The sequence below is a fragment of the Phalacrocorax carbo genome, chromosome 24 (genome assembly GCF_963921805.1).
Source record: "Phalacrocorax carbo chromosome 24, bPhaCar2.1, whole genome shotgun sequence".
In the NCBI taxonomy this organism is placed as follows: Eukaryota; Metazoa; Chordata; class Aves; order Suliformes; family Phalacrocoracidae; genus Phalacrocorax; species Phalacrocorax carbo.
The window spans coordinates 7,657,367-7,779,262 of record NC_087536.1 but is presented as its reverse complement, the minus strand read 5'-3'; the positions used below and the strand labels follow the sequence as shown (position 1 = coordinate 7,779,262).

Genomic DNA, 121,896 nt, shown 5'->3' with positions numbered 1-121,896 from the left:
AAGCTGGTGTCGTTCTGCACTGCTGCTCTGCAGGCTCTTAAATTATTCAGGTAATAGTGGCATCTGTATGTGCTTGGCGAGCCTACCAGTTATTGAGATACTGGATGAGGTGAGCAACGTTTGAAAACTTGTAGCATTAAGAAATCTGTTTTGGGAGCAAGTTCTTTCAAACTGTACCCTATCCTCTGTGCCTGGTCCCTTGAACAAGGTGTCTGCCCAAGCAGGGCACTTGCTGCGGACAGGGAGTGAGCCCAGTCTAGAGCAAGCACCTTCAGGAGGATAAGAAGCAAAGGACAGTGCCCTTTGTGAAAGTCCTGGGCTTGATAGCCTGTGGGGCTCAGTTTATTCACGGGAGGAAGATGCCTGTAGTGTGCTGAAGCTGAGGTACAGCAAGCTAGATCTGAGCTCAAAGGAAAGCAGCTTTACAGAGTGCTAAAATTAGAAGTTTAGTCTGAATTATGCTAATTTGTTTTAATTGTCTAAGTATGTCAAGGTTCTTCAGAAATGTACCCTCTCTGTGCTGGTCTGGAAAGGTGCAGCATCAATGGGGGCGTGATGGAAGGATGGGTCAAGGATTGCAGAGGTTTCTGGGTTCCCTGCCCTACTTATACCTCTCTAGCAGTCCTCACCTCCAGCTCTCAAAATGCCATGAGGGCAGACTCTGACAACGCTAGCCCTGGACTGGGTAGACCAGCCTTGTTGAAATCTTGAACGAGTAGAGGGTAGCCTCCTGGGTGCAGGGAAGTTCCTGACACCTTCTCTCTAGAAGGGGACTGCTCGGTATGGCAAAACCATCTGAGAAGTCCCATTTCCTTTCACAGCTGAACTCTGTCATGTTTTGAGCCACAATGCTGCAAACAGCAGCAAAATTCAAGCTCCCTTCCTATTTGCAAACCAAATTTTGCTGACTGGGCGAAACATTAAGCCAGAGCCATACATTTCAGTGTAGGGTCTGCAAATGTAGGGGACTATGTTAACCCTATGGCTTCAAAAAGTTGCAGCCTCAGTGAAAAATCTACAGTGGAAGCAAAGCAGCAGGTATCCACTGAAGTGTCTTGGGAGGCAGAGGGAGAGAATGCAGCAGCAGGAGACCATTTAGAAAACAGACGAGGTTTCTATATTTATACAGAGATGAGGAAAGAAGAAGAGAGTGTGTGCGCGTGTGTTTGTGTGTGTGTGCCAGGTCACTGAGAAGACTTCTGTTTAAGCAAAAATGTACTGCAGCAAGACAACAAGCAGAAATGAAGGCTATGGTCCTTCACTACACTGTGGTGACAGGACTTTTCAGGGCTTGTAGGGTGCATTCACGTGCAGATGTTGGACCTTTTAAATGGGAAATGCAGAGAACAGAGTGCCGAAACCCTTTGCAGGGTGTAAACTATGTGAGATTTTTAACTAATCTAATGGTTTCTGCAAAGGAATAATAAATATTTTTACCTTTTTACAGTGTCATTTGTCCAGGAAACTAAGGCTTCCAGTTACTCTGCAGGAAATGCATGGTGTATTCAGAGTCCATTTAGTTCTGTCATGATGCCATGCCTGGAATGGGGAGCATTGTGCCTTTCCCAGGACTTGCTGATTACAGCACAAAGCAAAGAGTAAGATAAATGCTCTGGGAATGCGCTGTTTTGGTGGGTGAGACAGACAGGTGTGGGGTGAGCTAAGGACAGTTTCAGCTTTAACAGTGTACTTCCTGACTTGCACAGACCATCTCTGAACACCGGGAAGATACTGCCCCTTTATGTGGATGCCCCACGAGCGCTGTGCCAGTATCTGGCTGCGGGCCATGGGCAGCAAAGGCACTGGCCTATCAGTGCGACTGATCCATCTAGATCGTCCAGTTCTAATGCCATGACATCTGGTGCTTTCATGGACCTTGGGGCAGTACAGATGCCTGGCTTCCCGATGCACTGCATGGGATGTACTCTGAGGGTCTGCCATCTATTTTAAGTCTAGAGTCCGTGCTGTCACCTCACAGGGACTAAGCTGTCTGCTCAGCGCTCTGCTGACTGAACCAGCCTGTGGGCACACGGGGGCTCAGAGCCTTGCCTCGGGCGAGTGTTGTGGGAAATGCTGTACTAGGCTTTCCAAGCATTTGACCCTTCCATCTCCAAACATGCTGTTATTAAACTCAATGGCCTCTCAGATACTTCAGCAGCTTGCCCTCCTTCCTCTCTCCCCAGCTGCAGGCACTGCCTCTCACGCCTGAGAGGTGCGTCCTGGCATGTGCCCTGCATACATTGCTCTGCTTGGAGAAAACTCTTCTGCTGCACAGCAGATGCTGGTTCCTTCCATAGCCCAGCTTTAATTTGTCATTTGCAGGTTAACTGGTGTGAATGGCACTCAGTCCTTGGAATCTCTTGTGCAAATAGGGAGGGTCCTGGGCAATTTCATTGCTCCATTGTTCTCTATAATATTCTAAAAACAAAGTTAAGCTGGTGTTATCAGCATGTGGAAAGATTAAGAAACTAACAGCCTTTTTAACACCTCGTATTAGTTGGCTGGGAGAAGCAAAAGCTTAACACGCAGCATATAAAAACTGTGAAAATATATTGAAGCACAGGCAATTTCTTACAAGTCAGTTGTCCCTCTTTTTGCAGGTGTCACGCAAGCTGTAGGGGTGGAGCAGGGAAATGGCTGCTTTGGGCTGTACCTTGCTTCTGCTGGATAGCATCTGTCAGAGCTTTAGGCAGAGATGAAATGCCAACCAAGCTCTTTTTTCCATTCATGTGAATAGGGAGGGGAGAGAGTAAAGGGGATCTTCCTTTGGTCTGCCTGGGAATCGGCTGTACTCTGTTAATGACTGAAGTGCGAGCTTTTACTGTGTGCTGTAATCATATGCACACCTCTTCCTTTTCTAGGGTCTTACTCTGCTATTTGAATCAATAATGTTTTACTGTAAATTATTTCCATGGATTTGGTTATTGGAGTAAATAGCGTGTTCTTAAATAAGGTGCTAAACTTCAGTAATCCAGTGTCCTCGACTTGCGAATCTCTGCATGGAGTTTCTCGTGCTTTGAGGTGTTGTTTTCTTTCTTACTCTTTCTCTCCTCTCCCTCTCCCTCTCCATTTGCCTTGTGGAGGATGGAAGTACTCAAGCTGGCAGTGGGCACGGAGTGTGGGGTGGTGGTGTGCTAGGGAGCTCTCAGAAAGGGACAACTTACCTCATTGGCTGTTGATGTTGGGCTTGCTTTTACTGCAGCGGGTTATGGTTCTGCTTCCCATCTTTAATGCTGCAACAGAAGTTATATCTGCGGACCACTGTCTTTGACACGGGGGTATTTCAGCTCTAGGAGGTGCCTGCATGGGGCCTGTATTTGGCCTGCAGGCTATAATTTCCTAAGCTTTTTGATTCTTCAGCACTTTTCCTGGCAGAATCATCTCAGCCCACAGTGACAGTAGATTTGGTCCAAGCAAGAATTGCTCAGCGGAGCGTGGCAGGGCATGGCAGCTCTCTTTACACGCAGCTTGGACGTGCCGCTGCACTGATGCACAGCGATGTGCTCCTGTTAAAGAGCAACATGACGGTCAGCAGGCTGACCCCCTTTCTGGGAGTGCTGGGAAGAACGCTTCCTGTCAAGGCCCCTGTCAAATGGCTGCGGAGCTGAGATTGCAGAAAGAGGAGCTGCAGTATCACAGGACAAAAGTATAAAGTTTCTGCTTGCCCAACAGTACTGTATCAGCAAAACTCCTTCTCAAAACTTGTGAACTCACCCCCGCCTGCGGTGAGCTATGCCTCTCAGTCCTGCCGGAGGAGTTCTCCAAGGCCAGCAGCAGCTCAATAAGGCATTTACAAGACCACCTTCTCTCCATCCAAAATGTGAGGCAGCAGCATTCACTGCCTCCCGACAACGCTTCAGCCGGGATCAGCGGCACTTCCCGCTGGGGCCTCTCAACACACGACGTGATACCACCATCACATGAGGAACGTTTATTCTGCCTCTCTCGTACTGCGACAGACACCGTGGGTAAATTGGCACTACTGGGGCAGAAAAGCTGGCATCTTTAATTCACTTTGCTTCAAAGTTATGCTTTAGCGCTAAGAGAACTGTGAGGACACTTAGAGCAAGCTGGTCCAGAGGCTCTGCTCACAGCCGCAGCAGCAAAGCAACCTCCTCGTGAAGCTTGGCGATGAGGTCCATTCACTGGGAAGGGGCATTGCACGTTGGGAATTTTAGTCTGAACAGACTTTGCCTCTGCAAAGGTGGTGTGGTTTGTCCATTTTGCTGGAAATAAATGCAGTGTTTCATACAGAGGAGCAGAACGGAGGGTGCCTAGGTAGTAGCATATGAACCCACAGTTTGTTCTTGACAGAAGGAATCTATTATAACATATTAGGAGGAAAAAAAAGAGCTCAGCAGAGGAGGAAGCTTCAGAGTTTCCTTTATTGTTCTTGTGAGATTTCTGGAAAAAAACCAAACAAAGCAAGTAACGCTCTTTTTGTCCTCTTTCTGGAGCTGCAGCCACTGCAGTTAGCTCCCCACACTCAAGCTGTCTGCTGTTTACTGCCGATCTTTGCCAGCAGGTTACTGGGATAATATTAAGTTTATTTAATGACAAAAAGTGCCTGGAAAATATACATATATAATTTTTATGTTTAAATTAAAAGAAGTACATGACAAGCCAGTGATATGATTAGGAGCTGCCAGGAAACAATAGAGATTCAAGGAGTCTCTTTGGGTGCCCAACCGTAAAACAAGGACCTAATTTTGGCTATGTTTTCAAAGACCAGCCTGAACAAATACACATACAAACATGTTGTTTGGAGGATGTTGTCCCGCTGAAGAGGCAGTAAGGGTTGCAAAGAGGTAGGAAAACAGACTACAATGCTGGAGACCTTCAGCAGGCCCACGTTCCCAAACACGGTCAGCAGGTGATGCAGCAAAGGAGGTGAAATGAAACCAGTGCGCTCGCATGTCTCTGCCACAGTGGGCATCCTGGCCAAAACATGGTTCTCAACCCCTACCTGCTGGCAGTTGAAAGTGGGTCCTCTTTTCATTTGAAAAGAACTTGAGGAAGCCAGAAGAGAAAATTAATAGGTTTTTCTGTACTTCTAATTCCATTCACAGGCATGCACAGCCAGAGTATTCACTGTAAAGCAGGGATTTAGACTCCCGCTATACTCCAAGAAGTTAAAAGGAGGAAATCTAAAGTTGTTAGGTTGAACAGCACAACGGTATCCAGCATCCTCTACAGCTGCTGTCAAAGATTCTGCGATGCTTTTCCCAAAATACGTGTGTGTGTGCGCGCGCGCGTGTGTGTGGGCGTGTGTGTGTATTGGCTCCTCTGTTCAGCCAAAACCCTTCTCAGGTAATTGCGTTCTGCTTCCTTCAAGTCCCTTGTTTCTCCGGTTCCTTGAATTCTCTGTAGCATTTCTGCGGTCTGCTGAAGGCTGCCTCCTCTTACTCTGGGTATGTGAACACCAGTTTAGAGAGAGGGCAAATGAATGTAGGGGAACCTTTGCAATTGTGGAGTAGGCTGGGTCTTGAAATGAAAGTGGTGGAAATGGCAGAGTGCGAGACACAGATGTTCTCTCTGTAGAGGACTACTTCAGGTTTCTGTGTTCCATATTGTAAAGAAAATTCTGGCAGAAGTCTAGCATAAAACCCCCTCAAATGTTTCAAATCCTCCTCTGTGCCCTCACATTTCAGAGCTTGGATTGCACCGAACCACCCTAACCTGGTAGCTCCGTAAGGGCACGTGGTATGCAGGGGTCAGTGGCTAGCATTTCCTGGCGCTGACAGCACTGGTTTTTTGCAAAGCCTGGGGAATCCTAGTGCTAAATCCTACCAGAGTATTCATCTTTGAAGGTAAGCGATTGTGCGTTCCTTCTGAGCTTGGAGGTGTCCTTGCAAAGCAGGGGATCTCTGTGAGCTGCTGCGAGGGGATCAAACAGCCTGCTCTTCCTGCGGTTGGCACAGCCTGTTTGTCACTTGGAATTACTTCCTCCCCCTCCGCCAGTGGTGCAGTGGGAGATGGGGACAGCGTTGTGCCACGTTTCTTGGCTCTGCTGGCTTTTCTGAGGCCTCTAACGGCCCTTCCTGATTCTCCATTAACTGCTCTGTGGCTAGCACTCTTGCGGTGCTCAGCTCCCAGCACTTGCTGCTGGCGCTGATAACCTGGAGTAACAGCATCTTATTTTTGAGTCGTTGGGTGCGGGGGACAAGGGGGATTTTTTATTAATAACCCAAATTACCCCGTGAAACAGCAGCTTGTCTGATGTTAAATATTAAACGCCACTAAGTGGGTGAGCCGGAGCACGGAAATAACAGCATGGTGGTAATGTCTTGCTGTGGCAGGAGATGGCAGCGGTGCCTGCCAGTGTGCATTAATCCTTGCTCCTTGGAGAGTCTTCCATCTTCAGGGCAGTCAGGTGCTCCTCCACGCAGCTCCCCAGCTCCTGAATGGCATTTCGCATGCTTTAAACAGATCAGCACATCAAAGGCTGGCGGATCCTCTCTCTGGCGTTGCCATGGCAGCAGCAGCTGAGCAGATTTGGATGTTTCTGGGACGGGATTGTGTTGCTGGGTGCGTTGGGGCAGAGCAGGGCTGCTCTCCGCACACCAGCGTCCAGTGTCATCACGGACATGAGCATGCCTGGTGATGCCAGTGGCATGTGGATCTCTTGCTGTGTAAAGGGACCGTCTGCCCCAGTTTAGGGGGGCTGTGATGCAGACCTCTGCATCTGAGCTGCTCACCTCAGCTCCCTCTAGTCCGGGAGAGGAGGAGAGAGTCTTCCCATGCTGCACCGCACGTGGAAGTAGGTCAGCTGAATTATACCCTCAGAAATGTTCGTTTCTCTCCATTGGCTCTCAAGGGAGCCGAGACAGCAAGCCCTGCTTCAAGTGTTGACCCTGTAGGTGCCTAACACTGTGACAGTAAGCCTGCCCTCGGGATGTCTGCCTCAGGCGCCTCTTCTCTCCTCTGCAGCTCTGCACATGCTGGATGCAGTGGATTTCCAGAAGCGAACATAAAGCTGAGCTTTAAACGCTGTGAAAATATGACATTGGTGTAGCTGGGCAGCACACTACAGCAGCATGGTCAAGGGGTCTGCTTCTGGCCCTCACTGTTACTCTGTCAAGCTGTGTTTCCTTGGCAAAATGTCCCATCCTCCTTATTGTGTGCTGTGAAATTGCCCCTGGGAACTCACTGCTGTTTGCGAGCATTCCTCTTTTGGGTGATCCTGGCATCTCCAGCCAATGTCTGCTGAGGGGGCAGGCACATGTGTGACTTGCTCTGACATGCACACAGCACACGTCCTTTGAGGGCGAGGTGGTGGGTGCTCACGAACAGCTGGGTGGTTTGACGAAGGAAAGCAGGCAATTTCGAGCACCCGGCCTGCTCCTTGTTCTTCCACAGCATCGACATCCCACTGCCAGCCTTGTGGCCTCAGCACTGTTGGCACTGCAGACTAAAGGAGATGATGATGAGGTGGTAGTAATATGCTGTACGATGGTTTGTGGTGAGTATTGCAAACTGTCAAATTTCGGTGCAATCACCTGAATTACTTACAGTGTCTTCTGCAGCAAAAGGTGCTTTTTGTTTTCATTGCCTCCATGCACACAGTATTAACTTCTCCGCTTCCCCAAGGTTAGGCTCGAGTCCCCAGTGAGGCTGGGGACCCAGGGCTTCTACAGGCAGGGGCATGCCAAAAGGTGTATTTATCTTCTATGTAATATCTCTGAAATTATGCTCTTGCAGCGGAAGGTATCTCTGCCCATGGCAGGGGGGTTCGGACTAGCTGTTCCTTAAGGTTCCTTCCAACCCAAACCATCTATGATTCTATGATAAATGCAAAAAGGTGTGCTTCTGTTACCCATCTCTGAGAGTCAGGTAAAGTGCCTGTCTCCAGAGGGCTACCATAGCACTAGCTGTGGCCTATAAAACATGCTTGACTTAGGGCATAATTGGACTTTTTCAACAGTAATTTCCTGCAGAAGGTCTGGCTGAGGATCTGGGATATGCCTGGTCTCTGGAGCTCTCAGGAGCTCCTTCCTTATTGCAGCATGTCACAGCATTTTCCCAGGCTGTACGTACGTTGCCGCAGTTCTGACCTGTGCCTGCAGGTGCAAGACAGGGAGCTGAGGTGCACATCAGAGAAGAAGAAAGGCAGGCAAAACGATGTTGTTGACAGCAGTGGAGCAAAGACCATGAAAGTCATTATAATAAATTCAATTTTCTCTTTGTGCATTTACCCTGAAGTAACTCTGAGCTGATTTTGCTGCCAGGCTGCAGGAGACCTGTGGGAGAACAAAACCTGATTTGTTCTGTAGCATGGATTCATAGGAGCGCTTTGGGATTCGCCGCTGCTGCCTGGGTGGTGACTTGCCAGTGCCTATTCCCTAAACTCTGCCTGGTCCTGCTCTGCAATGCAGAACTGGATGCTGGACTGAGAGCAGGAACTGTCATCCACTGTTGACACGCGCAAGTTTTCCAGAGTTTAGATCACGGTAAGCTGATCCAGGAACCACCGTTCTGTGGTCCCATTTTTGCTCCCTTCCACTTCCACATGTGCTTTAGTTCCCTGGCTCTAAAATCATAGAATCACAGAATGGTTTGGGTTGGAAGGAACTCTTAAAGATCACCTAGTGCAACCCCCCCTGCCATGGGTAGGGACATCTTTCACTAGACCAGGTTGCTCAAAGCCCTGTCCAGCCTGACCTTGAATGCTTCCAGTCATGGGGCATCCACAACTCCTCTGGGCCAAATGGGGGTAGCTGAATGAGTATGTTCAGCCTGTGCTACTGTACCGGCTCAGGAGCAGATTAAAATGTGAGAGAGTGTGCGATGTCCTTCCTCGCCACACTCCACTAAGGCTTCCTTCATTTACAGGTAGTGCTGGGGTGTCTCTCAGCAAGGGGTTACAAGCTGGCACCAAGCCAGTGGGTTTCAGCACGGTCGGAAAGGGTGGGCAGAGCACAGGGGCCAGCTCCTGCCAGCCCTGAGAGCAGCCTGGTCCCCACTGCTGTGCTGACAGCAGCTCCCAACTGGGAGAGCAGTGAAGGGGAAGGAACAGATGTCTTCAGGCTACCTCCTGTGCTGCTGCTGTGTCCTTGTTCTACCCCGCATCCTCCTGGGCAGGCAAGCCCAATGCGCTTGCTGGAGCGGTTGGAAGGGCCTCCGCATGGCAGTACTGACACTCCGGGACGGTGGCTTAGCCTCTGCAGACGCGGAGCTAGGCTCACTGAATGTCTCAGCCGGAGGAAATTTCAAGCAAGCGTGACTCCGAGAGCCAAGCCTGCTGTCCTGACCTCTGCTCAGCAAGGGGACTTCAGGGCATGGTCTGGTCTGTCTGATGCACGATCTCTCTGCAATAAACTGCAAACCGTCTGAACCCTGCCTGGGTAGCAAGGGGGGATGTGGACAAAGGCATTGTGCCAAGAAATCTGAAAGCTTGTTCATATGTCTGTATGTATGTATGTATGTACACTTTTACAGGCACATTAGGCTGCAGGGCAAGTGCGAACACCCAGCAGGTTGCCTTGCGAAAGGCCACTGAGGGGCTACCTTTGCAGAGGGCTGTTTATCTCCTTGGTTAAGAAGAGTTATGTTTGTTCATGGTGCGTAAGTACGCATGTCATGGGGATTTCGCCATCTTTGTTTCATCATTGTTGTGCCTTTCTCTGGACTGGAACCCTGGCCTCTTTTGGAGGTCAGCTATGCCGCCACTGTACCATGAGGCCCGCGCCGTGTCAGGCTCACAGCACCCATCTCTTGAGACTGTTCAGAGTGCCCTTTCCTGGCAATGGTGATCCCTCGTCTTTTCCTCTGAAGTGAAGCATGGACGTTTCTTCTCTGTTTCATGTTGCTGCCTGGGCTGACTCTGCAAATGGCCCCACTGTCCTGCTGGTGAGTTCAAAAGCGTTTGCCTGATATTGCAGGAAAAAAGGTTGCTCTTCTACAAGCCCAGAGCTTGTTTTCCAGCATTTGGATGACATTTGAAGACGAGACAGTATATCGTTTGCTAAGCATGTTATAGAAAGAGTCTCCCCTATTTTCTTTGACCTTTGTGCAGAGTCCTAAGTGCCCCACACTCTGGAGCTGCTTTTTGACAGTACACGTTGCCAGATGAACAGTGGGGACTGGGTTAGGGAAACAGTGGTAAGAGAAACTGTTTATGTGGGAACTCCGTGACTTCTAAACAAGAGTTGCCTAAGTGAGGCTCATAGGGTAGGTTTGTGAAAGAGATTTCGGAAGAGCCCTCTGTGGCGTGGCAGGGTTGGTACCCCCTGGTGTGGGTACCTAAGTGCTGCAGCACAGAGGTCCAGCCTTCCCGGTATAGCGGCTTAGGTTATCCTAAGAAGTAGATAAATGAGCCATTGTGAAGCTGTTGCAAATAGATCAGGGCTGGTTCATGGATGCTACGTTGCGGCGCGCACAGCTGATGTGCCCAGTGGTGGGACAGTTTTGTCTGTACCTGCGCTGTAGTGATGGTGACTGCTAGCAGCTTTGTGCTGCTGGGAGATTGCAAGTTGCAGGTGCGTGGTGGGTACCTTTAAGAGCAGAGCTGGAGCAAGTATGATTTGTTCAGATGTCATTCTCAAGAGGAGGACTCAGCTAGTCTCTGAAGAGGAGCAGTTGCGCTGGTGTTTTGCAGGTGGCAAGGAAAGTTCACCTCCAGCAATAAACACCCTCACATCTGTATGGTAGCCGACAGAGCTTTGAGGAGCAGGATCCAGAGAGGCTTTGTTCCCAAATTTTTACTGCTGAGTCTGGGGAAAAGTGCTGATACTGCAGACACTCAGTTAAAAAGGTCCACTGGGAGAAATAAAGTAGTTGATCTTCAATTTTAGAACAATACTGAGACTCCCATTAGCTCTGCTAGGTCAGTGGAGCTCTATCCCCATTCCTATTCTGCAGAGCTGCTCGCTTTCCAAAGGAGTGTATGAGTGAGTATTTCTGGGACTCTGGGACTCTGCTTCTGTCATCCAGAGGCATCTTATGTAATTGAATTAGACCTTAGGAAAAGCTACTGTGCGATGAAATCATCCTAAACGCTGATCAGTGAGAGCAGGGCTGTGGGCATACAACAGAAATGTGCACCTCTTCTGAATCATTTGTTAATTACCCTTAAATGGAACTCATGGGTTTCAAGATTTCAAGTGGATTTTCTGCAGATCTGCCAAACTATTCTTCAGACCACTGCAGCAACCGGAGAAAGGCGCAGGCTGTTGTACTGTGAGCAGGGTGCAGTGGTGTGAGCTATAGTTCTTGTTGGAATGTCCCTATCAGCCTGTCCAGGCACGCCAATGGTGCTCAAGAAGTAAATGAATCAATGGTATCCGGAAGAGCAAATCATGATGAAAAGTTGCACGTAGTCATCAGAACATGGATGGATATGCATCCAAGAAAGCATTTGGCTCCTTTGCTTGCTCAGCAAGGTGATGACCAAAGGCTCAGGCTTCCAAGCTCTTAGATGTGTGTACAGGATTGGGCTCTGGGAAGGAGTAGGAATGTGCAGTTGCACTCCAGACCTCAGGGCATTAACTTTTCAGTTCAGAAGGTTTGGATTAAGCCTTCAGGAAGAGCAAGGACAGAAGGATTGAGAGGCTGGAAACGTGTTGCAGAGCTGCTCTCTGCGAACAATTGCATCTTTTGGGCCTGTTAATGTTGCAGCATTTGTTGTGCTGGTCAGCGTGCCTTGCTGCCATGTCACGCACAGCCACTCAGGAGTTGGATTACTGCTCTGAGTGGATTTATCGGTGGGGAGAAGCAGCTGCTTAGAGTCAGCTACTCCACCCTTGCAGAAACTGGCTTTCCCTGAGCCAAGCGCTGTGGGTAGAGAGGCTGTATGTGTGCGCTGCCCGCCGAGACGGGGCTGGCACCTACTCCTGCTGATGGCAAGGTGTGTGGTGAGCAGGCGTGTGGGGCTGAGCACGAAAATGTCTCTGGCTGCTTCCTTCATTTGCAACTTCCTGTGGTGGTTTAAACCGTGGCCTTGAGCTCAGATAGTTACATGTGAAGTGCTTCAGTTATAGTCTGGGAAACAGTAAAAACCCAGTGTTTTTCCACCTTCACCCCGCTCAAAAGGCTCATTAAGTTGGAATTCATTCTGTTCAAGTATTAATTGCCTTGGGGTAAAAACAACCACACACATGGTACGTGCTTCTACTAAATAGTAAAGCATCAAATAGCACTGGAAGGAAATAATGGGAAATGGGGACTCTGCCCCAGACTTCTATCTTGTAATGGCCAAGACAAAATCTGCAGCCTTTATTTTCTGTATCTGTAGCTGTGGAGGGCCTGACCTTGGCACTCCGTCTCTTCCAGAAGGAGAAGCAGTATTCAGCTCTGATTACTGCTCAGGGCCCAGTTTCTGCTCCTTGGAACTTCCCTGGCACCACCCGAGCCCAGCCAACGGTGGTCTCTCTTGGAAGTCTCTTCTCAAGTGGGTTTTGTTAAGGGGGCCCTTATGCACAGGGGCAGCTCTAGACACATTGCAAGCTGGCTACGGGGGCAGCGGATTGCTCATCCAGGGCAGCTCTGTGCCGCTATGGGCGTACCAACCTTATCCGTTTAGGCATCACCTCTAGAAGAGAGAAAGGAGTGACTTTGTGAGTGTGGAGTGTGCTTTTGGTGGAACCTGAAGCTCTGAGCTCCTGGGAGAAGAGTTAGTGCTTTGTTTGGGTTTTGGGTTTGGGTTTGTTGGGTTGTTTTTTTTGGGGGGGGGGGGGGGGGGGGGCAGTTCTTCGGGTTTTGGTGGGTTTTTTGCATGGGAGGCAGAAGAGCAGGGACAAGTCCTGCTCTGTGAGCTGCTGCAGTATAAATATTTCATCATAATCTCAGTTACTCTCTCTGAACAATCCCCAGGAGCAAATATTAGTGACAAATGCACTTTGCTAGCACTTTATAGTTTTCACACATATTCTTTGCAATGCCTGTGACGGACTTTGTTGTGGATGGCATAACCCAGTTGTTGTTGCTTATCCAGCTCCCAGGAGCGGGGTGTCTAAAGACCCAGATCAATTAGCGATATGCAGAGAATGGAGACTTCCCGTGATTTGTTTTCCTTTGGTGGTACCTTGACTCTGTGACCACAAAGTCATGGTAACATGCAGCACAGCACTGCCACTGTCACAGATGTTGCCTACAAATGGCTGCGCTTACGATTCCACCAAGCTCTTGCTGATCCTCCTAAATGGTTAATCCTGCCCAGCTGCACGCCAGGTCTGTCCAGAGGAAAAAGCTGAACAAGTTGCAGCTGACTGTGGTGTGAACATCGATTGGAACTAGTTTCATTTTTGGTGCAAACCTTCCTGCCTTGTTACTGATATCTCAGCCCTTCATCAAACTCCAGAGACCATCTGTGCCAAATCACAGGTGTACAGCTAGTTTTGTTTCTTGGTGTGAATATTAAAATAGAGACTTAGTCCTCTCCTCTGTGAGCTCTGTGCAGAACTCTGGGAACCTGGCAGAATCCCCTGGAGAAAGAGGTGACAGGATCGCATCCCTCACGCAGCGCTGCTGTGGTTCAGCCCCAGTCAGCAGCTAAGCACCAGGCAGCTGCTCGCTCACTCCCCAGCCCTGTGGGACGGGGAGAGAATCAGAAGGGACAAAGTAAGAAAACTCATGGGTTGAGATAAGAACAGGTTAATAATTAAAATAAAACAGTAATAACAACAACAACAACAATAAAATGCAAATAATGAAAGAGAGAGGTGAAACCTCAGGAGGAGGGAAAAATCCCAAGCCACAAGCAATGCAACCGCTCACCACCCGCTGACTGACGCCGCTGGTCCCTGAGCTGCGACCGCTGCTTCCCCCGGCCAGCTCCCCCCAGTTAATACACTGGGCGTGACGTTACATGATATGGAATATCCCTTTGGCCAGTTTGAATCTGCTCTCTTGGCTGTGCCCCCTCCCCTCCCGGCTTCTTGTGCCCCTGGCAGAGCATGAGAGGCTGCAAAAGTCCTTGACTAGTACAAGCACTACCCAGCAACAACTAAAACATCAGTATGTTATCAATATTATTCTCATACTAAGTCCAAAACACAGCACTGTACCAGCTACAGTGAAGAAAATTAACTCTATTCCAGCTAAAACCATGACAGGTTCCTGGAGGCTGAAGGTTATTCTTGCTGGTCCAAGCCCAGAAGAATATATTTTGACAAATCTGAAGAGGTTTACAGAAATGGTTCCTAAGTTCTTGTCAAGCTGCCTGAGCTAACACGACTGAGCAAGAACATCTTGGTGCAGACCATGGCATCTAGGTATGTGGCAGACCTCAGAGACCAGCTGACTGCTGGGAATAAAGGTACACTGAAAGTGTGGGGTGAGATCCGCGTTCTTGCTCTCCTGCCTGATGCTCAGCAGCAGAGCAGATTTCTTTCCAAGAGGAGCACAGTGCAACCTGCCAGGTAGGGACTATGCATTCATCTGCTCTCGCAGGAGGTCAGTCTGCGCTGCCTCCAGGCATGCACTACAGCCAAGTGCTGGCTCTCTCTCCACCTTGAGATCCCCAAACAGGCATAACATTTAGGCATCTCGGTGGCTCTGTAATCTTGCGGTTACAGCAGGACCAGTGGATCCAATAGGATCAATAGCTGGGATGGATTAACTGCAGCCTGATAAGAGTCTTCTTACATCTTTCAGATTGGTACCTTCCTGAGTGAAAGAAGAAATCTGCACCATAAGCAGTAATTAAGAAGTGATTTGCCCTTGGACCATATTGTGGGCGTAATGCCAAACTCTGAGTTCCTAGACTGGGATTTTTCAGATTCAGGTTGAGTTACGTGATGTTTTTTCACTCTCAGAACTGCCTGGTCTCTAACAGGGGGAAGAACAGTGGATGTTAATCCTGTAGGCGAGATGTCTTCTGGTCCACTGGATAGGCGAGCTTGATGCAGGGGGTGCTGAACAGTTTCTGTCTGTGGAAAAATCTTCTTTGCAGCCAGGAGAGCACAGAACTAAGTCACATCATATACAGTGGACCATGAATATCCTTTTTCTCTGGGAGCTCTGCAACTCTTCTGTGTCTTCACTCTGTGAAGCTGACTTCCTGAGTTTTTGTGCCTGAATGAGTATAAATAAGATAAATCAGTGTGATGAAATTTTCAGTTGCATTGCCTGGCTCATCCAAACGATGAGCAAAAAGAACACTTTACTTCTCATTTCATAAGGTGCCAGAGAGGCACATGCTAGGAAGCTGTCTGTCTGCTCAGTATGTGTGCGGGGAGGGGCAAAGGGCTGCGTGAACATCCCAGTTTCGGGCTCAGACTTCTTCCTGTCCAGGAACTAAATGGTGGTTACGCTGGCACAAGGCAGCTGTCTCTTGGGCTAAGAGAGCAGGCCGCTTCATCACCAAAATCATGCCTTTGGAGGCAACAGTTCAAGAGGCAATAGTTCAAGAAAGACAACCTGAAGAATGTCTATTCAATTTATATTTCTGTATTTCCTTTGGTAATCTCACAGCTCAAATAGTTCTGAACCATTAACTCAAATAGTTCTGAACCATTAAACAGTTTCTTAGATCAGGCGTATGACGGAGAATGTCTCTTATGTCTGTTAGCTGCTAAGCTTTGCAAGCCCAGTCCATGGGATTTCTTGCAAGTTTTCATTTGTCCCATGATTCTGGGTGGTGGTTTGTAGACTGATTTGGGAAGAAGTATTTGTACATTACCTGTGTCTGTGTGTCGTTCCCCCCCCCCCCCCCCCCCCCCCCCAGTAAAGGAGATAGGCAACTAGGGAGAGAACAAGGGCTGGAAAATCTGTGGATAGCAAATTTTTGTCCCCCTCCCACCACTTAACATTGCACAACTCCTCCTCTGACAGCGAGCTGCAGAGCAGGTGTCAGTGTGGGCCCTTCACATGCTTCCTCTGTTGCTCATGGCTGATGACTCCAGCACTTTGGCAGCTGAGGGATTAGCCGTCCGAGAGGTGAGGCACCAGCAGCTCCTATGGACTTCCTGTGGAGTTACGGATCGCCGTGCCAGAAAGCACAAATGCCACAGGAAAGCAAGCCTCAGCCTTGCTGTGCTCAGAGGACAGCCTGCTCTGAGCAGCAGTGTCCAGTTCACACTGCACAGCATTGTTATCTGCTTATCTATGCCAACATCTGCTGTTCTCTTAACAGGAGGAAGCAGCCCGGCAGAGGCACTGTTTTTCATCCCAACTTTCTCCTTGCGTGAATCTGAATACCTTCCATTATCCATGGCTGGGCAGCAGTAGCAGGGTTGCTGGGGATTTAAATTATTCAGTTGCTGACTCAGCTTTAAAACTGCATTCATGCTTCCGAAGATAACAGCTTGTCGACCAGAACCAGGGAGCCTAGCTGCTCCTTGGAGCTCCGGCGGCTGACAGGAGCACAGGGAGTGTTTTCATTTGTAGGCAGAAAGGGGACATGCCGGGGTACGGGGGACCCCTAGCATACCCTTGTCCTTGGTCCAGGAGGGAACAGTGAGCACTCAGAGAGGAGCAGCTCTCCTTCAGTGACTTCAGCCCTGGACCCATCCTGGCATCATTTTTCAAACTACTGAATGCCCGAAGGGCTGCAGTCTATTCCCTGAGCAAAAGCACACGCTGTTTCCTCAAAATATTGAAGCCCGCTGTTAAAGTTGTTTACTCTTCGCCAAGGTAATGTGTTTAAGGTTCTCCGCTGCACGCACTACCCTCCCCATCCCCTTAAATGAAAGGAAAAGAACAGCTGAGGACAGACTAGCAGCAGCCAGCGAAGTGTCTGGTGCTGGGAGATCGCTTCTCTAGTTACATGGAAGATAACAACACAGAGGAAGGAGCCTTGCGTTCCTTCACAGCTACATCATAGTGCAGTTCAAGAGTTTCTCCAAAGGTCAGAGGCAGAACTTTGTATCTTGAAAAAACAAAACTATTTGTAGCTGAAGGAGTAGTTTTCTTAGAGACCTCCTCTTCCTTCTAAATTTCTGACTGAGAGCTTCTCTCTGCTCCACCAACTGTCTGCAGTTGCTGCTGGGATCCAGTGGTTTATCTCAGGTGTAAACCCAGAATGCAGTGGCCCTGGGGCACCAGGGCTGCTGAGTCTCATCTCAGGAGCCATCTCAGGACCTCAGAGGGAGAAATTATTTTTACTGTGGGAATGATATAGCGTAGCATCCAGGGAACAGCACTTACGGCAATACTGCAACCCCGGCTCGCAAAAGCCCCTCAAAGCCCACGGGGGGTGCACAGTGGCCTAAGTGGGAGTTGACAATTGTTATTTGCTGCAACTCTTGGCCACTTTTTCTCAACATGAGTTTGCCCTTTCTTAGAGAGTATTCCTCTTTTGCCCATTGTAAATCCTTTCCCTTTGCAGAGCCCCAATTTAACGCTGGGTTAGCTTTTGTGGGTGCAACATGACACTGACCTGTACGATCTGAGAGGCCTTTAAGGGGATGTTCATACGCTCAGATGTCACAAAGGAGAGGACACAGTATAAAATCTTAGGGAATGAGCAACTTGGCCAATCTCCGTTCAGGGTCTGGAAACAGGTGAGTGTTAGGGAACTACCTGAGACCTTAGTCTTTTGAGGTGTTTTTCTTGGAAATGGAAATGACTAGCTCTTGGGATTAAGAGCTAGTCATTTAATAGAACTGTATTTCTTATTTTTCAAGCTCTCCCAGGCTCTGATTTCTCAGACAGGATTGTGCCCATACTGTTGGTTTCTCCAGAACGGCAAGCTGTGTCAAAGACGTTTCTGTTAAGTACAACGGGCAAGATAACGGTGACAAACTGCTAGTAAAGCAGGTTGCTCTAGGGTATTGGTTTTCAACACTGATACATGCAACTTACCTGTCTGCACTTAGATAGGCGGAACTATCGCAGGTGAGTGGTAACGAGCGAATGAGACCTAGTGGGGGATCAGTGGAAAGTGTTCAGAAAAATATGATTAACAAGGGACAGCAATTAATGTAACAAAGAGACCATTCCCTCAGAGATGGAATCCGTGCCAGCTCCACAAACAGCCAAGGGAAGACATGGTTATTAGCGTATTACATACTTCAAGGCAAAGCGCTCTGTTCTCCCCCTTCTTCAGGGAAGGCAGGAAGCAGGCACGTACCTGCCACCTCACAGGACCCTGTTCTCTCACGCTCCTGCAATCGACTTCACTTCTAGAGCTACAGAAATGTGACTGATAGTAGGGTTAACCCTGTAAGCTCCACACAGTTGATTCAAGACAGATATCTAGGGCCCTGAGATATGCCTACCTGCCTCAGCTGCTGCTCCATGGGTCTGCTACAGCCCAGTATCCCAGCCCATGTCACGGACAGCCTGGGGCACCTCAGTGACCCGAGCTCTTGCTGCCGCCAAGCACCTCCTCTGAGGTGCGGAGAAGCCGCTGGAGGGCCAAAGCCGAAGTACCCTGCGGTTGCCGCCACAGTAACCACAGCTCTTTCCTGCCCTGCACACAGTCACAGGGTTTCCCTCCCTCAGCCTTGCTGCGGCTGCGGGCGTATGATGTGCAGGAGGGAATCCTGGGCCGGAGCCAAAAGGTAAGCGCCACGTCCCCTCCTGCGCTGCGAAGGGCGTACCTCTCCACCCTCATGGGGAGGACATGGCATCACTGGGTAGCTAGAAATCTGGAGGACTGCTAAGTCCTCCATCTGAGCCTGCTCATCCCTTGCAGCCAAAGGGTTTGCCACCCCAGGGATTATCCCATCCCTGAGTATGCCTGAAGTGGGTTTGTGAAAATCACCGCTGCTGGAGCTCACTAGTGCCAGAGGCTGCACAAATCAAAGCGGAATCCTAGTCCTTGCCTGAGAGAGCAACAGAGTGCGCGGGTACCCATTCAGCAAAGAGGTGGAGCAATCTCATGGGCACTTTTACACTGTTTTTCCCTGAGGTGTGGTAGGAGGTAATCGCAAATGGATTGGAGGGCACAGGTCTTGTTTCTAGGTCTTTTTCAAGTGTGTCTGTAGGACATACCTGGGGGTCCTGGTGGGGGGAAGCTCAACATGAGCGAACAGTGGCTGCTGTGGCCGAGAAGGCCAACAGGACGCTGGGTTGCATCAAAAAGGGCATCGCCAGCAGAGAGAAAGAAGTCATTATCCCGCTCTGCTCAGCGCTGGTCAGGCCACACCTGGAGCGCTGTGTCCAGTTCTGGTCCCTGCTGTACAAAAAGGATGTGGCCAGGCAGAGAAGGGCCACCAGGATGATCAGAGGACTGGGAAGCTGCCATACGAGGATAGGCTGGGAGAGCTGGGTTTGTTCAGCCTTGAGAGAAGGAGGCTCAGAGGGGATCTCATCCCCATGTACCAGTACTTAAGGGGCAGCTACAAAGAAGATGGAGACTCCCTTTTTACAAGGAGTCCCATGGAGAGGACAAGGGGGAATGGACCCAAGTTGCCCTTGGGGAGATTCTGACTGGACACAAAGGGGATATTTTTCACAGTGAGGACAGTCACCGTTGGAATAATCTCCCCAGGGAAGGGGTTGGCTCAGCCACATTGGATGCTTTCAAGAGTCGTCTGGGCAGGGTGCTGGGCCGTCTTGTCTAGGCTGGGCTCTTCCTAGAAAGGTTGGACTAGATGATCCCTGAGGTCCCTTCCAGCCTGGGATTCTGTGACCTGGAGAAAGTTTGCGTTATGCTGAGGCAGCAACTTTGAATAGGCTCCTACGCTCTGGCTGGCAAGGTCTTGTCTTCAGGGTGCAGAGGACTCATATTTGCATTCATGACATGCAGTTATGCGGGGGGGGGGAGGGAAAAGCAGGATCTGAGACATCGATGATGTTGCTTTGTAGGTTCAGAGCAGGAACACTTTTTAGAGCAAATGCCAGCCAGCAGTTGCAGTGCCCATCCTTTTGACAATTAACATTTGAGCTCTAGCTGAACTGGAGGTGGAATCTATAATAGCTTAAATACCAGAGGGAACCCAAACTTCCAGGGAAGTGCTGAATTGCACTGGACAAGGGGAAGCTGTTTTCCTTAGACTGAGGTAAGGACTCTGCTTTGCTCTAATGTTTCAACGTGGCCTTTGCTCAGTATAAAAATCTCAATTTCTACATAATGCAAAGCATTTTTCCATCCTAACAGGTTCTCTTTATCTACTTTTCTTGCCTCTCAGCTGATATAAGCTTTCCCAGTGGTGGGCTGGGCTGTTTTATAGGAATTCCCTAGGATTCCCTAGGATTATAGGATTCCCAGGATACAGCTGGCAGGGCTGTTGTATTTTCTCTCCGAAGCTGCAAGTGTCACAAGCTGTATTTATCTGTAGGCTGCCCAGGCCTTTCCAGGTGTGATCACCTCGTGGCCTTGCATTCACTGTTTTGGCCCCAGTGGCTGGGAGGAAGTATTTTGGCCTTCTTCAACCTGTAATTGGCAAAAAGGGCGAGGTGAATAGTAGCTGGAAATAGAAGCCAAGCCGTGCAGCTCCCCTGCAGTCCCCCAGTGCCTTGTCAAGATGGCCCCGTTTGGCATCTGGACCCACACTGGGGTTAGCAAAACACCAGCAAGAGGGTGCCTCCTGCCATCCAGGAGTGCCAGGTGAGCATTGCTCTGTGGTGTGTCGCCCTGAGCCTGACGACGAGGAGAGGGTGGGATGGGAGCGGTCTCCAGGAGGTCTGTTCCTTTGAACAATTGGTGTGACTCCCTTGCGTGTCTTTCAGAGAGGGCATGCACCAACCACTGTGGACCCCTTGCCTTCTTGCTGCAAGCAAGGATCTCCTGAAGGGATGCTGGAGCAGGAGTCTGCTGTGCAGGTAGAAGGGGGGAAGGGGCGCGTTCATTGTATTGCAGTAGGCTCCAGGCCCCACAAAGCGCCTGGTGCTGCGGTCACTAGACTTCATTTGCCACTTCGGTTCCATCTCAGTGTCCTTCATTTGGGACTGTGCCCAGCCAAGGTCTGCAGAGACCGGTGAAGTCTGGGGTCTTCTGCTAATTGCCTCTGGCCCAGCCTGCTTTGTGCAGCGCAAACCAAGAGGCAGTGTGGTTGTGGCCACAGAGCTGTTCCATTTTGCTTTATATTTCCGAAGCTTCATCTTCCCTTGTGCTGTTTGAAGAGCAGGTTCATGCACATGGGCTCCTCCCTGTTTACAGCTCACAGATATGTTTATGAAGTGTGCCTCAGGCATGACGCTCACTAAACACTTCACGTTCAGCCTGGCAGCTCTCCCCAAGCCCCTGACGTGGGACAACCTGTAATCTCCAGACTCCAGGCAGGAGTCTCCCCGTTGTGCCAGCATGCAGACAGGCAAGTGTGAGTGGTGATAGGGTGCAGTCCTACTGCTGATAAACCTCTTCCAGACTCGCTGCTCACACTTGGTTTGCCTGCAGCATCCAGTGTAAGTGGGCTGATCAGAGCTGCAGACCCTGGCTGCCCAGGGTGAGCTGACTTTCTCCTGCAGCGATGACATGCATGCATTACTTCAGGGTGAGTACCTGAGGGCATGGTCAGAGGCTCTCTGGGCAGCACTAGGGGGAGAGGGATCAGGTCAGTTCTCAGGGTGTTGGTTTGCACGTGGGAGTTTAGCTATATCCTGGCCAGTAACATGGACTTAAGCCTGGTCCAGAGAAAACAGCCCTTGTCCCCAAAAGATTGCAGGTAAATGGACCATAGAATGGCAGGAAGGGTTTGCTGCCCTCTTATGTTGCTGGGAACTTGCCTAAGGTCATGCTGGGAGCCAGTGGCACAGCCTGGCATTGAACCCAGAATGGCTAGGTCCCCCCGGTGCTGTACTCGCCTCGTCCCTCTCACCACTGCTTTGTTGGCAGAAGGGAGGTGCCCCCAGGTGTTGGGGTTTTTTTGTGCTATTGTAATGGTAAATGTAGATTTCTGTGTTATCATCTTTCTTATTTTACCCACCCGGATCTCTGGGACAGGTGCACAGGATGACGTTTCCTTCTAGGCACGGTGCTGCACTGGCTCTGCTGCAGAGCAGGTGGCTGTGCCGCTATGGCTTTGCTCGCATGTCCTCGCCAGGGATCAGCTGGCAGAGATATATTGCCAGGCCTGTGCTTCAGGTGCTTTCCTGTCAATGCTTTCTTCCCTGCATGGCTTCCGGAGGCTGCACCCCGAGCGCTGGCCAGACCAGCCTGGCTGAATGCTGCTAGCAGTAAATCTTCTGCCGCCACGGCACAGGGGCTGTACTGCGATTCCTCACAGTGCGCAGATCCTAGCAGAAAGCCCCCTTCTCAGCGCTGTGCTTGTGCAGGCAGGCAAAGCAGGTGTGGACTAGCCCTGCGGAAGCAGAGATAGAGAATGAGCCAGAACAGACCGCAAAAATTAGGAGCAGTTTACAAGCATCACTAGAAAAGAGGAGGAAGTTTCTCCACAAGGCACCAGGGCAGACCCTGATGGCATGGTCTGGACTCCAGCGCATCTCCTGAGTGCAAGGGCAGTGCCCAGAGCCCAGGGCAGGCTGGAGGCTGGTCTGCAAGAGGTGCCTTAATCCCTAGCTTGCATCAGGCAGGCTCAGCGCACGTCTCTGCTTTCCCCCTTGCACTGGTAACGGCTAGAGCCCTCTCAGCTGCCCAGTGTTCATTGCACACACCTGCCTGAGCCATGTCGTGGTCCAAGGAAGGAAGTGCATTAGGAAAGTAGGAGATAAAAAGCAGTTACTGTACTGCTGCATCTCTCTCAGCAGCTGCAAGACCCGTTATGTTGTTAGAAGAGGTGTAGTGCCTGAGCGAAAAGCTCTCGTGTATTGTCTTCAGTCACAGTCTATATATTTTCTGGTGAGGTAAAAATAGCTTTTCTTTTTCAGGATATGCAGAGAGCAGAGGCTCCTGCTAACATCAAAGGAGAGTGACAGCTTTCCCCTGGGTGTGCGTGGCCTCAGCTGGCAGGAGCAGTAGCTGTGTTAATTCTTGCCTTGCTTTGGCTCTGTGTGAAAGGAACCATGTCCTGGTCTCCAGCTCCCTGTTCAGCCCGCTGGACCAGCCCCTGTTCCTCTCTCCGCTCATTGCGCCTGGACCCAGCACTGTACTTCATGGCTTGCAAATGATAGAACAAGCTCTTGATGCTACTATTTAGAAAATCATAGAATCATAGAACTAAGGTTGGAAAGGATCTCTAGGATCATCAAGTCCAACCATCAACCCAACAATACCATGCTTCCTAACCCATGCCCTGAAGTGCCACACCTCTGGCAGCCTCTTCCAATCCATCAGCAGCCGGTGGGAACTGGTGGGCAAGCTTTCATAGAGCTGTAGGCTGTAGCACCAGGGGATCCTTATCAGAAGGATCGGTCTGCTGTGTAGGGGCAGCTCCCAATTCCTTGCTCAATGCAGATTAAGCTGTTTCTGGTATCCACCCTCCTCACAGTCCTGAACCTGTTCCAGCTTCAGTAGCTAGCAAAGGCGACCTGTGAGGGGGGAAGGAGGGAGCCAAATGGCAACGCAGATGCTGTCTGTATCTGAATAGGCTCAGCAGGGATGAAGTTAACCTTGGCCCTGAACTGCACCACCAGTGACAGTCCAGAACTACCTCTCCTGTTAAAAGTACATACAAACGGGCTTTCTGAAAGCTAGTTACTCGTGATTTTGTGCCGATGGAGGATTGGGCATGATGGAGCGGCCAGTCTGGTGCCTGCGCCGGAAAGCTTGCCCGCTCTTCAGTACTTTCAAAACACCAATTGACATGTTGCTTCCCTTCCCACAAACATGCCAGGGGCCCTGCTTCTTTTGCTTTGGGATTTCTCCTCTGCCAGTTGTGCCGAGGTCTCTTCCAGTTCTAACAGCCCCTTGCTGCAGGAACGTCAGCAGATATTTCATTTCCTGCATGCTCCAACTCACCTGCGTCAAGATGGTTGGACTCCCCCTTGCCTGTTCTGGTCTGGAGCTCCCTGCTGGGCATGTAAGCCATTGGGCTCTGCGGTACATGGCGTGGGGAGGCCTGGGGCCATTGTGAAATCTCCACTCGGCAGAAAAGAGCATGGTCAAAGGGTTTACTCAGGCTGGTGTGAGAAATGAGAACAAACTTGCTTGGCAGATGCCTTCCAGAGATGACCTCTTGTGCCTTGACCCTCATTAGTCCTATTAAGATCTGCAGACCCGTCCTAAATCATGTGGGCGGGGATGAAGATGATGAGAGAAGAGAATTTGGGGATATGGATTTATCCTTTTATGTGATGAATTTTCCTGATGCTTTTGCTTTTCTCTTTCATCTGGGTTTGCAGTATGTGACCTGCAGCCTGTTCTCTGTGCTCCACTGGCTGCCTGCCTGAGGCTCTGCTACTATGGCCTCTCCGGAGATGCTGTGCTCTGCTGAATGCTGTCTTCTACTCAGAAGGCAGAAACTTGCCAGTAGGTTTTGTTTCCACTGCAGGGACCACTGAGAGTGTCAAGTTTCTGTGAATACAGATAGGAGAGAAAGTTCCTGTAAGGCAGAGAGTGTGATTTCTGTTTCTGGGCATTCTGAGTTGAATCTCCAATTCAATTTTCCTCATCTTCCCTCATCATCTTAGAGAGACCCTAGGTGCCATATTTGACTGTTCTTAATCTTAGGAGCTGTTTTAGTGTGTTTCCAGGACTGACATAGTCTTCTCATCTGATTAGAAAGGATCTAGGTTATCACCTGCAGAGCTGGGCATTTGATGTGTGCAAGGCAGGAAGCTCCAAATGAGCTCTGGCTCCAGAGAAATCCCTAGGTTGGGCAACTGGCTAAAAGTAAACCACTACACCAACGTAAGGTTTTGCTGTCTCTGCTGGAACCAATGCCTCAAAGGTGAGGATCATGCCCACTACTGGACACAAGCACAAGGACTGTTGCAAGGTTTACTGCACTACCTCCCCAGCTGGGAGCACTGACCTTAGGTTCCAGCACCCTGGCACTAGCAACTGGAAGTGACTGGATTGCCTCCTAGATGTGAGTTGGACCTTTCCACACCTTCTGGGTAGGGTACCCATAGCAATACATGGCTCTGGTGCCAGGATTCAGGTTTGCATCTCACTGCCAGCCCTGGGGCTCTTTCTCTGTTGGGGTGATTACCTGTTCCCCAGCCTGCCAGGTGTGTCATTGCCGGAGCTTCCCTGTCCCCTGCTCTGCGAGCCTGTGTCAGCCTGGCTCAGTGTCCCCCTGCTCCCTGGCAGACTGGCCACAGGCAGGGGGAAGTGTGTCTGCTTGGCCGGGCTGAAAGCCATGGCTGCCTCCCTCAGGTAGGGCCAATGGTCAAACTGTGCCTTCCCCTTAGCAGCAGCACATCACTCTTGAAGGGACTGTGGCCCTTCTGTGGCTGTTTTTCTGCTGTTCACGCAGTTTGCACATCCCACTTTGCAAGATGCCTCAACTGACATTGCTGCTAATGCACCCCAGAGAAAGGGTGGCACATGTTGCTCCTGACAAGGGGTTTCAGGAGGCTGTTAGAACAGTGGAGCTGCAAACAGATGCCTGCAGCGTGCAGAGCAGGAGCTGCTGAGCTCCTTTCTGGAGGAGCACATGGCTTCCAAAGCACACAAAAGAGACAAAAGAGTTTGAAGACACAGAGTTATCATTAGTGGCAAAACTCATGAGACAGTGAGAAACCTGTGTAGTGGTGTAATTGCTTTCAAGATCTTTGCTACAGAGCGGCCATGGGGAGCTTTTCATGCAGCAAAGCCTGCTGCTCCTCACTGGCAATGTTTTCCAGTAGCTAGGCTTGGAAGAAACAAAACTGAACAAGTGCCAGGGCTGGCAGTAGGGTGCCTGCCCCAAGGGCAGTGTGCATGGGCCTGGTCCACATCCTTCTGCCTCTGGCGTGCAGGGGCTAAGGCAAAACTGCCCCACAGCCAGCTCCTCTCTGCTCCCAGGCTGGCATCAGCCACGTGGCTCAGCAGCAGAGCAGACCCAAACTTCCCGGCCGCTGGGCCTGACCGCTGTTTGGCAGGAAGAGTTTTGCTCCCCAAGGCATGGGAAGTGATTTGTTACTTGAAAGTCTGCATTGCAATTCCTCTTCTCTGGTGTAAGAGCAGTGCTGTTCTTCAGTGAGACCAGAGGCTGAAGATATGCGGCAGAGACCAGGGAAAGGGAAAAGCAGGTGCTGAATGATGCGGCTGAGAGTCGAGGCCCTGGGAATTCCCTGTAGCACCGCATGTTCTCGGCTGCGGGGCAGCTCCGCCTGCGCGATACCTCTGGGTAGAGGGACAAGAAAACACAGTCCATTTCAAAACAACTCACAGTGAGCACAAGCTCCCCCACTCTCCCCCCTCTGTAACTAGTCCTTGCAGGGCTTCCACTGGAGTAGGAAATCAGCTGGTTTCGAGTGTCAAATCACTTTGTTTCCACAGGCAACGAGAATGTCTGGTGGGTGCTAGCAGCCTTGGACAGGGTGTGCTCCCCCTCCCGCGCCTGTACCGGGGCCTGGTGGTTGTGTGGGGCAGCAGAGCTGCTCCCCCGGGACTGCTGGAGTCAGAGACTTGTTGGAAAGTCCCTTTCTTCTGGCATCTTTGGCCCTGTCCATAGCAGGACATGTTCCCAGGCAGTCCCACAGACCTGCGTGCGTATCCTTGCAGTGAAGGGGTCCCGCCACCTCTGGAGCCCCTCAGCAAGAAGCCAGCTCAGCCCTTCCTCATGCCGGGTGCCGTACAAACAACAAAGGGGTCGCAGTCCCTGCTCAGACTGCATTGCTGCTCCGGCAAAAGACCTGCAGATAGAAGAGACAAGTGGGCAGACAGGGTAAAGAGGGCAACGTAGCAGGGTGCACGTGTGCCTTTTACCAGTCTGGAACAGCGTGGCGACTTGCTTCTTGCCTGTCTTTGTGTCCCAGAAAACACTGTGAGATCAGCACTAGTCCCTGAACTCATTTGCACTTGGGAATCATCTGCTTGCAGCGTTTAGCAGCTCGTGCAGAGCGGGCTCCAGACAGATGTGGCCGCCTTTCACAGAAGGAGGCAATGTCGAGACCCTCCCTTCCTTTATCAGCGATGTGCAGAGGGAGCTGGTGGGAGCTCCTCCCTGGGTGGGAGAGCGAGGCACTGCCAGAATTGATTAGAGCAGGACGCTAATCAGGATTTTTCAAGCCAGAAGACAGATCTGGATTACTGAACCTCTGACTGCGCCCCTTGAAATCCAGCCTGAGCCTCTGGTTTGGCAGAACTTTCCCTGTGCTTCTTGCCTTAGCCATGGCTACAGCGCAATGGGCTTGGTCAGGTCCAGGCTTCTCATGCTGGGGTGAAGGGGCTAGGACATTCACCCGGCGGCAGTAATGTTTTGTGGGGCGAGGCTGAGAGCAGGAAAACACCTGTGAATAAGACCAGAGGAAGCCACTAATCAGGGCCAGGAGAGGGAAAGGGAAAAATGTATGTTGTCAGCAGGTGAGGGGAGCTTTTTCCTGAAAGAAAGGAAAGGGAAGGAGAAGCAGAAGCACAGTCCGATGTGCTGTGCTACATTTTTTTACTTTAGAAGGTCTTGGACCACTTTGCAAGGTCCAGATCTGAGGCTTCTCTCTTGGGGAATTGCTGTCAGCAGCCTCCTGACTCTTCACAGCTTGAATGTCCACAAGCCTATGGAGCACGACACCTGTGTGTAGGATTTAGCAGCCGTGGAAGAGTGCAAGAGGTACACAGTGGCAAGCGAGGCGGTTGATTTTCTACCCTGGAATAGCTCCTTCCTGGAAATTGGCTAGGAAGGCAAAGGAGAATGGAAAGAAACACTACAAACTCCAAAGAAAGGAAAACCGGTAGAGGCAGTCTCTGCATCTGGAAGCAGTTGCTGTATATCCTGGGGCACGTGGACAGCAAGTGACTGTGTGTGTACAGATACGGGGGGTGCATGTAGCATGCCCGTGCTACGCTTCGTGCTCAGTAGTGGATGGCCGCTGTGCAATGTGTGTGTGCCTGTGTTTGGGTACGATGGTGTTGTGCTGACTGGGATGCGTGTGTATCTTTTTGATATGCACATCTGCTTGTGTCCGTAGGGTCTCTGCATTTCTTGCTGCCGCTGCTCCCTTTTGCTGAAATTCAGGAGATGGCAGTGACCCAATTGTACCTCAGTTCCCTGGCTAATCTAGTGTTGCCTTGATCTCTGTGACACCCCAAAGTAAAGCGAGCTGTTGTGAACGAATGCCCTGAGTGATAGGCAGGCAGTCCCAACACGCACACCGACATCAGAAAGGCAATATGACTGCAGAGCTATTTCCTCTGCTTTTACCATTTGAACGGAGCTACCCCTTCTTCTCTGGCTGTATGTGTTGTCTGGCTGCTGCTGCCTGATGGCCTGCATATCTCTGCGTCTCTGAAAGGCGCGTGCTGAGCATGGGGAGCAGAAGGGCAGTACCTCTGAAGCGCTCGAGCCTCAGCACATTCTCCAGGGCCCTGGCCCCCAGCATCCAGAGGGTTGGGAGGGAACTGCGACACCTCTCCTCTGTGGCAGGTGTTACCTGGGAGGTGCTGGGCCCCCGGGCATGTCTGTGGGGCTGCTCTTTCTCTGCTGTTCCTGAGGTGGTACCTGCAGCTCTGACCCGCTCCCTGCACTTGGCAGCAGTCATCTGCTTTCCGGAGGCGGCTTGGTATTAAATTTCCTGTCTGACACAATAATGGAGAGAAAATGAACAAATTCCATTAGCGGCTGGCGATCCCTGCAGGGTCTGCGTTGGAGCGAGGAGGGAGCCTGTATTTTTAGATAGAATGCAATGTAACTTACTGGCTCTCTCAAAGCTGGGGAGTAGATAACCAAGGAGGGAGAGAGGGGACACCAGGCTCAGGTTTCAGCCGAAGTGCCGGACTATGGCAGCACGGAAGGGCAGGTCCGGTCCAGACGTGGCTGTGAGTATACAATGCACTTCTCCTTTGTGCCCACAGAGACCTCCGCTTTGCTCTTTGCTTGCTTTCTGCCTGTAGTCTTTGCTGCTGGTCTTGCTGGGGCTTCGGGAGCCCCTTTGCTCTGGAACCTGTAGAGTTTTACCATTTTAATCTTTGCAGCTCCATGTGTGTCCCATGGGTGGGAGAGCCTGGCTGAGCCGTGCTTTGACTTTCCAAGGGGTTTGCTGTCGAAGGTCCGTGCTGTGGCTGGCATGCTGGCAGCATAGCTGAGGTGCTGCCCTGTCACTGATCCTGACCTGAGACGCAGAGGCTTCTAGCAGGGTCTGGAGTTGGAAAAGCTCTTTGCATTCAACCTGTTGCTTGTAGCTGTCAGTGTTTCCTTGCTAGACCCCAGGCAGCACGCAGGGCTCAGAGCACAGACGCGCACAGCACTGGTGCTGCCTTCTGCCTCTTACAGCAGATCCTCCTCTACAAGCAGAGCACTGAGGGGCCGCGTCGTGTCTCCTCTGTGCTCACAGCCCTCCACAAAGCCGGCGGCTCTGCTGTGGATCTGGGGGCGCTTCCCAGATGGACAGGGCTCTCCTCTGAGGTTGTAGCAAGTGGAGCCAGCTGGCACAGGAGGTCATGCAGTCAGCACGTGTTCGCCCTGCACGCAGAGGCTGCGCGGCGGGACAGGGCAGGGTGGTGCGGCTCTTCGCCACCTGTCCCCCTGACCCCACGGGCTGCCCCAGAAGGGGCCGCGGCACCCGGCCGCTGCTGCGGGAGCCCGGGCTGGGCTGTGCGGGGGTGCCTGGCGCAGTGGGGGCTGGGACACCCTGTCTTCCGTCTGCAGGGCGGAGGCCCCGGGACCTGGCTACTTTTCTCTGGGGCCGGAGGGTCAGGCAGAAAGGATGGGTTGGGGGAGGCAGATGGAGGAGAGCAGAAGGCAGCCGAGTTTTGCTGCTCCAGAGGACAAATTTGAATGGCCAAGGCTGCAAAGAGAAGGGAAGAGGGGAGCCCTGAACTGTGTGATGCATCATCCTGCCAAGGTCTGCCTCCAGAGCTGTTCTCGGAGGCCGTGCTGCTTCCAGCTCCTGTCCAGGAGCTTCCTCATCCTGGGCACTACAGCATGGCCTGGGGTGGCAGGGTGTAGGCTCTTGTAGCACAGGAGGTCCCTTGGTCAGTCCCAACATGAATGGTACAAGAGGAGTTTTGATTTTCTGTTGGAGTGAAGGCGGCGGGCTGTGTGCTGCGTCCTTGCCATGGATGTCTCATGGCTCTTTGCTCCAAAGAGCCCTTTGGGCTGGATCTAGCAGGCAGGCACCAGCTCATGGTTACCGGTCCAAGGTCCCACCCTCACAGAGCCACATTACTGCATTTCCAGCCCTGTTGTTCTCTAGCTTCTGGTGAGCCATCCCATGGCCTTCATTTGCTGCCTTACACTGCTAAATAGTGTTGCTGGATGTATTGCTGTGCCTTGCCTGGAGTGGCTGTGTTTTAGTGGTGCAGGGAGGCACTGCCTTGCTTCTGTCAAAGCAAGTTGCAGCTTTCCTGGCTGCAGGGCACCCAGCCGGGGCCGTTGTCCCCGGTGCTGGTACTCGAACTCACCGCCACGGCTGCCCGGTGGATTTTGGAGGACAGCAGGGGTGGGCTCACCACTGCCGTAGTCTAGGCCTTGTCCATCGCTGCAGTCTCTCGGCCAGGACACGGAGGTGTTCCCTGGGCTGGGGAGGCTGCCATGGTTGCAGAAGTCCCCTTAAACTTTCCTCTCTACCCTGCCCTCTGTGCTGGGATGAGCTGCAGACCTCGCGTGGCTCTCCTGCCCCATCATCTGGACACTCTTCACCCTAAGTCCAGGTCCCAGCCCTGCTTCTTCCCATCTGATTTGGGGCACCTCAGTCTGTCCCATCAGTTCTCACCGTGACCTGCCCAGCCTCTGCCTTTTCTGCCTGGTCTCTGTAGTCACGTTCTCTGCAACCGAGTGAAGAGGTGGCCCTGTGCTGGTGATGGGGGAGAACAGGGGGACTCTGAGTCTCATGCTTTTTCTTTTTTTCCCCAAGGCCGATGCTGCAACCAGTTTCTTGAGAGCTGCAAGATCGGGGAATCTGGACAAAGCCCTGGATCACCTCAGGAATGGGGTAGATATTAACACCTGTAACCAGGTAGGTGAAACCCACAGGCCTTTTGATACCATCTCTAATTCATGTGCAAATGTGCCACGTGGTGGCTCCCCCAGTCATTACACCCCTTCCTTACCCTGCTCCTCAGGGTGGAGGCAGGGGCAGGCTCCCCGTGGCTGCTCACACACCACCCTGGCAGAGCATGGAGCCGTGACTGCAGCGCAGTGGGGCGATCCCTGGGGTATGGAGCTGAGTGCCCTGGCAGACTCCATCCTCCTCTCACCTGCACCACCCCCTGCCAGGCTCCAGGCAACCTGGAGCCCCTCATCCCTGCCTGTGCCAGGCAGCTGGCACAGGAGCTCCCGGCTAGAATTGAGCTCGGGAGAGGCCACGCAGGGCAGACTGCAGCATGAGAGCGGTGCCTTGCTGGGGAGGCTTCCGCAGCTGAGCTGGGTCGAAACAGGCGCTAAGCCGGGGAGCAAGAGGGCTGACTGGAAGGCAGATCTGGACCAGATGCCTTTGGGGCAGGGAGGGCAGCAATAGCTGGGAAGGTCTGGGGAGCCTGGCAGTACAGGATGGAGCGTAGCAAAGGGCATTAACAGAAAAGTAGAGGGGGAGATCTGAGGCTTCTTTAGGGTGACAAGCAACCAGGACTGCTGGAAGGGGCTTAGCTGCTTGTAGGAGGGCAGAGCAGGTAGCTGTGACGAGTGTAGCGCGGTGGCTGGGACGTTGCAGGAATCACTCTTGAGGGTATTTCCCTTGCCTGCAATGCTCAGGCTTTCAGATTCCCAGAAGATGTAGCTTAATACAAGCAGGGGATGTTGCAAAATGCCAGTCTTGGTGGCCTGGGAGGTGTTGGACGGGTGGAGACCCTCCCAGCCCAGAGCAGAGACAGGTCTGCCCCAGGAAAGGAGAGCTGCAGGCACAGAGGAATCGTTTGCACGTAATCGACAGAACATTTTGTATCTGTGTAGCTGCCAAGTGCGAGTGGCTCAGCCTGAATCGGGGTAGGTGCTGTAGGGAGAGACTCAGGGGGCTTGGGCTGAGCAAGGGGGACAGGCAGACTGCACCGCTGGCTGCTTTCCAGGGCAGTCGTCACCAGTAGTGATGCTGGGGAGGCTGACTCAGCAGGTAGCACAAATGCATATTCACCTGGTTCGGTACCAAGTCCCCAAAACAAGCGTAGTTCAGACCTACTGATTTGTGCACTGCAGTGGCCAGTGCAGTTACCGCAGGCAGGTTCCCCCAAGAAACGTTCCTCTCTCCTTTTCTTTTCTGACCGATGGTACTGTGCAGGGATGCTGGGCTTCCGCAGGACCCTGGGCCGCGCTGCAGCTTGCATTCTCCCCTCTGGGACACTAGCTGAGGATCAGGGAAAGCTCAGGAGCTGCTAATTTTGTTCATCATTGTATTATCTCGATTATTGGTTCATAATCAGCACCCAGATACCCTCAAAGTCTCCTGGCCTGTGTGGGGACATACGGGATTTAGATCAGAGGGGTCTTGTAGGGAGAAGAGGTAGGAAATTTTCAGCTTCAGAGTAGATGAGCTTTTCCATGGGCTGCTGTTAGTGAGTTAGAGGCTCTGACCCCATAACCATTTTGGAGATGTACAGGAGAGGCCATGTGACACACTCTTAGCACTTGGCTTGCTCTCGGCGCTGAGTAGATCGCATGCTTGCACCTGGCAGGATCTTCCAAGTTGCTGTGCTCCATTTCAGCATTTGGCCCAGTCGTTAAACCCAGCTGCTGCACCCACAGTCTCTCCTGGGGGAGCAGCCCCTGCAGCTGAGCCACAGCAGTGGGCCCGTCACTGGAAGCAGTCACGCCGCTCCTGCTTCCAAACACTTAGCTCCAAATGAGCAGAGACAAATAGGTGTTTAATGCATCCACTGCTCCCTTATAGACCTCTGGGAAAGCATGTCCCAAGGAGCAGGGAGGTCCTGCTGCTGCTCTCCGTGCCGCTCCGGGGCGGGCTGGGGGTGGCACATTCATGTATGCCCTGGGCGTGCAGGGGCTGGGGCAGAGCCTGGCGGGGAAAATCATCTTTCTCTGCTGTTCACAAGTGGCTCAGAGAATTCTCTCTTGCCAGTTTCTGTGGGTGTCTGGAGGAGAAGGGCAAGAGTTGGGGGGGGATGTGTTTGGGCACGCTGGCCCGTGCCTTCTGAGATGGGAGACTCCACAAGCCAAGCGCGCCGTGGATGTTCACTCATTTCCGATGACAAGCCTAAAAGCAGAGGGACGATTTCTGCATCTACTGCTCCTGTACCGCTCTAGTGCAGAGGAATATGTGGTTCTGGAGAGGGCTCTGCAAAGAATTAAAACAGGGAGACCCAGCCACAAGCTACAGACGATGGCTTTGAACTTCTTCCTCCCCCAGAGAGACGGTCAGCCATCAGCTGCCTCCACTGACTGGCTGCGAGTCCTGTTTCCAGCCAGATTTCTGGTGCTGGTGAGGGGCATTTATCACCTTGACGGGGAGCACATGGCTACAGCCATATGAGGCCCTTCTTTCAGTGACGTCTTTGGACAGGCTTCTGCCATCTCCCTCAGGTTAGATGGCACTTTGGGGTTTCCTTCTGAGGAATATCAGACCTGTGGGAAAGGTCCAACCTCACATGTCCTGTATAGAATAAAGAGGGATATATGTGGTCAGACCTATCCCACAGGCCCTGTATTCTTACTCAAGTGCAGAGACCTTGACATGCCATCTGATCTTCATCCCGCCGATTCATCCCCTTCATTGCTGCCATCTGCATCCGTGTCTTCGTTATCCACCTCTCCTGTGTTTTGAATTCCTGCATGCTCCCACCTCATCCATGAGGAGCTGGAGGCCTGAGGATGAGCGGACCTCGCTGCCAGGACCCTCACCAGCAGGGACCAGCGCTGTGCTAGCACACGGGTGCCAGGAGGTGGTCTCTGTTGCCGTGGCCAGTCACCGTCCTGGCGGGCGGTCCAGGCTGAGTGCAAAGTCCTGCCGTTTGTGTTTTCTGTAGGGCTGTGTTTGTCTGCATTGTCAGCCAGCGACTGGGATTTCTGGGAAGTGTTTGCGGCACTTAGTGAGAGGAATACAGTGCCTTTCAAATTAAGCACATCCTGTGGCTGTTTTGGGTCAGATGAGCTGTCAAGCCAAAGCAAATGTGCAAAACAGACTGTATTGTTCCTGGAGCAGAAATATCGATGGGCCACTGGGAAACAATCTTCTGCAAACATTGCACTTATTGCTGTAAGGCCAGAGCATAATGATTCCTCATAGGTTTTCAGCATTTAAAAGGTTATTTATGAATCCCTTGCGTAAAAGGGCATATGTGCTGAGGAGAGCAACCAAGCACCTGTGGTCTTGCACTCCAGGCATTTTTTGCATGAGCGTAACTGAGAAAAACCATGTGTGTCAGTGGCCACGTAGCCAACTTGTGAGCTCACCAATGTAAGGGTGTCAGTGACCATCTGTATGGGGTTGTGTAGGTGTGTCTTCGTCAAAGAAGCTGAGTTTGACCGAGGTGATGGGCTGAGTGTAGCCAGGCCTGGTTGGGGACCGCTTCCTTTTGGCAGCTCTGTTCTGTGGGTGTTGCAGCATTCCCACTTCGTTTTTCCCTTGGAAGCAGGCCTTTTGTGCTTGAGGCTCTAGGGACTTTGAGGTTGGTGTGCTGAAGAAGCCTGTAATCAGAGTTGAGCAAAAGAATCTGTGACTCTCTGACTATGATCCTGGATAGCTGGTGCTTTGAGTGAGAGAGGGTGGAAAACCTTTTTCCAGTACGGTAACACTCTTGAAGCTGTTCTAAGTTTAACTGAAGTGTTGAGGGCTGGAACTGGAGCCTCCCCAGGCATTTTCTGCTCCGCTACCTATATTCAAGTGGGGATGAAGCAATTCTGTGAAGTGACCTTCCAGTACTCTACAGGAGCTGAAACAGATGGTTGGGAGGTGGAGTACTTGGGCAGGACTGTGTGCTCCCAGGGAGCTGGCGTCCCTCTGCACGTGACAGCGTTGCGTAGGGGTGAGTAAACATAGTGCATCCACCTGGGAGAAGTGAGGGACAAGGGAAGTTTGCTTTATGAACATCTGAAATTGCCAGCAAGTATTTAACCTCTTTGCCAGCAAATATCACAGCCCTTTTGTTCACATCTGGGAAGTGGAAGAGGGTGTGAGAAGTAATGGAGCAGAAGCTCTCTTAGCAGCCTCCAGGGTGTCAGGCCTGACACCTCCTGACAGCCCAGGGACGCTAAAAGGGCACTGGCCAGCCCTTTGCTCCTAGTGCTCAAGTTCCATTTGTAGGAAAAAGGCAAGCAAAACTGGGGCACATGCAGAGATGTTCCTAGAGCAGTCACTTCGGTTGTTTGGGAGCTTCCTGGAACTGATGGAGCTCAGCAGTGGCACAGCCAACACTTTCTCTGCACCCTTTGCTGCAGGTAAACTCTGAGAGAGCAAAGCCAACCCTCTGCTGAGCATGGGTTGCAGGATGGGGCTGTTTGCTGGCAGTCTGCAAAGCCAGAAAGAAGCCAGCTGCTGGACTGGAAACTCCTGAACTGTTGTGAATTAAATTTGGCTGCTGATTGCTAAAACCCTTGTCCCAGGCAGAGCTTCTCACTGCACTTCTGTCTGTGTAAATGTTAAGGTTGAAGGTTTGTATGTGCACTTATGCAGCAGTTCTGGTGCATCCTCACCCTGAGCCATACACAAAGCTCAGCTCTGTGCTTTAAGTTTGAAAAGCCTGACTGCAGGCAGGTGATCGCAGGGAGGGGCACCCCAAGGAAGGTCACTTGAGCAAAGACAGGAGTTGGCATCAGGGATGTGTCATGAGCAGGGACGACTGAAGCAGTGCCTCTGGCACCAAACACACACACCCTGAGCTGTGGTGCCACCCATCCGTAGGAAATTGTCTACAGGGGCTGCATGTTTTGCTCATGGAGAAACCTCCAGCATTAGTCAGCAGCTCAGCATTCAGCCGCATGCTGGAACTAGCCGTGGCTCTCGTGCTGGATGGCAGCGCAGGGCTCGAGGGCAAGGCAAAGGCTCCTGCTCCCACCAGCCTGGACTTCCTCCAGTGTGGGACAAGTGTCCACAGTCGTGTCTGCACAGGGGCTCAGAGCAGGGGGTTCCCCAGAGAGCCCCAGCCCCAGCCGGTGACTAATGCCCCCTCCCACCTTTGCTCCCTCCAGAATGGGCTGAACGCCTTGCACCTGGCCTCCAAGGAGGGCCACGTGAAAATGGTGGTGGAGCTGCTGCACAAGGAGATCGTTTTGGAGACGACGACCAAGGTGAGGACGAGGAAGTCTGGTCACATTAGCCACAACTCCGCACCCTGCCGTTGCTGCCAGACACACCAACAGTAGCTGAGCAGTGAATCCCACTGTTTGCTTTCAGCCCCTGGAAAGGCTGTGCTGGTGGCAGTGCTGCTGGGCTGGGGCCCAGCGACCAGGCTCTGATTTCAGCGCAGTCAAAGCCATGCTGGGCACCTCCAGGTGGGTGGGAGGTTCCTCTCCACCCATGCCTCTCCCCTGTGGGGTCCGTGGGGGTGCCACTGCGTGCCCAAGAGGGGAGTAGCAGAAGCCACAACATGTGCTAATGCTGCCTTTACTCACATTTCCTCCGGGCACTGGCTGCCCAAGTCAGCCCTCGCTGCCCCAGGGCAGCCCCTGCATGCTGCAACGCTTGAGACAGCCTTGGTACCATTATTGCAAGCCTGGAGAGCTCCGTGCTCCATAAATAAGATATAATTCTGTCCTTGTGTCACCACAGCGAGGTGTGGCTCTCGCTCAGTGACAGGCAAGACAACGGCGCGAGCAAGCAGGGCTGACAAATGAGCAGCCTCCAGCACTGCCTGAGGGGCTGTGAGAGCAGGAGGGGGCCTGTCTTGCCCCTTCCCAGTGCTCTGGCAGGGCTGGGGGCACGGAGCAGAGTCTGGCACTCTGCCACACCACCCAAAGGTACAAGTCGGAAGAGCCTGCGTCTGCATTTTCCAGCCTGCTTATCATCCCTTAGCTCTGCTGGGATGCCTTGGCTACCAGGGCACACACTGCAGTTTTGCCTGAAGACTGCCAGCTCAGCTCCTCCATCTTCCCTCCCCTCCTCATCTCGCAGTGCTGGAGCCACACAGGGACTGACAGTGCATACAGCTTTTGCTGCCAGTAACTTCATGGGAAAGATGAAATCACTCTCTTCCCTGGCCAGCAAATTTGAAGGGTAGCTGCCTGGCCTATAGCAGGGATGGGGCACGGAGCAAGGGCTGCGTGGCCCCACAGGCGTCCGCATGCCAGCTACTCGGTTTGCACGTGTGTTAGCACATGTCAGGCCCACCTTTCCCCATCATCCTGGGCTGCTCCAGCCCCCGAGCGCTGCCCTGTGGTGTCTTTCAGAAGGGAAACACAGCCCTGCACATCGCTGCCCTGGCTGGACAACAGGATGTGGTCCGGGAACTGGTGAACTACGGGGCCAACGTCAATGCGCAGTCACAGGTAGAGTGACCTGGGCCAGGGTGGGAAAAGCACCCAGCATGCGTGATGGTGGTGTCTTCATGGTGGGAACCGTGCCCAGCATGGGCGCTTCAGCAGCCCTTTACAGTTTCTCTCTAGTCCTGTTCAGGGGCAGGGGCAAGGACTGCTCTGCCAGACTCCTGAAAGAAGACAAGTGTGCAAGTGGTGGGGAGGGAGTCTTGAGGGATATGGGGAGACCAGCATAGTCTCTCTGCTGAGGGAGTCCATGGCAGCACACACAAGCATGCTGAACTCATCCTGGGGGACTCACGGCCGATGCCTCCCTGGCTCAGCCATGAGGTCTCCCGCAACCCCTGCAGCTGTGCCCACTGTGCCTCCCAAGTTCTCTCTTGTTGAGCTGGGTGGGGCTGCAAGCTCTTCAGCTTTTGCCTGGTGGGAGAAATATCCCTGAGGCAAGGGAGAGTAGTGGCAGTGAGTGGAAGGCAGTGCCTCCTGGGTTGACTGTTGTGAAGCTTCCCCTGGTTCTTCCTGGATGTGGGGTGCCTTGGGCTCCACCTCTGATTGCTCCACCATTGTAATTTTTTTCCTTTTTCCCACCCACACTGTGATGCTTTTGCCCCAGTTCAATGAGCTGGGGGTGTGGGCGTTGGTGGGCTGTATGTCTGCAAGGAGTTTGAGAGACTCGAAGAGTTGTGTTGATGTGTATGGCCCTGTGTCTGCAGAAAGGCTTCACACCCCTCTACATGGCAGCACAGGAAAACCACCTGGAAGTTGTCAAGTTCTTGCTGGAAAATGGAGCCAACCAGAATGTAGCCACTGAGGTGAGATCCTTGGGGAGGACCCTAGGGCCCTGCTTGTTGGGGCTGCGGTTGGATGTGCCAGGTGCTGCCGTGGCTCCTCCGCTCTCCCCATCTCACCTGCCTCATCTCCATGGCAGGATGGCTTCACGCCACTAGCTGTGGCTCTGCAGCAAGGGCATGAGAACGTGGTCGCTCACCTTATCAACTATGGGACGAAGGGTAAGGTCCGCCTGCCTGCCCTGCACATTGCAGCCCGCAACGATGATACTCGCACAGCTGCCGTGCTGCTGCAGAATGACCCCAATGCTGACGTCCTCTCCAAGGTGTGTGGCTTTCCCATCCAGTCTCTGGGAGCTTTCCTACATCCCCGGGCAGAACAGCAGCTTGGTATGCTGTATTTATCCATCCTTTCAGCAGGGAGCATGTGTCTGGCTGGGCTGATCCCTCCTTCTTTCTCCTAGACTGGATTTACCCCCTTGCACATTGCAGCCCACTATGAGAATCTCAGTGTGGCCCAATTACTGCTGAACCGTGGAGCCAGTGTCAACTTCACACCCCAGGTGAGTGCAAAGTGGGAAGGCTGCTGGGACTGGTACTGCTCCAGTGCCAGAGGAGGATGCTGTGCCTCCTTTCCATGTAGGTGCGGCAGCAGCTGCCAGGCTACGCTGGTGAGGTGGGAGCATGCAGAAAGTAGCACACTGATGCATGCCTGGGGAGTTGCCATTAATAACCAGCGTGGGCCTTTCCTACCATGTCTGCCCTCTGTCAAATGCAGCTATGCACCCCTGGAAGCTCTTGGGAACTTGTGTCCCGGCTGAGGAAAAGCTGGTGCTGTTGCTGCAGGGCAGAGCTTATAGCCCCTGCATTTGCAGTGCCTCTTCCAGTCCCACGGGTGCAGCCAAATCTGTGAGCTGGCACTCTCCTGCGAGCCCTGTGCAGCTTCTGTCCACAGCCTTTAGCCACAGGCAGGAGCAGTTGCTCACCCTCTCTCCCAGCCCTGTGAAACAAGCTATTCCCCTGCACCATCCCTGGGCAGGGATTCAGGTCTCCCCTGCCCTCTGTCCTGTGTTCGCCCCACGCCTCCTTGCAGCCCCATGGGGGAAAGAGAAGGGGTTGCTCCCTCTAATAGACTGCCTTTCCTTCTGTCAGAATGGGATCACTCCCCTGCACATAGCCTCCCGCCGGGGCAACATCATCATGGTACGGCTGCTGCTGGACCGCGGAGCCCAGATAGAGACACGGACCAAGGTGAGGCTGCTTCTGAATCACCAGCAAGTACACAGGCCGCCTCCCTCCCCCAGCTCCTTGTGTCCAGGGAGCACTGCTGTGCTGCACTGCCCAGTGCCCACCCTGCGCACATCTTGCTGGGTGTGTGAGGGAAGGTCCCTGGTGCGCTAAGGGGATGGACCAGGTTTTTCTCTGGTGCCTGCGGAGGTGAGGGGAGGCTGCATGGCTGCAGTGGGTGTGCCCTGGGGGCTGAGGGCAGGCTCAGTTTTGCTTTAGTGTGCAAACAAGTCCAAAGTCCCTGTTACTCTCCTGCCTGAGGGGAGGCCTGCCCTTCCTTGCCCATGCTGAGCTCTTGAACCCCTCTCTCCCCCCAGGATGAGCTGACCCCTCTCCACTGTGCAGCTCGCAATGGACATGTGCGAATCGCAGAGATTCTGCTGGACCATGGGGCTCCCATTCAAGCCAAGACCAAGGTACCCATGGGACTCCGTGGGGGCTGTGCTTGGTGCCAGGTCCCAGGGCAGCACAGGGGAGTAATAAGCTGTGCACGGTTGCTGGATGCCACCCATGGCTAGGCTGGGGCTGAGTTTTTGGCTTGCCAAGGGGCAATGAGCTTCCTGACCCCCTCCTTGGCCCTAGCTGGAGCCCTTTTTCTGAGGGCTGCATGCTTCAAAGGGATCAGCCCTGAGAACGGCATGGCCTGGGGACAGCCTGCCCCATGGCAGCAGCTCTTCAGGCCGTGCCTTCTGCCCAGCATTGCTCCCCTGTAAGTCTTGGTGAGGGATTTCGGGGCTCCTCTCTGGTAGCACCCTGGGGAACATGCCATCTCTTCTGCCCCAGAGCGGTGGCCAGGGGAGCGAGGCAGGGGCTGGGTGGGATGCCGGTCCCCCTCCTGGCCCAGTCCTGAGGCCCTGCTCCACGGTCGCAGAATGGCTTGTCGCCGATCCACATGGCAGCGCAGGGCGACCACCTGGACTGCGTGCGCCTGCTCCTGCAGTACAGCGCCGAGATCGACGACATCACCCTGGACCACCTAACACCTCTGCACGTGGCTGCGCACTGCGGGCACCACCGGGTGGCCAAGCTGCTGGTGGAGAAGGGAGCCAAGCCCAACTCCCGAGCCCTGGTGAGTGAGGAGGGACAGGCAGGGCTGGGGTGGGGGAGAGGGAGAGTGTTCTCACAAATTACTGTCCATATGTCCATCTGCAGAATGGCTTCACACCCCTCCATATCGCCTGCAAGAAGAACCACATCCGGGTGATGGAACTGCTGCTGAAGACTGGTGCCTCCATTGATGCTGTCACGGAGGTAGGTGGACTTCAGCCCAGCCCCAGCTCCTGCTGCCGCCTGTGCAGAGCAGGCAGCGCTGCAGGGGATGATGGCCCTGTTGCCTCTGCTGGTCCCCAGGCACCTTCTTCATTGAGGCTTAGAGCTCTTTGCAGCTCAGGACCTGTTGAGCCTGGCAGCATCTCCCCACAGGGGGACTTCAGGGGAGGCAGCAGCTCTTCGTGTTCCCCTCAGCTCACCTGCCAGGCTGCTGGAGTTTGCCTCTGTGCTGGAGCATGCCCTGGGGAGGGGGAGGAGGGGGCAGGAAGAGACGTTGGCAAGGCCATCAGCCCCATCTTGGCTCTTGGCCCCTTTCTCTCCACAGTCCGGCCTGACCCCCCTGCATGTGGCCGCCTTCATGGGGCACCTGCCTATCGTCAAGACCCTGCTGCAGCGTGGAGCCTCTCCTAATGTGTCCAATGTGGTGAGTCCCACCTTGGCTGGGGCTGTGGGAACTCAGCATGGTGGGGTCCAGCAGGAGGTGGGGATTGCCCAAGTCCTGCTCTCTCTGCTCACCTGAGCAATCCCTGGTGCCCCCTTGGCTTTGTGGGCAGGAGGAACAGGTAGGGGCCAGAAAAGGTTGTGCTCAGACCAGAGGAATGACTGAAGGAAGGCGTATCCCCTCCTACGGCCTCACCATTTGTCCTGTCCTTGATGCAGAAAGTGGAGACACCCCTACACATGGCAGCCAGAGCTGGGCACATGGATGTCGCAAAGTACCTGCTGCAGAACAAAGCCAAAGCCAACGCCAAGGCCAAGGTAGGTTCAGAGAACCTGTGCGATGGTCCAGCTCTGGGAACAGCCGGTGCTGGTTTCTGCGCTCTCGCCTGCCTAGAGCCCAGCATGCCAGGGGCCGTGCAACAGCAGGAGGAGGGCTGGGGCCCCTTTGGCGTGGCAAGCAAGGGCCTGGTCCAGGTATGCCAAAATAGCTTCTCTGCCTCCCTCGCAGGATGATCAGACTCCTCTGCACTGTGCTGCACGCATTGGCCACACCGGCATGGTCCAGCTCCTGCTGGAGAACAATGCCAACCCCAACCTGGCCACAACAGCGGGGCACACACCCCTGCACATCACTGCCAGAGAGGGGCATGTGGACACGGCCCTGGCCCTGCTGGAGAAGGGGGCCTCGCAGACCTGCATGACCAAGGTAGGCTGCTGCTGCTGACGGTGTGACCTGGCTGGGCCAAGGCTGGGCAGGCTGGTGGCACAGTGTCCCTGTCACAGGAGGGACAGCCTCCTCCTGTGCAGCAGCACGCACCAGTGCTCTCCTCCTCGTCCCTGTACACCCTGTGATGGGCTGCCTTTCTCCTCAGAAAGGATTTACCCCTCTCCACGTTGCAGCCAAGTACGGGAAAGTGGATGTGGCGGAGCTGCTGCTGGCACGTGACGCTCACCCCAATGCAGCAGGGAAGGTGAGTGCTGCTCCTGTGGCAGTGGGAGGAGTAGTGTGGTACAGGGAGAGGCTCTGTCTCACCTGTCTGTGCCCTCTCCCTGTCCCCAGAATGGCTTGACTCCGCTGCACGTGGCTGTGCACCACAACAACCTGGAGATCGTCAAGCTGCTGCTTCCCAACGGGAGCTCACCACACAGCTCAGCCTGGGTAAGGCTGGACTGGGGGTCCCTGGGGATGTGGGGATGTGTCACCTGTCCAGTGCATGCCAGCCTGGGGCCAGCATTGGCCCCTCAACCCTGACACGCAGGGAGTATACAAAGGACCAGTCGCCACCAGCCGCTCTCCACGCCTGCTGCTCACACCAGCCTGTCCCTCGCAGCAGCACGCGGGGAGGCAGAGGGTCTGGGCGGTGGTCCTGTTCCAGCAGACAGGCTGTGTCAGGGATAGTCCCCACTGGCAGCGTTGTGGCTGTTGCCTGGGGATGTGTTTCCATGGCAAGCCCCGTGGAGCAGCGCTGCAGTCTGGCGGTTTGCGAAACCACACACAAATGTTTGCACGCAGCTGTGAGGCAGTGAGTCAGAAAACTCATGAGCGTCACCCCAGTCTGCCTGAGCATGGGGAGCATCTCCCCAGAGAGTGGCCCAGCAGCCTCGGTTTCTGCATTGTTTGCAGAGCTGCATCCTCAGAACAGACAAGTGGCTGCTGGTGCCGGCCCTCCCCATCTGGCACTCCCCTCTCCCCCTGCACAGGCTGCCGGCAGGCTTGCTGGGCTGGCATCGGGAGCAGCCGTAGCAGTGCCAATCCCCCGCTGCTCTGCGTCACTGACAGCCTGCCTGTCACCCCAGGCGGAGGGTGTCTGCCAGCTGCTTTGCTCCTTCAGTGTGGCAGCAAAGGCAGTGCTCAAGGCCGTGCAGTCTCTGCCTGAATACTAATCCTGCATATTGTGAGTTTTGCTCCACACCTCAGCCAGACACGTACTGGGAGGTGTCTGTCTGCCCTGGCCTCTCACAACTCCAGGTGGCTGAATACTGCTGCAGAAATTCGTGTGTGGAAAACTCCAGGACAGCCAATACCAGTCAAACCTGAAGCCGGGTGGTCTTTGAAACCCTTGTGCTGACCTGGCTGGAAGAGTGGGGTTTGGCCTCAGCATCAGGGCTAGTTGCTGTCAGGGAGGTGGTTCGGGATCCCTGAGCTCTGGAGGTGTCAAGGAAGGGCAGGCCTGGTCTGGAGAGGCAAGGGGGCACCTTCTGTCCCTGCTGGTCTGCTCGCCAGGGCTGAGCACTGCAATGAGCCTCTCTCCCTGCAGAACGGGTACACCCCCCTGCACATTGCGGCCAAGCAGAACCAGATGGAGGTGGCCAGCAGCTTGCTGCAGTATGGAGCTTCTGCAAATGCGGCGTCTGCGCAAGGAGTCACTCCCCTACACCTGGCTTCCCAGGAGGGGCACGCAGACATGGTGGCACTGCTTTTCTCCAAAGAAGCCAATGGCAACCTAGGCAACAAGGTAAGTTGTCCCGGCATGCCCTGCCAGGCTGGAGGTGAACACCCTGGCAGGGAGTAGCAGACAGGGTGGTAGTCCCAGCCCCAGTGCCTCCCTGCATTTGGGCAGCAGTGTGCTGGCCAACAGCACGGCGTTGGTCAGTTTGCCAGGTTGGCATTGCAGTGATGGCATTGCCACTGTGCTGAGACCTCCGTTGTTTGCAGAGTGGCCTGACTCCTCTCCATCTCGTGGCGCAAGAGGGGCATGTGCCGGTTGCTGATGTTCTGGTGAAACACGGAGTCACAGTGGATGCAACGACCAGGGTAAAGTAGTGCATTGACCATGGCTGTGGTGAAAAACATGTTGGGGAGCTACCTCTAGGCCTGCTCCAGGAGGAGCATTGCTTTTCTTTTTCTTTGTGCAAGAGTCTCCCCTCTCGCAAGCATCCCTACCATCTTGTTGGTGTCCTGGGGACTTTTCTTCCTCTTCCCCCCACCTCCCTGGAGGAATGATTCTTGCCTGTTCCCACAGCTCACCCCTGTACCCCCGGGAACACCGTGGTGTGGTCTGCAGCATGCCCTCTGCCCTGGTCCTGGGCTCTCAGGCAGCACCCGCACACATGCCCCATCCTTCATCCATGGGGGCTTGCCCATGGGATGAGCATACCCAAGCCAGAAGGGCAGGAAGCGCCGAGGGCAGGCTGAGACCTGATCTCTTCTTTCAGATGGGCTATACCCCGCTGCACGTGGCCAGCCACTATGGGAACATCAAGCTGGTGAAGTTTTTGCTGCAGCACCAGGCTGATGTCAATGCCAAAACTAAGGTACAGAGTTGTCCTGTGCTCCAAGGACCTGTCTGCCCTGGGCAATACCATGCAGGTTGATGGGGAAGGCTTAGCCTCCCTCCCTGCTTCCACTTCTCCCCCCAGCATTGCTCCAAGCCCTCCTGTCTCCATGGCTGGAAGCTGCTGTAGTCTATCTACAGCCCTGGGCAAATGCTGGGTAAAGAGGCAGCCGCCCTCGTGCTCCAGGCACGAAGCACAGTGTGAGGCTGGGGACATTTCTGGGGCAGCAGACTGCCAGAACTGATGGCAGCACCTTCTGTCCTCCCCTGCAGCTGGGCTACACCCCTCTGCACCAGGCGGCACAGCAGGGCCACACGGACGTTGTGACACTGCTGCTGAAGCACGGTGCCTCTCCCAATGAGATCAGCACAGTGAGTATAGCACTTGCCCACAGCTCCTCACCCCATGGCAAGCTCAGGTGCCTGCCCAGGCGTCCCTGTGGCTGCTGCTGACCGAGTCCTTCCTCCCTGCACAGAACGGCACGACTCCCCTGGCCATCGCAAAGCGGCTCGGCTATATTTCCGTCACAGACGTGCTCAAGATCGTCACAGAGGAAACCGACATCCCGGTGAGCCCCTGGCGACGGGGACCGTGCCCTGAGGAGGAGGGCTGGGGCTGGGAGCCGCCAGGCAGAGGTCCCCTGAGGGCAGCTGGGCAGGGCCAGCGCTGACAGCCGGGTGCCTGGCCCAGGCGTGAGGAGGGGGCTGCAGGTGGCTGCACAGTGAAGGGCTGGCCTCCTCTGACTCCTCTCTGCTCCCGCAGTCAGTCAGCGACAAGCACCGCATGAGCTTCCCGGAGACTGTAGATGAGATTCTGGATGTGTCAGAGGATGAAGGTGAGGGGCCGGAGTGGGTTGCACCATCCCAGCGATCTGCCGGCTGGGCCAGTGTGGCAGGAAGCAGCCCCGTGGACAGGCACTGGTGCTCCTGCCAGCCAGGGTGGGGGAGTTGTGTGGCCCCACAGCGGTCTTGTGGAGAGGACAAGGGGAGCCCACCAGACTCCTGGGGTGGCACCTCCTGACTCGGGTTCTTCCCTGTGCTGTGCAGGAGGGATATGCCTGGACCTCTCCATGGTCCCATGCCCCAGGGACAGTGTGCAGAGAGCCCTTGGGCGTGCAGAGCCTCCCACCGTGCCCTACTCTGCAGGGTGGTACCAGCTCCCAGCCGCGCAGCAGCTGGTCTGCTCCTGCTCACCCCCACCAAGACCTCACCTTTGCCTCTTCTTACTTTGCAGGCACCGCTCATGTCACAGTAATGGGTATGAAATGTGTCCCCCTGCCCTAGCTCAATGGCCCATCTCACCCCATGGCCACTAACCATCCGCACGCCACATCCATCCGCTGAGCCTCGCTGCTGGGCTGGTGCTATCCAGCGCAGGCCCTGCCACCCTGCCCATCTGTGTCCATGCTGCTTGCTGTGGTGTGACTGCATGAATGGGGCCGTGTCCCCGCGGCGGGGGAGCCCTGGCTCCCTGTTGGCCCCAGGCTCTGTCCCTGGTAGGCGGAGGAGCCCGATTCTGTGCCCAGCTCCAGTGCCCCTCCACAACTGCCCCGTCTCGTCCTGGCCAGGGCAGGGATGAACCTGAGTGCTCAAGGGTCTCCGTGCTGCTGTGGTCTCCTCCCCATCACTGGGGCCCTCGCCCTGCTTTGGGAGGTGCTGGACTCCCTCCCATAGGGCACTGCAGAGAGCCGAAACCCGGTGAACTCCTTAGCAGGTGTTAATTGGGCCAGCCGGCAGCGCTGGCTGGGCTTGTGCCTATGAGGGGGGTGCACAGACGCACTCGGCAGTGTTAGGGTGTCCTTCCCACATCCCCAGCCCTGCCTACGCTCCTGTCCCCAGCATCCAACAGCAGGGTGTCCCCAGCAGGCTCTGTTCTGTGCTTAGGGCTGTGGGAAAGGTGTCAGCTAGCAGCTGAGGCTCCTGTCAGCTACCACAGCTCCTGTCCCACTGACCCACAGCACGGGCCTTGCCCCTGCCAGCAGACCCCATCTGGCAGAGGGCAAAGCCACCCCGTGGCTGGCTGAGACCAGGGGACGAGTGTGTGTGGCCAGCAGTGGGAGCAGTGATGGGCTCCAACCCTGAGGAGGGATGGGGGCAAGGGCTGGACATCTGTGCTCCCTTGTCCTTCTGCCTCTCTGCGTGCTGAGCCAGCTCTCGGTTTCAGAGGAGGAGCTGATGGCACCAAAGTCCAGGACACCTGATCCCAGGGACCAGGAGGGCAAGAGGGAGATGCTGGAGTTTGAGATCGTGACGACACTGGAGCAAACGTAAGAGGCACTGGATGGTGGGGAGGGAGCAGGTACAGGGCATGGGGCCAGCCTGGTGCTAGGCTGGGATGCCAGCGGGGCAGGGACAGCTCTGGGCAGGGAGTGGATCCCTCAGCCCCCACCGGCTAGCACAGCAGGCAAAGCTAGCTGGGATTGCTCCTGCACCAGGACATGGGTTCGCTGCTGAGTGTGTCTTTGTCCAGCGGACCCGGGACTCCCTGGGAACGGCCGGGGGCTGAGGGGCCCAGACCTGCCACTTCAGTGGCTGTCACTGCTCTCTCCTGCCAGGGTGGAGTCTCCAGCTATCCTGCAGGTCCCCTGTGTCCCACCTGAGACTGTGGTGACCAGAGCGGAGGAGACTGAGCAGGTAGGGCCTGTGGAGACAGAAGCTGAGCAAGTCAGCCTGCTGCATGCACCCTCGGTGTCCCCACAGGAGGTGAGCATGAGACACAGCCTGCCACGGCCCCCCAGGCATTCCCTGCCAGGGGGATCCCCACCCCCCATCACCACACAGTCAAAACGTGGCATGGGTGGTGGGGATGGACCCGGTGGTTTGGGACTGCCCAGGGACGGCTGTGAGACCGTGGAGGAGTGGGCAGGTACAGCACCCCCAAATAGGACCCTGTGCCCATGGGGGCTCTTCCCTGCCTTACACAGCCCTCCAAGGAGTTCGACGAGGACTCCCTGATCCCCAGCAGCCCCGCCACTGAGACCTCGGATAACATCAGCCCAGTGGCCAGCCCTGTGCACACAGGGTGAGTGCCCAGCCTGTGCGGCATGTGCACACTCTGCGCATGAGCTGGCCGCAGGGTGCCCACCTGCCCATACCTCCACCTCCAGGTTCCTGGTGAGCTTCATGGTGGATGCGCGCGGCGGGTCCATGCGGGGCAGCCGGCACCACGGACTACGTGTGGTCATCCCGCCCCGTGCCTGCGCTGCACCGACCCGCATCACCTGCCGCCTGGTGAAGCCCCAAAAGCTGCCTGCACCCCCACCACTGGCCGAGGAGGAGGGTCTGGCCAGCCGGATCATCGCCCTGGGGCCCGCTGGTGCCCAGTTCCTCAGGTGAGCACAGCTGGGAACAGAGCAGATGGGGCTTCCCGCACCGGGGCCATCCCTCAGGACTGGGGATGGATCTGGGCTCCTCTGGAGTCTCTGCCAGCTGGGGCAAGACCTGTGCTCATCTCTGCTTCTGGGGGTCTGGTGCAGGAGAGATCCCACCTCCGGCCAAATGCAGCATGTTTCTGGAGTGGGTCATTCCAGCATAACAGAGCAGTGGCTGTGCTGTGGTCGGAAAAGCTCTGACCAGCACAGTCCTGCCATGCACAGAGCCCTGTTTCCTCCTCCGGCAGCTGTACGGCACGGGCAGGTGCTCTGCCCAGCACCACCTTGCTGCCTGCATGTCCCAGCAGCAGCGTGTGGGTGCAAGCACCCTTCCTGTGCTGTCTGCAGCCCCGTCATTGTGGAGATCCCGCACTTTGCCTCGTATGGGCGTGGAGACCGTGAGCTGGTGGTGTTGCGCAGCGAGAATGGCTCTGTCTGGAAGGAGCATCGCAACCGCTATGAGGAGAGCTACATGGACCAGCTGCTCAACGGCATGGATGAGGGTGAGCATGCCAGGCAGGTGGGGGCTCGGCACCATGCGGCTCCCCACAGGCAAGACTGCGGCCAGCCCGGGTGGTGGGATGGGGCTGAGCATGGCATGGCCGGTGCAGCTCGGGAGGGCGGTGGATGACAGCTGTGGGCTTGGTGTGCGAGCCTTGATGGCTGTGCTGCCCTTGCAGAGATGGAGAGCCAGGAGGAGCTGGACAAGAAGAGGGTCTGCCGCATCATCACCACTGACTTCCCGCTCTACTTCGTGGTCATGTCCCGGATTTGCCAGGACTGCGATATGATCGGCCCCGAGGGAGGGTGTTTGAAAAGCACACTGGTGCCCATGGTACAGGCCACCTTCCCAGACACTGCTGTCACCAAGAGAGTGAGGCTGGCCCTGCAGGTGAGCCCTGGAGAGCCTGGCCCAGGGCCCAGCTGGGCTCCTGCAGGCAGGGGTAGGAAGCAGGCCCAGGCTGTGCCCCAGCCCAGGGGAAAAACAGCCCTGATGCCCATGGTTGTGCTACCTGCAGGCGCAGCCCGTGCCTGATGAGCTGGTGACTAAGCTGCTGGGGAACCAGGCAACCTTCAGCCCCATCGTCACGGTGGAGCCACGCCGGAGGAAGTTCCACCGCCCCATTGGCCTCCGCATCCCACTGCCACCATCCTGGAAGGACAATCCCCGAGACAGCGGCGAGGGTGACACCACCAGCCTGCGCCTGCTCTGCAGTGTGATCGGTGAGGCTGGCAACCCCTGCTGTGCAGGCAAGCACGGTCTCTGGTGGGGGCAGGCTGGGCCGCCTCAGTGGGATGCAACTCCTGGGAGCTAACGAGAGGTCACAGCAGTGGAGAGAGCAAATCCCCGGGGGATGCAGACCCCAGGCTTATGGAAAGGCAGTGTTCTCACCCTTGCTTTCTGCTGCAGGAGGGACGGCCCAAGCCCAGTGGGAAGACATAACAGGCACTACGAAGCTGGTCTATGAAAATGAGTGTGCTAACTTTACGACCAATGTGTCTGCCAGGTGAGTCCTGGGCGAGCATGTGCTCATCTGGGGACATCTGCTTCTCCTTGGGCCCTCTTGGGGTGCAGCCTCCTGCCCCCGTGCTTATTGCAGTGCTGCCCCATTCCCATGTGCGGGGCAGTTGCCTCCAGCCTTGAGACCCCCATGCTGCCTTGGCACCTGTCAGGAAACAACACAACTGGGTGTGCAGAGGCAAGAGGCCGTTCTTTGTGCTTGGGTGTGTCCCCATCATGGATAGGGCTGCTCCTGTACCCAGAGCTCTTGGGGCACGCTCTGTGGTGCAGTTTGCTGTTGGGGCGGGGGGCAGCTCTCCGGGTGCCCCTGGGAAACGTGCCCAGCAGCGCCCCGACCCAGCCCTCCCACAGGTTCTGGCTGGCCGACTGCCCGCGCACAGCCGAGGCCGTGCACTTTGCCACAATGCTGTACAAGGAGCTGGCGGCCGTGCCCTACATGGCCAAATTCGTGGTGTTTGCCAAGATGAATGATGCACGGGAAGGCCGGCTGCGCTGCTACTGCATGACTGATGACAAGGTTGACAAGACGTTGGAGCAGCATGAAAACTTCACTGAGGTGGCCCGTAGCAGGGACATTGAGGTTAGTTCCCAGCAGCATGCGTGGGGGACTGCAGGGAAAAGGCTGCCCAAGCGAGGGGAGACTAATGCCAGTGGAGGGACCTGGCCCTGGCCCTGGGGAGAAGAGTCGGGGTTACCTGCCCTGTCCAGGGGCAGGAGAAGCAGCTCTGTGCAGTGTCTGAGCCTGTTTTCCCCTCCCTGCCAGGTGGTAGAAGGGATGCCTTTGCATGTCGAGCTCTCAGGAAACCTGGTGCCTGTCAAGAAGGCCACTCAGCCCCGCACCTTCCTCTTCCAGTCCTTCCGGGAAAATCGCCTCGCCATCCCCATCAAGGTAACGGCAGGGTGCAGGGCTGGGCTGCAGCTGGGGCCCCTGCGCCTGCCCTGCGCCAGGCTGCCTAACCGGGCTCTCGGTGCTCAGGTTCGGGACAGCAGCCGGGAAGCCAGCGGCTCCCTGTCTTTCCTGCGTAAGGCCATGAAATATGAGGACCTCCAGCATGTGCTCTGCCACCTGAACATCAGCATACCACCCTGCGCCAAGGTCAGTGCTGGGTCTCTGGCACCTCTGGGAGGGGGCATGGGGGGGTCCATCCCTCCCCCTGGTGCAAGAGACAGCCCTCGCTGTCAGCTTTTCTTCCTCAGCTGCTCCATGTGGCCATGCCGTGCCACTCTGGGGCTGCGGGAGAAGCAGTGGTGCCAGGGCAGAGCTGCTGCCCTCTTTTCAAGCCAATGACTGCTTGGCTTGTCCACACTCTCACAGGGAAGCGGCACCGAGGAGCGGAGGAGGACACTGACGCCGTTATCTCTGAGGGAGCGATACAGCATCCTAAGTGAGACCAGTTTCGGTACGCAGCCTGCTGGGACTGTTCATGGCAGCTTCCCTTTCTCTGAGGGTTTCCTTGGCCCTGCCTGCGGGGCAGTGCCATCCCTACAGGGCTGCAAGACCCACACAGCCAGCACCCCTTTCCCCTTTCCACACTGGTGCAGGGTCCCATGCAGCTGAAGCTGTGACCCCTTCTCCTCCAGGCTCTCTGAGCAGCACGGACAAGACAGACCAGAAGATGGTCGACATAGCAGAACAGCTGGGCCTCAGCTGGGCTGGTGAGTCCATACCTGATGGCTCTGAGGCTGCACAAAGCTCCTTGGAAAGCTGACACTTAGGAAGGCTAGAAACATGCAGCATGGTGGAGTGAATATGCTTTACACTGTCCGGGGAGCTGGACTGGTTGGTGTGCGTGCAGGCAGTGTGCACTAGCACCTCTGGCAGGCTGGCCTAGCCTCCCAGCAGCTCTGCTAAACTGTGGGCATACCGTGGCATTGAGCTGAACCGTCTTGCAGCTGTGCATGCATTCACACGCGCGTGCACAGGTACCAGGCTACGGGTTTGTTCTGTCATACGTATTGCTGCTGCTCTTGGAGGCCCCGCGCTGTCGTTGCAGCCACACACCCAATGGCAGTACCCGCGCTTCTCCTTAGCGTGAGATGCTGCTATGCTGGTCACAGCCAGCCTGGGCAGAGGGGCTTCAGCCTCTGCCCTGTCCCAGCCCCTGCTCCTGCATGTTCTGCTGTGTTCAGCTGTATGTGATGGAGGGTCACTGTGCTGGTTCTAGCCGAGCCCTTCACAACATCTCTAGCCTTTTTGGCTCGGGAGCCGGTGGTGGGCGCCGGAGGGTGCGATGCTGACATGTGGTGTCTCCCCCAGAGCTGGCCCGTGAGCTGCAGTTTGGGGTGGATGACATCAACAGGATACGTGTGGAGAACCCCAACTCCCTGCTGGAGCAGAGCGTAGCCTTACTTAACCTCTGGGTCAGCCGCGAGGGCAAGAGCGTCAAGAGTGAGTACCTGCGGTGCCCTGTTACAGGCGTGGAGGTGGCAGGGCTGGCTGCGCAGAGCAGCACGCGTGTGCTCGCGGGTCAGCGGCTGGTTCATGTACACCTGCCCACCTGGAGGGTGTCTGGGGCCTGGCTGTGTTCCCCCAGTGACCAGTTTGCTGACACTGCCTTCCCCCTGCAGTCGAGAATCTGTACACAGCGCTGAGGAACATTGACCGCAGTGAGATTGTCAACACGCTGGAGGGCTCTGGCCGACAGAGCCGCAGCCTGAAGGGCAGCTGGCGCTACATGGACAGAGACTACTCCCTCTCGCCGTCCCAGATGAATGGTGAGTCCCAGCTTCTGGCAGGGACCGCAGGAGGGCCCCAGGCGCAGTGTCCACGCAGACAGATCGGAGCTGATATCTTGTCTGACTAGGGTGCGCCGGTGGCCCGCTGGGAGCTCAGTGGGCACAAGGCGTTGCTGACAGATGTAGCCTCTTCGCTGGGGCTTATGCTGCGGTAAGCTTGGCCCTGCCATACTGCCTTCTCAGAAGCTCTCCAGGTGGGGCAGACACGTGTTCCTTACCCCGATATGCCAGCGAGAAGTGCTCCTGGCTGTGTGAGCTGAGCCGTGGCCAGAGAGCTCACAGAGACGTGGCTGTCCGGCTGTGGTGGTGCACCAGGGCTGGGTCCCAGGCGGAGCATGCCTGGGTGCAGGGACCCAGCCGGGGTCAGCTGCAGCGTGGGCTGTCAGGGACCCGGTGCACCAGGCAAAGACAGGGCTTTGTGCTGCTGCAGCCTTGTATTGTGGTGCTGCCTGTGCAGCACTGGCTCATTGCTCTCTCCCTCTCTCCCTCTCCCCTTGTTCTGCTCTCTCAAACATGCCACCTAGCGCCGTCAGGTGTGGGCACTCCTGTGGGTCACTTCTTGTCACCTCTCTCCTCTGAGCTCATCCTGGCCTCTCCTTCTCTCATCTTCCTCCACTGCCTGTCTCCACTGTCTCCACCTCAGCTGAGCCCTCCAGGAGCCACGTCCTGCTCCAGCGACTGCATGTCACCAGGGACTGCCGCTCTCATGGCTGCTGTGCTTGCAGGCGGCCACCCCAGCCCTTCTCCTCCTGCACTGACCTGCGCTCCTTCTCTCGCTGGCCCTGCACTGCTTGCCCCCCGCACCAGGCACCCACGCAGGGGAGAGGTGCCCTTTCTGTGCTGGGGGTCCCAGCTGTTCCCCGTGCCTCAGCTGTGGTTAGCAATCCCTGGCTGCCTGGGGAGCAGAAACACTCATAGAGTCATTAAGGTTGGAAGAGACCTCTAAGATCATCAAGTCCAATGTTCTCTCAAAGGCGTCTCTCAAAGGCTTCGCTGCTGATCTCTGGGGGTATGGAAGAGAGGCTAGTGGCTCAGAGCTGAACAAGGCTGAGCAAAGCCACCTGCGAGGGTGGGAGTGCCTGGCTTGGCTGCAGTCTGTATCAGTGTGCCTGGGCTGTGCACGTGACCCCAATGAGGATGTGACAACAGCTTGTAGCCCCAGAGACACCGACAGGGTTGTGGGGTCGTGGCTGCATCCCCGCAGGGCCCTGGGGTTGCGTGACATGTACCAGGGCCATCCTTCCTGGCTCATGGTACTACTTCCAGCCTGTTCCTCTGTGCTGTGGAGAGGGCTTGACTTTGGGAGTCGGTGCCTGTCAGACCTGAACGCCAGGCTGATGGCCAGCCAGCTGATGCTGGATGGGGGCTGTGGGCAGGGACCCGGGGGTTGACAGAGCAGGGTACCAAAGAGGGCACTGTGTCCTGCAGTGTGGATGGGGCATCATGTGGACCCCAGGCCAGTCCTCCCTGCAGGGAGTGAACCAGCCCCAGGACTCAAAGGGAGGCATGGCAGCACTTGCAGGGACTGTGCAAAGGCAGCAGCTGCTGTGAGTGCAGCCCTGCTCAGCGCGACTGCTGGGGTCAGTGGCATGACCATTGCTGTCCTTGGGGCAGGCACCCTCCTGGAGGCTGTTTCCCTTCTCGTCCCACTGTGCTTGTGCGTGCGTGCGTGAGACGGCTGCTGGAGATGTTGCCTCTGTCTGCCCATATAGGTTACGCTTCGCTGCAGGACGAGCTGCTGTCCCCCGCCTCCCTGCATTACACGCTGCCATCCCCGCTGCGTGCCGACCAGTACTGGAATGAGGTGGCCATCATGGATGCTATCCCCATGGCTGCCACAGAGCAGGATGCCCTGATGGAGATGTCCGACATACAGGTGTGGTCCTCGGGGCTCACCCCCTCGCTGGTGACTGCTGAGGACTCCTCTCTGGAGTGCAGCAAGGCCGAGGACTCGGATGCCACAAGCGAAGGCCGGTTCCCAGGGCAGCTTCTGGCAGACACGCATGGCCCAGACCACATGGGCTCTATGGACCTGGTTGAGGATGATACAGTGGACTCAGATGCCATGAATGGCTTGATTGACCTTCTAGAGCAGGAGGAGGGGCAGAGGCCAGAGGGGAAGATGTCAGCCGGTGATCGCCAGCCCGGGACTAGGGAGCAGGACCCAGAGAGTGAAGTCTCTTTTGTTTCAGTGCAGCAGAAGGTGCAAGCCAGGATCACAGCATCACCTACCATTAGCCACGTCACGGAGAAGAGCACAGACAGGTAGTGTGGCCTGGGGCACTGAGGTGGCCATGGGAGGGGAGCAGAACTGCTTCGCCAGCTATTGCCCTGTGCTGGGCCAGCTGCAATAATCTCCCAGCTTTGCTTGCTTCTCTGCTGGTCTCCAGCTGTGGAGCCCAGGCATCCCCAGCAGACGGTGCAGTGGCTTGGGCCGAGTGCCTTGCACCTCTCTGGAGATGCTCTGGGGGGGCTCCTTGCAGAGCTCCTGGGAGGGACGGCAGGCCCTGCATGTAGGTTGTGCTTACTGGAGCCATCTCAGCCTGGGCTGCATCCTCCAGTGTCCTCAGTGGCATCGGTCCCGTGAGGTCCCTGGCAGAGCCCAGTGATGCTCCACAGCGTTGCCTTAGACCCTCACAGCCAGGCTGCGAGGCTGTGGGGTGGGCAGGGAGGGAGCATGGCAGGGCGGAGGTCTGCGCCCTTTGTGCATCTGCATTTTGTGCTGCTTGTGCCGGGCTCCCAGCAGTGCCGTGAGCTGGGGAGCCCAGTACCTGGTGGGGTGCAGGCTGCACCAGCGTGCCTGCCGGAGGTAGGCTGGTGCTTAGGGTGCAGCACTCCATGGCAAAGCTGACTGCCTTTCTCTCTCTGTCTCTCTCTCCCTGTCCCTGTCCCTCTCCGGTGCCCAGGCTGAGGGACTGGAATGCAGAAGGCTCCTTTATCTCCTGCCTACAGGACCTGACAGCGGGCTCCTGGCAGGAGGGGGTCACCCGAAGGCTGCTCCCAACGCACACCGTGGCCTCCAGGGCACAGGGCCAGGAGCAAGAGCAGGTCCTGGTGCCGGCCGTGGAGCTGATGCAGGTCAGCTCCACAGAGGACAGCGACTGGCAGCCCCAGCACCCCACGGGCAGCTGGTGGGAGGAGGCAGACAGCCGCTTCTTTGGGCAGGTGAGGGTAAAAGCAGGGAGACCCGGCCCCACAGGAGGTGGAGACCCTATGGATAGCCCTTTTCTGAGCCTGCTACAAGCCCAGCTGGGCAAACTGAGTGCAAGCAGAGGCACAAGCCTCCTGGCACACTCCCTGCCCCTGGGGGTGCCTCCGAGCCCAGAATAGCCTGCTGTGCTTGATACCTGAGCTGAGTTCTCGCTCTCCATTTATAACCCAGCCAGCCTCCCTGCCTGCTTCCTTATTGAGTATCTGCCCTGGCCGCTGGCCCAACAGCCTGCTGAAGCCAGAAATAGAGCTGGTCTGGGGGCCGGGCTGGGCGGTGGGCATCCTGCCATGGCCACAAGGTGCCGGCAGGTACGAGGTGAGGGCAAGCACCTTTCCCTGGCCAGGGCACGCACAGCCATCCCAGCAGCACGGCCTTGCTCAGAGGTGGTTGCTCAGCTCTGTAGTGCACGTCTCCCGAGTCACGTGCCATTCTAGCAATGCCCCGAACCCCTGGCTCCTGCCTGGGGCTTCATTCGTCCCGTGACAGAGGACTGCGCGCTGCCCTCCTGCTGCAGCCTGGAAGACAGGTTGTTGGCGAGCTGACAGAGCAGGGGGACAGGGCTGTCCTGGTTACCGCCTGGCTGGGGACGGGTGGTACTGTCGCAGTCCTGGCCCCATGACTTTGACAGAAGCTGTGAGCGCAAAGGACGCCCCACCTGCCCGCTCCCTTCTCGCCGCCCACAGCCAGCTGAGCTGCGGCAGCTAGGGTTACAGCGATCTTCCCGCAGAGCCAGGGCACCGCACCAGGCAGGCTGCAGACCCGCAGGGCTGCTCCTGCCCCGGGAGCTTTGCCTGTCCCAGCTGGATAGCATGGCCGGGCTCTGAGCGGGGGACTCAGCCCTGTGGGGCACGCGCGCAGCTGCGCGGGCTGAGGCAGGATGTGGGCTTTCCTGGCCCAGCTGCTGATCGCCCTGGTGCTGCTGGCCTTCTTCCTGGTCAGCTGCCAGAACGTCATGCACATCGTCAGGGGCTCTGTCCGCTTCCTGCTCAAACATGCCCACCGCGAGCTGGACAAGGAGCTCGGGGAGAGCCAGGGGCTGGCGGATGACGAGGAGGCTCCCTCCACCAGGGTCGTCCGCCGGCGCGTCCTTGTGAAGGTAATGAGCAGGGAGCTGAGACACCAGCCCCGGGGCAGATGCAGAGGAGAGCAGTGAAGGGATGGGGCAGGGTAGGAGACAGGCTGTGGGGTGCATGTCAGGTATACTGTTCTGCCTGCAAAGGGGCTCCCCTTGCCCCCCTGAAATGCCCTGATGTCCCTCTTGTCACTGCAGGGGGACGAAGTCCTTCATCTCCCTGGAGAGCAGGTGACTGAGGAGCAGTTCACAGATGATCAAGGGAATATCATCACCAAGAAGGTGAGTGATCAAGGGCATGCCACAGCGTTTCTCCTCTCCCCTCTGCCTGGCTGCCCTACTTCTCCCTGCAGCCCAGGGGCCCATGCAGGGCACCCACATCCCACCAACTTTGGTTATGGTCATGGCACTTCTCTGGCAAGACCCTGTCCATGGGACAGAGGCTGCACGGCACGTGCGGTTGAGGGCCAGGCTGGGCAAGGAGTGGGGCATGGTGTCTGGGGGCTAGCTGTGATGCCCAGCCGTGTGGGTTTCCACAGGTCATCCGGAAGGTGGTGCGTCAGCTGAGCCCTGGTGACACAGATGACAGGCAGGCACAAGAACAGCTGATTCTGGAGGGCTCCCTGCAGGACCCCCAAGACCTGGAGGCTGAGGACGCTCACTTAATGAAATACTCCATCCTGCACCGGGACAGTCTGGGGGCCAAGGTACAGAGTGGCTTATAGCCCTGCCTTGCAGGCACCCTGCCTGCGGCCAGCAGCCAGCACCGCCTCTGTAGGACTCGTGGGCTCTGGGGCTCCGCTACCTTCTATCCTTTCTTCTGCCCTGCTCTCCTCTCCTGTCTCCCCTCTAAGGCTTCCAGGGGCAGTTCTTGCCCACTGCACCTGTCTTGCTTGGTGTCTTCTGCCAACTGACTCTGCCTTTCCCTCTCCTGTCCTCTTCTGTATGTCTGTCTGTTCACCTGGGTGATGTCCTGCTTCCTGCCCCTGCGGCTTCCTCAGGAGGAGGTGCAAGTGCGTGTCCCGAAACTGGAGGTCTCCGGGGGCAGGATGGGGGCTCAGATAGTGAAACGAGCCAGCCTGAAAAGGGGGAAGCAGTGACCCCTCAAATGGCCTCTTTTGAGGTAACCTCACCTTTGCTCTTCCTTCTACCCAGCTCCCTGTGCTGCTGCCTGCACTGAGCTGCTGGTCACGCACACCCTTCTCGGGTGTAACAGGGCTGTGCCCAGCTCTCAGCCTGCAGAGAGGGGTTGCTGTGCTGCAGCAAAGTGCTGAGGGTGGGCAGCGGCCTGCCCCTGGGTGCAATGGGCACAGGGTGCCCCGCTCTGCAGCGATGCTCCAGCCAGCTGCTGGCACTGGGTCAGCCTCTGTGCCAGGGGCTGCTACTGCGGTCACAGCATCCTGGTACTCAGGGTAATGGTCCCCACTGACAGGGATACGGGGTTGTTACTCCTGGTTATGCTGGCCAGAGGGATGATCTCTGTCCAAAACTGCTCCAGGGAGTGGATAGCATTTGCCTGGGATCTGAGCAGAGCTGCCCCCTTCGTCCACGAGCACTAGCTGTGCAGCCTTGTGGCAGGCGCCTTGGAGCCTGGCACCCCCGCCTCCCCTTCCCACGGGGTGCAGCCAGGCACCGGCAGAGCCGTGAGCCACGTTGAGGGGTGTCACACCTCTCCCGGGCCATGGCCGGAGCCCCCGCTCGCAGCGCTCCTGCGGGGACGTGCTTGCGGGGCGCTGCCAGCCACGCACGCGGCACGAGAGGGCGGCAGCGAGGGCCGCTGGAGCCGCTGCGGCCGGGAGAGGCAGGACGCTGCCGGTGGACATCGGGGTGCAGGAGCGTGATGCTCGTAGGGGTTTAGGGCAGGGGACCTGTCTTTGGCCCAGGACGCTTCTGTTGATCCTCAGTGTGAGCACTGGATCGTCCCTTGAGTCTTGTGCAATCCCTGCTTCCCCCGCCATCCCTGCTGAGTGCGACTAGACCCGGCTCAAGGCACGCTTGGACCCAGCTGCGTCATTGTTCTCTGCATGCTCACTGCTGGGCTGGCAGTGCAGCATTTGGGGGAAGGTGCTGCATGCACGCCCCCCCCCCCCCCCCCCCCAGCTGCCAGGCACTGCCTGAGCCAGGGAGGAGGCTGCCACGCTGGGGCAGTCGGTCCTCTGGCATCTGCTGTACATGCATGGCTGTGTCTGTCTGTCTGTCCTACTTCTTCTCTCCACTGTGTTAGTGGGCTGTCTGTGGGTGCATGACGGTCAAGAGGCTTGTGTTTGTGGACATATGTGCATGCAGGCCGTGGCCCCACACCTCCTGCCTGCTCCACTCCCCAGACAGGCCCTGGCTCTGCCTGGCTCTGGGGCAGTGCTCCTGCTGTTTTCCGTCACGTGCAGAAGCAGCCCAGGGTGTGCATTAGGAATGTATAGGAATGTATGGGGTCTTTCCCACGGAGCAGGAAGGGTGCGTGTGGGACAACCACACGGTGCAGAAGGGGCTGCGACTGCCACATACCTGGCTGCCGCCACCCTTTCTCCTGGCTGTGCCACCTTGAATGCCTGGTAACCCCACCTCTGTCTCCTTGTCTCTCCAGGATCTCACCTCGACACCAAACCACTGAACTCCACACATGTTCTGACACATACCTGAGAAGAGAGGAAAGCAAAGAGTGGAGGGGAGCAGGGCTGGCTGTACATGTTTCTATAGGCTATGGCATGATTTCTATATGAGACATACTTACCGTCCTATCCGCATGACTGACTGACTGCAAGACGCATGAGCTACAGTACTTAAAACTGACGGAGGGGCCTCCGTCCCTGCCCCGCTGCTGCCAGGAGCCCAGAGACAGCAGCACGCACCAGGGGCATCCTCTCAGCTCCTCTGGGAGGGAAGAGCTGGGCTGGCAGAAACCGAGAGGGAAGAAGCCTCCACCCTCATGTGACCGAGTGTGTAAATGCATCCTCACACCTGCGCTCTGGCTGCAAGAGGGAGGCTGGGGCAGCACGGCACTGCTCACCATGGAAGGAGAGGGGCTCGACCCCCCATCGCCCGTGCTGCCTCTGCTGGACTTGCTTCTCATCCCACTCAGTGAGTGTTGGGTTATGGGGAGGACAGCAGTTGCCAGGGAGTGTGTGAGCTGAGGGTTGCGGGCAGCACAGCTGCCCTGGGCAGAGGGGCTGGTGCAGGGCTGCCCTTCCTCTCCCCGGCACGTGCGATGTCTCCTGCCAGGGCAGGGCTCTGGGCTGAGCACTGAGCTCGTTGCTTGTGTTGAAAGTGTAAACTGTACAGCAATCAGCCTTGTGTATATGAACCAATAAATACTATGCAAACCCCTAGGGACACTCTAGCAGTATGTACAAAGCACTAACAGCTCTGCTCCCAAATACCTCTTCAGGCTGCAGGACGGGCAAAACCTTTGGAGTACGTGAGCAGCTCTGGTGAATGGAGCTGGGAGACTATAGGACTAAAAGGGCAGCAGACTGCCCCTGCCCTGTGCCCCTCTGGCAGAGCTTGATCCCTTCCTGGCCTGAAGAGAGGGGCCCACAGGTGCAGTCCCATGGGTCTGTCCATAGTGCAAGCCCCAGTTTGTGTTGGCTCCAGCTCGGGTGAAGCTGTGGGCCTGCGCTGAGGTGCTTGGGGCCCAGGGACGATGGGTAGTGAGACAGAGCAGGGGATGCTTGTGCCACACACGGGGTTGTGCCTAGCTCTACTCAGCACAATATCTGCTCAGGAGATGAGCCAGGAGCTGGCAGAAGCCAGCAGCCCTGCACTACGCATCCCATGCAAGGGCTTTGCAGGGTCCCCTGGCCCCCCTGCAAGGGCACAAATGAGCATAGCCCATTGACCCCGTGGATGCTGACCCTCCCAGGACCAAACCCAGAGATGTGGGGGGCTGCTCTCCCGGTGGCTGCGCTTTGGCCAGGGGAAATGCCCTGCTGCAGCACCCTGGACCAAGCAGTCACCCTGGGAGCTAGGACAGCCCCGGGGCCAGCTGCTCCAGCAGGAGAGCAGTGAAGGGCAGAGCTGCCTGGGCAACTCTGAGGGGTGCAGTAGGTTGAATCTGCTGCAATACTTGACCCCAGGAGGGCTGGATGCAGGTAGTGGCAGTAGGTCCCAGGTCCCCGACTCTGTCCTTTACCTAACCAACGTGGGGGCCTGGTCTTTGTAGCACAGTGGTGTGGGGACCCCCTGCTCTTTTCCCTGGAGGTGGCCACGAACCTGTTTCACAGGCCCTGAGTTTGCTCTCTGTGGCCATGTGCAGAACGAGCCCACCTCCAGCATCAGGCTGGTGGCCCTGGCAAGGCAGCCCTGTGGTTGCGCATCTGCCAGGACACCCCTGGCTCCTCTGCAGTTGGGAAGAAGCCTAACTGCAGCGAAGCTAAATGACCCAGCTTAGCCTTGGAGAGCAAAACAACCCCTCCTCCACCCCCACCCCAAAGTTGAGCCATATAGGCACAGACTCTCCAACCATCACCCTTACTGTGTACAATAACCTTCCTAGACCCACTGCGACAGCTGACTCCGTAGCATCACTGTAGAGTTGTGTGTGGGTCCTGTGCTTTGGCCTTGTAACGCCTTAGGGAATGTGCTGTGCTGCAACCGTGCCAGGCACCTGCAGTGACATTGCTTTGCGCTCGGATTGCTCGTAGAGCTGGTAGGGGGAGGCTGCACCTGACATTGAGCCTAGAGAATGCTGCAGTCTGCACACTAGAAGCTTTTTAGAAGTTTTAAAATTACTTTTATTTCCTTTTTTTAATTGTTATGGAAACAAGCCTTTTGGATCTCCCTGTCTTAGCCCCTGATGTATAGATCATTTCCCTGTACACCAGCTACCAGACTATGAATTAATAAAGAAACCAACACAGACCGTGTCTCACCTCTGCTTTTCCAAGGGCGCAGGGAGGCTGAGGCTCTGGCGTGAGTGGCTGGGTGGGGTTCCCCTCCGCCCGAACCCTGCTGCCAGGAGGGCGGGGGTGGCCGTGGGGGCTGACAGGTCTTTGTGCTCTGCCATTCCTGGGGGAGGCCGGGGGATGCAGAAACCCGCACGTCCCTGCACAGGTCTCAGGGCTGACCTGGCAGCAACCTCTCCCTGGCCGGGTGGGGAAGGGTCCGCCTGGGGCGTCAGTGGGGGGGAATCCCCCAGCTGCACCGCTGGCAGCAGCAGTGCTATGCCCCACCACGGGGCGCCGCTGAGAGCCCCACCCGGTGCTAGCCGGTGACCCCACGTCCCGGCCCCGCATCCCACACCCTGTATCCCTCCCCCTGCCTGGCGCTGTCCATCGCCCGTCCCGTCCCCACGTCCCGCCGCATCCCGATCCCGACCCTGCATCCCGATCCCACACCCCTCCCGCCGCTGTCCATTGCCTGCCCCGTCCCGTCTCCGCCACGTGCCAATCCCGCACCCCACACTCAGTATCCCACGTCCCGCCCATCGCTGTCCACCGCCCGCTGTGTCCCGTCCCTGCCACATCCCAGTCCTGATCCCTCATCCCACACCCCAATCCCGCACCCCATATCCCACATCCTGCCCGTCGCTGTCCACTGCCCACCGCGTCCTGTCCCTGCCACATCCCGATCCCGCACCCCGCACCCCAGTCCTGTATCCTGTGCCCCGCACTGCTTACCCCGATCCCACACCCCGTATACTTCTCCCCGCACCCCGTATCCCGCGTCCTGCCCCTTGCTGTACACCGCCCGCTGTGTCCCGCCCCTCCCATATCCTGCACCCCGTGTCCCGCCCGTTGCTGTCCACCACCCGCCGCATCCCATCCCGCCCCCGCCCCATCCCTATCCCGATCCCACACCCCGGATCCCGCTCCCCGCCTGTCGCTGTCCACCGCCCGCCGCGTCCTGTCCCCGCCGTGTCCGGGTCCCGCACCCCGGATCCCGCGTCCCGTCCGTCGCTGTCCACTGCCTGCCGTGTCCCGTCCCTGCCGCATCCCGATCCCGCCCGTTGCTATCCACCGCCCGCCGCGTCCCGGTCCCGCAACCCGGGTCCCGGTCCCGCAACCCGCGTCCCGCCCGCCGCGTCCCGGTCCCGCACCCCGGGTCCCGGTCCCGGTCCCGCAACCCGCGTCCCGCCCGCCGCGTCCCGGTCCCGCACCCCGGGTCCCGGTCCCGCAACCCGCGTCCCGCCCGCCGCGTCCCGGTCCCGCAGTCCGAGTCCGGGTCCCGGTCCCGCGTCCCGCCCGCCGCGTCCCGGTCCCGCAACCCGGGTCCCGGTCCCGCGTCCCGCCCGCCGCGTCCCGGTCCCGCAACCCGGGTCCCGGTCCCGCGTCCCGCCCGCCGCGTCCCGGTCCCGCAACCCGGGTCTCGGTCCCGCGTCCCGCCCGCCGCGTCCCGGTCCCGCAACCCGCGTCCCGCCCGCCGCGTCCCGGTCCCGCAGTCCGAGTCCGGGTCCCGGTCCCGCGTCCCGCCCGCCGCGTCCCGGTCCCGCAACCCGCGTCCCGCGTCCCGCAACCCGCGTCCCGCAACCCGCGTCCCGCCCGCCGCGTCCCGGTCCCGCAACCCGCGTCCCGCCCGCCGCGTCCCGGTCCCGCAACCCGGGTCCCGCCCGCCGCGTCCCCCCGCCGCCGGCTTTCAAAGCGCAATTTGTCTGGGCTGGGCCAATCCCGGGGCAGCCTTGAGGCGCAGCCAATGGCGGCCGAGGCGGCGGAGAGCCGGCCAATGGGAGCGCCACCTGCCGCCGCCCCGCCAATGGGGGCCCTGTATTCTAATGGCCCTCAGCTTTATCAGAGAAATGTTGGCTCTCCCCAAGCCCAAGTTGAGCGCCCGGAGCCGGGGCCACCTCGGCGGGGTCAGCCGGGGCCGCTCGCCCGGGCCCGGCCACCGGGCCACCAGCCTGCCCACGGCCTGGCCCCCGCCAGCGTCCCAGGTGCGCCCAGGCGCCCGCTGGCCGAGGCGTCCGCTGGGGCCCGGTAGCCCCTGGGCCGGTGGGGATGGGCTGGCCGCTGCATCCCCGGGGAGTCGGGCTCTGAGGGCCACCTCGGCACCAGAGCCATGGACGCCAACCTGCCGGGCACCTTCCTGCTCAACGGCCCCTCGCTGGGCCCCTTCCCTGAGGCCAAGGCGCCCGTCTGCCAGTACTCGGTGCAGAGCTCCTTCTACAAGCTGGGCCCCCCTGGGCTCAGTGCCCAGCTGGCCGCCGGCACCCCACACGGCATCTCCGACATCCTCAGCCGGCCCGCGGCGACGCCGAACAGCAGCCTCCTCCCCAGCTACGCCCACGCGGGTGGATTTAACGGACTGAGCTCCCCGGGCGTCTATTACGGGCCCCAAGTGGGGGCCCTCCCCAAGGCCAGCGGCGAGTACCTGCCGCGGGGCCGGAGCTGCTGGGCAGAGGCGGCCCCAGACTGGCGGGGCGGCCGGCAGTGCAGCGGCCGTAAGTACAGCGGGGCCAGGGCGGGTGGGCGGCGGGTGGGCGCTGCAGGCGGCCGGCACCCCACAGAGCCCTGACCTGTCGGCACGGGGCAGGGACGCGGGGCGGCTGCCCAGGCCGCATCTTCTCCATCGCCCTGCGCGAGGCGAGGCTGGTCTCCATGCAGGCTGCCCCAGGTCAGCGGGAACGGCCCCAGCGCCAGAGCTGCTGTCCTCAACCTGCTGCAGAGGTTTTGGCTCAAGAGCAGGGGCAGCTCTAATGGCAGAGATTAACTCTTTGCGTAGCCCCCAGGCAAGCCACAGCTGGCAAGGACAGGCAGAGCCTGCTGCCCTGGAGAACCCCGTTCCTCCGGCAGCCTCACTGGGGTCGGTGCCCAGCCCAGCTCGTGGCAGAGACAGGCAGGACGGCCGGCCCTGGGCTGGCAGCGCTGCCTGCCTGGTGGGGAGCTGGCAGGGGTGCTGCAGAGCATGTTGCTGCCATGCCAGAGGGTGCGTGGGATGGGTGCACCCACTGTCCTGTGGGGAGCCCCAGGAGGCTCTGGGCCAGGGACTGGGTCCAGCTGCTCAGCACCTGCAGCCACAGTCCCCTTCCACCCTCTCCAGGTGATGCTTTTGGAGCAGACGGGTTGGGCAGCTTGGCTGTCTGCTCCTGGCACAGCTGTAAGCCGACCAGCCCTGCCTGTATTCCAGTCGTGCATCCTGCAAGGTGTGGGGCATGGGGGCATGGTGCTGCCAGCGCTGCGTGGCTCTGGGGTCATGCACTGCTCCTAACAACCCTTCCCCTCTCAGTACAATGAATTAACTCCGTCCCCAAGCGGGAGATGCACAGCCCAGCTCTGGCTCTGTGCGGCCTGCACAGAGGGCAGCTCAGCCCTCCCGGGATGGGGCTGAAACCTTGAAGCCAGAATACAATTTTAATTTGGAGGGGAGCCAGTGTGGAGGGACTTTGTGAGCACTGACGGCTGGCTGGTGTGCTGGTGCTGTGTTCGGGAAGGGGAGAGCTGCCCACAGCTGTGTGTGCAGAAACCCCAAGTGCTTACCTGCCTCCTCCTTTCTCTCCCACAGCCCCTGCTCACCTGGCCGACAGCATCCATAAGAAGAAGCACACACGCCCAACCTTCACGGGGCACCAGATCTTTGCTCTGGAGAAGACTTTTGAGCAGACCAAGTACCTGGCGGGTCCGGAGAGAGCACGGCTGGCCTATTCCCTTGGCATGACTGAGTCCCAGGTGAAGGTGAGTGTGGGTCCCCATGTGGCACGGGGCGCGTGGCGTGGTGGCTGCTAACCGAACTGGTCCCATGGGGCGGCAGGTCTGGTTCCAGAACCGACGGACCAAATGGAGGAAGAAGAGTGCCCTGGAGCCCTCCTCATCCTCGCAACGGGCAGGGGGCTCTGGTGGAGAGCGGCCAGCCTCTGAGACCGAGGACGACGAATACAACAAGCCCCTGGACCCTGACTCGGATGACGAGAAGATCCGGCTGCTGCTGAGGAAGCATCGTGCAGCCTTCTCGGTGCTGGGCTTGGGCACGCACAGCGGCTGAGTGCCGGCACAGCCCGCCCCTCCGGGCCACTGGGCACTTAGCCTGGCCACCTGCTTCTTGCCAGGGGGGTGACCCCGCCAGCAGATGCCCAGCTGTGGGGATGGGTGGCTGCTGTCCTGCTCCTGGTGGCTCCTGCCCAGGGATCGTGACTCACAGGGCTGGGAGCAGCACGCTTGGGCAGTGTCAGGTGTGGCCGTGCTGTCGGGATTGATGAAATAAAGGTCCCAGCCCCAGCCAAGTCCCAGCACTTGCTTTGCGGGCGTGTGGTCCAGGGTGCCCTCATGAGGCTGGGCCGGAGAAGGGGCTGGGATAGCATGTGTGGGGCAGGGTCTCTGTGCCAGGCAGGGGAAGGGGCTGTGGCTGTGGTGCTGTGTGTGGGGCAGGAAGAGCCCACAGGAGCAGGGCTGCCCTGGGGACGTTTCCTAGGGTTTTCCCTGGTTTGGGCGTGCACCGGCAGCAAGAGGTGCTAGTTCAAAAGTCACTCGTTGGGGCCTCTTGTTGGAACCTATTAGCGGCAAATAAATATCATTTATCTTAACTGCGTGAGTGAGAGCCCATTCACCTGTCGGGGCTGCAGGATTGATGTGGCGTCAATAGCCCTGGTGTGTTTGCTGCCAACCTGGTGGGCCTCCCCCTCCCCGTGCTGCACCCCTGTGCAGCGGGGGCTGCGTGCATTCACACGTGTATGCACGTGGGTCTGCTTGCCCCCTGCTCTGGCTCCCTGTGGCTCTGCCCTTGCCCACTAATAGTGGGTGCCACATAGGGCCATCTCAGGATGCCACAGGGACTCCTGCTGGCACAGGCTCACTGCTGGGGGCCCCGCAGGCTCAGCAGTTGTTCAGCCGAGAGCCAACTAAGTGCCAGCCAGGTGTGAGCAAACAGACTGCCTGTGTCGTGGGAGGAAATCGATAGGAGATAAGGTGCTGCCGGCCTATCGTCTACTGACTAAGCGTGGCACAGGCACGGAGGAGGTGCTGGGGGCTGCAACCCAAACTGCCCTCCCCTGCAGCTGCAGACAGCATCTGAAGACAGGCTGGTGGCTAAGTCCACCCCTTGGGATGGGCAAAGCCCCTGAAGCACTGGGGCTCTGCAGCAGCCCCAGGCATGAGGGCTGTGGTGTGGGGCTACAGACTGTTGCCGTGTGACCCGTCTGCCTGGGCCCCAAGGCCCACTTTTGGCTTTAGGTTCTCTTCAGTCTGTCACTTTCTGCCATGTGCTGGGCTGGGGAGACTTTGCACAGAGCCCCGATTGCTCGGCAGCTCTTTCCCAGGGCTTAGGGAAGACTGTTCTCCCCCCCAGAGGTCCCTGTCCAGCCCCCCAGCAAGCACGGGGCTTGTAACGCTTTCCTCAGCGATGCAGCCCCTCTGCTGCCTGGATGGCACAAATGCCAGTGGGTGGCAGAGCTGACGGACCCTTCGCCAGGACGTGGAGGCCCGGTCGCACGGGCAGCGCCAGGCACAGGGCCGGGGCGGAGGCTGCGTGGCCCGGCGGCAGGGCTGGGAGAGCCACGTCACCGTCCGTGGGCAGAGCCAGCGCTCGGCAGGAGCGGGCTCCGCACACCAGGAGAAGTGCGGGGCTGCTGTCGGGGTATTTTTTTGACATTTTCTAAGCTGCCCAGCGTGGTTGACAATTTTTAATGTACTAACTGCCTGGTCCAGTGAGCTGATTAATTGGTGCTGTGGAGATCAATACAAAACAGAAAATTAAAACAATTTTAAAGTGATTAAGTAGTTTAACACCTGTCTGATGCCACGTCAGGGCTGGGAGACAAATAAAGCAGGTGGCAAAGGGCCTGCTGCAGCCGGGGAGAGTGACAAATCGCAGCCGCAGCCTGGCTGCCCTGTGCATCCCCACTGTCAGACGGGTCCCCCGAGCCGTGCTGCTCTGTGCAGGGCCCCGGGACAGCGGCCGGGACCACCCTCCTCTCCTGCCCGCTCTGCCCACCGCCGGTCCTGCTTCCTGCGCAGACGGCACCGGCCGCTTGCTGCTGTGGCTTGCTGCAGCAGAGCGTTCCCCCCGCCAGCGCTGGGGTCTCAACAGGGCACGCAGAGCCCGGCCAAGAGCGAGCACCAGCTCTGCCCTCCCCAGACCTGCCTTGTGCCCCGCAGCCTGCCTGGGGCCGGGCAGCCCTGGGGCGTGCGGGCAGGGGGAGCGCGGCAGAGCTTGGGGCCGGCTGCTCTGGGGGCGTGTGGGTGCAAGCACAGGCAGGGCGGCCTGGCAGGCAGATGGATAGCAGCTCCGCTTCAATTCTGCATCCCTTTTCTCCCAGACAAACCCCGTCGGATTTTCATAAATCAAAGCGCCACACTGTTTAATAAAAATTTATTGACTTACAAGTGATTATTTATCAAAAGGCCATTAATAGCGGCTCCGGGAATGATGTGCTACTGGGTGGTGCGGGGAGACTAATAGCAAATCAATGCCAGCATCCGGGCAGAATGCATATGAGGGCCCCCAGCCCCAGTGGGCTGCATGGCTGCTGCAGCCGGAGCCAGCAGCCCCTACCCTGCGGGCCGCCCAGCGCTCCCCCTGGTTATTTATCGCTTACAAATGAAATGATCGATACTTTTAATCTAGAGCTAAATTTATTAACTTTCCCATCGGAGAGAGACATATTGACTGGGGGCATGGGGAGGGGGAGCCGAGGAAAGATAGATGTGTGCCTCCTAATCTGTCCAGCCTGCTCCCTGCCTGCTGCGGAGCATCCCGGCAGCAGCGGCGCTGCCAGGGCTGGTTCCCAAGCTCGGCAGGGCGGTCGGAGGTCCCGCAGAGCTGGGGAGGTGGGCAGGCAGGGGAGGGCTCCTGCACATCACCACGGCATCTGTGACAAGGGCTGGGGGAGCAAGACGTGGGCAGGGGACTGGTGGGCACCGGCAGCCGGGTCTGAGCACCCAGGGGTGATGCTGCAGGCACCGGAGCATGCGTGGGAGCCTCCCCTGCAGAGAGCCCCTGCCCACCTTGCAGGGGCTGTGGAGCAGCGTTTGCATGGCCTGAAGCCAGTGCCCATCGCCCTGCCCAGAGACGAGCTCTGGGTGCACAGCCCTGGAGGATGGAAAGGGCATGGGTGAGTGCTCGGGACCATGCTGCTGGCTGGGGAAAGGTGAAAGAGAGCCTGAAGACCCTCCCCAGGCCGGGGGTGACAGGCAGGCAGCGATGCCTACGTCCCCCAGCCCAGTGCCACGTCCCCGCTGCAGCTCAGTGCGTGGGGAAGTGCCACCCACAGGACCCAGGGAGCGCGGCGCTGCCTGAGCACCCCACGGCTCTCTGGGGCCGGGGCACCCTCCAGAGCCAGCCAGACCACGGCATGGTGGTGGGGGTCAGCCCAAACAGCCCCCTGAGCAAGGGAAAAGCTTTGCAAGCCTTGGGGCCAGAGCGGCAAAGCTCAGTCAGGCAAACCGGGCCGGATCAGGCCGTTACCCCCAGCCAGAGGCTGCCAGGGTTGCCACGGAGGTCAGCAACAGCTTTTTGGGCAGGCCTGTGCCTCAGGCAGGAACTGCAGCAAATACAGTTTGTAAAACGTTATGATTAAATGGTGTAGGCAAGTACTACAGCGTAACACGCACCCACCTGGTAACTGGTGCTTGACCACACTACAGGGTAACTCCCATAGGGCACACGCTATACCCAGCATTTCTTACACAACTAAAAGATGGTAAAAACTTCTGCATAACTGTAACAGCTGCCACGGAGATAAGGGTTCTGCTTTTCTTTTCTTTTTTTTTTTTTTTAAGCAGCAAAGCAACAGCCCCATCGAGTAACAGATGGGGGATTGGTGAGTTGGTGTTAGGAGCTGTACCTAGTAAGTGGGGTAACACAAGTAAAACAAAATGCTGGCGACTAGACCCTCATTGTCATAATAAACTCCTAATGCAGGAGGGGCCCTAGCCTGGGCCACCGAGCTGTCTGTTAGTAAAGAGCAGTTGTTTTGTCTTCTATTGGTAGCACAGGAGCGTAAGCAATACACTTCAACCCTGTAGATCTTGTTAACTATCTCCTGCTTCGTTTCAGCTGCTTTTGTTTTCTTACCTTAGGTGGAAAGCAAAAGATACCAGGCTTTACTTCTTTCTGCTCCGCTCCCCCCCACCCACCCAATTGCCTGAGCTGAAGTTGGGCAGAAGAGTAAGAACTTGGGGTAACAGTGAAAGCCACGGGCCTATAAGGGCATCTTCATCACCGAACACAACCAGCCTGGCTCCTCTTGGCGAGGCTGGATGTTAATGGTGATCGTGTGTAACAGACCACAGATAACTGAATGCCATGTTGTGTAGGGAACGTGTCCTTGTGTGTACATTTATACAGGATCGTATTTTGAGCACTACAAGATGCAAAGGTAAATCAATTCAGTATAGAAATATTTCCCATAACTGTACGTTAACAGATCCTGTGCTATTAAGTGTAGCTTTACATCACTGTAAGGAAGCCTGTCCCCTCTCAGGTGTTGTACTGGGAACAGTTTATTTGTGCACAGGGTGATGGTCCTGGGGTAGGTGGGAAATAGCACACCGTGGAAAATGGGGCTCCTCAAGTATGAGGCCAAAGTTTTGCAGACCCTGCTTGCACACTGTGTGTGGGTAAAGATGACCTAACGGACCCAAAAGAAGGGTTTTGCAACCACTAAGAATGTGAAGCAGGGAGGCCTCACAGAACTGAATAATGTAAGTGAGGGTATGTGCATTGGGTCTCTTGGGAAAGGTTAGGGGAGTTTCTGGACTCTGTTGCTTTCTTTTCTCTCTATTTCTTGATAGAACGGTGTTTTACCCAAATAAAATCAAGGTATGTTAACTACCTTGAATCCCTGTTGGTAGCTAGGGCAGGGAAATTCAAATTTAAGGACACTTACACAGAATAGCTGGCCTGGCCGGGGTGGGGTAGCAGATGTCCTCCCCCAACAAACAACACTTGGGGTACAAAGGAGGCACTTGAGTATCGCCTTCTCCCGCGTTATAGAAAATGCAGGCAGGCTTCTGCAGGTAGCAGTGAAACAGCATTTGCTTATAAGAGCAGGCAGAGGACCCCAAGGAAGTGCTAAAGTTTGTAGGAACATAATGAAAATTGGAAAGTACACAGGACGGATGCTCAAATGCAAGTTGTTTTACTGAATAATGTACTTGCAGAGCTGAGAGAGAGGTGTACCACCTCCAGCACAGGATTTCAGCTTCCTTGCAACAAGCTGAGATTATATATGTGCGTGTTGGCGCATAACAAGATCACATCCCACCGTTTCCCTCAGGTGACATTCGAAAGGCGATCTCCTGCCCCAGCCATGGAGTCTCAAGACTCTCCTACCCACCCTGGGCTCCCACCATAGCACATACGGATCCCTCAAGAGCCCCACCTGCCACACCAGCGACAACTGCCAGGCAATTTGCAGTTCCAGGGGATAGAGGGAGGCTTCCAAGGAGGATCATCCTCACTGCTTGAGGAACCCCAGCAAAGAGGCTCTTACTCAGACACTGGAGAAGCAATGGTCTGGCTCAGGCCATGACAGGAAGGTGGCAAAAGGAAAAGGAAAGGTTTCTCCTTCTAGAAGTAAAGCTGGAAATGGCCTGAGAGACCACATACTGCTCTGAAGGGGTTTACGCTGCAGACGTCAGAGGCACAGGCTCGTGAAGACTCCCTTGGTTGTCAAGGCAGCAAATTTCAGTGCAGCTCACCAGTTTCTGTGCCGTGGGAGACTTGTGACTGACACATATGCTCATCAGCACATCAGTCCTCCCCCTGGGCCTGTAAATACCCTACGGAAGCATATGACGCCGTAAGTGTTTCATTTAATATTGCCCCTGCAAGGGGCTTCACTGTAACAGTAACAAGAAGGCATCTGTGCCAAGAGCTGCCCAGGACCTAAAGATGCTAGGCAGTAACAGTGCCTCCAGGAAAGAACAGCCAGAGGATGAAAGAGCAAGTCCAAGCAGCTCTGGAGTAGCCCAAGTCCAAAGATTTGAGGCTCCTTCAGACAAGCCCTGGCTCGTGCTGGAGGCAGAGGGCTCTGGCCAGGCCCAGTAACAGTGCTGGAGGCAGAGGGCTCAGGAGCGGCTCCGGTCTTCATGGTTGCCTACAATCATTTTGCTGTAGAGTTTCTGTTGCTCCTCCTTGAATGTGTCTTTCACCTTCTCCCTCTTCAGTCCTCCATCCCTAGGGAGAGTCAGATCATCAGATATAGGACAGATTTCACTGCAGGCGTGCACTGTCTGAAACTTCAGCTGGGGCTGCTCAGAGCAGGTCAGAGCTCCTGCGACAGCCGGACAGCTACCCTTGTAGCTTCTGCTGCCAGGGCACACTGCAGACCAACCGTCCCCAAGGGGAATTACTTTCACACGTTGCCCTGCCAGGAGCTGCACCCGTGGCCCTGCACTGTGCTCAACACGGCGGCTCTGTCAGAAGCGTGAGCTGCTCTGATGCCACTACAGCAGACTGCCGGTAGAGACCCTCTGCCTACCAGGCTCTGAAGATCTCAGTTCCCGAAAAAGGAAGTTCCCAAGCTCAACCCACTTGCTGAGCGGCATCAAGTCAGAACCAGGGCATCCCAGCGCGCACGGGAATCACAGAATGAAGCTCTGGTGCCCAACACACAGAGCAGAAGCAAAGACTTTGGTCCCTGCTACGGAAGAGCAGTTTTGGAGGTCACAAGCAAGATGCATCTCCAGTTCTCCATAGGCCTACTCTGCCCAGTGCAAGACACAAACAGCTTTACAGCCCACAAGCACATACCGGGACCCAGGAACAAGGAACCCTGGCACCAGGAAGAGAAAAGCCTGCCTGGACTCACCAGAGCAGATCCACAAGGCCCCCCTGCCTGGCAATGGCTGACTTCACTCGATTGGCAAACTGGACAGCGTCTTCTTCAGGCTGTGGAGAAATAACACTCTTCAGCAGGAGCAAAAGGCCAAACAGGTAGCAGATCAGATAGGCCAGGTTCACCTTACTTACCTGCCTGGTCATTGGGGGCAAATACCAGACACTGCAGACAATGGCCCAGCTGGTCATCATCCTAAGGAGGTAGGTTACCATGCCATACTTGCTGCTGTTAAAAAAGGCATCTCCAAACTGCGGGTCATACTACGGAGGCAGAAGAGCTCATGAAAGTCAGGCAGTGGTTGTACCCTCCCTGAGGCTTCAAGTTCCACCCCAAGCCCAGCTACAGGCCAGCCCTCCCAGAGCACTACGTGGAGTGACCTCAGCTTCCCCGTGCCCTCGGACCAGGCTGTTGACCCAGCAGTGCCAGGGCCGGGCTGCCAAGACTGAGCTCTCATGCAGAGAGCAGCTACTTGTGCTGTAAGAATGTTTGCCTTCTCATACCTTGATGGCTACGGGATAAACTGTGGCTCCGGTTTCAAAGCTCCCCTTTTTGAACATCATCACAGACGTGTTGTTGATGCAGGTTCCTGTAAGAGGCAAGCACAACCTTCTGAGAAGATCTGCAAGTCAGTTCAGGAGCCTAAGCTATACACCTAATGGCTAGGCCACAGGCACCCAGCCACTGCCCCCCAACGCTCGCTCCAAACCCTGTTCTGTGTGCCCAGGACGTGTCACCGGGACATCGCATATCTGACTTCCACATTCCGGGCTCAGTCAGCTCTAAAGATGCAATGCCCCCTTTGTCTCAGTGAAGGGTCTCAAGGCCCTTGGTTGCATCAGAAAGGAAGGAATAGAGATGTGGTGCTCTCCCAATGTGCCCTTGCCACCAGGTGCTTGCCTGGCCTTGCTCCACAACTCACCTTCCGGAAAGATAAGAATAGGCAGTTTGCTCTTGTCCTGGACGTGCTCCGTGAGCCTAAACAGAAGAGTGTCACCAATTAGCACAAGGCACAGCAGCTGTCACCAGCAATCCACACAGTGTCCTTATCCCGCAGTCACTGGGGACTATCTGGGTGCCAGAAATGGCGGCACAGCCTCCCGACACCCAGGAGGCGAGGCAGTGTCCTCACCAAGGGAAGGGGGCAGCCCCCCCGCCCGCCGCAGCCTCCAGACCTCCCCCTGCAGCGAGCAACTGTCACACCTTTTGGCGACGAGGTGACGATCTTTGACCTCAGAGCGTTCAAACCAGACGTGGGGACAAGCCTTCACCATGGCTCTCTGTATCACACCCATGAGCCCTCCGTGAATCTGACCCACCTGAACAGGGCAAGAAGACACAAGTTACAAGGCCTGGGGACACATGGAAGGCCAAGGCAGCTTCGAGCTTCACAGCCAAGTCGAGGTTCATCTTTCTACCCCTGCCCTGGAAACTGAGAGGAAAAGCCCCAGGCTCTGACGGAAGGACAGATGTAGCACGCCCCAAGTGCTTTCCACATTGCAGGAGGTCTAGCTGGGGAAGTGCTTTGCTCTGCCACGGATAGCAGAGCCCAGAGCTCTTCTTGCAAAGCAGTGCCCAGAGACCCCTGGTGCTCTGAGTCCCAGGCCAAGCTTGCTGGAAAGCCATGCACAACAGGGTATCTGTGCACAGGGTCTTGAGAGAGCCCTGCGATGTCAACGAGGGAAAAGCACTTGTGCATGCTCAGAAGCCTCCCGCTGCCACCTCCTTGTCCCATGCAACATGCTCGCTGCTCCCACTACACATGTGGCCAGGCCCGGGCAGACCGAGCCAGGGCTGGGGTGCAGACCTTACCATCGCGTAGTAGCCGTCACTGGCCAGGATGATCACATCGATGGGAGACGTGTGATTGGCCACACAGATGCCTCCATTTCGGGGTCTGTTTTCCCTAAACGCAAAGCAAAGGTACAGATGAGGACAGAGGAGCGAGCACGAGGCCTGCAAGAGGCCTCACAGCATGAAGCAGCTAGTGGGAAGGGACACCCTGCAGCAGACAGTGCCTCCTTACCGGTCATGGTAGGTGATGATGGCCGTGAGGGCACGCACGCAGATCCGGTAACACATCAGGTGGACATGCTTGCTCAGGAACTCCTTACACCTGCAGCCCCGGACAGAGACCATCACCCCCCAGTTCTGCAATCTCCCCTGTAATGGGCCACTCAGCCCAGCGGCCCCAGGCCATGAGGTCCAACAGAGACTTCACATCTCTCCCAGAGAAACACGCCTCATCCTAGGTTTTGCTGTCAGCCTACGGCCACTGATTCTTAACTCATGAGAACCAAACTTTGGCCTTTGCTCTCTTCTGTTCTGATTCCTTTCAGGGCCCGGGACTGAGCACTCTGCAACCGGCTTAGTGCCCACATCCATGCCCTTTGTTTGAAGTTACAGGGTGTCTGTTCCTGAGAGGCTGCAGATGCCAGGACGACCCGCCTTGTCTGCAGCAGGCAGAACAGACAGGCCTTGCAGGAAAACTTCAGGATTATCAGGTCTCAAACTGCACAGGGGGGCTCCCCATCCCTTCTTCCCTCAAAGACACACTCACCTTCCATTTGGCAAATATCCCACCACTGTAGTACCAGTCACCAACAAGCTGATGCCAGTAAACGCCAGGGCTATCCTGCAGAAAGAGGGAAGCTGCACGCTAGCAAAATCAGGCCACAGGCTCTACTCATCAAGTAAGCCTGTCTCTGCTGATCACGTTGAACCGGGCCCCTGGGGCCTGGGGCCTGGGGGCCGGCTGCACTTGCTGCAGCGGGAACAGGCCATCAGCACCACCTCGGCAGGCAGGCTCCCGCAGCAGCACGCACCTGAGGGGCAGAAGGAAGCAGTAGCGGATGAGCACACCCAGTCCCCAGAGTACAGTGAGGCGCAGGCTGATATACTGGAAGTTGTAGTTGGTTCTGCTGAGTAGGTTCCAGGACTCCAGCTCTTCAGCTGAGAATCTCTTGGTCACTTCGTCGTCCATGATGGTCTCAATGCCTTTGCGGCAGAAATAGAAGATATCTGAGAGCTCAAACTCGGGCGCGTCCAGGGCTTTGCCACTGCCACTCCGGCGGATCTCCTTGATCTCCTCTTCCAGTGATGTTGGCTCCTTTGCAATGATACCTGTAACATGCAGCAGGCAGCTCTGAGCAAAGCGCGGCTTGCCCGCTCAAAGAGAGCCAAGAACCAGGGCCCCTACTCGCCTGACCTCCACAGGGCCCCCTTCCTTTCTCCGGTCCAGACAGGCATAAACCAGTCCTCCCAACTATCTAGAAGTAAAGCACTCTCTGGGTGCTTCCTTACCCTTCCTCAAGAAATGGACCTCTCCGTATCTCCCTCCAGTCCATCTACATGGGAAAGGCTTCCCAGCATACTCCAGCTGCTCAGAGACACCACATTTACCCCATCTCCCATGAAGAATTTTGAGCTTCATATGTACCCATGCAGGGCAGGATCTTACCATTGACATAGGGCTTGTATAATGGATGGTTCTTCTCCTTGGCACCGCGCTCTATCCTCAGTGTCGCCCACTGCAAGAGACACACATAACACGCAAGATTCGCAAGGCCTGTAGCTCCACTTTGTAACACCCCTGTTTTACAGTTGACTTCCAGGGAAGACCACAGTTAAGGGTAGAAGATGGAGCTGAAGCAGGACGCTTCTGTACAGAACTGAAAGAGTGATAAACACAGCTGAACCGAGGTGGAAGCAGAGACTGGCCTGGGAGGAACATTTTTAAAGCAGAGATCTGCCTGCAGTGGGACAAGAGGACTGATGGGGAGGTGACTAGCACAGGCATAGCACAGCCATGATGTGCACACACTTGTGTGCCATTCTGCGCAGCAGAGACCCAGCGGGAAGCCGGGAGAGCCAGAGGGAAAAAAGAGTGCTCAGTGGTGAGATGGCACGGTAAGATTTTCTGCAGCCTCTGTGTCCTGTAGGCTCTGTTGCACCTGGCATGTGGTTGCCACTACACAGCCTCTGGGTGGACCGTGCATCCTACTGGGGTGGTTCGCATCACAGCAGGGAAGCCCATCATGGGACCGGTGCTACTTTTCAACCCTCGTTTCTTCCAAGCTCAAAGCAGAGGCTGTGTTTTCAGGCTGCTGCTGAGAACATCAGGCTGATGATGGGATGGGATCCTTCCCTCCCCAGTTCAGCTAACAGCTGCTGCTGCTTCTCAGCTCACCAGTCAGTCCAAACCAGCAGCAGCAAGCACCCTCAGACAGCTCTCTAGCCGCTGGCTGCCAAATCCCATGCCCCGACTACCTGTTATCCACAGAAATCTCTCTCAGCTAATTCTCAAGGGCACCAGCAAGAACTGGGTTTCTGACCAGTCTTCCCATCTGCCCTCCAAGTAACCCCCTCATCCTCACACTCTTGTTAGGAGAACAAGCTTCTAAAGGAGGACTTGTGTACAACACGCTTATTGCTCCAGGCCAGCTGCTCCATCGGGGATCTGTGAAGAAGTGGAAGCCACTGGGAACTCCTGGCATGCTGGTCTCAGCCCATGCCAGCACCAGATGAGGAGGCAGCATAGGTGGGAATGCTAATTGCAGGTGGAGCATCCGGCTCATCTAGCAGCCTCCTCTGCCAGCAGAAGGAACTGCAGGATTGCAGAAGATTGTCAGACACTGCCATCCCAGAAGTCAGAAGAGGAGCTCTGACCCGCAGGAGCCGGGCAGCCTATGGAGAAGGTGTTCCTCGCAAGCCTAGCACATCTCTATCCTGACTGTGGTAGCAGAAACCCCAGACTCCCAGCTGGGAAGCACCAGGCAGGTCTCCCTCACCACCAACAGAGATGTGCTGCTGCTACCCCAGGCCCCACAGCTCTGGCCTGCATCCCACAAGTTGCAAGACCCAGGTCTGCCCTTCTGCGCTAGGTTCGCAAGACTGGCCTCTAGAGCTGAGAAAATGTTTTGGGTGAATAACATCCCCCAAAAATACAGTTCTGAATGACCAAACCTAGTGAGTGAATCTTCCACCAAACCTGTGAGAGTTCTGCCCCAGACTGCTCCTCTCCACCACAAAGATTCTTTGATAAAAGCTGAAGTAGACTTCAAAGTCTTTTCAGAAAAAGTTTCAAAATTAAACACCGAAAAAGATATTGAGATTAAATGCTCCTGGACTGAAGAAAATAAAAAAAAAAAAGAAAACAAAGTGAAAAGTTCCATTTCAGATAAACCAAACTTCTTATTAATTTTTTCTCTCAGTTCAGTCACTAAATTTGAAGTCAGGTCTCCAGGCATCTGTGTTAACAAAGCCCCTCACAAAGCTCAGGGTCTTCCCATTCACACCTCAGGCTTTTGGGAGGACTCAAGAGTTCAAAGAGCTGAACGTTGCAAGCTCCAGCGCTGCCTTCCCAAGCCAGCCAGTACAGGCATACTCCTGGGGAAGACCAGTCCTACTCAAATGGCACTTGCTGTGCCATAAATCTTTTTTCAGCTCGAACTCCACATTTAAGAGCATAAAACCTCCCCATCAAGCACAGGGCACCCCTTTTCCTTTTCTTGGGCTGCCAGGGTAGGGTGGTGTAGGCTTTATCTACTAGGAGTTCAGCAAAAATTCTGGTCTCACCAGGGACTTGCTTCAAGGAGAGGTGTTGCCTGTGAGATAGTCCATAAAATTAGCCTGCCAAAGGCAGGAAGGGCACAGCATGACCCCAAGTTGGAAAATTCCACTTGGCCTCTCTGTGCCAAGAGGGTCAGCAAGGGCTGCCGGCCGGCCGCAGAGGCTGCAGGTCCAGACATGGCTGCTGGGCTCAGCAGATAAGCAGGCAGCACTCTGGGACAGATGGGTGTTGAGAGCTCTGGGTTCTGGCTACAGACCACGGCAGGGCTTGCAGTACAGAAAGTCCTGCCTTATCTCCTGCTTTTGCTTCATCCAAATGTGCTGGAGAGGAGTGGCCTGCTGACGGCAGCCTTGTCCCTCCCCATCACACCCTACACCCCCTTTGGCTTCTTTCCGTATCGCACTGTAACAGCACTCTGCTTTGCCTGGGACATTAACCCATCCAAGCGCACCGCTTCTCTCAGCACATCTACATATCCTACTGCCCTACTGCATACTTACGGGCCACACTATCCTACTACTTTACTTGAGCACTTACTGGATTAATTACAGGGAGCCCACGAGCAGAGGGCTCCCAAACTGCATTTGGCTGAGATGACCCAAATGGGTCATCTGGCACCAGCGCACGTCACCAAGAAACCAACCTCGCACCCCAGTCACCTGCAATGCTCCGCTGAGGGGCTCTTCCTCGCACAACCACGCTTGACAAGACCCCTGTAAACATGCAGAAAATTCTGAAAACATTACTTACCTGAAAAATCTTTAATAATGTTTTCATGTAAACCTTGCGGATGCCGAAGGAGACTCCAAAAATTGCTGGCACAATGATGAAAACCAGAAGCAGAGTGAAGAGGACAGTTATGGAAATCCCCAAGAGATTAACAACCAGGCTGTCAAAGGGGAGCAGGAGGAACATGGTGAAGGGCCCGGGCAAGGCTGGTGCCCTGCAGCCAGACAGAAAGGCTGCCCGCAGCAATTAACCAGTCCTCCTGTTATTCAGCAACAGCCTCACACATGCACTGAGTCCACAGCCTGCCCACAGACCCCATTCCAAAGTTCACATCCTTTTTGGGCTCTGTGAGAGAGGGAACGCAACAGGATCAGGGAGAGCAGCTGGGAAAACAAGCAAACAGTCAGCCAGGAGCCCAGGTGAGTCCAGGGAGTGTGGGCTGAGGAGCTCAAAGAAGACGGAACACGCACACAGGTTGCTCCATGGGCGTGAAGTGGGCACCGCAGTGACACAACTGCCTGAACGGATATCCTCCCGAGGCGCTGCTGAGCAAGTCCTGCTGGGGGGCAGCTTGTGAAGAAGCTGGCAGCAGAATCCCCGTCTGGCTGCTGAGAGCATGCAGAGTCTCTTCACAGGGACAAGGTGGAGTCCATCCCTGAGCCTGCATTGGAGGAGATCGAGGGAGGTGGCACTTACAGGAGCCTACCGTATGTGGAGCTATTGTTGTTCTTTCTGTGAGGACACAGGCACAAGCGCAGATCCTCGCATGACGCCTGGAACAAGTTTAATTCCAGAGGACCCTGGCACCCACTCACACTGAAGGGTCGTTACAGACACAAATGAAGCCTGTGTCCCTGGAAAGCTCTTCAAACAGCAAGTTGGCTTCTTGGCAGAAGAGGCACTCACATGCCACCAGCACTAGCGGAGGAAAGGGAAACTGAAGTCAGGCAAGTCACGCAGCTCGGAAAGACGTCAAGTCAGAGACGGTGGCAGGAGGCCAGGGACAGTGGGCTCTGAAACCTGCAAGGCAGCGCTTGGGCTGAGGTCACATCACTCAGAGCAGCTCTGGAGACACAGCAGACCCGGACTGGCACTCCAGCTACTACCTGGCACTGTCAGACTTGGGAATCACCCCCTGCTGCCACTCGTCCTGTATTTTCATACCATTCACACCTCAGATTGAGCAGACTCGTCCAGAACCACGCCTAGAGCACAGGAAACTGCAGTCAGGTCCCAAGCACGACACAGGAGCCAATGGAGTGACAGAAAACCCTTCCTCATGACAAAGATGTCACCACCTCTCTCATTTCAGAGGCATCCGAAAGCACTGAGCCAGCCAGGTACCCAGATTCCTGGGAAGGAATCACTTCCTCTACTCCTGTAGACACATCTCGTCCCCGGTCGCACAGGGCAGCGTTACAGGGCAGGAAGTCAGCCCAGGGGGGGAATTACTGCTGATGATTAGCCGAAGTGGAACTCGCTGGGGCACGGGGAGCAGTCAAAGGTCAAACGCCCAGCACTACAGCCCTTCCAGGGGAGGACACCCTCCGGAGCATGGGTATGCACAAGGCCGACTGAGGCTAATAGAAAGAGACGAGTCTGCTCAGGGGAGACTCCCCTCTGGATACCACCTTCACCTGGCTACGGAGTGTCAGCCTAAGGATGGGATTTAACAGGCAGCCAACAAGCACACAGGAGCAGACAAGAGTCTGGGAAGATCCTCTTGCTCCCCTGTACAGTGTATCCAGCTGCTGGCTCACCACTGCTATACCAGTAACGCTAAGAATATTGTTAGTGCTTCAAAGGAACAGGCACGCTTGCATGAAGCGTGTCCTGGGAGAGGCAGCTCTACCGCCACATGTGTAACTGCCCATTATGTCGGAGCTGTCACCCATCCAAACGAGGACTGGCAAACTGGTCAGACCGGCCACCTGAGCTGGCAGCCTCTGCCCTAAGAGGGGCTCAGTTACTGCTCAGCTTTGACCCCTCAGGGCAGCTGGCAGAGACAGCAGGCAGGGGCAACGGGCACGGGCCGCAAGCAGCAGCAGCGCACTGGCAGGGCCAGGAGCAGCAGGCAGGGGCTGTAGGCAGGGGCAGTGGGCAGGGTTGCAGCAGGCAGGGGCAGCAGGAAGGGGCAGCAGGCAGGGACAGCGCACTGGCAGGGCCAGAGCAGCAGGCAGGGGCTGTAGACAGGGCCAGAGCGGCAGCGGGCAGGGGTGGCGGGCAGGGGTGGTGGGCAGGGGTGGTGGGCAGGGGCTGTAGGCAGGGACAGTGGGCAGGGTTGCAGCAGGCAGGGGCTGTAGGCAGGGTTGCAGTAGGCAGGGTTGCAGCAGGCAGGGGCAGTGGGCAGGGTTGCAGCAGGCAGGGTTGCAGCAAGCAGGGTTGCAGCAGGCAGGGGCACAGCGGCAGTGGGCAGGGGCGGCAGGAAGGGGGCGGGTGGGGGGCTGCAGGCAGGGGCTGTAGGCAGGGTTGCAGTAGGCAGGGTTGCAGCAGGCAGGGGCAGTGGGCAGGGTTGCAGCAGGCAGGGGCACAGCGGCAGTGGGCAGGGGCGGCAGGAAGGGGGCGGGTGGGGGGCTGCAGGCAGGGGCTGTAGGCAGGGGCACGGGCGGAGGGGAGCAGGCGGGGGCAGCGGGTGGGGGAGCAGCAGGCAGGCGCTGTAGGCAGGGCGGCGGGCAGGGGCGGGGGCGGCCAGGGCAGCGGGCAGCCCTACTTCAGGCCAGAACCCCCGGGGCTCACGCCAGGACGATGCCGCCGCCACCCCCGGGCTGTCAGGCCGCCCCTCCGGCTCCGCCGCCTCCAGGCACCCCCCGGGCAGGGACAGGCCACGGCCGCCAGTGCCGCGGCCCGGCGGGCACAGCAACCGCACCCCGCGCCCGCTGCCTCCGGGCTGCAGCCGGGGGTTCAGCTTCCACCCGGGCCCCGGCACAGCGAGCAGCACGACCGGGGCTGGGCGCGGCTGCAGCGGGCCCCGTTCCCAGCGGTATGCACGGGCAGCGGCGCGGCGGGACACCGCCCACGGCGCAGCGAGCGAAGGCAGGGCCGGAGCTCGGCCCCGCCGGGAGGGCCGCCCCAGAGGGCTGGCGGCGCCCCTCGGTCCCGGGCCGGGCGGCGGGGGCCGGGCTGTGGCACCGGCGGGCGGGGGCGCTACCGAGCGCCGGGCCGGGGCACCGGGCGCGGGGGGGCGCTGCGGAGCGGGCCGCTGCGCTCGGCGGCGGGGAGGCCGCGCTCCCCGGGGCGGGCGCCGGTTAACGGTCCGCGGGCGGGCCCTGCCCGGGCGCCCCCTGCCCCGCCGGGCGCAGCGCAGGCAGCGGCGGCGGCGGCACGCGGGCGGCGGGGTATCGGGGAAGGGGAAAGGGAGGGCGCCGGGCCGGGCCGGGCCGGGCCGAACCGGGGCGGTCACGCACTCACCTGCCGTCACTGCCGCCGGGCGCCGGCTCCGCCCCCGCCACGTGCCGTGCGCGCCCCCGCGCCGCGCTGACGTCAGCGCGCCGCCAGCGGGGCCGCGCCCGCAGAGGGGCGCCGCCGGCAGGGGGCGCCGAGCCCCCCCCGGCCCGATACGGGCCGCGGCCCAGGCTGAGGCACGGACACGGGCACGACTCGCGAAGCGCCGCCACTTTATTGACTCCCCGTTACAGCACCAAAGCCCGGAGGCGCCCGCGCACGCTCGGTGTCCCCCCGTGAGCCCCCCCTTGGGAGCGGGGCCCGGGGAGCGCCTGCCGCAGGAAGCAGCGGGCCCTGCTGCTGGCACCACTGCCGCAGGCTGGGAGCACCAGCTCTGCCCCGGCAGCTCCGCACAAGGCACTCGGGCAGCACCAGGAGCTGTCAGTCCTGCCTGAAGCAGCCCACAGACGGACGCGGCTCATGGTCCACAGCCCTCCCTCTGTTGCTCCCCAACTGTCACAGTCACCTCAAGAACCTACGGGCAGGAGTTAGAGCAAGCGGCAGCTTCCAGCCTCTATGGCAGGAGCCAGCAGGGAAGAAGCTTTGATGGAGACTCGCAGCTGCTCATACAGCAGCAGGCCAGACACATGTGAGCGGTGTCTTCAGCAGCTGACCCCTCCCCAAAGCCCCCTGCACCACAGCCGGGATGCGGAAGGGACCTATGCCTCTCACCCACAGCCTTGCTACCAATAAGGAGCCTGGGGCTCTGAGCGTCGCCAGGTCTGCAGGTGAGAAAGGACCAGGGTGGCAGCCCGAGAGGTGCCAAGATGGTCCCACGCCCCACTGGCACTCTTCAGGGCATGGGAGGGAGGGCGGATCATGCCCATGGGGCAGATCTTATAGTTCCTGCCGTGGTTGTTGTCCCAGTGGGTCTTCTGTCCACACTGGAAGGAGATGCAGAACTCTGTGGCCCTGCGGGATAGAGATGGCTTGGGCAGGGCAAGCTCAAAACAGAAGGTGTCTGTGTCGGCTGAGCCGTATGTGCTGTGCATGTACTGGCAGGAGATGTCCCGGAAGCTCTTCCAGCCATCGAAGGTGATGCGGACCATCACTTTCTTTTCATACTCGATGTTTCTGACCTTCACTGTCCCTGACAGGGCACGGTCCTGGATCAGGCAGTTCTCCAGGCAGACATGGTTGCTGTGTAGGCGGCTGCGGAAAGTCATGTAGTCCGCAGAGGGCTGTGGGAAGTCCAGCACGTACCTGCACGCTTCTGGGCGCGAGTCCCGCAGCCTAGGTCGGAAGCAGGCGAGGTCAGACAGGGCATGCTGCAAGTCACAGAGATCCTCCTCAATCTTTGAGAAGAAGCGGACAGCCGTCAGCGACAGCCCCTTCATGTCGGCAAACACCACTCTCTTCTTCTTCTGGCCCTTGGAGCTCTTGGTGCTATCTCGCCGCTCGGGCTCGGGTTCTGCACTTGGCTTCTGGTTGAGGCAGGATCGGAGGGGTTTGCGCCCCCGGTTGCCCCGCAGCTCCTCGTAGGAATTCAGCAGCTTGCGGATGGGGGGCGAGTGGCTCAGGCAGAGCCGCACGGCCAGGTCCACGGGCATGGCCGGGGGGGCGACGGCCCTCGCGCTGTACACCTGGAAAAGCCTAGAGGCGAAGAGGGGGTCAGGCGGCGTGTCCCCGATGCCGAGCGCCCCCTCCCTCCGCCCGCCCCCGTCCCGCGCTCACTCGCCGCAGCTCATCGCCTCCCGTCCGCTCCGGTCCCGCTCCCGGTCTGCTCCCGCCGGCTCCGCGCTCTCAATGGAGCCGTGGGAGCGCCGGCGGTCGGGACACCCCGCGGCCGCGGCGGCGGCCAATCGGCGCCGGAGACACGCCTCCGAGCGGCCAATCGGCGCTGGAGACACGCCCCCAAGCGGCCAATCGGGGCTCGGGGCTGCCCTGCCCCGCCCCGCCCCGCGCGTTCCCACGGCAGCCCGGCCGCGCCCCGCGGGGGCCCTCCCGGACCGGCGAGACCCGTTAGCGGGGAAGGGGGCACCGGCGACCAGCCCCGCCGGGTGACGCTGCGGCTGCGGCCCCCCTCCCCGGGAGCGCGGCCCCGGTTAGGCTCGCTGCTAGCTCGGGCTGGCGGGGCGCAGCCCGCTCCCAGCGCCAGGAAGCGGCGAGTGCTTGTGGAAGATAAACGGTTGCTGAAAGGTCAACGCCCGGAGGGAGCTACAGGGAGAAGAGGAGCACGTTTCTCTCCCATCACCTTCCGTGGTGGGAGGCTGGGACCGTTTCTGCAGATCCCTTTTCAGGTGCTTGTCCAAAGACAGCTATTTCCAGGGCCTCTAAGCACACAGCCCAGACTCCAGTCTCGTCCTCTACCAAAAGTGAATCCAACTCAAAGGTTCCTTACCCCAGTTCCTCGCTCTGAGAAAGAAGTTCCCTCACAACAGAGCAGGCAAAAGACACCCTGGTGCCCTTGACATTTATACTCAAAATCACCTTCATTGTTTAGCTCACATGTGACTCCTTGACAGAAAAGACTGCCACCCAAATCAGATCACCCTGCCCAGTACTACCTGCTAATCTCTTCAGAGCTGTCTAGCCATTTATGTTAAGCAGCCCTGATTGTTCCTGCTGACAGCACAGATTTTCATCAGCTCATGACACAACCTACCCATCCACATTTATACATGGCTCTCCATCGCCACCGTGTCTGAACGGCCCCAGCACAACGCAGGACACCTCTCGTGGGGCAGCCGGGAGAAGCAAGCCTGGCCCCAGCACCTGCCTGGCAAAAACCTGCACTTTGGCCCCCGCCCCAGTCAGCAGAAACATCAGAAAAAGCAAGAGGGTCAAAGTGGCACCAACCCCAGGAAGGACGTGTGGCATCGTATCGCTGCTGGCCAGACGCTCCTGCCTGGGGAGGAGCAGGACAGCGATCTTTGCGGGTGACCAGGAGCCAGACGCACCCGTCTGGCTGGGCCTGCGGGAGCTGGAGGTGGCTGCCATGGCCCCGTGCTCCGGGACACCAGCCCCAGCCCAGCCATCACCACAGCAGATCCGTCGCTGGGCCCCGGGCAGACCTGCTGTCAGCGAACCGCCGTGCCAGAAGCCACCAGCTGAAGCCCTGCCTGACCATGCTCAGGCCCCGCTGGAAGCGGCGCTCCCGTTTCTGAGGCCAGCCTCAGAGACAGGCAGCGCCACATCCTCCCACAGAGGTCGGCTGGGGGATCAGCCGCGGCGTGCTCGCCCCTGCAAGGTTTAGGGGATGCAACTGCCCAAGTTACAAACCCAAGTGACACCTCCCAGGGTCATGACAGCACACTGCCCCCCTTTTCTCTGAACTAAGGGCTCTTGCCCACGGCCTTGCAAGTTGTCTGCTTTGCAACCTTTGAATATTTGAAACTTTTTCCTGCAAAATTTCCTGGTGTTTCCCCACCCCATAGGAAAGCTGATTTAGGTAGTCATTGCTAGTAAGGAACAATCATCCTCACTGAATCACATATTATTTATTTGATATCATTTTCCTGCAGACTGCCAGGCAAAAAGAAATAGAACCACCTTTGGTCTCCTAGAGGAGACTTTCAGAGGAACAACTCCCTTGCTACCTGCTCTAACACAGGTATTTCCCACTCGTGCAAAAGCTGCTGTCACCCAGCACAGCAGCCTACCGCCAGGGCCAACCAGGGCACTGGAAGAGAAAGCCCACAACAAAACAGGTCTTGCACACTCCCCATTTCGCACGCAACCGGGGCCCAGGGGACGGCAGCCCACGGGTGATCACGGTGATGGGTGGCACACTGGACGACTCCACATGCTTACAAGCACAGATGCCCTTCAGCACATACAATGCCAGCGGTGAGCCAATTCTCAGCAGTTGCCTTCCAAGAGCCATCACAGCCTCTCAGGCTGACAGTGCACCTCCCCCATCACTTTTGTGACTTGGGGGAGTCACCACAGACGTGAAAGAGGCTTCCCAGCAGTGAAACCACTTGTCCCACCTTTCTCCTGCACTCAGGAGAGCAGATCTGGCTCAGGCTGGGAAATCGCAGCCCACCACCAGTGCCCTCCTTGCGACCTCTTTCACCATCTACCTACTTTGCATTTAGAGCTAATCACTCAGTAAACCCAAGCCGTCTCCACCTTGGAGGGAGCAGAGAACAGAGGATGTATCTGAGCTCAGTGCCTTACAGCAGGCCCCGTGGAAGCTGGAAAAGCTGCTCGCACTCTGCACATTCTCTTCCAGAGACACGGATTAAGGTGGATGGACTGCTGGGTCTTCTCCATCTAAAAGCACAAGCCAAAAGCATCACTTCCTTGACAAAGTTGCGGACACTTCCCCTTCCCACAGAACAGACACAACAGAGGCACAGTGAGGCGGTATCCAGGCCCAGAAGTGTCCCAGTATTTAGTCATGGAAGGACAAAAAAGCAGACAGCAGCATTTTCAGGTACGCCAAAACTGAGTCTATTAGCCTGACTGATTTCAGCCCGGTGGCCAGCTCCAAGAACCCTGCACAGCTTGCGGTGGCGTTGCCACATGCCAGCTGTCAGACTCCAGAGAGCTGTACTGAAGGCACTCTGGAAACAATCAGATCCAGTTAAGATTCCTCTGCTAGAAGCGGACAGGCACGCCTTACGCTCACATTGCCGCGGCCACGTGCAATGCAGCAGCGAGGCAAGTACCAGCTGTCTGTTCAACTGACCAGTCAAACTTAATAGGGCCAAGGAGAAAGTCTGCCAGACGTGCCACCTAGACATTCTCCAAGCAGCTCTTCCATAGCACGCTTCTGCAGCAGCGGATTAACGACTTTGGCTGGGAGCTTCAGTCACCTCTGTGAAGCTGCCTGGACTGTAGGTACACGCAGGGCACAACCCACAGCTCTTCCTGGGGGACTGTGCAGAGGTATGTGCTACTGATTCCTAAGGATTAAACCCAGCCTCCTCTTAACGTCTATACTTAAAAGAATCTTCTTTACCTAAATGGATTCATTAGGAACACTACAAACCACACATGCAAAGCCACTCACACTACAAGATGCACTGTGTCACCCCCAGCCTGGCAGCAGATCGGGGGTGTCAGAGTAGCACCAGGCTGCTCCTCACACAGACCACCATGCAGGGAAGACCCTGCCCTGAAGGAACACGTGCCTGTGTCTGCCCATGCACCTGACAGGCACTGAGCTGAGGTAGCACGGGACACCCTGGCTACTCCTCCGACTAGAAGAGGCACGCGCAGGTCACCAGGGCCAGAGGAGCTTTTCCTCTGCGTGACCAGCGCAAAGGAATTGCTTGTCCCCCTTGCCCCAGCAGCTGTTTCAGCAGAAGAGAGCTTGACAGTTTCTACCCTCACAACCACAATCAGAAGCTGTACCAGAACCCCTCGCACTGTGGAGGGAGGATCTTCAGATCATGCATAGCAGAAAGCTGCTTTCTCCTGAGCCCGTGATTACAGTTATTCCGTTTCAGTGAAACTGTCTGCCGCTGGTCTTAAATGAGGCATCCCAGCAGCTACACACTGAAGTTTGCCAGAAAATGCCCTTTGACTTGTCACTTTGTATCTGTTCTATTGATCCAACTCTCCCTGCACAGGGAGCTGAATGCTCTGCTGCAGAAATCAAATACAGAGTGCTGGCCTGATTGGAAGCAGCATAAATAACACACAAAGCATAGAAGGTGAGGCAAAAACAAGACAACAAGAAAATATGTTTCATCCTGCAGCAAGAAACCATTCTGGGAAAGCTCTGCCAGCCTCATGCTCCAATACCTTTCCAAAGAACATAAAGGCACCACAAGCCCCTACAAGCTTACAGAATTCCTCAGAGCTCTTCCACAGCACTCAGCTGTTGATCACGCAGACCGTCCAGTACAAGGGCCCTACTTGCTCTGGAGTTCACTGGCCAAGGCAGCCTTGAGCTTGTGGATTAGCTGTAATAGTGGTGCAATCTCCCTGAAGTCAGCCAGTCCAAGGAAGCAGGTTGGAAAAGGCAGGGAAAAGCAGCAAGGCCTTTCAACACCCCCTCATTGGATTTGACCTACGTGCAGAATTTCATGTGAAATTTCACATTTCAATGTGCAATAGCAGTACTTAAATCCTCTGTGCAGGATCTGCTCTGGCGTTGGCTTTACACAAAGTCTGTGCACGTAGCAGAACCGCAGATGGAAACAACATGAAGACCCCATGTCTCTGGCACAAACACCCTGCGTGTGAACCAGTTGCTCTGGTTAAGAAGAGGTTTGTGACAAACCTGCAAATGCTGTCTGACATTTCCAAAGCTTTGATCACGATTGCATCATTCACAATCTGATCAGAGAAAACACAGCTGCCCATGGCTCCTGAAGGCACTCACTCCTTGGCCCAGGGCAAGAAATGCCATTATCAGCACAAGGTCCTGGTAGCCAGTCCAAATCCAGGCCTACTCTGCAGGCAAATCTCAGATACCTGTAATGGCAAGGGTGGGTATTTTACACAAATAGTACTATTATTGCCAAAATAACAGGAAAAAGCAGCACAACTCCTCTCTGGACATATTAGAAGGGGCTGTACTGACACAGCTGTATCCACACTGAGGCACAGGATGCATAGGCAGAACAAAGCTTGCGCAGCCTGCCTTCCCCAAAAGGCAGGGCCTTTCCAAGGAACCACAAAGCTTCAAGGGAGAAAACTGAGGCAAGTAGAAACCCTGAATTCCTAAGCTCATGGTCGTCTCCCAGCTGATACTGTCAGAAAGACAAAGGGAACAAACTTGGTAAACTCTTCACCCTCCCTTCCCACTACAGGTACGGAGCCGGTGCTAAGCACCCACGCAGGACTCTATGGCTCTCCCCTGTTCACGCATGACATTCCCTTTGCTCTGAGCTGCAGTTTCCGTCCTCAACATGTTCCAAATCCCTGCTGCTCCTTCTGCGAAAACTAAGATTTGCTCTTCCAGCAAATACCTCTATGTGCGATGGTTTTTTGCTCAATGGATCATGTGACAAAGGTGGTGCAGAAATATCCCCACAGTTCACCTCAGAGCAATTGGCCACTTGCACAACATCCAGGGCTGCACAGACCCTGTGACGAGATCAAAGCTGGTGGGGGAAGGCGGAGTTTGCGTAACTGGTTGCCACACTGTTCGGTCAGTTTCCACCCCATAGCCTAATTTAAAGAACAGTGCTAAACTGGAAGAGGAACTAACACGCAGCTGCAGGTTTAAAAAGAGAGCACCTGGCTATTTACAAAGGCTGTATTCACCTTTGAGGGTAGATGTGCTCTGTCCATGTCTGCTGTCAAACCAGGCTGGGATCTGGAGAGAGAGTAGCAACACTCGTCCCTCCCTCAGAACTCCAAGGGGACTGTGGCAAGGCTCCTGCAGAGCCTTGTGAAGGGAGTGCTGTGACACAGACTGCCCTCACTCGGGAGCACTAGAGAAAGGAGTTTGGCTGTATTCCAGCCATGTCATAAGCAACTAGTCTAATGAGCTGTGGAGGCAACGAGCCCCTTTGCACCAGCAGAGGGAAAGATGTCCTACTGGTTTATTTGCATGTTTTCAAGGGTACCCCTTCCAACACTTCTGCTGCCCTGCCCAGCCACACGATGTCCAGAGGGGACATGGCTCGGGTAGCCCCACGCTGAGATCCACTGCGCCACCCCGGTGCCACCTGCCGGCCACGGGAGGGTGGGGGTGCAGCAGCTGGGCCCCCCCACACCACCACAGTCCTGGTCCTGCACTTACCGCTCGCCCCTCAGATGAGCTGCACCGCTCCCGAGGCCACCAGCGGGGCAATGGTCTTGTAGCGGATCAGATGCTGCGAGCCCTCCTCCAGGTCGATGGTGTACTCTCTGCCAGAGACAGGCGTGAAGTTAAGCTGACGCCCCCGTTTCGCTTTAATCCACACTTTTGTGAAGCCAACTTATTTATGTGCACTGCGTGGGGAAGCACCCGCCTACCTCTGCTCATCCATCTCTGGCTCAACAAGGATGTTCTCCTGACGCTCCAACACCCTCAGGAACACAAAGGAGTCCAGGTTGGGCTTTGGCACTGCAGACAAGGGATTCAGAGCACAAGCTCAGCACTCGCTCACACTCCTCTGGAGGACACCGAGCTAGCAGAGGGGTATGGGTGACAGAAAACTCATGGCCAGTAAAGGGAACACTAGATACTTCTGATCAGATGTAGTGTGCGCTGCCTCAGTGTAAGACCAGACTCCATGGCAGGAGCTAGCAGGATCCTCTGACAGCAGCACCAAGAGGCAGCGGCATCAAGCCATGCACTACACAGCAGAGCAGTGTTATGACACTGTCATCTCACCGTCTGTGCTCTACCGAGCGCCAGCTAGAGGACTAACATCTCATGCTCCCCAGAGCTTTCCCCACACCTCTGCTGCTATAATTTTCAGATTTCCCTGGAGTCTGGACATACTCACCTGATTTTAGGAGAGACACTTTCTGCAGGTTGGGCGGCATGTGTTTTAGGGCCATGTTTTTCAGGTAAGCTTCTGTGTTGGCCATGTATCTGAAACAAATCATTGGAATATTTACTGGTTTAATCAAATACGAATTTGCAGGGAAAGCATTGACTTAAACACCAGCAATTGACACCTCCCAGTTCCACAGGCATGGCCAGAGACAAATCTAATGGCTTGCTCTGGTAACAGGCTTAGAGTCACCAAGTTATTTTATTTCACCTCTTCCCTTGTCCATAAGGAAACCTCCTGGTAAAACCCGTGATTCTTATGGCAAACCTGTCTGAGGCTGACAGTCTAAGGTGGAACAGAACTGTTCAGCATAACACACGAGTGAGTTCTAAAACTTATAAAAGCGGAGGGAGACGCATCCAAAACCTACTCACTCTTTAGCAAAGGCAAACTCCTCTGGTGATAGAATGGAAGGTTCCCCTTCGGCTCGAGACTTCTCCTTCTCCAGGACATGGGGGAAAAACTTCTCTATCTGGTATCGGAACAAAATCCCAAAGACTGTAACAGACCTCTCCCAGGAGCCTAGTACCTACAATGCCCACCCCCCCCAGAGCCTTCCCCTACAAGAAGCGGTCCACTGCTGCACAGGTGTACGCAGCAGCCGCAGGCCTGCCCAAATACCTGCTCCTGAATTAACCGCAAGATAGTCACCTGGGGTCACCAAGCTGCACAACTATATGCATGGGTGGCAGTACCTGGGCAGAACACGCGAGCATTCACTTGTGCCATCCTGGGCTTAGATTAGATAAGAAAACACTCAGAATAATGCTGTAATCGTCCTTCATCACAACAGAAAAGTGTGTCCAGGGAATTAATTCTTTTGGATTGCACTTTGGAGGACACAGAGAGGGAGAGCATGCTTTAACTAAGTGCCTTGCTGAAGCAGGAGGCCCTGTATGAGTAAAAATCACTCCTGAAGTCACCCGTCTTCATCCCCTGGGCAGCATAATCAAGTATTACCTTCACAAGCCTACATCGCAAGTAGCTGCTGAGCACGTAACGGATCCTTTCAATCTCCATGCGGTGAACGCTGACCTTCAAGTCTCCTCTCTTCGCCCGTTTCAGGTTTGCCTCCTGCAAGGAGAGGCAAAGAGAAATTGAACGGCTGAAATGCCAAATACAAGAAACAGAGAGGAAGACAGGTTTTCTACATACACACCCACAAAAACAGACTGCAGCTGCTTTTGGTGACACAAAGCACGCTGCTTCCTTGTATCTCTCAGTCCCCTTTTCAAGACAAGCTCACAGAAGGTACTGAGAACAGTCTTATCTCAGGGACAGAGAGGCAGACAATCCTGGCAATCCCAAAGGGATACAAGCATGTATCTGCCAGGCCAAGCAACCAGGGCCCACCTGTACCACTCCCTTAGCCCAACAGAACCCACCATATGGTCCAGCTGCTCCACAACACACTCGATGATCTCAGGTTTGCTCTCCAGCAGCTCTGGGGCAAACTTCTCATTCAGCCAGGCCTGAAAGAAGATACACGGTAAACAGACGCGAAGAATGGGCCTGCTATACACTCCAGCCCCCGGAGAGGCCAGGAACTCAGCCCTCCCCACCTCCTCCGGCAAGCCCTGTGCCCGGCTCCCGGCCACCCCACATCTCCCCCAGGGAGCCCAGGGGCCGGCCCCCTGCCGCTCTCCCCAGCCCACAGTACCTGCTCCAGGCTGCGGATGAGCTGCGCCGGGGTGAGCACCAGCTCCTCACTACCGCCATCCGAGTCCGCCTCCGTCCCCTCAGCACCCGCCGCCGCCATCCGGCCACAGGCTCCCGCCACGAGGCGCAGCGCTCCGCGCATGCGCGGCCCCACCCACTGCGCCGGCGCCCTGGTAAGCCCCCCTCCCCCCCCAACACACTGCGCAGACGCCCGGGTGATTCCCCACACACACACACTGCGCAGGCGCCCGGGTGAGGGGGCCCCACACACACACACTGCGCAGGCGCCCGGGTGAGGGGCCCCACACACACACACACTGCGCAGGCGCCCGGGTGAGGGGCCCCACACACACACACACACTGCGCAGGCGCCCGGGTGAGGGGCTCCCCCACACACACACACTGCGCAGGCGCCCGGGTGAGGGGCTCCCCCACACACACACACTGCGCAGGCGCCCGGGTGAGGGGCTCCCCCCCACACACACCCCCCACCGGCGCCTCACCCCAGAAAATGGCGGCGGGCGGGAGCACGGCTCTGTTGGGCCGAGAGCCGAGACACAGCTGAAGAACAAAGCTGTGCTGAAGCGGACAAAACAGTCGCAGCTTAGGAACCGATCTTGGAATGATGCTAGCTCTGTTTGTTCACAACCAAGACCCTGCTACTGGAGGAGTAAAAGAATCTTCATGCAAAGCAGCGCTATCAAATATGACACAGACACAGTTTAAGAAAAAATTTACTAATCCATTAGTACTTCTGCCAGTATTGCAACAGATGTGAAAGGCAAACACCATTACAGTTTAGAAAAACAAGTTTTATACAATTATTAAACAAATCTCAAAAAAAAAAAGTGGCTGAGTAATAAGCCTGGAATTTCAGATCCAGTATTAGCACCTACAGTACCACCAACAGCCAAAACACTCGCTCTGTTCTGCGAGTCGTCTCCTTTTCTAAAGAACTGAATTCCTTCTACCATTGGACAATGATGCTCAGCACCTAAACCATGACTTCCTTGCTTTGATAAGGGAAAAGGATAGAGAAAAATATTAAGCTAGCTTGGTTTGTAGGAACTTTACTTTTGTGGGTATTGCTGAGGAATGTCGATGCATGGGGGATACTAAATAATGCACAATTCTACTTTTCAATAGTGCCAGCAGATAGAATTAAGAAACCATCTTACACAACATCTAACATTGTCAAATCAATGTTTTCCTATAAATTATATATAATAAATCCATAAAGAAACAGTTTTACACTTCACATTAATCAGAGTAGGGTAGGAATTGTTACGTTTATTGGTTCAGCATCCATTTTATTGTACTTACTGTTTTATGAACGAATATACCCCCTCTTCTGGTGAGCACTGACAGAGACAATAACAGCACAGATACAGCAGTAGAAAAAACACCAGTATTAAAGTCCAGCTATTCCTCCCCCTTCTAGCAACAACCAAAACATTAAAACAAATAAAACTTTCCCGTTCTGGTTTTCCATGAGAATCAGCACAGAAAACGTAAAATGCTCATTGTCTTGAGTCACTTCTCGCCAGGTAGAGGCACCGTGTATCCCCTCACTCCGATACTGAACCGGAGGGAAGGCCTCATTTCTGCAAAATTCCCAACTCTGACTTGTAGCCTTCCAAAGCCTGACTGATGTACAGAAGGGTTTAAGAACTAGGGAGGAACAGCACTGCACTCATGTGACTAAAACTAGACTTCGGTTGGGCTAAGCGCCCCATTTCCTTCAGAAGAGTACGTAGCTTTACCACTTCTGCTTTTTCTTGGGGAAAAAAAAAAAAGTGACCTCATTGCTTAAAAGTTTGCCACAAAATGGATGCTGACCAGCTAGGTCATCCCACGTGGAGCAGTTTGAGGAAGTTAGTCCTTGTAGTAGATGGCACTGTGGATCTGGCAGCAGAGAAAGGAATGATGCTCTAAAGTAGGAGGTAGGGGAACTTTGATACAGCAAGTCCACTGTTGAGCTATCTGCTAGAAAAGAAGTTTCATATTATTAGAAACTATTACTGAATAAAACCAACAAAACCCTATACAAACCTTTACATAGCTATATTTTGTTATCTTAGGAGGTATGTAGCAGGAGAGGTGGGGTTACCACGTGCTGTGGCGAGGGTAGCAGGAACAGAAGCCAACACTCTGGATTTCATTTGTCTAACAGGAGATGGAGACCTTTACTTCTTTGTTTCCTTCTGCATAACAGGCATAAATACTTCCAGTCTCTTTTCTGCACACATTGCCACCAACCTAGACTTACAACTACCATCCCAGGGTCTGCGGAGTACCTAAGACAAGGGAGCCAGTTCAGATCTGAGCTTTTCAAAAGCAAAACTCAGCTGAAGTTCAGCAGGTATTTTGGAAACCGAGGGATAGTAATTTTGCAGTTCTACACTGCAGGCACTTAGCCGGATCCTTTATTTTAGACTCCCTCTTTCGAGTATTCCAAGCACTCTTGACTTTTTGACTGCCACACAGTATCATGAAAAACAAGTGCCTTTCAGCAACATTTTCCAGTTAAAGCTACCAAAGCTAGAGGTTGCTGGCCAGTCTTAACTGAAAGCATCACAAGTAAAGATACCGAAGTGAGAACTGGGAACAGCATCCAGCTGAAAAACTGCAATAAAAAGGTTTTGTATGCTAGAATACACTCAAGGCCAGAGTAGTGCAAAGATTTTTCCACTTAAAACGACTGGGTAGAATAAGGTCTGAAATACAGTGGCAGATCTCAGAGTTCCTCTGAATTTACACAGATGTTGCAGAGACTGTTAGAAGTCCTGCGATATGCCACCTATTCCTAGCCAGAGTCATATCCTCTACCACTACGCAGGACAAAAAGACAGTTCACATTATGTAGAGCTCATGCAGGCTGCATTCACAAACAGATCATCCAGGAGAGTGCACAGGCTCCAAATTACTAGATTACCATGGAGGAGGTGAATACCCAATAAAGCTCCAGTTCCAGATCAGGCTTACTTAGGAACTCGTACTGCTTTCAAATCCAATTTCTACTGACGACAAATCTTTGCAATTCATCAAACTATCCAGAACTTCATGATACAAATCATTCTTCATTTTAGAAATGTCAATTGTTTGAACACTGACAGAATTAGCTTTCATGTAGTTGCTCAAAACTCACATCACCTATAAAAACATTCTGCAATAATTGCTGTGAAATGAGTCGTGACAAGTGGCTTGTGCCAAATATATGCAGATGCAGTTGATAAAACACAAACTTATTCCAACAGCAGAACACAAGTGCCATGCAATACAACAGATTCCCAAGAGCTAATAACCAGATAAAGAAGGATATCTTGAGACAGAATTGGCATCTACAAGCAATGCCAAGTTGACAAGCCAGAGTTGTTTAGAGACAGGTATGCATCAGCAAGAATTTTCACCATTTTGCTTTACCAGAACTTCTCATCATGGTTTGCTCCAGCTTGCAGTAGATTAATCTGGTTTATATGCACTGTAAATATGGGTCAATCACAAGCAGACTACCAGAAGAGAAATCCTAGAGACATGTGGCAGAGGCACATCTGAGAAAATTTAGCAATACTACCAAGCAAGTTACTTGCATTTTCCCTTTAGGCTGTATAAGATTTGACTCTTAAAATATGCCATATTCCAAGATTCAGGACAGCAGATAAGATATACTGTATTTATACAGTATCTTATCCAAAGTTTCTGAGCAGAAGGGGTTTGGAAGAATCCCACCACTTGGCATGTGAAACCAAAGTGCCACCCCAGGCAACAGCAGTTCTCTCTTCTGGGACAGAATAGCTGCCATTCAACAGTACATAGAAGTGAAACTCCTGCATACTTAGAACCAAGATGGTAAAAGGTAATTACTCACATTGATTTATTCAGGGTTCTGGGGCTAATAATATAGACTTCTAGGCAAAATACAAGGGGATCCCTGACATGCTGCGGTTACGACCTTCATTTCACAAGTGCTCGAAACATGGAAGTTTTACAATAGACCCTGGTCCACCGAAAATATTCAAAAGGAAAAGCTGTATCTTTCACAGCAGGATAAGAAGAGAAGAGCAGGTGCTAGTACAGCATCATCTATGATTTTTCTTGTGTATTTTTTTCATTCTGTTAGTCTGAAAGCTGGAAAGATTTCTGGAAAGATTATTTTGGAAAGATCCAAAATAAGCATTTAAATAGTAACCTATCTTAAAGTCCAGATTTAAGGGTTAGTCTTAAGTTTGTTTGCTCAGAACCTTATGACAGAAAAGCTTCAAGAAAATAAAAAAAAACATTTTATCTACAAAACAGGGCACAATTTTGGACATAATACAGCATAACACAGGTTTAATGCATATTTACACAATCAGGACCTGAATTTCTCTAAAGATAAATCTGGTATCAGCTGATATCTATTAACAGTCAGGGGCATAATACCAAGTATTGATATTTCTACTTCTTCAGAAAACCTAGTCCACACAAGATATATATTTGAACAGCCTTTGATTACATACAGTCGTGGGATAAATATCCTGTCTCAGTATGACAGAATCTTCCCCTTTGAGCACAGAAAGCAGGTGGAGATTGATCTGGTATAAGGTTAACATGTACCTGAGACACCACAGTTTTATCTTCCACTGGTCATACCTCTGTCTTCATAAATGGTAATTTCAATCTGCACAGAAAAGCTGTTAGGGAAACGCACTATAAAAAAGATTATGAAAACAGACAAAAGAAGTGGGAAAACATTTAAGTATTAGAACCTTCAATCTTTCTGCTTCATAGCTGCTGTTTGAAGGCTAGTTTCAGAGTTACAAAGCGACCAAGCAGTACGTGTCAGGTCAGATGCGTGGTCTGTCCAGCTCAGGACTGCTCTGACAACGAGAACATGAGATGCTGTGCATGGAGGGTTTGTGAGCCTTGTCCCCTTCTGTTGAGTTTCAGGCTAGGCTATGCACTAGACAAAAGTTAATGCTTCTGCATTCTGCTACTAAGTCACTAACCAAACTGGAAATGCTTTTCTTAAGTTGATTTTTTTTCCAGGAGGTGTATGCATAGAAAAATGGGAAAAACATACTGATAGTAATGAAGCCAAGTAGATGACAGCTATAAGCTATTTAGACAACTACACAGATAACCTGACTGCAAGGAATTATCCTTAGCATCCATTTAAGCAGCGTTCTGTGTTTCAAGTTGCTTCGGTTTCAGTATTCTCAAAAAATTATACATGCTACACATTCTACCCATAGATTTGCTATGCCAGGGCTTTACAACTACTAAGGTAATAACTACATAAAATGCCTGGTTCAAGAGTTGAAATAAAAATGTTAAAATAAGCCATGCTAGAACCAAGAGCAAGCACAGCTGCTAACAACTTATAGCGATGTCGTATGGCAAAACCTTCACCAGAACCCGAGCTGAGGGCTGCAAACGAAACAACAGCCACATCTTCTTTTCACATCATCAATTTCTATCCTACCAAGCTGGTCACTTTTTTCCATTCAGACAAACTGCATTTTTAGAGGTCACTGAAATAGAGGAAGCATCCAAAGTGTTGGAAGTACTCTGTTCATACATACTGCGTTTCAAGGAAGTCCCAAAGGACAGATTCCAATACTGCATTTTCATTGCCTTTTGATGTGACAAATCCTAACATACTAAAATCTGACCAGAGAACAGTACACAACGGAGAGTCACAAGACTAATCACATATTCTGCCGTATCACACATCAAGCACGACCAGAGAGTGCCATACTGAGATAAACAGGTAGCAATTCACAGATGATCAAAGAAACCAAAGAAGGATACAACTCTTAGTCCTCTTTCAATGGGGTCTGTCAGAAGGAGGCCCTGAGGAGCATAGATCTTCTCGTTCTGTTCCTGAATAAACTTGGCAATTTTCTTTAGAACCTGGTAAAAGAACAGCACAGAAGCCACAGATCCTTAATCAGGTTTCCCTACGTTAGAGTGAGAGCCCCAGCAATATCACAGATACAGCAGTGTTAGGAGAGCCTAGCACACAACTAGAGACAGAACTTGTGCGAGTCCTCTGAAGCACAAGCTATCATTGCTCAAACTGACTACTACAGACAAGCCTGTCTGGTGTATATGTGAAACCACTCTGCAGTAAGATCCAGAGTCTGTATGGAATTTGTGCGGCCATGGTGCAAGTCACAGAAATCCTGCCAAGAAACAGCCTTTGACTAAAGTCTATGAGAGATACCGCTTTCCAAGCAACAAAGTAAACAAAACAAGTGCACCTTTTCATAATGCGTTTCCATGCACAAGAAGATGGTATAGGCAGTCAAACAGGCGAGACACCCTTCAAGGTAAGATTGGCCCCCAAGTTTTTCAGCTTCTGCATAGAGGTTATTCAGTGTTCGGACGGTCTCTTCAAACTGCTGCCTGTCAATCTGCGAAAGAAGTCAAGTTTAGCTGACTGAAATATAGACATTTCAGAACTCACCAATATCTTCAGTTATCTGCCTTCATTTATTGCTATTTGGACTTCCACACTTTGCAGTCACTGTGTTTAAAGCCAGAGTCTGAAGGACACTTTGAGTTACAGACCTGTAGTTCTTTGTTAAGTATCTGTCAAGTGATTAGACCAAGTCTGAATTCCAACGCAACTAAACACAAACAAGTAACGTAACTAAGCCAACGTGCAGTTCGACTGAGGGGTGGAGCTTAATGCGGACACAAAGATATCTGCTAGATTCAAAAGAGCAGTTTGGGAGCAGATTGACAGAGTTAACTCAATATCAACAAAGCCTTGCTACTGCTGCTGCAGTGGTGGTCAAACAAGCTCTCAGTAAAACCATACAAACCAAAACAAACAGGGAAGAGAAGAAAAGTGCAATGTTTAAAAGAAAAGGTGTTAGCAAAGAGCGTTTGTTTTGTTATCAGCTGAAGATATTATATCCGACAGCATCAAACAAAATGAAAGTACTTGAGACGGTACTTGTGAGGCCACTGACCAGGCTAGCAGAGCTGGCTGGTCTCCACAAGAGAGGACGGCGTTAATGCAGCACGCACAACAACGCGCGCTTTATTCTCACTGACATAATGAACACATTCTATTTTGCTGCTGCAGAAGACAGCTGCCTTCCTCAGGACTGAAGAAAGCACAAAACACAAGCATTTAATAATCACCAAAGAGAAGCATTTTTAACTATTTTTCACGCAGCTTGTCACTGAAAATTCAAAGTATTTTCTTACCACAATTGATCAGAAATGCAATTAGACAACAAAAAACGCTTTTATGCAAAAAAAAAAACCAAACACCAATATCTGAAGCAGGGCATGCCTTTAAACTTTTAAATCATGCTCTCACACTGTATGTAGGGCTGTAACAGAGAGAAAATTCGAAAGTGCCAGCGTCCTTAAAGTTAAGGGAAGATACGAGACCTTCGTGTAGCGCCCTGGGGGTGCGTCGGGGGGAGAACTGCTCCCAAGAGAGGGACACGCGGGAGAATCCCCAGCTCCCCCCCCACTTCCCACACCCGAGAGGGCGGCTTCAGCAAAGGGGCGGCGGTTTGTGCCAGAGACCCCCACCTGCCCCAGGAAGGCGCAGAGAGGGCCCGCGGCCACTCGTGAGCCCACCCGGCCGCCAGCCGACCTCTGCCCGCACGCCCGTACCCCCAAGGACCGGCAGGCGGAGCTGGGAGCCCCGGCGGGACCTGGGAGCCCCGGACGGCCCGGAGAGTTCGGAGCGGGCCCGCCCCGCCTCACCCTGTTCTCCAGCTCGGCCGGGAACTTGCTCTGGAACTGGCACCGCGTCCCGCCGCTGTAGTCACGCTGGATGAACACCTTGCCCGACACGGGCGCCTGCTGCGGCCTCATCGCGCCGCCGCCGCCAGCCGCGGCTGCTACCACCGCCGCCGCCACCCACACCGCACCGCTCCGCCGGCCGCCGCCGCTCACTTACGGCTGTCGCAAAAGCGTCGGGATGACTCCGGCCCGGCAAAAGGGCGGAAGTGTCGCCTGGCGCACGCGCCGCCGCCTCACCGACCCTCAGGGAGCGGCAGTGCACAGGCGCACCGCCGCGGTGGGAAGCCGAGCGGTAGGATCTGCGCATGTCTGCGCGCCGCCTGCCTCCCATTGGCTGCTTGGCTACTCCCCCTCCCAGCGGGACCACCTGGTACGGCCCTGACGCCCCGTACGCACACGGTACGGTCCTGCCTTGCCGTTCCTCCCGCCCGGACACACAGACATGGCACTGCCCTTCCCCGAGCCGCGCCTGCGCACTGCCGCGGCTCTGCGGGGCCCAGCGGGGCGGGGGCCCAAGGCACGGGCAGGGCGGTGGGGCCGGCGCTCGGGCTGTCCGGCAACAAAAATACCGGCTCTCTCGGCCTCCGCTGCCCCGGTGTGGGTTTCACGCTCTTTTCTTAGGGCCTGGAGCCCGGGGGCGGGGGCGGCATTCCTGCCGGCTTTATTCCAAGGTGATTTTGCTGATAAACATACTTTCCAGGCCCTTTAACGTTTGACCTGGGGAGCCCCGCTTCTGCGAGCCATAAGCGAGGTCAAAGATCATTTAGTTTAAGGGAAAACCTGCAAGTAGTTCTTGCACAAACCGGGTGAGCAGCAAGGGAAACTACTGACAATCTCACGCAATTCGTGCCCTCTCTGGTTTCCCCCGAGGTGCGCTGCCGCGGGGCGCGCTTGGCGGGGGAAGGGGCCCCGCGGCGCGTCCCCGCACCCCGCAGAGGCAGCCCGCCGCCGCCCCGAGCCCGCGGGGTCCCCAGCCCTGCCGGGGGGCTCTCGGCTGCGGCACGGGGAGGCGGCTGCAGGGCGGTTTGGGGGTGATGTGCCGCCCCGCGGGGCTCCCGGTGGAGTGGCACTGCCTCCGCCCGTTTGCCTCAGTGTAACGCTCTGTGAAGCTGCTTTGACCTGCCCGGGGACTACGCGGGACAGGGCTGGACTCCTGGATCCCAGGTCTCGAGCAGCAAGACGGGGACTCTGAGCTGCACCGCTCTGCTTAGCTCTTCTCCCTTTGCATGTAGAGCGTTGCGTTGCCGAGGAGCTTCGGAGCTACAGTGATGGGCTTGAGAGGGCACTGTACGTTTTCCAGAGGCTGTGGGAGCCCAGTAGGGTGTGTTGTGGGCAACAGGACATGAGATTTGCAAAGAGGTAGCTTAGTTTGAAAATTCTTTAGGCAGTGGAAAATTCACGTGTTGCACCTAAATGGCCTATGGATCTAATGGCATTATTTAAAAACATTTTAAATGAACAAAAACACATGGCAAAGTTGAACCTCCTCAGGAGGTAGAATACTTCAGTGTAACAAGTGTCATGGCCTCCACAGAACCTCTGAAAAATTACAGCACCCTTTCAGCTAATTCAGAAGCCTGTGGAACTAGAGAATGATACAACTAATTGAAGATTTCTGAGGTCTTTAGGGCAAGCTGTGCCAACAGGATTAAAAAAAAGCAGACACTGATTAGGGGCACAACTACTGAGCCTGGGCTGCAGCACAGGCCTCAGCAGGTCTTTTCTGAGGTCACACGTGAGAGACACCAGGAGCAAACCTGTCTGCAAAAGCTGTCAGTAAGTTGTTTAGTGTACATCGGTGCTAATTAGTGAAGTACTTCACAGAAGTACTGCCAGGCCTCCTAAACCGTGTCCCCAAGTGCCACATCTACACGGTTTTTGAACACCCCCAGGGACGGCGACTCCCCCACCTCTCTGGGCAGCCTGTGCCAGGGCCTGACCATTCTGTCAGTGAAGAAATGTTTTCTAATACCCAATCTAAACCTCCCCTGGCGCAGCTTGGGGCCGTTTCCTCTCGTGCTGTCACTGGTGACTTGGGAGCAGAGACCAACCCCCCCCTCACTCCAGCCCCTCTCAGGCAGCTGCAGAGAGCGAGAAGGGCTCCCCTCAGCCCCCCCTTCTCCAGGCTAAACCCCACCAGCCCCCCCCAGCCGCCCCCCAGCACACTTGTGCTCCAGACCCTGCCCCAGCCCCGCTGCCCTTCTCTGGACACGCTCCAGCCCCTCCAGGCCCTTCTTGTCCCGAGGGGCCCAAACCTGAGCCCAGCATTCGAGGTGGGGCCTCCCCAGGGCCCAGCACAGGGGCCCCATCCCTGCCCGGCTCCTGCTGGCCACACCAGTGCTGACACAAGCCCGGGGGCTGGTGGCCTCCTTGGCCACCCGGGCACTGCTGGCTCATGCCCAGCCGGCTGTCAGCCAGCACCCCCAGGGCCTTCTCCGCCGGGCACTTCCCAGCCCCTCTGCCCCGTGCCTGGGGCGCTGCCTGGGGTTGGTGTGACCCAAGGGCAGGGCCCGGCACTGGGCCTTGTTAAACCTCACACAAGTGGCCTCGGCCCATGGATCCAGCCTGCCCAGGCCCCTCTGCAGAGCCCTCCTGCCCTCGGGCAGATCGACACTCGCGCCCAACTTGGTGTCACGTGCAAACTCCCTGAGGGTGCCCTCGATCCCCTCGTCCAGATCACTGATGAAGGTATTAAACAAGGCTGGCCCCAAAACTCAGCTCTGTGGAACACCACTTGTGACCAGCTGTCAGCTGGATTTAGCCCCGTTCACCACAACTCTCCGGGCTAGGCCATGTCTTGTTCCTAATTCTATGACTTGTGCAAGTGAGGCTGATCTCTTGCCTTCGGCATTTCTGAGAATCCTTTACTCATCTGGAAGTTGTGAAATCATAGATGATTGGAAGATACTGTTCCAAGGTTCAGAAGTTAGCTAATCAGTGACATGTTTATTTAAACAATTACTGGAAACCATCACTTGGTGAACAAAATGTAAAGGGAAAGCAAAGCATTTGGGATGTTAATTTTCATTACTTGCTTACTGCAGCTGCTCCTTCTCAGTCTGCTGAAGATGATATACAGGAGTTCCCAGGCATCCCAAGGAGGAACGAACTTGAGTGCAGACACGCTGGCTTGGGCCATGCTCCATCCCTACTGGGTCAGTGTCAGAGCAGACCAGAGGGCCTGACCTGCTTCCCATGAACCCGGGCAGCCAGGCTGCTGTGCCGGACGGGGAGGCGTCCCCAGATGTCAGCAAGGCTCATGGAGGGCGGACAGGCTGCCAGGCCATGTGCCGCGGCTGTGCGGGACCTGCCGGACGCTGTGTGGGGCGGGAGGGGGGCTGCTGGGCTCGCTGGTGTGGGGCCAAGCCAGGCTGCGGTGCACCCCCAGCAGGCTGCTCAGACACCGCTCTGCCAGCGTTTGCTTCTCCGTGGAGGCAAACTCCCTTGCTGTCTCGCTTCAAATCATAACGGGACTTGCAGAGAGTGGGCATGACAATCCTGCCTTCCTGGAGCCAAAGCTGTAGGGGAAGAAAGGGATGTATGTGCATGGGTGCCTTCCTTTGCCCAAGTGCCAAAAAGAAAGCGATGCTCATGTTCTTCCTCGCTGAGCAGCAGGGCTTTCACCCATCACTCTGCGGTGGAGTCTGTGGGTCGCAGGCTCGCCGTCTGTGCCCTTCGTGCCATTGCTGCCATTGTACAGATACTTCTTCTCCCTAAACCTCCTTTCTCTTGTGAGAGGGCGACAGAGTTCCCAGCCCTGAGCACTAACGCTGAGCAAAGCAAGAAAAGTGCAAACCGCGGGGATCTCTTAGCTCACAGGTGTCTCAGTTCTCAGCCCCAGTGCTCCCAGTGTCCGGCTGCCTTGGCGCTGGCACGTAATGGCGAGGAGAGCCAAGGTCTGTCTGGTGTCCGGGGCTCTCGTAACCCACAGCACTGCTCTGCCTGATCCATCTCACAGCAGTACTGCTGCCTGCGCCTGGTAAAGGACGGGGCACACCTCCAGAGAGCGAAGCTTTTGGGTAAAGCAGGGGAGTAAGGCCTGGGAGAAAAGATGTCGTTTTGCTGGTTAAATCAGTCTTATGTTTCACCTCCAAAACTCTTGTTCTCTCAGTTGACGGGAGCTCTGTTAATAACTGTCAGTGTGGGTCTGAAACTATTACAAATCGGGAAATAAGTGAAAAATGTCCCATGTTTCAAAACTTGCTGGTGAGGCCCTCTTGAGCACATGTGCGTGAGAGATGCGTTCAGAGGCAAGCCAGCCTGTACGGGTCCTGCAGCGGAGCAGACGTGGAGCGCATTCTGCTGTTCTGAACTGATGTGAGCCAAGAGTTTATTAGGAATTGTTGGTGCACTTGTTGGCTCCTCTGCAAATGGACATGGAGCCGAGTGCCACAAATGCAAAAATGAGTCGACCCACCTCTCTTGAGGAAATGCTCTGTCTTCAGTAGTTCTTGGCATCATCCTGTTTAAAGCACTTTCTGTTTTTTTCTGAATCATTTTCATTCTTGCTGAAAAAAGGAATATGAAAGTTTACAATGCAGTAATAAACTATTATTATTTATTAAATAAGAGGGCCCTGTAAAAAACAGAAGGAGAATTCAGTCCAGATGCTATCTATTGCAAGGGCATTTGAAATTCCAGATGTTGGTAGTAAAATGTGGTCTCTAATTCATGCTCTTAGAGACAGAAAATGCTCCTGGCCAGGTACCCTGGCCCTGCTTAGTGTGGCTCTGTGTTTTTCCACAGGCCGGCCCGTGTTTAGAAGCAGCCGCAGTGTCTAACTGTGGGGTTCAACTTTATGCCTTTGCTGAACATACTTTTGTGCATTTTTATGGCTAAGAGCGAGACTGTAAGCACATCAAATCGATGTTGTACTTGTTTTATGAAGGTAATAAACCAACGGCTTGCAGAACTGGGCAGCTGCGTGTGCAGCAGAGCAAAGGGCTCGGCAGCCCTTGGGTGCAGGCGCTTGCACAGATGTTAGTGGCCAGTGTCGGAACAAGAGTAACAGCAGCATATTCAGGGCTCTTCTGTCCCCTGCTATTCACCGCTTCTTTGCTTTGTGCACCTCAAGCAAGCCTTTTTCTCGAGGTACCATTTCTGTGTGGTACTACCACTAGCGCTCTGGCAGCCCAGAGGGATGCTGATGCCTTTTCAGTCCCAGACCAGCTGAAACATCTCTCCCCCCCCACGCTGTGAGATGGCCTTTCCTGGCTCAGGGCCACAGACCCCGACACGGCTGCGAGAGGAAAATCATTTAATCGTGTTTACCTTCAGTGACGGTGGCCTCTCAGCTCTGCAACTGTTTGGAAAAGTTTGACCTAGACAAGGCTTTTGTCTGTGGCTTTATCTCTAGCTGTAACTACAGTAAATCATCCCATGGGTAAGGGCTGAACGTTCCCAGAGAGCACAGGTTTGCTAAAGACGGGGAAGGCAGGTGCTGTGGTGCAGGTGGTTGCAGTGCGTGGCTCTTGTAGGCGGCCGGCTGATGAGAAAAGATTAGCGTGGAGCATCGGCAGTGCCAGATCAACAGGTCAGAGGCATTTTGATGACAAGGGGAAACGACAGATAATAGGTCTCTCTGGGTGTGGAGGCTACGGAGAAGCCAGACAGCAGACTTGGACTAACCAGGACTAACTTCATTTCCTGTTGACACAGATGGTTTTCGTCCTTACTATGTGTCCCCTAATGCCACCCCTGAATCGAGACAGCAGCCACGCCATGGTGGGCAGGGAACCGACAGCTTCCCTGGACACCTTCTGGTTTTTCATACCTGCCAAAAACCGCTTTGTCTTCCCACAGGATTTATGTAAACTGGTTACAAATTTAGACACGTAGTAATGATAAATCTCAGGCTACATGAGTTCAGCCTTTGCCTGCAGGATCACAGCACCTCAGCTTGTATTCGTTGTTTAAAAATACGACACAGCCGCGGGAGAAAGTGTGTTGCAACACAAGGTGAGCATGTGCCAGGCTCTCCTACATTTGTTGGAGGCAGTGCTGTAAATGTCCTTGAGCTTTCGTCCTCAGCCCTTCCAGGAGGATAAACCTCTGAGCACCCCTCGCCAGGGGAGGAGGGAGCAGGAGGGGACTGTGCTTGGGCCACGTGCTGTGAGCTGGGTCTGCAATGCCGGCGTTTGGAGAGCAGAGCAGACAGTTCGGACCCTCTGGGGACATCCCTTTGCGAACTTCATTTCCTTTAAACTCCCGATGCTGTTTCTAAACTTTGTGCTGGAAGTATGAGGGGAGCTGGATGCCCGAGTGCTTGCACATTGGGTGCATAATAGCTGTACGGTCAGCAAGGTCCGGACTGGCCCTCCCAAGGCCCAGGGGAGATTTTCTGGGAGGCCCTGGGACTCCAAGACCCCTCACCGGGACACCCCAAGCGAGACGTATTGCGCCCAGACCTGGTGGTGCACAGATGCAGTTGCAGCAGGTCCCCCTTCCTGCCAGCAGGTCTCCGGGTACGGGACAGCGGCAGCTTGATCTCAGGGCAGAGTTCCTACTGAGACAGACTTCTCCATGCAATAATTGGGAAATGCTAATGCCTAATGCCCACCCTCCAGGGAATCCCTCTTCAAAGCCCTCGTGGGACTGCGGCAGTGACTCCTCTGGGGAAGCTGCAGCTCCACAGGGGAGTCACTCTCCTAAAGATCACACAGAGTGTCTTTTAAGTGGAAATGACTGGTTTTTTCGCAATGAGGTGGAGCAGAAATAATTAAGCAGGGCCACAGCCATTGTTATCTTGTACCTGATTGCCAGAGTTCAGTCTGGCAGGGATTACTCCATTGTGCTCTTCTGCTAGTTTTTCATTTTCTTTTGCTAAAAAGCTGATAATGTTTGCTCCTTCCATCACAAGGGATATAGAAAACTGTTTTCAGAAGAGCGACTCTTGCACCCCAAGTTGGTCTGTGGAGTTTGTGGGCAAATCAGTCCCAGGAGTGGCTGCAAGGCTAAACAGAGAATATACAGAGGGGTGGCAGACTGGGCCTGTAGGTGTCTGGGTGCCTGTGGAAGGAAGCAGCATGACACCATTTGAAAGATACCTTTTTTCTGTTTGCATTTAACCTTTGTCTTTTTGCTCTTGAAGTGGAAACTGCTCGAATTCATCTGGGAGGCTAGGAAGGCTACTGGGAGGGGATGCATCCAGCAAGGGTGGATATCGCCAACCCTCTCTGGTCATATGCTGAGCACGGCTTGAGAGAGCTGGGTGGCCCAGCCTGGGAGTTTCTAAGACTTCCATGAACCCTACGTTTTTAGCATTTGCAATTTCCCTTTGCACATTGGCCGAGCCGGGCTGCTTCATTCACATCACACCAGAGTCTGGTGCAGCATTGTCCTTCCTCTGCAAGAGGACTTTTGATGGCCAAGATAAATTCAATGCCAGTGAAGAAGCAAGAAACATTAACCCTTAATCCTCAGCTAGGGTGGCCACTGAGCAGTAAGAGGACGCTAGTCAGGGTGGCAGGACTCCCTGTTGCCGGGGGGGGTCTGCAGCTTCCCTCTTGGCTGTCCACGTGTGAGGACCGAGAGAGCCCGGGCTGCATGCTCTCAGGCCCAGGGTCACTTTTTCCAGATCTGCTGCCCCACCAGCATCCAGCAGCAGCTGCCTGAGAGATGCAAGGAGCAGCTGGTGATGGACTACCCTCTATTTTAAGCAAGGAATAAGAACTTAGGCTTGTCCTTCTAGCAAAGCAGTTCAGGGTTTGGATCCCCCTCCACTGTCACAGGTCGATTTCAGCCTTCCCCAAGGAGAAGGGATGGATTCTGTTATGCCTGGCTAAGAGTTGGCACAAGGGCTTGCAGGTGTCAGGATAGCATGGCTGATTCGGATTTGTGAGGCTGCAAGTTACCCCTCTCCCACGGTCTGTAAGTATTTAGAGAAGGAGCAGGTTTCTGATAAAAAAACAGACAAAAATGTATATATACTGAGGTCAGCTGGAAGCAGAAGCTAGATGAACTCAGGCTTTAATGAAAGGGTGATTAACTGTCAAAACAGCTTGCTGGTGGTTGGCAAGCATTCTCCATCACCTCTTGCTCACCTCTTGCCTCCCTGTTTCCAGGCTGAGAGGCCGTAAGTGGTGGGTTGGTGCAGGAGCCCTGCACGGGCTCTCTGGTCTGCAGGAGTTCAACGCCCTTTCATCCCGTCCGGTGCTGAGACTGATGAATCATTTGTTGTCCCTTGTACCACAATTCAACAAGGAAGAAACAGGCATAAGAATGGGTTATTTAGTTTAGTTTGTACCTAATATAATAAGTAGCCTCCATGTTACGCTCTGGACAAAAGCAGCAATTTTGCAATAATATAATACGATAAACAGTGCTGTCACTGTCCCCAAACACACTCTCCAGGGGCACATCTGTGCCGGCTGGCTCCCTGGAAAGTCTCCCACGCCTGTGCCCAGACTGGCAGAGGCCAGGCTTGGCGCAAGCCAGGGAAGGGACACCTTCAAAGGATGCCAATTGCTCAGGCGTCTCCTCTAGGAGAGATACTTGCCATCCTCAAAAGTTGCCAGAAGTCGGCTGGCCGCAGCCACGGCCAGCTGGGCCCCACGAGGCTTTCTGCAGCCAGAGCCAGGCTCAAGCCCGCAGCCCGGATAGGGACCCTTGCTGCCCTCACCGCCTGCCCGCCTCCAGACCACCCTGGTGGGAGATGCAGCCGGGCTGCCTCCCGGTCCCCTGCCCTCGCTCTGCAGCGATGCTGGGCGCTCCCACCTCCTCCTGCCCAGCCACTCCTGTACTCAGCAGCTTGCAGATGTGATAATGACACTCTTAAGGTGCTTAGGGAAGAGATAAAGGGGGGGGGGGGGGGGGGGGGGGAAGAAAAGATAGAAAACAGGCTAAGCAGTGAGCTGCTGTAGAAACCTTGATATTGGCTGCTGATGATCTTGCCTCACCCTTCTGTCCCCCACCCCCTCCCACAGGAACAGCCTGAACTAATTAACCCTCTAGCACTCCATAATGAAGGCTAATAAACACCTAATGGGTTTGCTTGAACAAACAACCTCGGCACAGGCCATAGGAAACCCCCAGTCCCGCGGTGTGGTGGGGGGGGGAAGAGCAGGGCAGGCAGGGCTGGGGCTGCGCAGCTGAGCTCCCCCAGCCCCGTCCCGCCGCGGCGGCTCGCAGCCCGGCCCCCTGCTCCCGCCGGGCTCCGGCCGGGGGAGGGGGTTCCTGGGCCCCGGCTGTCAGCTGGGAGGCTGCCAGCCCTGCAGCTGCTCCGCTCGCCAGCCGTGCCCGGTCACGGTTTCCCCGCTTGCCTCCCTAGCGCCCGCGGCTTTCTCCCGACGCGGTCCTTGCGGGGCGCGGGCGCGGGGCGCGGGGCGCGGGCGCGGGGCGCGGGCGCGGGGCGCGGGGCGCGGGGCGCGGGCGCGGGCGCGGGGCGCGGGGCGCGGGGCGCGGGCGCGGGGCGCGGGGCGCGGGCGCGGGGCGCGGGCGCGGGGCGCGCTCCCCCCGCGGCGGGGGGCGGCCAGCTCGCCTTTGTCGGCAGGGCCCCCGCTGCTGGCGCGCGCGCGGCCGCGCGGCCGGCCCTCCCCGCTCTGCCCCGCGCAGCGGCTCCCGCGGCCGCGCGTGCCCGCGGGCGCCGCCCGGCGCGAGCTGCAGCAGCCCCGCGGCGCCGCTCGGGTGTTGCCCCTCCTCTGCGGGCCCGGCTCGGAAACGCGGTGAAAACAAACCGGGCTCGTTCCTCCCGCGAACGCCGCGGTCCGTCCCCAGCCCGCTGCAGCTGGCTTTGTGCGGTGCTACGAGCCCAAGCTCTGGAGGAAACCCGCTCAGGAATATTCTGCTTAAAATACTGTGCCAGATGGGCTGCGTTTTCCTAACCTTTAGCTGTTTCCAATGTGCAAACAGTTAAGCTCATAATGTTAACGTTTTCTCAGATGTTTTATGTGCGTATAAAATATTCTCAAAGAATGTGCTTTTGAATGCGAGGTTTTATCCAATTACAATTTTACTAGAGTTTATAAAAACATAAAAATATCGTGTTTTTTCAGGGTGTCTGAGAGTTTATAAAAACATAGAAATATGGTTTTTTTTCAGGGTGTCTGAGATGCGGCTGGCCTTCGTAGTAAACTGTGAAGCTCTTGCAGTGGAATGTAACTGCGACGACATGGGACGTGTCTCTCGAAATATTATGATTAGGTAAATGCGCTAATTCCTCAGTCCCGTACCTGGTCACCTCTGAAAACAAGTTAACATAGGGACAGTTAATAAAAAATGCATTCCATCCCTGCACCAAAATCTTCGTTTGCTTTCTGTCAGGGGCTAAAGGCTTGGCTGCTGCAAACATGAATGGATTTGAATCAGGTACTAAAAATACAACTTAAGAGCTCAGGGCAACTCTTCAATGGACTCAGTTGCTTAGCTTGTCTCCCAGCAAGTGTGAGAACAGATCGCTCTCATCCTGCATGGCGACTTGTAGGCAGGCTTACTGGAGATGTTAAGTGAGAATAGATTTCTTCCCTGGCTTAACTGAAAATCTGAATCAAGAAAGGAGATAAATGGAATTTAATGGATGTTCGTTTAAAGACATCCACTGTTGTCCTTTTGGAACAGAAAAGATGGCAAGCGCTGTAGTCACTGGGAGCTGCTAGGTTTGCCACGTGAACGTGAAAGCGAAGCGTGGAAATGGATCATGTCATCTGTCCATTTCTGAAAGATCCATGTACCGAGTTACAGCATTTTATGGTTCCATGCGCAAGTAGTTCATAATTTTAACAGGCTTATTCCTACTCAAAGATGGTGAATTAGAATAAGCCTGTTAAAATTATATAGCAAGCGTCCATGAAATCATAAAGAAAGGTAGTAAATTACTCTGTTAAAGAGTGAGAACCCGGCTCTGTCCCCACGCTGCACACCATCAGCTGACCCGAAGTAGCTCAGCCCCTTCCAGCAAACCCATGGTGCTTTTGAGGGCTGCACCTTCAGAACCCATCCTTGCCTGCACCGCCGCTGCAGGCAGAGGGAAGGGAAACCCTGTCTTGCGCTCGCACCGAGCCCGGGCCTTTCAGCCCGACACCCCCCGAAGGTCACGCAGCAGCGTATTTGCAAGTTGGGAAACTTAAACGGTCGTGTTTGCTCACCCACCTCCAAGGAAAACAGCGATGCGTAAAGCCAGGGGGTCTGGAGAGCCCACCTGCCCGTACCTCTGTCTCGTGGTGGTGGTTTTCAGCCCACCCCAGGCCCCCAGTGCCGCAGTGATGGCTTCAAGGCCACCGAAACGGGGCGGGAGCTTGTTGCCTGCTCTGGGGAGAGGTCAGGGAGCTGGCGGAGGCAAAGTGCCTCAGGGGAGTGAGCAGAGGTCAGCGAAGCAAATCCACGCAGCCCCTCGGCCCCGCTCGGGTCCCAGGTGCCACAGGGGGGTTCCCGGCCCCGCTCCGGGAGGTTTTCCCGTGGGATGGGTGCTGTGGGCAGCCAGGCTCCTGCCCCGGCGCTGCCTGGGGAAGGTAATCTGAACCTGTACCGGTGGGTATCTCGCTCAGTGTTTACAAAGAAAAAACAAACGCAAAGAACAGGATTGCATTTGTTATTTGTAAGTCAAACCAGCTGCGATCTGAAGGCTGTATATCCTGCCTCTGAGAAACACCCAACGTCACTGCTGCCTGCAGATGCTTTTCTCCTTGCGTCACCGCAGGCTGGGCTTCCCTTGCTCTAACCCCCCGGTGTCTGGGCATCGCCGGACCCCGGAGGGAGCGCTACTGTGGCGACCTGCTCTGGGAGCAGCTCAGAGGAAGGGGAGGCTGCCAGGGCCTGCCTGCAGATGAGCTGGGACCCCAAAAGCCCGAGGCTCAGAAAAGCCCGGCTGACTTCGGCACTGACCCTAACCCTGCTCTGGCAGGGATCTCTCCAGGAAAAGCCAGTGATAACGTGCTGACTCCTCGGCCAAGAGTGCCTGGGCGCTGCCGGGCACCCTCTGCAGCCGCTCCGGTGCGCGGGGTGCTCATGGCGAAGGTCCTGCGGTCCCCCTCATCTCCTGCCAAGACCCCTGGCTAAAGCTGAGATACCAGAGGGTCACTAAGTCCTCGCTGTTAATGAGCACAGGGTTTTCCAGCCTGATGTGACCAAATGCAGAAAGTCATGGGCTCGTGGAGGAGTCAGAAGGACTTTGAAACAAAGAGGCTTTCAGGCCACCTAATGCAGTAGAGATCCAAGAGGACAAATCGAATTTACAGGCATAGCTTAGATTGGGAGATATGCTCGCAAAGCCAATTTGTTTCATTTTATAGGCTTGAAGGATTCTAAGTCAGGGCTCCCTGTATGGTTTGAATTAGGTTTGGATAGCGGTATTCTGGAAAGCTAGATCTGGAGAAGTTTTCACTCAGGGGGTTTGTAATTGAGTAGGGGCCATCGAGCATTTCTGCAATGCTTTCAGGGAAAATATTTCATGTCTGCCCAAAAAAGAAGCTTCCGCATGGTTGAGAAAATTATGAATACCTGAAGATTGAGGTACCTCTTTTGTACTAAATATTTAGGAATAAGATTTCACATGTGTATCAACGGAGAAAGCGGGAATTTCAAAAGGTGCTGCTTTAAAAAGAAAAAAAAGAAGGAAGCTCTAAGTAGCACAAAAAAATACTTTAGTTTTCCTGTACCAGTTTGTATCTGTGCTATTAACAAGGTTATCAGTTTCATTGTCTGTGACTGTGCAAAACATGAAAGCTGTAGGGAGTGGCTGGGTGAAACCTCAGCTGTGAAAAAGCCTTATTGGGCAGGCTGCAGGGCCCACCAGGGGAGATGCTCCCCAGGCCGTATGAAGGGCGCAGCCACTTTATTCTGAAGTCTCTGAGGGACTTTGTTTTGGCTGCTCCCGTCTCTGCGCCACGCAGCCACCGTCCCAGAAACAGACCCTCTACCAGGTCATACAGCAAAAATACGGTGTGGTAGTGCAACGCCCCAAAGCTTTTCAGTTTTGGCCCTTCTCCCTTACGTTCTTCGCACGTCAGGGTGACTCAGCTCCGCTGCCGTCGTGGCTCCCGGGGAACGGGGCTGCTGCTCTGCCCGTGGATCCCCAGCGCACCCTGTACCGCGGGACCCGCCGCATCCGAGGCGTCGGCACGAGCCGCACACAGACCCGGTGGCAGCTCGCGGCCGTTTGGTTTCCACCATCTCCCTCGAGTCCCTCTGAGCTGCGGCAGCATTCCCTCCTCCTGTCGCCTGTAAGGAAGGACACTCCCGGCGTCCCGGAGCATTCATGAGGGGCCACAGTGCTTTGGTGGTGCTCTGCAGAGGGGCTTGACCACAGGGCTTGGGGCTGGCGGGTCTGTGTCCTGACAGCATCGCCCAGGCTCAGGCGAGCCCACGGAGATGCTCCCAGAGCCCCTCCCCGAGCCAGGACCGCCTGCGTGTGCCACCTCGGGCGGCTCGGCCATGCGACTCGAGCGACCAGCATCTTCCTCCTGGGCTGGTGGGAATCCGTTCCACCCTTTCTCCAATGCGAGGAGCCACCATGGCTCCCAAGCCCGCGAGTTCTGGGGTGCATTTTGTGCCCTGCAAGCCGAAAGCAGCAAGAAGACCATTTCAGGAGAGGGATTAGCTCCTGGCTCCCACTGCTGGGCTCAGATGCCAGAAAAGTTCCCGGGGAAGTAGCACAATCTTTGTTTGGTCATTAAAGCAGAAAAAGAGAGAGGGAATCTTAGGAAATGCTTGAAACGATTAGGTGATCTTAACTCTAAGGAGCTAAACAAATGCAAAGCAATTCCCCCCCCAGCCCCTCGTGCTGCTGTAGAATGTAATCTCATTTCTAAACACACAATTACAGAAAATGAAAAGAAAAGAATAATTAATTTCTGCTTCCTCATGCAAATCCTCTGACCAATCATTTAGGGATCAGGGGCAATTCAGCTTCTTGTGCAAATTCCAAACTGAAGGCCTGAAAAAAGCAAGTGAATGGATTTACTTTTCTAAGAACCAGAATTAACAAAGGTTCCATTTTCCATGGTTATGTGCCTGGCCAGACAGCCCTTGCTGACAAGCTCTCAAAAAACATGTGTTGGCCTGTTGAAAAGGCCCCAGTGTTGACTGACAGACAATTGAAGTGACAAATTGTTTCATTGTACTTGGCAGGGAGAGCGCTGTATTAGATAATTATGGCGAGGAGGGAAGCGACAGGTCACAGGTCAGAAGACACGTCTGACCCTGTTTTCTGAAAGCCCTGAAAGGAGCCCACGCCCAGGAGAGCAGCGTGACGCTGCCGGCGGTTTCTCCTTCCGTTGTGATGATTAAGAGCTAACGAAGATGGGGCAGGGACGGGCTTGCTCCCTGCTCACCCCAGCCCTGGCTCCCGGGAAGCGGGTGCCAGGGCTCGGCGGCGGCTCGGTGCCATGTGCCGGCACGCGGTGCCGCGAGGGTGAGCCCTCCCGCGGCGCCCGCTGCCCCTCGCCGGCTCCGGCCGTGCCCGATGCATCGCCCGGCTGCCTTCGGCAAGGGCAGGCGGCCGCTGCTGCCTGAGCGTGCGCGGCTGTGCTGGTGCAGTCCTGGCGAGGGCTCCGGCCGACCGCCCTGAGGCGGGCGGTGGTCCCTGGCGCAGCACCGCCTGTACTTCGGGGTCGGCACAGGCGAGAAGGTGAGGATCCCATGGGAGAACAGAAAGTGTCAATGGCTGAACCAGGCTGAGGAACGTGGTCCTTGGCTATGCCGTCTCACCGCTGCGCCCCAGCACCTTCGCTTTCGACCAGTGGTTTTAGCATTTTGAGGTGCAGCACCTCCCTAGGCAGGCATCACTGCAGTCGGCAAAGGCTGCAGCAGAAACGCCGTTAACATCACTTTAAATCGGGACTAACAGCTACTGAGCCCGTGCAGGGCAGGTCTGCCCCGGTGCTCCGAGCTCTGCCCGGTGCCAGCCTGCCCGGCAGCGTCAGCCGCTGCCTGTGCGAACGCAGCGGCTGCACGAGCGCCTTTTGGGCAGCACCGGACCCATTTGCACTGACAACCCGTGAGCATCTCGGCAGGTCCGTGTCTTGAATTGGCAGCAAAACGCACAATGTCCAGCTCTGAATCCCATCCCAGGCGGACCTCGCTTGGGCATGGACACCTTCCCCCTCCAGCCCGTACAGCTCAGCCTGCAAACGCCAGCAGGACTAACCCACGCTCGCGGGGGCCTGGTTTTTTGCTGGCTGCAAGAGTACAACTAATAATTATTGAAGCCTCTCTCCCACCATAGAAATGAAATATGGCAAGGAATCGCAGCACAGCTACTCCATTGAGAGCGCTGCTCAACTGGGTAATACCAATAATTCAAAACAGATGAGCCAAAGGCTCGAACACTATAGACTTAGTATCCCGATCTGCCCTGACCCCTGGAACTCGCTGAAAGTTACCTTGAGACTCGCCAGAGCTCTTTGTAACTTCTGTGAGGGTTATTTATTGCAAAGTCATGAATATTTGTTATGGATTTTCTCCATCAATCTACAAAATGAATTAGGTTAGAAAAAATTTATGTACTTGGGTTTTGGGCATGTGTTTCTCAGGCAGGGGAGAAAAAGTAGGATCTCCATTGTGCAGAGGATGGGCTGCTGCGGAGCTTTGGGCTCTGCTGCCTGTGTTAATTAGTTCCCTTCCGCAAAAGGTTTAAAATGCACAGTACAGTTGAGAAGGGGGGGAGGGAGGGAAGAGGTTCTTCTTTAAATCTCTCTTAAAATCTTCCATAAAATTATTTATGGGGGAAGGAAAAGTCTATTTCCCTCTCCTCCCTCCCGGATGCCCTGCCAGCCCTTTAAAAACCTGAAATTCAGGGGCGGTTGTGCCCCAGGGAATCAACCTCAAGCCAACATCTCCCAGTCTCAGAAGCCGGCCCCAGCCCCAGCTGGGTGCAACAGGGGTGGAGGGAGAGCGCCCGGCCTCTTCCCTTCCCACCCCAAGGCACAGCTGCCGCGGGGCAAAGCTGCCACGTTTTCCCACCCCTTCAAGAGAGGACCGACAGCAGGGGTGCTCCTGCCCCGCAGGCGCTTTTCTGGGAAATTAAAAAGTTTTGATTCGGGAAAGTGCTTAAGCAAGACCTTAACGTCAAGGATGCTCCGAAGTTCCCCGGTGCGGTGCGATGTAGGGAGCGGTGGATGTTGCACCCGGGTGGCCGAGCGGGGTCACAGTGGGAAGCGGAGCAGGTCCCGTGGCTCTGCCCCAGGGTAGCTGGGGTCAGCAGGGTGGGAGGAGAGCGTGGGTGCAGGGGGGCGAGCCAGGCAGTCCTTCGTCCTCCTCGTGCTCCTGCCTGGCTGCAGAGAGCAGCTGAATGCATTGCATTGTCTGGGGCGGCTTCTCCACCTCCAGGGCCTGGTGCAGTCGTGGGCGCTGCGGGATCCTCCTCACCAGCTCCGAGTGGCACAAGGGACCTGCCTGCTTTGTGGTGCCTGGTGTTTCTGCTCTGCCACCCCTGCAGCCCTCGAGATTCTGGGTTTGCCAGAAAATGGCAGCTTGGCATGTACCAGAGCTGAAGTGAAGTGAAATACACTTTTTTTTCCTCTTCATGACTCAGGGGCTGTGTTTCTTCTTTGCATTAGTTTTACAGGAACCCCAGAAAATCCCTGAAGACCCCACAGGATCCCACAAATCATGCCGACACTCTTAAGCTGTTTGCACTCGGGCTAATGAGCTGCTATTTTAAGAGGTTATTGCTAACAATTAAATCTGACTGCATTTTTTGGTTGTTGTTTTAGAATTGTTTGTAGCAGCTGTGCTTGTCCCTATGTAATTTCAACAAGCCCAGGAGGGAATCTGCCTCAATTCTCTGTGCTGGCTTTTCCCGGTCCCCACGTCGCCCGGTGTCCGTCAGCACGGGCTAGGATAGGGAATTGGTACTTTGCCTGCAGGAGTGACCCGGGCAGGGTGGAAGCTGGCTAAATGCTTCACCTGGCCGTGTTCCCCTGCTCGTAGTGGGATGACAGCAGGGAACTCTCTCCTGCTTGCCTTCTGGGTTGCCTTTTCCAAGCTGCCCTCAGGGACTCTCCTCCCCTCCTCCTGCCTTCGCTCTGTGGCGATTCCCGCTTCCCTCACGTGCCTTCCACCGCCTGCAGCTGCCCCGGCCCCGGCAGATGCCCGCTGGCCCTGCGAACGCGGACCCCCTGCGAACGCGGACCCCCTGCGAACGCGGACCCGTGCTGCACCGGGGAGGGCTGGGCTGTGCTCGCAGCAGGTTGTGGGAGCTGCCCCGCAAGCTGGACGCAGCGCCTTGCCCTGCAGCGCGCCAGGTTTTTACTGCTCCCCCTGCTTTTCTGAGCCCTGTCTCTAGCTGGGAGCTGCCCCTGCACCCTCATTTTGCTCAACAGCCCGCTGTGAGTGCAGGATCCTGCACCTCCTTTTCAACTGCTGCGAAGTGACCGCAGCCTGTGTGTCCCTATGGCGATTCACGGCAAGTCCTGCTCTCCCATGTCTGTCTGTCCAGCCACCCAAAAGCTCTTGAAAAGGTTTGCATGAATGAGCTGATCTAGCTTTGTTTCTGCTCCCATGGTTTGCCCTTTACCCTCTGGCCTTTGCCCAGCTCTGTGGCCAGGGGAGTGAGGGTTTGGCCACAGATCACTGCACAGCTGGCCAGATGCTCTCACAGAAGCACAATGAGCCGTGGCGGGGGCTCGCAGCTCCTCCCGCTCCCCGGCCCCGGGCACTGGCATGCTTGGTAAAACACCAAGCGCAGCACTTTTCTCCCACTGCAAGGAAGGCTTCAGTGCGGGCGCTATGCGTGGGCTGGGCGCGATGCTGCCCCACTGCCAGGGGAGATGGGTGCTGCTCCCCCCCGCATTCTTGGCGCCGGGCCCCTTCTCCATCCTGCTTTTCTTTCACTGTGCCTGTGCTGACGCAGCAAACCCGAGGCCCTGCCAGCCCTGTCTTGCACTCCCTGGTGTGAGCCCTTGGTGCCAGGGTGGATCTGGCAGCTCTCAGCCGGCGTCGGGGGGACGGAGCCTGTGCTCTCGTGCAGTTTGGGTCTGACGGGACATTTGTGTGTGTTCCTGGGCTGATGTGTGGCTGCAGGCAGAGAAGAGCTGTCCTCTTGGACCTTTATCTTGCCTGCTGGTGAGGCTCCAGGGGCTTGGTCTGCCCGCAGTGTCTCCCGTTGCAGGATTACTCTCTCGATGCTTCTCACGTCTCCCTTGCCCCGCTGAGCTCTGCCCGCCGGCCCAGCCTGAAGCCGGCTGGGGCACTGGCCAGTGCCGAGGAGTTGAGTGCCCTGCGTGCGGGCACCGGTGACCGCCTGCCGTCCGGCCAGCTTGCTGGAAGGCAGCTGACAGGCTGGTGAAGGCACTCCTGATTGCCTTCTCTTCTCTCGTGAGCATCCCTAGGAAGAAACAGCCTCCTCTCTCATTTCTCACCCATTGCGTAGCTAGCTGGGACTCTGTCCTGTGCAGGTGAGACCACTTTTCCTTCTTGTAGGTAAGGTACAGATCAGCCGGGTGTGCCAAAGACCTGAGTGGGGTTTTTGTGTAGGTGTGCGTCCAACGGCACCCAGATCACAGTGACAACCCAGGCTACATGTGTAAATCTGGGTATGTGCGTGGCTGGTTGCTCAGGCACGTGCGTGCACGCCTGCCCGCGGGCTCGCAGACGCCACAGAAAGCAGGCTCTGGAGCAGATGATTCTGTGCTGGGTAACATAGTAGTGGAAAAAGTTGACAGAGGGAGCATGACACCGGGAGCTATTTGTTCAATCAATGATTTACCAGATGTGTACACTGTACTAAAGGCTTGTAAACATACTTTAATGGCCAGCTGTAAATCCAGGCAGTAGCGGTGCCAGCTTCATCTCCATCGGACGTGTTTCAGGAGCAGCAGTGTAAGGGCTCTGAATCACACTGTTATAGGCTCTGTCAGCTCTGCAATTGTGCATGTAAATCAAAGAACCAATGTCCTTAGGTCAAAATTATTTGAATGTCAGGAAAGGTTTTATGACCAGCAGCTTTTCCTTTTCTGGGTTCCCTGCAGTTTCTTGTCTTCCACAAACGGCATCTCCAGAACACTGGGTTTCCGTCCCAGTGCCGCAAGTGCGTGGCTGTGTTTTCACTGACTATGTTGGAAGTCTCTTTTGTTAATCACTGAAGCAAAGCGTCATTAGTGAGAAGTGCAGCGTGTACACAAAGAGGAACTTGCCAAATTACTAATAAGCAGAAACTCCATCCATCTTAATGAGACAGGGTTAAGAAAATAGCAACCTAGAATATACACAATGGAGCCTTTCCACGCTGTTTATTTATTCATGTTAGAAAGTAGTTCACAACTCCATCTCTGGTGCTGCTCAGAGGTTGTCGCATGGTTTTCAAACCACAGGCTCTTGCCTGCTTATGCTCTTGCAAATTATTAAGCGTGAGAAGATAAATAAGTGGATGCATGGCTCAAAAAATTATTAGAAGGGAGATAAATACCTGGCCTCCAAACAAATGAAACGGCACAACAAAATGCTGGTTCCAGGCTCTCTTCACTGCTAGGCAAGTCAGGTTTGCACTGGGCAGCCGGTGAAGAGAGTGCACAGCTCGTGGCAGGGCTAGAAGTCGTCCCTGCAGGCTGGGGAAGGGACGCTGCGCAGCGCTGGTTGTACAGGGCTGGTCAGGCCGCGCCAGGCGCGGGCGGCCGGCGTTCCTGGGGTGCTGCCGCGCGGCCAGCTCCAGGCTTGCACTCTGGACACCTGCACCAGTGCCATCTGCACTTCGTTACGCAGCACGGAGGAGGGCTGGGAAGAAGCAGAGAGGGGCTTTAATTTGGGGAAAGTCAGGGAAAAATTACAAACACGTTTATTTTCTGGTTTTTGTTATGGAGGGTCCAAAGAACTCCCAGAAACCCAAGCCAAGAGCCCGGCTCTCCTTCAAGGCTGAGACACCCGGTGAGCTCTCGGACGCCCAGATAATTCATGTACGTGCCTGGTGACCGCCGTGGGTGCCTGTTAAGGAGCCTGTGGTCCCCCTGGGGTTTGGTCTGCCAGGTCTGCAAGACCAAAGGAAGAGCCGTGACGGGCTGGTCCCTCTGTGATTCCTGCTGATGTTGCAGGCTTCATCTGCTGGAGAGGACCCCTCCATGCACAGCACTGCGGGGAGCTGCTGCCCAACTGCTGTGTGCAGAGCAGATCTCGGCGATCTCTGGTGATTTGGGAGTGTGGCAGGCTGGTTCCTTGGAGAGAGGATTGCCACAGAGCAAGAGGCATGAAGAGACGTTTCCTTGTGCTGGGCAGGTCTCCAGCTCTCTTCCTTGGTCCTTGCCAAAGCAGCCGAGGGTCCCTGTGTGCTCCATCACCCCGGGGCTGCTCCTGGGCTGAGGCCCCCATCACATCGGCCTGGCGGTGTGATTTATAGCTCCCTGGTGACTTGCAGCACTTCCCCAGGTTACTCTGGCAACACAGAAGGGGTTTGCACCCACACCGAGGTGCCTGCACACCTGTGCTCCCCAGCCACATTTTTCTTTTGTTGGGTAAGAAATTACTTGCAGCGCATTTCACGCAAGCAGCTCAGCTGCTGGCTATTTTATTGAACACCAGCACTCGCTGTATGTTATTCAGGCAAACTTTATATATGCTACAGACCCGCTCAGCGGCCTGCACCTGGTCCAGGGCAAAGCTGAGCCTCATAGAGAAGAATGTGCTGTAATGCAGCAAGTTATTACAGGATAAATATTTATAAGCCCCTGTAAATATTTGCCATCAGTTCCCTCCTGGGACTAGGGGCAGACGGTCAGAGTTTCAGCACTGCTGAAGGCATTAGCTGTTGTAGTTCTTTATATGTTATCTCAGCTAGTAAACCTTTTGTTGATTGTGTTTAGTTATAGCATTTAATGGTGCTAATTTCACACTAACAGGAGACATCGGCTGGAATTGTTGCACGCCTTGATCCTGGCCCTGCTGCGGGCTGGCTCTTGGTGTAAGCATCCTCTGCAGCCCAGGCGGTGCCGGGCACCAGGCTGGGGCGGCGGAGTGGGTCGCCACAGCTGCAAAACCTCCCCGTATAGATTCCCACGTTGCAGGGCAAGGGAGTGTTTCTGGCTGCATCAGTGTTATTGGAACCTCAGAGCTATCCGCTGAGAAAACTGTAAAACAAACACGGCAAAACTAACATCCTTCTCGGCAGGCTGACCCCGGCAGAGGGGCTATCAGCTCTCAGCTGGCTGCGGGGGCGCCTAATCTAAAGCAAATATTCCCTGGGGGGTGTCCAGGAGCTGTCCTGCTGCAGGGGGTGGCATGGGAGCCGCTGCAGGGTGGCACAGTGGGCTCCCCGTGTGGGGACGTGGGGGGTGGGCTGCCCCCACCAGTGCTTTCTGTCCCGTCCTTGGCAGGGCACAGGCACCGCGGGGCACTGCAAGCCCTGGCATGGAGCAGCTGTCGATGGTCTTCGTGCCACTCCGCCTGGGGCAGGGAGAGCGGATGGCTGTGGCCGGTCGGGCTCACCTCCCCCATCACTGGCTGCCTCTGCTGGGGCTGGGACCGGGCTAGCACAGCGGTGGGAAACCGGGGGAAAAATGCCAGGGCAGGCAAGGCCATGACTCCTCCATGCCCTCAAATGCAGCAGTAAAACAATGGGCCCTGGGCAATAGCGCTTGCTGGATTGTTGCATGGGACTATTTGGGGGCTCCAGTTTGCTGCTCATGCACGAAAGCCAGTCATTTGGCAAAAATCAGCTCAGTTAGCAGGCATTGTTCGTAAAGAGCCAGGGGCTGAATGGGCTCAGGGCTAATATATTCTATTATCCCACGCCTGCCCGTTTCCCCGGGGCGGTGCGGAGGGAAGGGCGCATTCCAGCGCCGGGCGGCCGGGGCAGAGCGTGCCCTGCTGGCCCCACGGCGCTGCCCGGCGGGCAACGCGGCCGGGGAGGCCGGGAAGGGGCGGGAGGGCACTGCTGCCGCCGGGCGACGGGGGTGTCAACGGCGCGGGAGCGCGTCGGCCTCCAGCCATCCCTTCGACGCCGAGTGCCTGCCACGGGTGGATGCGGGGGGGAGCAGCTGCCCCGAGCAGAGGAAGCTGCGGTGGGGGGCAGAGCGCGTGGTCCCGCAGGCTGCGGGGACGAACAATGGAGCCAGAAATAAGCACGGTTAATTGGGCTGGGCTTTTCAAAGGGTAGCAGCGGACGGGATAGCCGAAATCGTGCGTGTTCCAAAGCATCTCATTATTCAATAAGAGTATGCTAGCCCCTGTGGGAGAGGCAACAATAAATGGCTATAAAGCAAAGTTAAATGATGACATTAGAGGCTATGCAGAGATTTAAGAAGCAGTGGGCTACATAATCATGAATGGAAACGGCTGCACAGGCTTCACTCAGAAAAGTTAATGCCCAATTTGGAAGGGGTTTGTTGGAAGAGCAGCCCTTCTCGGGAAGCTGCTATTTAAGAGGCCTTATACAGAGTATTAGGCAATTTAGTGGTCTAGACCAGAGCTGTTGGGTTTTTTTCTTTTTTCTTTTTTTCTTTTTTTTTTAAGAAAAAATGTTTTGCTGGGCAATTGTTTTTCAGTTCACAATTCACCTTGGGTTTCCATACAGGTGCTGCTGCTCTGAATGTGGGCGTCAGGTACAGAAGAGAGAAAGGAGCCAGCAAAGACCTTCTCCAGGCTGAGTTTAAGAAC

The 121,896-nt window shown here is 55.6% G+C and overlaps 6 protein-coding genes and 1 long non-coding RNA gene across 21 annotated transcripts; 2 read left to right on the top strand and 5 right to left on the bottom strand.

Moving 5' to 3' along the window:
• The first annotated feature begins 5,791 nt into the window (after positions 1–5,791).
• ANK1 (ankyrin 1) lies at positions 5,792–60,989 on the top strand. Of its 10 annotated transcripts, none has more exons than XM_064472734.1 (44): positions 9,766–9,849; positions 20,557–20,649; positions 30,664–30,765; positions 35,880–35,978; positions 37,077–37,175; positions 37,877–37,975; positions 38,092–38,277; positions 38,416–38,514; positions 39,104–39,202; positions 39,556–39,654; positions 40,110–40,307; positions 40,391–40,489; positions 40,833–40,931; positions 41,168–41,266; positions 41,457–41,654; positions 41,821–41,919; positions 42,009–42,107; positions 43,207–43,404; positions 43,605–43,703; positions 44,105–44,203; positions 44,497–44,595; positions 44,700–44,792; positions 44,987–45,059; positions 45,458–45,481; positions 46,388–46,490; positions 46,779–46,926; positions 47,148–47,245; positions 47,331–47,555; positions 47,943–48,097; positions 48,275–48,486; positions 48,614–48,818; positions 49,006–49,102; positions 49,468–49,696; positions 49,880–50,005; positions 50,093–50,212; positions 50,432–50,516; positions 50,698–50,772; positions 51,374–51,505; positions 51,685–51,831; positions 53,565–54,117; positions 54,759–55,017; positions 56,334–56,417; positions 56,675–56,842; positions 58,717–60,989. In XM_064472734.1, exons 1-44 carry the CDS (start codon positions 9,781–9,783, stop codon positions 58,741–58,743), a joined length of 5,868 nt encoding a protein of 1,955 aa, XP_064328804.1. In that variant the 5' UTR covers positions 9,766–9,780; the 3' UTR covers positions 58,744–60,989. The 10 variants fall into 10 exon arrangements, with proteins under 10 accessions (XP_064328808.1, XP_064328805.1, XP_064328804.1 ...); XM_064472732.1 differs by having other exon boundaries at positions 50,659–50,772; XM_064472741.1 differs by lacking the exon at positions 58,717–60,989 and adding an exon at positions 57,137–58,686.
• Positions 60,990–62,891: 1,902 nt separating this feature from the next.
• On the top strand, positions 62,892–65,580 carry NKX6-3 (NK6 homeobox 3). Its single transcript, XM_064472551.1, has 3 exons — positions 62,892–63,504; positions 64,566–64,735; positions 64,812–65,580. Exons 1-3 carry the CDS (start codon positions 63,123–63,125, stop codon positions 65,040–65,042), a joined length of 783 nt encoding a protein of 260 aa, XP_064328621.1. The 5' UTR covers positions 62,892–63,122; the 3' UTR covers positions 65,043–65,580.
• Positions 65,581–70,790: 5,210 nt separating this feature from the next.
• On the bottom strand, positions 70,791–81,633 carry GPAT4 (glycerol-3-phosphate acyltransferase 4). Of its 4 annotated transcripts, XM_064472509.1 has the most exons (15): positions 81,545–81,564; positions 79,157–79,341; positions 78,952–79,054; positions 78,158–78,797; positions 75,296–75,365; positions 74,661–74,958; positions 74,396–74,470; positions 73,862–73,951; positions 73,648–73,741; positions 73,039–73,154; positions 72,758–72,813; positions 72,339–72,424; positions 71,970–72,098; positions 71,809–71,888; positions 70,791–71,174 (listed from the first exon to the last, which is right to left on the bottom strand). In XM_064472509.1, the coding sequence occupies exons 4-15, from the start codon at positions 78,320–78,322 to the stop codon at positions 71,066–71,068; spliced, it is 1,368 nt and encodes a 455-aa protein (XP_064328579.1). In that variant the 5' UTR covers positions 78,323–78,797; positions 78,952–79,054; positions 79,157–79,341; positions 81,545–81,564; the 3' UTR covers positions 70,791–71,065. The 4 variants fall into 4 exon arrangements, with proteins under 4 accessions (XP_064328579.1, XP_064328578.1, XP_064328577.1 ...); XM_064472508.1 differs by lacking the exon at positions 79,157–79,341 and having other exon boundaries at positions 81,545–81,633; XM_064472507.1 differs by having other exon boundaries at positions 78,952–79,341.
• A 100-nt stretch (positions 81,634–81,733) lies between these two features.
• On the bottom strand, positions 81,734–83,334 carry LOC104045355 (protein phosphatase 1 regulatory subunit 3C-B-like). The gene is made up of 2 exons (XM_064472580.1): positions 83,252–83,334; positions 81,734–83,170 (listed from the first exon to the last, which is right to left on the bottom strand). The coding sequence occupies exons 1-2, from the start codon at positions 83,263–83,265 to the stop codon at positions 82,261–82,263; spliced, it is 924 nt and encodes a 307-aa protein (XP_064328650.1). The 5' UTR covers positions 83,266–83,334; the 3' UTR covers positions 81,734–82,260.
• Positions 83,335–89,225: 5,891 nt separating this feature from the next.
• On the bottom strand, positions 89,226–91,772 carry GINS4 (GINS complex subunit 4). Its single transcript, XM_009509219.2, has 7 exons — positions 91,628–91,772; positions 91,353–91,439; positions 90,928–91,041; positions 90,342–90,439; positions 89,917–90,005; positions 89,441–89,531; positions 89,226–89,332 (listed from the first exon to the last, which is right to left on the bottom strand). Exons 1-7 carry the CDS (start codon positions 91,766–91,768, stop codon positions 89,236–89,238), a joined length of 717 nt encoding a protein of 238 aa, XP_009507514.2. The 5' UTR covers positions 91,769–91,772; the 3' UTR covers positions 89,226–89,235.
• Positions 91,773–92,344: 572 nt separating this feature from the next.
• On the bottom strand, positions 92,345–99,703 carry GOLGA7 (golgin A7). 3 transcript variants are annotated; one of them, XM_064472576.1, is made up of 5 exons: positions 99,539–99,703; positions 97,872–98,024; positions 97,420–97,521; positions 96,223–96,286; positions 92,345–93,612 (listed from the first exon to the last, which is right to left on the bottom strand). In XM_064472576.1, the coding sequence occupies exons 1-4, from the start codon at positions 99,686–99,688 to the stop codon at positions 96,239–96,241; spliced, it is 453 nt and encodes a 150-aa protein (XP_064328646.1). In that variant the 5' UTR covers positions 99,689–99,703; the 3' UTR covers positions 92,345–93,612; positions 96,223–96,238. The 3 variants fall into 3 exon arrangements, with proteins under 3 accessions (XP_064328646.1, XP_064328647.1, XP_064328648.1); XM_064472577.1 differs by having other exon boundaries at positions 92,345–93,609; XM_064472578.1 differs by lacking the exon at positions 99,539–99,703 and adding an exon at positions 99,343–99,532.
• Positions 99,704–107,333: 7,630 nt separating this feature from the next.
• Positions 107,334–110,819, bottom strand: LOC135317030 (uncharacterized). The gene is made up of 2 exons (XR_010376176.1): positions 110,467–110,819; positions 107,334–107,562 (listed from the first exon to the last, which is right to left on the bottom strand). It is a non-coding gene; the product is annotated as an uncharacterized LOC135317030 (long non-coding RNA).
• Between the last annotated feature and the right edge of the window lie 11,077 nt (positions 110,820–121,896).

Excerpts from the sequence above, each read along its gene's own strand:
- ANK1 (XM_064472741.1), top strand. The coding sequence starts at position 9,781 with ATGGACGTTTCTTCTCTGTTTCATGTTGCTGCCTGGGCTGACTCTGCA. Across the intron at positions 9,850-20,556 it reads ATGGCCCCACTGTCCTGCTG|AGAGGGCATGCACCAACCAC; the intron begins GTGAGTTCAAAA and ends CGTGTCTTTCAG. Across the intron at positions 50,773-51,373 it reads GCTGGGCCTCAGCTGGGCTG|AGCTGGCCCGTGAGCTGCAG; the intron begins GTGAGTCCATAC and ends TGTCTCCCCCAG.
- GINS4 (XM_009509219.2), bottom strand. The coding sequence starts at position 91,768 with ATGCGCGGAGCGCTGCGCCTCGTGGCGGGAGCCTGTGGCCGGATGGCG. Across the intron at positions 91,440-91,627 it reads TCATCCGCAGCCTGGAGCAG|GCCTGGCTGAATGAGAAGTT; the intron begins GTACTGTGGGCT and ends ATCTTCTTTCAG. Across the intron at positions 89,333-89,440 it reads CCAGAGATGGATGAGCAGAG|AGAGTACACCATCGACCTGG; the intron begins GTAGGCGGGTGC and ends TGTCTCTGGCAG.
- GPAT4 (XM_064472505.1), bottom strand. The coding sequence starts at position 78,322 with ATGTTCCTCCTGCTCCCCTTTGACAGCCTGGTTGTTAATCTCTTGGGG. Across the intron at positions 73,742-73,861 it reads ATCATCACCTACCATGACCG|GGAAAACAGACCCCGAAATG; the intron begins GTAAGGAGGCAC and ends CTTTGCGTTTAG. Across the intron at positions 72,425-72,757 it reads TATTCTTATCTTTCCGGAAG|GAACCTGCATCAACAACACG; the intron begins GTGAGTTGTGGA and ends TGCCTCTTACAG.
- NKX6-3 (XM_064472551.1), top strand. The coding sequence starts at position 63,123 with ATGGACGCCAACCTGCCGGGCACCTTCCTGCTCAACGGCCCCTCGCTG. Across the intron at positions 63,505-64,565 it reads CGGCCGGCAGTGCAGCGGCC|CCCCTGCTCACCTGGCCGAC; the intron begins GTAAGTACAGCG and ends TCTCTCCCACAG. Across the intron at positions 64,736-64,811 it reads TGACTGAGTCCCAGGTGAAG|GTCTGGTTCCAGAACCGACG; the intron begins GTGAGTGTGGGT and ends ATGGGGCGGCAG.
- GOLGA7 (XM_064472576.1), bottom strand. The coding sequence starts at position 99,688 with ATGCGCAGATCCTACCGCTCGGCTTCCCACCGCGGCGGTGCGCCTGTG. Across the intron at positions 97,522-97,871 it reads TGGAAACGCATTATGAAAAG|GTTCTAAAGAAAATTGCCAA; the intron begins GTGCACTTGTTT and ends TTCTTTTACCAG. Across the intron at positions 96,287-97,419 it reads TTGAAAGAGGACTAAGAGTT|ATTGAAATTACCATTTATGA; the intron begins GTATCCTTCTTT and ends TTTTCTGTGCAG.